The 137,475-nt window shown below is 46.8% G+C and overlaps 6 protein-coding genes and 7 long non-coding RNA genes across 22 annotated transcripts in view; 9 read left to right on the top strand and 4 right to left on the bottom strand.

Annotated features, from left to right (window-relative positions):
- Nucleotides 1-5,908: 5,908 nt before the first annotated feature.
- LOC136367315 (uncharacterized) lies at nt 5,909-9,736 on the bottom strand. The gene is made up of 2 exons (XR_010744678.1): nt 9,607-9,736; nt 5,909-6,336 (listed from the first exon to the last, which is right to left on the bottom strand). It is a non-coding gene; the product is annotated as an uncharacterized lncRNA (long non-coding RNA).
- Nucleotides 9,737-19,664: 9,928 nt separating this feature from the next.
- On the top strand, nt 19,665-77,070 carry ERGIC1 (endoplasmic reticulum-golgi intermediate compartment 1). Of its 7 annotated transcripts, none has more exons than XM_066329374.1 (11): nt 19,753-19,835; nt 28,271-28,329; nt 28,429-28,566; nt 47,349-47,421; nt 56,568-56,662; nt 57,285-57,409; nt 59,712-59,816; nt 62,913-62,973; nt 64,064-64,164; nt 66,735-66,857; nt 73,355-77,070. In XM_066329374.1, exons 3-11 carry the CDS (start codon nt 28,470-28,472, stop codon nt 73,460-73,462), a joined length of 888 nt encoding a protein of 295 aa, XP_066185471.1. In that variant the 5' UTR covers nt 19,753-19,835; nt 28,271-28,329; nt 28,429-28,469; the 3' UTR covers nt 73,463-77,070. The 7 variants fall into 7 exon arrangements, with proteins under 7 accessions (XP_066185468.1, XP_066185471.1, XP_066185472.1 ...); XM_066329373.1 differs by lacking the exons at nt 19,753-19,835; nt 28,271-28,329; nt 28,429-28,566; nt 47,349-47,421 and adding exons at nt 48,805-48,892; nt 49,719-49,770; nt 49,843-49,972; nt 50,230-50,285; XM_066329370.1 differs by lacking the exons at nt 19,753-19,835; nt 28,271-28,329; nt 28,429-28,566; nt 47,349-47,421 and adding exons at nt 48,825-48,892; nt 49,554-49,770; nt 49,843-49,972; nt 50,230-50,285.
- Nucleotides 22,885-27,784, top strand: LOC136367614 (uncharacterized). The gene is made up of 2 exons (XR_010744708.1): nt 22,885-25,956; nt 26,363-27,784. It is a non-coding gene; the product is annotated as an uncharacterized lncRNA (long non-coding RNA).
- Nucleotides 27,868-28,537, bottom strand: LOC136367615 (uncharacterized). The gene is made up of 2 exons (XR_010744709.1): nt 28,410-28,537; nt 27,868-27,916 (listed from the first exon to the last, which is right to left on the bottom strand). It is a non-coding gene; the product is annotated as an uncharacterized lncRNA (long non-coding RNA).
- Nucleotides 29,655-30,717, top strand: LOC136367613 (uncharacterized). Its single transcript, XR_010744707.1, has 2 exons — nt 29,655-30,296; nt 30,645-30,717. It is a non-coding gene; the product is annotated as an uncharacterized lncRNA (long non-coding RNA).
- A 1,596-nt stretch (nt 77,071-78,666) lies between the features above and the next one.
- Nucleotides 78,667-82,968, top strand: RPL26L1 (ribosomal protein L26 like 1). Its single transcript, XM_066329383.1, has 4 exons — nt 78,667-78,806; nt 79,566-79,738; nt 80,819-80,959; nt 82,797-82,968. The coding sequence occupies exons 2-4, from the start codon at nt 79,571-79,573 to the stop codon at nt 82,923-82,925; spliced, it is 438 nt and encodes a 145-aa protein (XP_066185480.1). The 5' UTR covers nt 78,667-78,806; nt 79,566-79,570; the 3' UTR covers nt 82,926-82,968.
- A 1,467-nt stretch (nt 82,969-84,435) lies between these two features.
- ATP6V0E1 (ATPase H+ transporting V0 subunit e1) lies at nt 84,436-94,634 on the top strand. Of its 3 annotated transcripts, none has more exons than XR_010744705.1 (5): nt 84,436-84,595; nt 86,285-86,332; nt 91,388-91,514; nt 91,872-92,046; nt 94,107-94,634. XR_010744705.1 is itself a non-coding variant. In XM_066329384.1 (4 exons), exons 1-3 carry the CDS (start codon nt 84,492-84,494, stop codon nt 91,479-91,481), a joined length of 246 nt encoding a protein of 81 aa, XP_066185481.1. In that variant the 5' UTR covers nt 84,436-84,491; the 3' UTR covers nt 91,482-91,514; nt 94,107-94,634. The 3 variants fall into 3 exon arrangements, 1 of the variants encoding a protein (XP_066185481.1); XR_010744706.1 differs by having other exon boundaries at nt 93,623-94,140; XM_066329384.1 differs by lacking the exon at nt 91,872-92,046.
- Nucleotides 94,635-95,794: 1,160 nt separating this feature from the next.
- LOC136367769 (uncharacterized) lies at nt 95,795-98,480 on the bottom strand. Its single transcript, XM_066329565.1, has 3 exons — nt 98,412-98,480; nt 96,791-98,334; nt 95,795-96,680 (listed from the first exon to the last, which is right to left on the bottom strand). Exons 1-2 carry the CDS (start codon nt 98,478-98,480, stop codon nt 97,084-97,086), a joined length of 1,320 nt encoding a protein of 439 aa, XP_066185662.1. The 3' UTR covers nt 95,795-96,680; nt 96,791-97,083.
- CREBRF (CREB3 regulatory factor) lies at nt 97,184-123,508 on the top strand. Of its 2 annotated transcripts, none has more exons than XM_066329368.1 (10): nt 97,184-97,288; nt 106,461-106,638; nt 107,550-107,675; nt 108,552-109,635; nt 113,794-113,988; nt 115,654-115,843; nt 116,309-116,382; nt 116,746-116,868; nt 117,460-120,909; nt 120,973-123,508. In XM_066329368.1, exons 2-9 carry the CDS (start codon nt 106,630-106,632, stop codon nt 117,573-117,575), a joined length of 1,917 nt encoding a protein of 638 aa, XP_066185465.1. In that variant the 5' UTR covers nt 97,184-97,288; nt 106,461-106,629; the 3' UTR covers nt 117,576-120,909; nt 120,973-123,508. The 2 variants fall into 2 exon arrangements, with proteins under 2 accessions (XP_066185465.1, XP_066185466.1); XM_066329369.1 differs by having other exon boundaries at nt 97,199-97,288; nt 106,464-106,638.
- An 827-nt stretch (nt 123,509-124,335) lies between these two features.
- BNIP1 (BCL2 interacting protein 1) lies at nt 124,336-130,058 on the top strand. Its single transcript, XM_066329366.1, has 6 exons — nt 124,336-124,447; nt 124,533-124,625; nt 125,841-125,932; nt 126,781-126,882; nt 127,606-127,724; nt 129,449-130,058. Exons 1-6 carry the CDS (start codon nt 124,364-124,366, stop codon nt 129,643-129,645), a joined length of 687 nt encoding a protein of 228 aa, XP_066185463.1. The 5' UTR covers nt 124,336-124,363; the 3' UTR covers nt 129,646-130,058.
- Nucleotides 130,059-134,099: 4,041 nt separating this feature from the next.
- LOC136367313 (uncharacterized) lies at nt 134,100-134,617 on the top strand. Its single transcript, XR_010744676.1, has 2 exons — nt 134,100-134,256; nt 134,359-134,617. It is a non-coding gene; the product is annotated as an uncharacterized lncRNA (long non-coding RNA).
- LOC136367314 (uncharacterized) lies at nt 134,296-135,285 on the bottom strand. The gene is made up of 2 exons (XR_010744677.1): nt 135,130-135,285; nt 134,296-134,464 (listed from the first exon to the last, which is right to left on the bottom strand). It is a non-coding gene; the product is annotated as an uncharacterized lncRNA (long non-coding RNA).
- A 513-nt stretch (nt 135,286-135,798) lies between these two features.
- The window catches only part of LOC136367312 (uncharacterized), a 2,751-nt gene continuing 1,074 nt past the window's right edge, over nt 135,799-137,475 (top strand). Inside the window, exon 1 of the long non-coding RNA XR_010744675.1 lies at nt 135,799-136,055. This is a non-coding gene — a long non-coding RNA (uncharacterized lncRNA). The remainder of the gene's footprint in view (nt 136,056-137,475) is intronic.

Raw genomic sequence — 137,475 nt, 5'->3', positions numbered from 1 at the left:
TTCCAGTGAGAGATCTTGTTCAGAAAAAAAAAAAGCACATTTGTGTATTCCCTAAGAGACTGGCACATTTAAATTTCTCAATGCCAAAAAGAAACATGTCTGTTCAATAGATGGAATCCTCAGAGGGAATCAAGATGAGGCAGAAATCCATCTCCAACTGATTTTTGATTTGGTTTTTTAGTCTAAATCTTGTAGCTTCTTTCTCAAATCTCCAAGTTTATCTCTCAGCATTGGCACTAAGGAATGAAACCTTTCATCAAGAACCCAAACAAAGATTAGCCAAAACAAAAGATCCCGAGTAGCTATTTTTAACAAAAAATCCCCATTTTTTACTAAAGGAATGTATATTCCTGAAGTAAACACGGACAGGAAAGGCGGAAAGGCAGAAACGGAGACTGACAGGCAGGGAGACAAACGCTGCTCCACAGAGAAGCCTCTGAAACATCTGGAATGTTGCAGTGAAAGGTTATTTACCAGGAACGTCAGCCAGGCCCAGTGCAGATGGTTCTCATTAGTCTGAGATCAAGAGACCAGCAAGGCTAAAAATATGTGTTTGCTTTTTTAGAAACTGGACTCGGGTTTTTTTTTCTTTTTCTGGGCTTCAAAAATAATAATCACCCCTTACGCAACTGCTGTTACTTAGAAGTATTTTCTTGGAATATTGTTTGGCACGCTGGTTGGGATGCAGACTCTGTGCCATTGCTATTACTCACACAGCCCTTCCCCAGAGGCTTTGGTGATGTATCTTTTACTTAGAAACAGGAGGATGGCACATTACGCCAAAAAAACGACGACTTTTGTTTATAAAGTTGACAAAATATCTGAATTTGTGCTCTGGGCCAGGAGTAAATGTGTGCAGCTTCCCTGGAATCCTCTGGAATATTGGATGGAGTCACTGTGGGGACCAGAGGGCCACTGGCAACAGCACATCCCATGCCAAGCGTTTCACCTGGGGCAGGTTGGGAGTGCTCGTGGTTTTCTCGGGAATCTGTTCGGAAATAATTGGTTAAAATCAATGGAAAAACATTGAGTTACAGCAGGCGGGAGCCTGGCTCAGTGAGAACCAGAGCAGGCAACTGTAATTCCAAGGGGAGAGGAGAGGTTCTGGTTTTTGCTGACAGGGTTTGTGAGGCTGCCTCCCCAGAAATCCACCTGCCCTGGAGGCACTGGGGACTTCATTGAGATCAGCAGCTCTTGCATTACCCATCATCACACATTTGGGATTGAAAGCTCTGACTGGCAGCCAGCAGAGCACGGGGACAGGGAAATGTCATCCCACAGGGAACGGTCCTGAAGTCCTCAACGGGCTTGGGCAGCTTCCATTCAGATTTTTGAAACCGTGGGTTTAGTGGAAAGAAAAAGAAGGGCAAAAAAAGAGAAGGGGAAATGTCAATGTGGCCTAATGAACAATTCTTAACTAAAAGATTCGAGCTCTCAGTGGAAATACCAAAGAGAATTGTTCACATCTTTCTGATGGACCCCAATTGAAAAAAAACAGGTTTTGGGAGAATGCATTTGATGAAATAGTTCCCTCTGCCATGGGTTATCCAAAGCAGAAGAAAGGCACAGGCCCTACTGGAACCTGCCACTAAATCCAATATTTTTCCTTGGAAAATAGAATTTGGGAGGACACAGAGCTTAAGTTTTAAGCCTGGCTACAGCAAGGCAGTGTGACCAGCAGCAGAAAGCTGATCAGATGATGGATGAGTGCACTCTGTCACTGAGCTTTGAATCACTTCCTTTTTTTTTTTTTTTTTTTTTTTTTTCGTTTGTTTTCCTGCGGTCAGTACTGCCAGAAAAAATAATATTTTGAAGGGGAAAAGTGTGATCACTTCTTCTCTCATGGGATTTCAATTTGTGAAGGATGATTTCAGGGTGAAGGATGATTTCAGCCTCAGAGAGGCTGGCTGCAGGGGGAGATGCTGTGAGGTCTGTCCTCCCGGGCAGGAGAGCTACAAAAATGACTTTGTGGGATTTTATTCGAGTTTTAGGGGGTTGGGGTTTGGCGTTGGGCTTTTTTTCTGGGCAGGGCAGTAGCAAAAGCAGCCCTGGTGCCTTTCTGTCAGTGAAGAACAGTTCAAGCAGGCTGCAATGAGAACAGGGAACTCTCTTGTCTCCTCTGGGAAACGGGGACAAGAAGAAGTGGATAGAAGCTGATACACCTGAACGTGAGGAAGAATTTTTTCCTATGCAGTGCCCAGCCCTGAGCAGAGAGAAAATGGAGTTTCCCCCAATGGGGATATTCTGGAATTTTCTGGATGCAATCCTGTGCCCTGGGGTGGCCCTGCTGGAGCAGGGAGGTGGCACCAGTGACTGCCCGGGCTGGATCTCCTGGGACAGGGAGCACTGGAGTGTGCAGGGATGTCTTCTGTCACCTCCCAGCAGCATCAAACTCACCTCAGGAGCAGAACAGAAGCAGTTGCAAAAAAGGTGAAAGTCGGAGCTGGCAGGAGCGTGGTCAGAATGAGCAAACAATCCCCAAAGTATTCAGTGACAAATTCCACTCTCATACACAGAACTATTTTTTTTTTTTTACTTTTTTTTTTTGAGCCCAGCACTGAGCATTTCTTGAAATAACATCAGCCCCCTGTCCAGGGCTGTGCTCTGCTCAGCAGGGCTGTCAGCTTGGCAAGTGGGCGACCTTCTGTGTAATGTATAATTCAAGTATCCAATACACAAATGATTGCAGCAGAGGCAGAGAACATGCAAATTATGTCCCACATCCTGCTGTTAGTCATCCTCAGGGAGGGGGAACTCACCCCTCCAGAGCCAGGATCCCAGAACACACTGTATGTTTGTTAATCCTCACTTTTTTAAAGTGTTTCGACAGCAGCAGCAACCTCACAGCCTTTCTCTTAAAAATGACTGTAACCTAAAACTCCTGGAGTAAAAGGCTCAGTCCTTTCCCCCAAAATGGCAAAAGAATTCTTCATATTTCCTTTTACTGCTGCAGAACAGTTGGAGGTATTAATTTAAAATATGGTAGCAAATTACACGGGAATCTTTCATCAAAGGGGATCAAAGCACTTTGCATATTAATTACATTTCAGAATCAGTCTCCGAGCTAAGCTTTATTATAGGAGATAGTGAGTTCTGGGGATTCAGCTGCGGGAGAGGAAACCAGGACACCTGGGATTTACTGCCTGTGACGTGCTGCCCAACTCCCTGCAGATCTCTGAGCCTCAGTTTCTCTCTCTGTAGGAGAAGGATGGTTATATTTAACTTTGTTTTCAAAGGCTGAGAAGGAAAATCCTCTGGCACAAATGATGTCTGAGAGTTTACGTGGCAGTAACAGCACCAGAGCAGGCCAGGAAGGGAGGTGAAGTGACAGATGTGCCCAGAGGAGTCCTAAAGCTGCTCTGTCTGCCAGGAAATTTCCCACTGGGGCTCCCTTGGAGGTGCCAGGATCATCCCTTCCCCCTTCCTCTCTCAAATATCCTGAAAGCACAACAGGGACCACCCGAGCAACCCTCACACCCCCAGCCCTGAGCATCTCCTGGGCTTGGGAAGCTCCCACTTTCACAGTGACTTTCTAGGAGATAACCTTCTGTTTCCATCTGACAGCTCAGTGCAGTCTCAGGATGAGCTCATCCAGGTTTCCAGGGGCTATCCACAGGAAATAGGTAGCAAAGCTCCTCTAAAATTTCAAATTTCATTGGAGTGATCTACAAACTTGAGGCTTGTTGCTCTTCTTGTGCTCTGAGTGCTTGAGAAACCTTTCTAGGTGAGACCAGAGGGACAAATCCTGCTCATTTCTCAGCCAATCTGGGACAAAATAATTCATGAGGATGAATCTTGAGTCACTTTCTAGGGATAACAACCTGAAAAAATCATCCCATTTTACAACACCCATAATCAGCGGCTTATGAAAAGCAGAATCACGAGCAAACAAAGGTTATTTTTCCTTTGTACATCACTGAAATAGGTCATGCAGAGTGGTAGATGTGACTAAAGCTGAGTGGCTGCACGTCACGAGACCGAGGATGAAATGATGAGAATCAGCAGCAATAAACCAGGCCAGGAGTGAGAGGATGGGGGAGGCAGCCTTTGGCTCCTCCTTATCACAGATGTCAAGAATAACCAAAACAAACATTTAGCCCAACCTTGGGCGAGTTCAGGACCAGATAGCAGCGTGCAGGAGGTGATTGTGATCCCAGATCGTGGCAAACACCAACTTCCGTTTGGACTTTGGCAGAAAAGTTGTTTTTGAGTCCTGCCTGTGTGCCCTGAGGGGTGCTGCACTTTGCTCTCACACAAACTCCACGTGTTGGGGGGAGGCCTGTCCTGCTACTGCCAAAAGCTGGTTATCTTCTTTAATCATTTACTGGAATTCAGTTTGGTGCTGCCTGCAGTGGCAAGGGAGGGGGTCCTGTGGATCCCAGTGCACTGGGATGGGGTTTGGTGTCTCAGAAAGGGACTGGGATGGGGTTTGTTCTCTCCAAATGAGATGGGATGGGGTTTGTTCTCTCAGAAAGGGACTGAGATGGGGTTTGTTCTCTCAAAATGAGATGGGATGAGGTTTGTTCTCTCAGAAATTAACTGGGATGGGGTTTGGTGTCTCAGAAAGGAGCTGGGATGGGGTTTGGTGTGTCAGAAAGGAGCTGGGATGGGGTTTGTTCTCTCAGAAAGGGACTGGGATGGGGTTTGTTCTCTCAAAATGAGATGGGATGGGGTTTGTTCTCTCAGAAAGGGACTGGGATGGGGTTTGGTGTCTCAGAAAGGAGCTGGGATGGGGTTTGTTCTCTCAAAATGAGATGGGATGAGGTTTGTTCTCTCAGAAATTAACTGGGATGGGGTTTGGTCTCTCAGAAAGTGACTGGGATGGGGTTTGTTCTCTCAGAAAGGGACTGGGATGGGGTTTGTTCTCTCAGAAAGAAGCTGGGATGGGGTTTGGTGTCTCAGAAAGGAGCTGGGGTGGGGTTTGTTCTCTCAGAAAGGGACTGGGATGGGGTTTGGTCTCTCAGAAAGGGACTGGGATGGGGTTTGGTCTCTCAGAAAGGGACTGGGATGGGGTTTGTTCTCTCAGAAAGAGGCTGGGATGGGGTTTGTTCTCTCAAAATGAGATGGGATGGGGTTTGGTCTCTCAGAAAGGAGCTGGGATGGGGTTTGGTCTCTCAGAAAGGGACTGGGATGGGGTTTGCTCTCTCAGAAAGGGACTGGGATGGGGTTTGTTCTCTCAGAAATTAACTGTGATGGCAACAGAAAGTCTGAAATTCTCCGTGCCCAGGGCTCCAACCCTGTGCCCCCCTGTCTCATCCCCGTGCAAACAAGACCCAGCACAAGCAGCAAACACCAAGAACCTGGAGGTGCCACAGGCACCAGTGTCAGCACTTGGCAGAGCTGTTCTGACATTTGGCTTGCTAATGTCTGAGGGGTTGAGATGGGAACGGTGATGGAAACGAGAGACACAAGTCTGGGACAAATGCTGCAGGATTGCTTCTTACGGGGCATGTTCTCATCTGCAGCCCTTTGTAATTGCAAAAAAAAATGGTGCCTTGTAGATACCTTGAAGGGACTGGAGACAGACAGATGCATCTCCTCATCGGGAAGTCTGTCTTGACAGGCAGCCAAGATCCGAGGGGAGCATGCATTATTTGTTATTATCATCATCATCATCATCACCATCATCCCTAACCTCATCTCCCTGGGGGTTTGACTGCAGTGGAAATGCATGAAAAGCTCTCCTGGGCTTTACACTGTGTTTGCCAACTGTGCTGCCACCCGAGGAGTGGGTCACACACCCCCCAAAGGCCCCTGGGCACTGCTGGGGTTTGTTGCTTTTTATTTTATGGTTTCAAGCTGCACTTGAAAGCCATAAGAAAGCAAAAAATATCTGGGTGTGCTGTGAAATACCTGCCTGGCTCCCTTCAGACACCCACTGCAGTGGAGGAAAGCAGGACAGCAGAAATTCAGTAGCAACCAGCAAAAGTTGATTTATTTTGTGCCAAAACAGAATGATGAACCCTGAGGTTTGTTTTGTTGTTCTTTTTTTTTTTTTTTCTTTTTGCATGTTGCATGTGCAGGAACATGATGTCAACACCTCCGTGCTGCAACAGGAAACAGAAGATAAGACTTGGTGAAGCCTCAGCTCTTCCTGAGAACTGATCTGCCACTGGTTTTGTTTATGTTGTGCTTTACAAAGCCGAGGTTACCAACACAAATAATCTTTTTTTGGCAACTTCAGCCTTACTTTTATTTTCCAAAGAGTTTTAGGTGATTGCCAGTACATCTTTTGTTTCCAAGTACTTGCCTAATTTTGAGAAAGATGTGTGTATACAAATGCTGCACCATCTGCAGTCTGGGCTGTACAGCCACGGCGTGGAAATTCTTGACTGGCTGACAAAGAGGAATAAAAAAGAAAATGAAAAATGATGTGCTAGTCATAATTACCAGGCATTCCAGAATATATTTCTGGAGAAATTATTTGTCCTAAAGATTCATAAGCCTGCTTTATAATTGCCAGATGACTATGCAAATATTAGCAGTGACATGACAACAAATGACATCCCCCCACGTATGGAAATGAAGCGAAATCTAAATTTACGAACCACTCATTTTCATTATTCATCTAAGACTAATCACAAGCACTGGGAAATGTCACTGTAAAACCCAGTGAGGGTGGTTTTGGTTTGTTTTTTTTTTTTTTTTTTTTTTTTCCCCTTTACTCTGACAGCTCACTGAATTTAGCACAGTGTGGTGTGCTCTCACTGAAATTCGCCTGAGTTTGTGGGACACGGAGAGTGATGCTCCAGGAGGAAAACCGCTCCTGAAAGGAACAGGAGCCGGCACAATGGAGCCACTGATTAAGGAGAACAATCCTGGAGGATTTCCTCTTGTGCTGAGCTTCAGGAGGAAGCAGAGAAGCAACGCAAGGGAAATGAGCACATTTGCTCAGAATGAAAAGGTCAGCCAGCCCCGACTCGTCGGCTTTGATATCCACATAACATTCCAACTCCCATTTTTATCGCTGATTATAGCTTCCCAAGGCCTTCAGGAAGCTGACAGAGAGATGGTGAGGTTATGGGGTGGTGTGAGAACGGAACTACCTGTGATTTACAAACTTGTCATTGCAGCACGGCCGCTCCCGTGCGATGAAGAACAAAGCCACCAGCACCCAAGAGCATCCCTTGTGCCCCCTCATCACACAGCTTTAGATAGCAGCTTCACTCAGCAGCAGGGACAGTCAGACTTCCCCTTAAAACCCCCTTTAAACTTAAAATGCGAAGGGAGTTTAACAGAGTGCAACATGGACAAAAGCTGGTGGATGGCAAATCTACAGAGATTCTCTCAGATCTCCTTCACATGGACATCACTCGAAGTTAAAACAGCAGTGACTGTAAAGACAGCAAAATCTTTGATGTAAAAATATTGTTACATTTGAGAACAAAACCCCAAAAACATACAGGACTCCTGGGTTTCATCCACAATAATCCCATTGTCTCCCTATCACGACTTAATCTCCCCCAAATTTAATTCCCTTATTTGTAAAATAGAAGCAGTAATATTTAATTTTTTTATCATGGGCCACTGTGAAGTGGTGAATCTTCATTGCTTGGTCTGAAGGAAAACCAGATTATTACTGCCTGAACAAATGGGCTGTTTCTATTAATGCAACGGAGGCAGTGGGATTCATATTATTTCAGTTATGCCTCAGCTTTCCCAGCTTTTGTACAGCTTTGAAAACCAGCTCTCAGCTCTTTATGTCTGTTGAAAACAGATGCTGAACTTGTTGATGAAGGTGTAAAAGGGTTTTATGGGATTTTAGCTAAGGAAGGACGGAGCACACAGAGTGAAAGCACGGCACTGCTGAGGTTAATGGGAATGCTCACAGCATAAAACACAAACCAGCTCCTTCTACAGCATCTTTTGTATCTCAAGAGCCTCGCTGAGACATAACTAAAATACCAAATCTAAAAGGCTTCCAAAACACTACCTCAAGACGAGAGTGGTAGAACAAAATTTCAGCCCATGGCACTTGAATGTATAATGAAAAATCCATTAGTGACTCACTTTTCCTAAGGATAGAAGGCAGCATCCTTATGAGTCAGCTTTCTGCTGAGAAAAAAACCCTCCTGCCTTCAATGGAGCAGGAGCCACACCATTGAAAAGAGCTCAATTATCGGCCATTACACTGTGGGACAGAGCGGGGAACAGGTAATGAAAAGAGCACAAACACATGAAGGACTTGGCTCGTGGAGGACCTCTCAGCATTATAAGACTGACCTTTAAACGCAGTGAGAAATGAGAGTTGCATCAATCCATCACCTGCCTGAGAAATTTACTGCAGAGCTCTCGGGGAGTCAAGGCACACATGGGTGCTGTGCCTGCGAGGCTAACAAAGGTAGGGTTAAAACAGCTAGGTGTCTGACTCAATCAAGGGAGAAAAATGAAAAAAAAAAAAAGGTAATTAAATGTACTGAGCATTATCCAATTTGGGTGACTGTAAGGGATGAGAAAACTTTTGTAGAGTGCGACAGATAACATCTACAGATAAAGAAACCATCGTGTCTAAGAGGAAACGTGTTGAATACTGACAAAAAAACGTGATAAGGGTTCTGACATGATTTAAAGGAAGTTTCTTGCATCTCTCTTAGAGTAAATGAAGGGAGTTCAGTTCTGTGAGCGCTGCACCAGCAAGGTACATTTTATTTTTCATCTCTCACTTCACCTCCTAAATCCTTACTCAAGCAAAACTCCCACTGGAGTCAATTAAATCTTCCTTCTGATTTGGAACAACATAACTAATGCAAGAGAAAGCCTTTCAAGCCTGTCAGCTTTTTCACACCTCTTGGCTGCCTGGAGTCATCAGCAGCAGTGTCCCCATGAATCACAGCAGCCTCGGAGCCACACAGCCAAGGAGGCCAGCGTTTTGGAGGCTGGCACTCTCCCTCAGATGAGTTCTAGATTAATTCCATTGTCTTCAGTAAACTTCAACGTGCTTTTTTTTTTTTTTTTTTTTTTTTTTTTTTTTTTTTTTTTTTTTTTTTTTTGTGTGTGTGTGTGTGTGTGTTTTTGTGGTTTTTTTTGTCGTTGTTGTTGTTTTGGTTTTTTTTGTTTTTTGTTTTGTGGGGGTGAGTCAGAGAGTTTGGCCCTCCACCTGAAATAATATCATGTGTGGCTCTGGACAGGCACAACTGCGTTTTCACGCTGCCTCTCCTCCCTCTCAGCTCCTGCCTGGGATGTGCTGCCCACACAAGAGCATCAGGACGGGGACTGCAGCTTCGTGCCACTCACCAGCAGGACCTTTCCTCTGTTCCTAAATAAGTTTCTCAGCTGGGTGACAGATGCCCAGTAAATCTTACTGAAGCTGACTGATTTCGCAGTGACGGAGCTCTCTGCTGAAATTCTTTACTTCCCCCTTCCCTGGCTGCCCACTCCCAGCATTTACCATCAAGTGGCTCAATCGCTTTTGCAACTAACAGCAAAAAAGCAACAGAGAATTTTCTGCAGGCGCCGCTGCTGGGAAGGAACCTTCCCTTCCAGGGGTTCACTTTCAGTTTCAGCACCAGTTTTGATCGATTGTTGCCACTGTGGGGGAACCACAGCCACCTTTCCCCACTGCCCTGCCCTTCCTCAGCGGGGACATGACAACACAACATCACTTACGTGAATTTTACGTGGCCCCACGAGCACCAGGGCAACACCAGAGGTTCCTCATTTACATAAAGCAGCTGCAGCCGTGACTCATCTCTGCCTTGTCACTGTGACGAGGCTCCTGATGGCCAGGGGACACGCTGTGCCCTCCGTCACCCCGGTGTCCCCAACGTCCAGGCTCTTGCAGAGCCTGCCAGTGGGGAAATAGCAAAATGTAAAACGTGCCCAGGAAATTTCCCTGCAGCGTGGGAAAGCTGAGCTTCTCCTGTTTCATCTCCTGCGTCTCATCTGCAAGGCTTTGCTGGTGTCCGCTGAGTGCCCACCAAACCTCTGTCCTCCTGGAGAAAGGTCTTGTGTGAATTAACATCATCATTTCCAGCGTTTCCCATCCATCAGCCAAGGCCAGAGGGCTCAGGACTGCTTAGAAAATTGGGAGAGGGCTGAGGGATGCTGTCCTGCCCTGTAAACCAGTGGTTACTCAACTGAGAACATCCTTCTCCACGTCAGCAACAATCCCACAACACTGGGATTGGGTATTTGCCTGCTGTGAACCCCCTGAACAAGAGTGGATTTCAATCTCTTTAGGTTTTTTAGTTTTAGGGTGAAGGAGTTAATGTCTGTGGACAGCCTCTGTCCTCCATGGAATGAGGTTACTGCTCTGAATTACCTCTGGAGGAAACCTTTCCCTGCACATAGGCTTGAGAGGGAAAATCCAGGAAAATCAGTTTTATTAGGTTAATGTTAGCCTCAGTGACTGCCTCTGTCATGAAGTTTTCTTCTTCCTGACACTGTTCACACCACGGTCAGCAGCAAGAACCATCCACTGATATGGAAAAAGGACATCAGGGAAATTCCATTGAAATAAGTAGAATTGGAAAGTTCTCTTTTTTAATTTTTTTTTTTTTTTAATTGGGTTGTTCCCACGATGATTTCAGGGAAGAGAGTGAGTGAGTTAGTGAGTAAGAAGATGAGGAAGGGGCAGGGAAATACCAAAAGCTTTCAGTGAACGCCCTCACACAGTGAATGAAATTTGAAATCAGTAGAATGGAAACATTTGGGATGAAGAACGGAAGAAAGTGAAACACAAAGGATGAGAGGCTCGTGTTTCAGTGCTGGAAAAGTCATGATGAGCAGGACAGTCATTTTTATGTGTTTGTTATACCCATGCTACGAAGCCAACCAAAACAGAAGGGGCTAAATATTGTACCACTGAACCCAAGCCAATATTCCAAGGTTTATTGCCTAGAGCTCAGAACTGGGATAACCAAAAATCTGTGTAGAGAATTCAGATTTTAGCACAGGCCAAAGAATTTCCCGGGGCATCGTAACTTTGGCAACCAATATTGCAGAATGGTAAAACAGGAACTTCAAGAGAACACTATATGGATGTTTTCTAGACCTTCTTCCTCCCAGAACCTCATCCAAAGCCTGTGATTGCGTGTCAGGCAATCACAACCTGCCCAAAAACCTTCCCTTTAGTGGCCTCTGACACCAGAGATGAAAGGTACAGACATATTTACACCGTAGGATGCACTAGGGCCAAGCTGCATTAGCATATGGCAGCTAAGATTAATGTTTGGAAGTAGCCCAGTCTCTGAGTCAGACTGATCCTTTCCGTTCATAAACTTGAAAGTGCCAGGAAAAAAAAGCAAAAAAAGTCCAATTAAAATAAATCCTGCCTAACTCCACGGCAGGCTTATCATCACAGCATGAAGAGAACTGGATTTTGTTCTTTCTCCTGTGAGAAGCTTGAGCAAAAAACGATGAAGTGGCCTCAGCAGAGACAGGGTGAAAGAAGTGTTCTTTGGTGAGGGAGAAGTCTGGAGGCTGCTGGGCCTGCCTTCCTCTAAAGGCTGGAGGAGTTTTCTGGAAGGGTTTATTTGTTGCTTTCGTTTAGTGATTTCTGATTTTGCACGCCTTCTTTTGAAAGGAACCTTTCGCTTAATTTCTGAGCATTCAGCTCCCCCAAGTACATCTCCTCTGAGCTTCTGCCTTAAGCTAAATTTATCCTCACCTCCAAGTTCCTGCACAGACCTGCCCACATGTGTGCTCTGCTTGTTCCCAGTTCCCTTCTGCTGGGCATTCCCTTCTCCAGCAGTTTCCCTCTCCATTCATTCCTGTCATTCCACGCTGCCTTGTGTGCTCTGTGCCTTACAGCACTCTCCTCACCTCCAGCTCAAGCCAAAACCTTCACCAGTTTGGGGTCTCTGTTTGGCCAGGTGGTGATTCCTGGAGCTGGCACCGAGGATGGATGCTGGATTGGCTCACAAGGATCTGGAACTGCCCACCAAAACTAACCCCACTCCAAGTCTGAGGCCTGATGCTCTTTCCAAGGGTGTGGAGTGACAGGACAAGGGGGAATGGCTTCAAAGTGAATGACACCAGGTTTAGATGGGATATTGGGAAGAAATTCTTCCCTGTCAGGGTGTTGAGGCCCTGGCACAGGGTGCCCAGAGAAGCTGTGGCTGCCCCTGGATCCCTGGCAGTGTCCAAGGCCAGGCTGGACAGGGCTTGGAGCAGCCTGGGACAGTGGAAGGTGTCCCTGCAGACAAAACAAGGCCAGAGAATGATTTATGCCTCAATTCATTAGAGGGTTAATAAAACATCTTTATAAAATAATTTTCTTTGGCCACACCCTGATTTCTGCAACAGATTCTTTAGCGGTGACAAAATCTCCCCAATCCACTGACCATCACAGCAGTGCCAAGAGACTGAGTGAGAACAAGGAAAACACAAGTCTCATTTGCAGCAGAGGCAGCAATTAAAAATCCATATCCTTACTACGAAAAAGATGAAAAATAATAATAAAAAAAGGTATGTATTTCTTGTCTGTAAGGTCCCATTGGGCTTACTCAGCTACACAATATCGAGAGGAAATCACTGAGAATGCTGATAAGGCAGCACAGAGGACATGCCAAAAGCAAGTCAGGGAAGTGCAATTCAACATCTCACGCACAGGGCTGGCTCCAGAGGGTCAAAGGATGGGAGAGAACCCGCTAAGCTGCAGTAGCAGGAGTTGGCAACTCTTCCAAGGAAACTTCCAGAGCCTTGTTTGAGAAATTTCTCCTTGTCAAGTTGTTGTTTGGGTTCACCATTTTACAGCCTGAAGGCCTTTGTGATGGCCTAGAGCTGCTGAATCCTCCCATACTCATCCTGTTGAAAAAAGCTGGTTTCTATAGATTGCTGTAAAAAGCTGGTTTCCATGTATTGCAGTAGAAAGGTGGATTCCATGTATTGCTGCCCACAGGAGAGCTTCCCAGAGACCTGACCTTGCACTTGGGTGCCTGGGCTGACTTCCCCTGCTCACAGCTGGGCAGAAGAAGCCACCCATGCAGAGAGGTCACTGTGGATGCAGCGAGGCAGGCACAGCATCCCCATCCCTGAGTGCCCACTGAGAGCCTGCCACTGCAGAGGGCTCTGGGAGAGATCCAAAACAGCACTCAGGCACCAAAGTGCAACTTGTGCAGACTGCTGGCGCCTGTGCTGGTGGGAGCAGCCCAGGAAAGCTCTGCCTGCCCTCCTCAGCCACGTCAGATGCTCTAAGTGCCCACAGCTCCTGGGGAACGCTGCCGGAGGCGCCGCAAGGTCTGGCGCCTCTTCGTGCCCCACTGCTCTGGGTGGGCTCAATTCCCTCAGCTGCTCCTTTGCCTCCTTGTCCAGAAATCAGGTGGGGCTTTTGTCAGGAAGACCTTCAAGACCTAATTGCCCAGGCATGATGCAGGCAGCAGAAGGGAACTCTCAGGAGTGATTATAGGTATCGACCATCAGTGAGTCAGGGACCCCTTGCCCACTATCCAAGCACAGTCACTGTTTCCAAGGTAAAGAGGCTAGGCAGAGCACATTTTTCTCCCTTCCCTTCATGGCCTCAAGTTTTCACAGCACTCTGTGTTGAAAGGTCCAGACCCATCTTCCAGGGAAGGGCTCTTAGCACTTGGTGAGTATTTAAAGCAGAGGAGTGGCTCATCTCCCAGATATATTTTCCCTGACGAGACTAATTTAGATGTTGATGCCAAATACGTTACCTAAGGCCACAAGCAAACATTTTCTGGCTCTGTCTGTGTTTCATAGTGAGGTATTCAGAGGTCCCCTTCTCCTGAGTATTTCCAACCGGCTGGAGTAGGAATCTCATCATCAGTGTAAGGGCTAAGGGCATTCAAGTCTTTCAAGTCCTGGTCCTGAACTATTCCACTCCATTGTAAAGGGAATTGAAGGCATTTAACTCCCTAGAGAACATTACACCTTTGAGAATCAGGTTCTAATCCTCAACCCTCCTCTGCTGCTAATCCCAAATCTCCTTGAGATCCGGCCCTCTTAGAGTTCAAAGTCCTCCATCCAGGCTTTCACCCTAGTTAACTGTTAACTTGCATCTGGCTTTGGCCATGACCTTTGGTCAGGTGTTTGCAGTCTCCTGAACTACACTGAACACTCACCTCTGCAGGGGTGCTGTGCAAAGCATGAGGTAAGCCTGGGGCAGGGGCTGCAACTTCCTTGTGGCATTCATTTCCACAGTGGAAAAGAAAATAAAACATGAAAAATGTTCTGCTCGCTGTGACTTTCCCACAGTAAATTCCTGGCCCCCAAAACGTGCCAGGAGACAGGCTTGAAAACAGGCAGTTTGGATAAAAAGCAGGGTAAATTCTGTAGGGGCTTTAAGGGTGGCAGATTCCCCTTAGCATTTGTGTCACAGGACAAGGGAGAGGTCTGGCTGCACAGAACCCCTTCTTCACACTCATACCCATCAGCTGTACCCATCCCTGTGACTGAAAAACCACCAGATTATTCCTTCTGCCTGTTGAGCAGGAAGAAGAGAGGTGGTTGTTATGTCTTCTTAAGGAAAAAGTTTAGCTGTTCAACAAAGAAGGAATTTACACAGTGAATTCAGTAGGTATTCCTTTATTCTACTGTGTATTTTAATTCCAATCTCACAAAAATAGACGGACAGCGTTACATATGTGGCAATAATAAACAAATTCCACTGCAACGAGACTTTAAGACAACATTTAAAGCTTGCTTTTTGTTCCCTGGAATTTGGGAAGTACTGCCAACACGTAGCTTATCCAAATCCTAAGAGGAAGGGCTGAACTTTCATTACTGATTATACTTAGCACAGCACTTGTATTTGAATTCTTCACCTCCACGCGCATCCTGTTCCTTCAGCAAGATTTCCTCACACGCTGTTATTTATATTTTGAAAACGCTTTATAACATTTTTTTTTTCCTCCCCCTCTTCATTCTCTGCAATGTTTTTTCCTTTTCCTGAACGGCAGTTGTGTTCAGGGCTCCAGGACACACCCTGCAGAACACAACACACAAGCGGGGGACACACGCCCTGCAGAGCAATGCGCTCACTCCATTCCCAGCGCTGCGAGCTGTGAATAAAAGCACCGAGGGGAGGAGAGGGAAATGGCCCTGCCACACAACATCCCAAACAAAAGCCGAGGATCAGCTTCTGGTTATGTTTTTACACACCTCTGTAGCAGAGGGGGCAGGAGTGAATAAGCGCTGCGCGTTCCCCGCGGATGAAGGAAGCTGAATTGACCCGAAGGATGAGTAGTGGGTGCAGCCGGCTTTACCTTTGGCAAACAACGCTGCTCATGACCCAGTCACTGCACCTACGGCAAGCTCCCAGTGCGACAGCTGTGGCAGGAGGCAGAGGCTAAAATAAATAAGTAAAAATAAATGAAACTCAGCCGTGTGTAAGGAATCACCAACAGAACAGAAGAGGAAATCGTGTATAGGAGTGTTACAGGATGTTAGATCACCCCAAACCGTGCTGAGCAGGTAAGGGTTGAGGTTACACTTTCCTGAGAAAGAGAAAACTTCAAAAATTGCAAAACTGAGATAAGTAAAATCCATAGAATCGTGGAACATGCTGAGTTGGAAGGGATGATCCAAGCCCAGCTCCTGACCCTGCCCAGACCCCCAAAATCCCACCCTGGGCATCCCTGGGGCGCTGTCCCAGCTCTCCTGGAGCTCTGGCAGCCTCATGCCCATTCCCTGGGGAGCCTGGGCAGCGCCAGCACCCTCTGGGGGAAGAACCTTCCCCAAAATCCAACCTGAACCTGCCCTGGCACAGCTCCAGCCCTGCCCTGGGTCCTGTCGCTGTCACAGGAGCAGATATCGGAGCTGCTCCTTGGGAGGAAGTTCCAGGAGACCTCCCCTCAGTCTCCTCAAGGCTGAATTATCAAGGATTAGTATAAACTCTACAAATTAACTTTATTAATGCGAAGTCAAAACTTAAAAATAGCATATCAGCTGGAGAGGAAGAACATCCCAGAAACCTGGACATGAATCATTTTACCTGCATAAACAAATTTATGAAATAAATAACCAAGAGGATGATTCAAATAAAGCACTTTTTTGGCCACTCTTTTTTTATAGGAAGGGGGTACCAGTTCTGTTGTTATGAGGCATTTGCCAGGAATTCAGATAGACTCATTATAGATCTGATTTATCTGTAAGAAATAGATCTGGAATGAGGAAAATGCTCTTTGTGCAAGAAGAATTATGAACATGAACTGAGGAGAATTGTTTGCTAATTTAGAACTGAGGCTGATCTTACTCTGTAGTCTTAGGTGAGTCAATTCATCCTCCTGCTTTGGTTTCTTGGTTGTTAAAGAGGTCTGACAATATTGGTTTACTGGTTTCAGAGTAGCAGCTTGGCTCAATGAACGTTCCCAATGCAATCTGAAGAGAAATGATAGCCTGAAGTCCACTGTTGTCAGAAAAAGGTCGGTTTACTGCTCCCACGAAAAAAGAACGTGAACTTTTCCGTCAGCTGTCAGTATCAGTTTGCTCGTTCCACTTCTAATGGTGGGACAACCACCTCAGATAAACCCCTTGCTTTTGGTTCCCATTCTAACACACACACCATGAGCTCAGCTGCCACACCCAGCTGGACTGGGGACAAATTCCTGTTCTTATCTCGGGCCCGATAGAAGCTTTATGTAATTAAACAATATTGTGACGAGGGTCTTATCTCAGGGCATTAACTTCTTCTTCCCTTGGCAAGGATGTGAGCGAGTTGGACCCAAGTGCAAAGCTGCTCTGAGCCCACTGCTTTCTCCCGTTTGACCTTTTAGTGGAAAATAAAATCCCCACGAGATGAGCTCTCGCTGAGCCGTGTTCTTGAGACTCCAGCCTGCAGGCGGAAAGCTCTTCAAGGCCACCTCCAGATTTATCTACTGTACAAGTGAAGAGCTTTTGTAAACCCTTCAGCGCTCTCTTGGCTCCTGAGAGAGCTGATGCCTCTGCACAAGACAGTTAATAACAGCTAATGATGAGAGGGCCTCGCCAGGAGCATCGGTTGTGTAACCACCTCCACAGGCACAGTTTGTTTGGGTTTTTTTCCACTACGATCGTCCCCCCTGGCTATGCCTGTGCAATCGCTTGACCTCGTAAGAGATTGAGAATTGTCTCATTAATTTCACTGGGTTGCTCAGTTTTGGAGCACAATGCAACGTGCAGCAGGATTTCGTGGCTGGTCTGTTAGCAATCTGCTGAATATGCTCGCATGATGATTTAGGTGTGTGATATTAAAACAAAACAAAACAAAAAAAAAACAATTAGGTATTTTTATCTATTCCCTGGGGGCTTCTGGGGGATAATGCCATGTTATCTCATACTTGGGATTCCTCCAGTTTAGTTTTTCATAGTCCCAGCATGAATTATTATCTCTTGCTTTGAATGGAAATGGTATTGATTAACAGCTCTGACTCTTGAGTAGTTTTCCCCTGCTTGTTTCAATCTGATTTTTTTTAACCATGTATAGGCCTAGTTTCTGTGTGAAAGGAAAGAAAAAAAAGGAAAGATGTGCACCTTTAAGTAATGATGACAGCAGGAGGAGGAGGAAGTAAGGTATAGAATCAATTAGAAATGCAGGATATATCTGTATATAATATTGCATATTCAGATTTCTCTTGCCCTGCTTTTAGACTCAAAAGGCAAGAATAGTAGTTATATTTTGTTCCTGCAGTGCAGTCTAACCTGCACTGCACGTGAGTGGCAGTGGTTCTGAACACAGCAGCAGTCACACCACTTGCAGCAGAACATCCCTGAGGGATGCTGTTAGCTGTGACAGAATTATGGCAAGGAATGGGGATGGTGCTTGGAGCAGTACAAAATTAGCCTCATGCATTGCACTGGACCTCACAGGGATGAAGCCAGGAAAAGGAAATGCCAGGAAAAAGGATGCAGGCAAAATGGAAAGACTGGGGAAATGCCTCATCTAAAGAATAGGGAGCTTTTTCTAACTTTAATCCCTTGTCCCAGTAAAATGGCAAAAAAAAAGAATTTTCCAAGAGTAGGTGAAAGAGCCATGCTGGCCCTAAAGGAGCTTATGAGAGAATCATGGAATGGTTTGGGTTGGAAGGCAGCTTAAAGCTCATCCCATCCCACCCCTGCCATGGGCAGGGACACCTTTCACTGTCCCAGGGTGTTCCAAGCCCATCCAGCCTGGCCTTGGGCACTGCCAGGGATCCAGGGGCAGCCACAGCTTCTCTGGGCACCCTGTGCTTGATCCTCTCCATCCTCACAGGGAGGAATTTCTTCTCAATATCTAATCCAAACTTAAAAGGTGCACAGGGGTGGAAGGGTGGGTGATGTTCCTTTGTGGGCACTCGGAGGAGTGAGACTTTCCCGTGTCTGTCACCCTGGCTCAGCTCTGTCTCCAGACATAGCCCGTGGTGCAGTCACTGACACACGCTGGTCTTACTGTGATGCTGAGAGTGCAAAAGATGCCGGAAAAAGCCTGAAACACTCCATACTCCTGTCTGGAGCCCCAGGAGAGGCTGAGGGAGCTGGAAGGGGCTCAGCTGGAGAAAAGGAGCTCAGGGGGAACCTTGTGGCTCTGCACAAGTCCCTGCCAGGAGGGGACAGCCGGGGATCGGGCTGTGCTCCAGGGAACAGGGACAGGAGCAGAGGGAACGGCCTCAGGCTGGGCCAGGGGAGGCTCAGGGGGGACAGCAGCAGGAATTTCTCCATGGAAAGGGCGCTCAGGAATGGGAACTGCCCAGGGAGGTTTGGATCCCCATCCCTGGAGTGTCCCAGGAAGGGCTGGAGGTGGCTCTGGGCTGGGGACAAGGTGGGGATGCGGCACAGCTTGGACTCGAGGATCCCAGAGCTCTTTTCCAACCGAAACAACTCCGTGATTCCTTGTGCAGCGCCCTGAGAACAGCGGGGGCTGAGCGGGGCACGGCGAGCAGAGAGCGGAGCCCGCATCCTTCACCCCGGACCCCTCGCCCATCAGCCCGGACCCCTCATCAGCACTCTGGACCCCTCATCCTTCACCCCGGGACCCTCATCCTTCACCCCGGGATCCCTCACTCCTCACCCCGGACCCGTCATCGGCACTCCGAGACCCCTCATCCTTTACTCCGGGACCCCTCATCCTTCACCCCGGACCCCTCATCCTTCACCGTGGATCCCTTATCTTTCACCCCGGGACCCCTCATCCTTCACCGTGGATCCCTCACCCCGATTCACTCATCCTTCACCCCGGGATCCCTCACTCCTCACACCGGACCCCTCATCGGCACTCCGGGACCCCTCATCCTTTACTCCGGGATCCCTCATCCTTCACCCCGGACTCCTCATCCTTCACCGTGGATCCCTTATCCTTCACCCCGATTCCCTCATCCTTCACCCCGGACCCCTCATCCTTCACTCCGGGATCCCTCACTCCTCACACCGGACCCGTCATCGGCACCCGGGACCCCTCCTCCTTTACTCTGGACCCCTCACCCCGATTCCCTCATCCTTCACCCCGGGACCCCTCATCCTTCACCGTGGATCCCTTATTTTTCACCCCGATTCCCTCATCCTTCACCGCGGACCCCTCATCGCTCACCCCGGGACCCCTCATCCTTCACCCCGGGATCCTCATCCTTCACCGTGGATCCCTTATCTTTCACCCCGGATCCCTTACCCCTCACCCCGGACCCTTCATCCTTCACCCTGGACCCCTCACCCCGTTCCCTCATCCTTCACCCCGCTCCCTCAGCCCGTTCCCTCAGCCCGTTCCCCCAGCCCGGGCCGTGTCCCCGGGCGCTGCCGTGACCCGGCGGCGGAAGGCCCGGCCGCCCAATGCGCTGTGTCTGCGCGGCGCCGGGGCCGGGCCCGGGCCCGTCATTTCCTGGCCCTGCAGCCGCCGGCAGCGAGGCCACAGCCGGGGCCGGGGGCGGCGGCGCCCGCAGCCCGCCCGCCACCACCGCCGCCACCACCATGCCCTTTGACTTCAGGAGGTGAGTGTCGCCGAGAGTCGCGGCCACGGGCCGCCCGCCCGCCCCGCGGGGACCGGCCGCCACCGCCCCGCGCCGCTCCCCCGCCCGCGGGTGCGCGTGGGATGGAGCGTGGATAGGGATGGATGGACAGGGATGGATGGGTGTATGGATGGGTGTATGGATGGATGGACACAGTGTGTGCAGGCTGTGCCCAGCTCCGTAATGCGGTTCCATCAAGCCCAAGGGGATGTGTGTGCAGTTTGGGTTGCCTGGGAGCAGCAGCGCCTTCGGGGTGATGGATGCGGGTGTTGGGCCGGAGGTGCTGGGCTGCTGCTCCTCCCGCAGGTGTCTAAGCTCTCACTTTTTGTGAGGTGAGTCAATTTTTGTGGCGGGGCTCCTGCAGCACCTTTAGAAGGTCACGGTGCTGCTCCCACGGCAGCTTTAGGGCATCATTCCTTACAGTGGGGTTCTCACAATGGCTTTAGGGCATCATTCCTTACAGTGGGGTTCTCACAGTGCCTTTAGGGGATCATTCCTTACAGTGGGGTTCCCACAGTGCCTTTAGGGCATCATTCCTTACAGTGGGGTTCCCACAGTGACTTTAGGGGATCATTCCTTACAGTGGGGTTCCCACGGCAGCTTTAGGGCATCATTCCTTACAGTGGGGTTCCCACAGTGCCTTTAGGGCATCATTCCTTACAGTGGGGATCCCACAGCAGCTTTAGGGCATCATTCCTTACAGTGGGGTTCCCACAGTGCCTTTAGGGGATCATTCCTTACAGTGGGGTTCCCACAGTGGCTTTAGGGGATCATTCCTTACAGTGGGGTTCCCACAGCAGCTTTAGGGGATCACAGCAGGGCTCCTGCAGTGGCTTTAGGGGGTCACTACTTAGGATGGAGCTCCCAGAGCATGTTTAAGGGGTCACTTTTTGCAGAGGGCTCCCACACAAGGCTTCATGTGCCAAAGCTGTGCCACGTGTCTGATGGCTGGGAACCAACATCCACGCCTCCACCTTTGGCTTTGCCATTTTAAGCAGGTGCAAGGTGTAGGATTTGACCTTTCATCCCCTGGGCTGTGTCAGGTACCAAAGCAGAAGTGAAAAAGACCCCTCTGACTTCACAGGAGCCAAAATAGCAACTGCGGGTTCATTTTCTTTTTTGAGCTCTTCTTGAACCAGCAATTTGCACCTTCCCAAGTTCAGAGATGCCAAGGGGAAGATGCACAGGTGACTTTTCTCATACAGATTTGACTACAACTTAAATATTACAACAAAAAATACACGTATTTTGGGGAATATATGCAGTTAGCCACAGTCCTTTCCATGTTGGATCACCATGACCCCTCCACGTGCATCTCCCCTTGAGATGGGAAATGGTGATAGTGCAGTGTTTCAGTTCTCCCAAACAAAAAGTTGTTCGTTATATTTTTACTGTAATTCTAAACCAGGCCTCTCATTTATACAGGCTGACAGGGTCCTGTGTGATCCATGGGGCATTGTTGAACATGGAGGCAGTTGCTTCTGAATGAAAACTTGCTGAAGCTGGAAACAGCATCTGCTGGATCATGTGGGATCCGGGGCCCAGAGCCTCGTTTCTGCTTTTGTGTAAAATCTGATAGAAAAAATTCCTTCTTTGGAGACATTCTGCCAGCTGCAAAATCCTATTGCCATCCATTTTCAGACTCGTAAATTACGTGAACAGTAAGAGATCCTGGGCTGTGGCTGTCACTTTGTAACAGCAGATAAAGAAAATGTTATTTCTGGTGTCTTTGCAAATGTGATTTCTGTTGGGTCTCAGAATTTGCATGTGGAAACACTGGCTCACCAAGAGCATAATCATCTTAAGAGACAGCGCTAGTGCTTCACTTTGGAATGGAACAAAGGCGTTCAGTAAAAGCTGAATTGCAGGGCTTGTGTTAATGAGTTATAAAAACAGAGACATCAGTTCAGATCTGCGTTTTAAAGATTCACCATTACAAATAACTTCTTTGTCATTCAGAGTGGAGGATAAGAAATAGACACTTCAAAGCTCTTTCTCAAATAACGTTAGCTCACTGAACTTCAGCTTTTCTGCAAGGATGAGTTTTTCAAAAGCTGCCATTGATAACAGGAACTTCACATTTGAAGTACAGAGCAGCTTTTGTCACGTGCAGCAAACCACTTTCCTGTTTTAGAAGCATGAACAGAGTTCAGGACCAAAAGGTTTGCAAAGGTTAGAGCCCTTTTTAGCTGTCGTGGGTTTTGTTCATAGTGCAGGCAGTGGAACAAAATCTGCTGAGGCTGGAAAATTTTACTCTTGGAGGTAAAGTATGATGCACACATTAAAAAAAATTGCACAGGTACTTCCTGACAGCTCTAGAACATGCAATACAAGGGCTCTTGGAGAAAAAAGGTCACCACCTTGAGTAGGTTTCTGAATGAAGAAACGACATTGCCACCATGTAAATTGCCAAGTTTTTCTCTCAGAGCTTTCAGCTGGATGTTCCCTTTGGCAGGTACACTTTGGTAACCTGTCATTTACATGCCTCTGTGTGATCAGAGGTTTGGGTTGGTAAGAAACTTACAGAAATGCCCCTGCATATCCTCTGGAGTCCAAAATTCCATGTGGAAAGGTGGTGTGTTCTTCTGGAGGCCACACATTTCACTTTACATCTGGAGGAGTTCTGTCCTTAGCTGCTCTGCCAAGGACATTTGGGAAGGTTTTGTTGTTTTTGTGTCCTCCCCTTTCTTAGAGCTTTATTTTTGGTATTTTGGGGTGGCAGGATGCTGACAGCTGGCACCAGGTGTAGAGAGAAGCATTGTAGACCAGCTGGAAGTTTAGGCTTTGAGTCTGTTTCCACACAGAGTAGCTCTAAGAGGAACCCAAACCTCCTCTGGAGATGATGGAGACACAAATGCCAAGTAATTAAAACAGCCCAGGACCAAAAATGTCCCTGTTCTTCACCAACTGAAAGTCAAGGAAATAATTCACTTCCATGGGACTAAATCTCTTTGCTCTGTCTTAAACTTAGCTACATTGAAGAACAGAAATTGCTTAAAAATCTTTCTTGGAAGTTGTGTCCATCAAGTAACTTGGTTTGTTACCTCTACTTTTTTGTACAGGGTGTTGGTTTTTTTTTTTTTTTTTTTTTTTTTTCTGTAGGACTTCTGTTTTCTTGGCTTATCAGTGGTTCCCTTTCCTAATACAAACTGCATTTAATTCATAAATAAACCAATATTTTCACAGTAATCTCACATGAATAATAATTATTCTGTCTCAAGTATCTTCAGGGTTTTAATAATACTCGGTATTTACCTAATGCTTTTCATTTTTCAAAGCATTTAATTCAGACTAATCCCCCCAGTCCTGCTGTGATGTTGGTCCAGAACCAAGTTTTCAGCTTCCAGATTGGAGCCTTCAGTACAGGTCTGTTCAGTGCATGTCACAAGACACCAGCCCTCCTACAGAACTACTAAATCAGTTGGTATTTCCAGAAGGCCTGGTTCTTTCTTTTTTAACACCCATTTGGCTGAAAGAGACAGACAGATTTTTTTTTTTTTTCCCTTCTTGCCCATCTCCTGGTTTTTAGAACTCGTGTCAGCAAAGCAGCTTTGTACGTGTTTGATTGAGGATTTTGAGTTCTCTCACTGGAGCTGAAAGTTTCCTTTTGGAGCCTCTAAGATCCCGTGTCACCTGCACTCTTGAAGCCTCTGAGGATGGTTCAAGTCATAATTAGATTAAATTTTAAGCCTGGGTCATCTTGAGTGGTGATTGTGAGCCAGCCAAGAAGGGTTCCCACATGTGGTGTGATCCTGTTAGCAGCAGGCTGAGCTGCTTGCTGGGACTTCAAACTGCTCAGGAATTGAGAATGAGACAAATAAAACTGAGAATTACAGGTGTGAAAAGGGAGAGACTCCTTTGCAGTGGAGGTGGACATGGTGGAGAGAAGCATTGCTGCAAATTCTCTTGGCTCTGGTGGCTTTTCTTTGCACCTGCCTATTTGCATGGAAGAGTTACTGATGGGTTTGTGAGATACTGAAACTCCTGAACCGTCTTGGTCGCTTTAGTTGAGAAAAACTAAAATAGACCACTCTGAAATCAAGTTTTTGTTCTAATCCTGGGTAATTCACACTTGGGCCCTGGCCAGGTGTTTAGCATAGAGTGGCAAATACCTGTGAATCCTTATTTTTATGTGTCATTGTGAAATTCAGAATTTATTTCTCACAGTTAATCATTGTGATGTTTTCATTAGGTGGTTTTTTTTTATTGTTCCTTGTTTGGTTTTGGGGTTTGGTTGGTTTTTTGTTTTCACAGTGTGATAACCTGTATGAAGTCACAATGTGCTGTACCCGGATTTTGGAGGTCATGGGAAAGGAGCCAGGCTTAGAAAGGATTTAGATTTAAATGCTGATCTAGAGTGGAAGGCAAAACCTCTTATTCCATCTGCACAGTACGACAGGCCCCCACTGTCAGCTGTTCTTTGGCATGTCTGTGATAAATGATATTTTAGTGTGGGTATGCTGATTCAGACCTATGGATCATTTTTATTGTTGTGGGACACAGGCAGGTCTCTGCTTTAGTTCCTGAAGGGTTTTTTTTAAATCAATTTTTTCAGTCTTAACCAAAGCTGACAAACTCCAACCTTCCTGCTCTTAGCAAAGGGAGTGTGTTTGGGTTTAAATTAGACCTAAGAGTTGTGATGGTGAAAGGACAAACTGATGCTGACACTTGTGACCTGGCATGTTTGTGAAATTGATTCCTGACCAAGAGAAAAATGGGGTGACCATGAAAGACAGTTTTATTCCTTCTTTTCTAAAGCCTGAAGGCTAAAATCAAGTTATTTGCCTTAAGCTCACAAGTGAATTAGAAGGTGTCCGAGGGGTGCGTAGTTTGGAAACAATTTTTCTCCATGGACTTAAAATCACCTAAAATCTGGTTTGTGCCCATTAATCTGCTCAGGAGTCAACTTCACAGCTGTGCCAGGTCACAAGTGTAAATACCAGTCTGTCTATTCCCATCACAGCTCTTAGCCCTATTGAAACCCAAACCTACTCCCTTTGCTAAGAGCAGTCAGCTTGCAATGATTTTGTCCAAAATAATAATTCCTGTATGTGATAGAGCTGGTAGCCATCACTTCCAAGATTAATGTCTAGGGGCTGCAGCACAGCTCTGATTTGGGCAGTTACAGATTTCTAGAAGTACAGAATCTTCTCAGTTGGGAGGAACCCACAAGGCTCAAGTCCAGCCCCACAACCTTGGCATTATTTGCGCCACGCTTTGCCAAACGGAGCTCATTTCAGCAGTGCCTGCATTTCCATCCCCACCTGCAGCCACCTCTGGGGAGCCCATTCCAGTTCCCATTGTGCAATGGCACTGGTAAACAACCCTTCCAAGTGCTATTGCTGCCGCCTTACGTAATGGCCAGCGTGGATTTGGGTGCCAGGCAGTGCCGTGACTGACTTTGGCTCAACAATAGCCCTTTGAGGGCACCTGAGAAATTATTCTGCAGTCACAGCAGGCAGATGGGCAAGCAGAGCTGCACAGACAGAGTCTGTTGATGTTTGTGCCACAAATAACTGATTATACATGGTGTACATGTGTGTAAATATTTCTTCCTGAGTCTCCCTGCTCCATCGTTTCTCTCAAAATATCATCGCAGTGGAGATTTTTTTTTTTTTCCCCTGAGTAAGTAGGGAAATATTAAAGTCTGGCTTTGTAGGAAAGTTTTGCATTGTTCCTTCTGAACTTTAACTGTCCTCCTTTGTTCAGTCCTTGGTGACACAGATGCTTCCTTCATGCCATCATAGTTCATTGCTGTGAAAATGACTGAATCACAGTGTAAACAGAGCTGAAGCAATGCCACCAGCCCGGACTGGGAGCTGTGGACGTTGTTGAGCTTGTATTTTGAAGTGTGCTGGTGTATTTTTTAGGCATGCAGTTCAAATGGTGGAGGTGGTGAGGAAAGAATAGTCTTGCAATGAACGGAGAAGTGGAGAATCATCTGTTTTTCTTGTCTTCTATCCAAGCACAAGCGATGTCTAGGTATTCCTGTACTGAGCCAGCTGCTCTCGAAATGGAAAACTTGGTCTGCCAAAAAATTAACCACAGCCTTGCCACAATCTGCAAAATCTTCCTTATACTGAAATGCCTGAGCATTTTAGTAGTAAGTCTTCTTTTTACTGAAATGTCTGAGTATTTCAGTCATAATCATGGCGCACACACACACACACAAGATGTAGTTGGCCACTGCAGCTCACTGAATTGTGTGTGTTTGGATGTTTGCTTTTCTGTCTGGTTTTTTTGAAGGATGTTTCCAAATGAGATGTATTTAGTTTAATTCAGGGAAGCCAGAAAGATTGGCATGTAATAGAAGAGCCTTCAAAATGCTGTGTTGAAATGTGCAGGCCTGTGTAACTGCTGACAGGATTTCAGGTCATCCTTTCTTAGTGTTTATTTAACCATTCTGTCCTAAAGCAGATCACCTGGCTTCCATATTATCCCTCTCTGTACACCACTGTGTGCCCCCTAAAACATCAGTGATCCAAATGTGACTTTGTTTTCCAATAAAGGTGAAGTCTTTGAGCCCTATTTGGATTCTGTGTCATTCCAAGTGAAACATGACCCAACTGCACTGAAATCTGAATGTGGCTGCTGCATTAGAACGGTTCTATCTGGATCAAAAACCAGTGGTAAACCTGCAAGTTGCAGCTCTTTGAGTCTGTATGGTTTTTTAGTGGGCATCCATACAGATATTAATTGGAAATTTTGTCAAACCAGGACCTTGACTTGGAAGCCAGGTGATGCAGAAGAGTTGTATGTGCTCGTAGGTAACACACTTACATGCAAATAAAAACCAGGACTGAGTTGTGGAAGCTTGTACAGAAATTCTTGTCTTCTTGGATTGGAATTTAAATAGGAGACCTTGAGCTGGTCACTGCAGAGTTACTGATAATCTGGAAAAGTGTTTTTATTTTAATCCCTTATATGGGATAGGAGTTTCTTTTATTGATACGGAGAAATCTCTCTCTGCAGTAGGTATGGATTGACCTGTGTGCTTTTGAGGGAAGCCTTATGAATATGGAGCTGTTTTCTTCACATTTCCCTCTCCCCCCCTTTTTTTTGATTCCCCTGATGTTGTATTTGTTCATGCTCATTTGTACCAATCTCTCGATTTTTGTGCTGAGCGAGCGCAGCTGGGACTTAAACCAGAAAGTGGCTTCCCCAGATAAAACCTGCACGTTTCTGATGCTAAAATGGTTCTTCCCAGATCTTGTTTCAAGGTGTTCAGCAGTGCAAGGCAGCAGCAGAGCCTCAGTGTTTTGTGATTTCCTGGACGCTGTGGGGAAAGACTATGGTACAACTTTTTATTTTTTATTTTTTTTTCCATAGCTCAATGGTCGTGCGTAGGTAAATTCTTGGAAATCACAGTCCAGCTTTGAGTTTTGTTCAATGTCTGCTGCAGATCAGGAGTTTAGTTTGCTTGTTTGTGGGCAGGGAATGTGGCAGGAGGCCCTGAGCTGACAGGTGTCCCTTGGGGAAAAGGAGAAATGTTCAGGACCAAGGGGATGGATCACAAAGGATGGAAGTGCTGGGGAGCTGCAGGAACAGAAATCTCTGAGTTGAAGGCTCTGGGCCAGGAAGGGTTACATTAAAGTGGCTGAACAATCTGCTTGTGGCATTAAAGTAGCTGAACAATCTGCTCAGTTTGGGGAGCAGCCACATATGTTTAATGCTCTTCCCCATTCTCTGTGTTCTCCAGAAAATGCTGCTCCCACTCAGGAGTACAATGGCTCCTATGGTCCAGCAAAGGGCTGGATCCCTGTAAATACCAGTCCCCTTGAACATTTTTTCTTCATGACACTTTTCTCCTGTTTTGATGAAGCAGAGTGTAATTTGCTCACTTTATTAAAAATACATTTCTCTGCCATCCTTCATTTTGACACCTGCTTCACTGCCTAAAAGGAGATAAAATGCTTGCTGGCAAGAGTCCACCTTTGAGTATTTGTGATTATGCTTTCCTCCTCCTCCTAATTGCCTTTGGAATGTGTTTGAGCTTAACATTTTATTTTGAAGGGAAAAGAAAAGTGATGTACTGCTTCCTGTCTTCCATCCTTCAGTGTCACCTAAAAAAAAAAAAAAAAAATTGCACTTTTGACATATTGCAGCAATACAATTGCCATGTGTACTCCTGAGAGAACAAGGTTCATACACACTGGAAGAATAAAACCACAAAATTTGGCTCAGGGTAGACAAAGAGGTGTTCTGCAGGACAGCACAACAGAACCACAGAGTGGGCAGAAGGGAGGAAAAAAGAGAGCTGGCTCCTTGGAAAGGAATCAATTAAAGTGGGGGCAGAATGGATGAATTTTCGTGCCTTTTTTTTTTTTTTTTTTTTTTTTTTTTCCAGCAGCTGCTGTGAGGATTTGAAAGTGTTTTGCCCTAGAAATAAATAGGTTTGTTTTTCTGTCCCTATGCAGATCCTGTACCTGCTAAAGGACCCAGCAGGCCAGATGACATAATGGGCTCAGCCTCCAAGGTTCTCTCAGCCCCGTTCCCTAAATGTCCAGTTACCCAAAGGCTGGATTATATAATTAATGACAGTCCTTTTGGCCTAACCTTGTTTTCTTGTTCTCAGTACTCCTCCTTGTTTCAGACACTTCCTCTGTTGGTTTCATTATGTTCTTGGAACTAGAATTAAGAGGGAGGAGCTGGCTGGCAAGGAAACGTGTTCCTGCATTTCACTCCTGGGTTCGTAAGTGTGGAGACTCAGCAGGTCAGAAAAAAATAAAAAAAATCCTGTTTGCTTGGCAAGCTGGTGTGATGTTGTGAGTGAGAAGTCAGTCAGACAGCGTTTGAAAAATTGTGCTTTTCTCCTGCTTGCAGTCCAGACAAACTGGTTTAAAACTCCATCAGCCCCTCCACCTCCCTGGCTGGTCCTTCTCATATCAGAGCTTGCTCAAAGGAATTGAGGATTAAAGTTTCCCGTGTGATTCTGAAGCCTTGGGAGTTTGTGCGGTGCAGGTTGTGCGGTGTGTGTTCCCGTCCCATTGTGTGTAAATGAGGGCTGGCTGATTGCTTCACGATGTGTGCATTATCTGCGGTTACGCGGGTGGTAATCTTATAAAATGTGTTAATGACGGCTCGGTGTTTACAAGTATCGGCCCTTCGGTCCGGCTTTGAACCTGTGTCTGCATCTCCAGCTCACACTCGGGGCCAGGCTTTGGTGATTGTGTACTCGGTGTTTGTTTTCTGTGTGAAACTGCGATTAGCAGGAGCACTTATCTTTACTTCGCACATGCTTCGAAGTTTGTGTCCCAGTTCCCAAAACCATCGGGACTGTTCACAGGCTGCTCTCCTGGTACCGAACCAAGCCGGGCTCTTGCAGAGCACATCCAGTTTGTTTTCTCAAAGCCACCTTCCTGCTGCTTTCCTCGGACAGACCTTCAAAGGACGAGAAAATCACAAAATGTTCTGAGCTGGAAGGGACCCACCGGGGTCATTGATGCAGCTCCTGGCCCTGCACAGACCCCCCAAAAATCCCACCCTGGGCATCCCTGGGAGCATTGTCCAAACTCTCCTGGAGCTCCAGCAGCCTTGGTCAGTGCCCCACGACCCTCTGGGGAAAGAACCTTTTCCTAATCTCCAACCTAAAATCCCCCCGAACACAACCCCAGCCATTCCTGGAGATCGAGCTGGGAGTTTTGTTGATTTAGCTGCAGAAATCTGCAGTTTTCCCATCTGCAGACGGCCACGTGCCGGAGCAGAGGTGGGCAGATGTTGCCAGGTGCTGCTGTGCAAAATGAACCAGCTTGAAGAAGAAAGGTTTAATTGAGTGGAACAGGAATGACACGGTGAGTCAGCTCTGGGAGCAGAACAAACTCGGGTCTGTTGGCTCCCACTGCTCATCCCTTCTGCGGGATCTGGCCCTGCCAGAGCTGTCCTGAGCTGCTCTCTGCACATCATGTTCTCGTCTGCCAGCAGACAGGAAACACAGAAATGTCATCTAAACAAAGAATTAGCAGAATGAAGGGCTCAAAAGTCGGTAGTTCCTATTTGCTGCCCCTGCTGCTGACTTCCTACCATTGTTTTCCCATTCATTTTAAAGAGATTTTCACCGACTCGGTTGGACTGGGAGAAGAGTGATTAATTTTATTGTCTTTGCTGGTTGTAGGAGCCAAGTGTTCTTGCAGAGTTGTCGGAACGTGCACTCGTCTTCGGGTGGGGAAGAAAAACAGCTCATGAAAGGATTTCAGAATTAAATCTTGAGTTAATATTTCTCAATGAAAATAGAAAAAATAAAGCTTTCTATACACAGAGTAAGGTGAAAGAGTAAGGCAGCTCTACTTCTTCACCTGTTTTAGAATGGATTTACTGTGTGTAGAGATTCTTCTTGGTAGGTTTTTGGAGCAAAATTGAAGATTTTTGCCCAGGGCAGGTATCAGCAAGGACCACAGGAACTGAAAATGCAGAGAGCATTGGAACTCACCACTTCTTCAGTGTCAAGTAGGAGAGGCTTTGCTTTTAAAGGACAGGCTTTTCTTGATGCTTCCCAAGCCCATCCTTCCCTAGTTCACAGACTTGCTCCAAGATGCAGGTCTGACTTTTTTTCCTGTAGCAGTTCTCAGGCACCTGGGGAACAGAATCCAGCCCAGGGCATTGCTGAGCAGTCTGTGTCCCTTGCCCAGGCTTCTTTTTATTCCCCTCCTCAGCAGCAGCCTGGTGACGCCCAGCCCCTCTTGGGGTCACTGAGAGGAGGGGACTTGTGTCCTGCTCCTGCCTTACCTGTGTCCCAGATCCCAGCTGCTCTCCAGGGCCATCTTTACTCTTTTATTTCACATATTCTGTCCTTAGGCACACGGAGTGGGATCTTTCAGGCCATCTCTGCACACCCCAGCTGTTACACTGCTGAATAAGAGCCATTTAACAACTAAAGAGGTTAATCTTTTTATCTCTGCTCCTGGGCACAGGAGTTCTAGGGGATGGTTTCAACAATAGTGAGCGGTAAAACTCTCCCCAAGTATTCAGGCAGGTGTCTGGGATTTTATTTTTATTTTTTTAAGTAAATGGTATTTTGCTAATCAAAAGAGTGCCGTGTGTGCAAACCTGACACAGCTGTGCTGTTTGTTCTACCTCTGTATTTCCCTCAGCTTGAGCTGTCACATTGAAAGCTAAATTGGTGGCTTTACATTCATCCGTTCTACAGAAGTAACAGCTTTGCTTTTCAAGATCTTACCACGAGTGTCTGATGTGCTTTGTAGGAGGGAATGAAGCCAGAAAAGCGTGTTCTGATAGAAGTACCTGCCTGCCTTTGGAGGAGTGAGACTGTGTCTCAAGCCTGCTTGGGTTTATTTAGAGCCAAATGGCCTCTGAAGAGGTTAAAAGCCACCTGATGGCTTGAGCCCCTCAGCTGGTGTGCTTGGGCTCCTGGTGCCCAGCAGCTTTGTTGAGAAAGCTGGGATGAATTGTCCCAAAGTCATTGTTTGGGAGCAGTGACCCAAGGAAACAGAGGAACAGTTGCTGCCTGTTAAACAACTTGGAAGCTCTTAGCTGAGTGATTGGATTTTTTATTTAAAAATCTATTTTTTTGAGTATTCTCTGTGCCATCTTGGCTTCTCTTATTTATTTCTAGCCCTGTCTATTGGTTTTTTTGGTCTGTCTGGAGATATCAAGTCTCTTCCTCAGCTCCTCAACCTCCACTGGATCTGCTCCAGGAGCTCCAGGTCTCCATTCCTGATCTAGAAGCTACAGCCTGAGACTCTGGTTTAGTTCCTATTTACGTTTTGGATGTTGGGGAGAGGATGGGGAATGCCATCCCTGGGTGTTCCAGTGGCTCTTCACAGACCCCACCGTGCTGGGGCTGGAGGGAACCAGTTTTTTCTCTTGGGCACTTGTAATTCTCAATCTTTGCTGAGATGCCCAGGGAAGCTGCCTGAGCAGGGCACCCAGAACTGCTCCTTGTCACTAAGCAGCATGCCTCTGGTGGGAAGGTTTCTCTAGAAATACCACTGGGGATTAAAGCCAGGGCGTTTCCAGTTGTGTCTCCTGACCGTGCTCTGACAGCAGGCAGAGCTTCCTTTTCGTACCACGAATTCACAGGGAAAATAACCAATATGGCCTGGGTTTTTTCCTCCCCTTCTCCCCTCCCAAGCTGCATTGATTAGGGGACGGGGAGAAGGGAAACTGCTGAGACAGGGTCAGTCAGCTTCTGATCTCCCTTTTGTAACACCAAGGTCCTCTGAAGTGTTCCTGGAGAGAGGAAAGGGAGTCTGTTTGTGCACAGTCATCCTTGGATGTCAGATGGACTTAATCCAAGTTATATTTACCAATGACTAAGTTTCTCTCTGCTTCCCATGTTCTCCTGAAAAGTGATGAAGTGTTTTATGCAAAGTGGATTCTCAGCTGTAATTGGTATCTCTGCTAAGAGCCTTAATAGTAGCAGCTACTGAATGAATCAGAGTCCATAAACTCTTCTGCTGTCTCTAGGAAAGGGTCTTCCAGAGGTGGGAGCAGCAGGAATATGAGGAGACCAAGCTGTGTGGTGGGATGGGGGGAGACTCTTCAGAGCCATTGTTCCAGCTCATTTCACATGCACTCAGATGTGTTTCCTGAAGTGGGGCTGAGGTTGCTCATTCTCTTCTTGCTTCACACCTGCCTTTTGGTTTCCTGAATTGCTGCTGCAGCTCCTCTGCCGTGAAATCAAACTTCAGAATTGACCCAGTTGTAGAAACCTTGTGGGCAGAGCTGGTGGTCTTGTTGGTCCTGTGGGGAGCCCAAATAAAGGGGATGGAACCAACCATCTCTGCTCTCTGGAGTGCAGTAAAACAGCAAAAGAGTTCAAGGAGGCAGGGAGGAAATGGTACAAGGAAGAGCAGGTGTGTGTGAGTGACAAATCCCAAGGTTATGTCCTTGTCCCCAGGGAAAGACAAGCCTCAGGGCTGAGGATGATTCGTCTCTCGAAAGGCACTTCAACAGAAATTGTAGTTGGCTGGATTCACTGGTATCTACATGAAGTAATTAGAGAGGCTCGTGGAATTCTGAGGGATGTGGCCTAAAAATGAATTTGTTTAGGATATATAAATGACAGACTGTCAGAGTAAAGGCAGTGGGTGTTTTCAAGCCTGTTATCAGACAGACCTGCCTCAAAGTGACTCTTATCAAAAACCAAATGGATGCTGGCATAGGCTTGACTCTCCAGGGCTGTGTTTGGCTCCTGCCTTGCTCTCTGTGTATCTTCCACAGTTTTTTTGATGTTGTTGTCATCAAAAACCATCTGGGATTGTTGTTTTGAATGGATGTTCCCAGAAATGCACAGTGCAGCAGTTTTTCTGTCCACCTGAAGAAGAAAACCAGTGTAACACATAGAGTACTTAATCTTTTGACAAAAAACACCTTTTTTTTTGAAACTGAGTTTTTAAAAACTTAAAGTCTGCATGGGCTGCCTGTGTGTCATTTCTTGGACATGACAAGTACAGCATTTAAGGGCAGAAATTCTCTCTTCCACGTTGTAACTGGGATTACTGGTGAGTATGTCATGAGTGAACTTTGTAAAGAACAGGCGAGCTCTTTGTTTAGTCAGGAATTGGTGTGTGTGGAGAAATAGTGACCTCATGCCTTCTTGGCTTCTTGAGATTTGAGGTTTGCAGCCACGCTCTGAGCCCCTTTGCAAGGAGGACTTGACAGATGGGGGGAAGCAGCAGCGATAATTTCACTGGAATTTATCTCCAGTGTGCAGCTCCTTGCTGATAAATGGGGAGGGGCACTGGCAGCAAACAGGCAGAGGGATAAACAAGGTTTGGTGACTGCTTTAAGGAGCTGGTATTCCCTGTGCAGTGGCAAGGAAACAGTTCTGGCGTGAAATAGTTCCTCCAAGGCCAGCCTAGTTTTCTTTCACTTTACAGGGCAGACATCAAACTTAGCGCTGCCTAAAAACGCACTGTTAGCTGCTGGGAGAGGTTTAGAGCAGAAAAAGGAGAGTGCTTTTGGTGTGACAGCCGCATTTTCAAAGGGGCTGTGAAAAGATGGACTTATTCCTGCCTGCTAGCTGCCTCTGGAGTGAATTAATTGCACTGCAGATCCATAAATTCCGTGTGAGAAGAGAGATCTCCACAGAAATCTGAGTGGTACTGCCCAAATCAGCCTCCCCCCACTGAAGGGCTGAAGAGAGGGGTTGTAATTTCTTCATATTTTTGTGCTATCTTTTCAACTGGAGCCCTTGAGTGAGGGTTTTTTGTTGATCCAGGAAGCCATCTCAGCCTGGAAAGGTGAATTATTCTTTGTTTCCACCCCATGTCTGTGTGTCATAGCTGTCTTGCCTTTCTCTTTTTCAACCTACCGCCCATCTCTTTCTCAGGGAAGTCATGTTTCCTCAGCAAGAAGGAAACAATCAGGGAAGGCATTTCTACTGACCCTAAACCCCTTTTTTAAGGATCACAGAGTCCCAGGATGGGTCAGGTTGGAAAGAACCACACTGATCCAACCTTTTGCATCCAGGCAGTTCTGGAATATCCCCAGCAAGGGAGACTCCACACCTTCAAAGTTGACTTTTTCTCTCTGTATTTGATAATTCCCCCTTTGTGTAGTTTAGTCCCTTCTGCTGTAGAATTGCCAGGAGTTTGATTAACTTCCTGGTGAAGTTCTGTTTCTGCTGGAAAATGTGTTGTCCCTGCAAGTCACTTCAAGTTCTTTGTTAGTGAAACAAATTGGTTCAGCAGCACCAGGCTCGTTTATTCAGAGAGATCTCAAGGCTACTGATGTGTAATAAAATCAGAGGAGTTGTTCACTCCACACTGGACTCGTTACTGAGAGTGAGTAATGTCAGGAACCAGTGACCTCAGCTCCAAATGTGGTATCTGCTGAAAAATACATGCCACTTCTCCAAGCTGGTGAACATGGGAGGTGGAGAATCAAGTGTTGTTTCAACACCCACATTCTTCTGGGTGAATCACAGCCATGGACCCTTTCTGCTGAGCCAAGATGACAGTGGTGTGTTTACACCACCACTGACCTGCTCAAAGTGGAATGTCAGCCATGATACTGGTTGGATTTTTAATTTTTTTAATCGTCTTTGACATCAAAAATGTCATTTGTTGTAATGAATGCTCACAGCCTCTAACTTTCAGGATGTGCTGAAGTACCTACAATAGAACCAGTGTGCTTCATAAGGAAAACAAAATGTTTGGTTCTCCTGAGGAAAAACATAATCTGCCTGCAGAACAAAACCTTTTTTCCCCAGTCTATGAGCATTACTTTCTGAAAGGGGACAAATATTAATCTTTTTGCTGCTGATTTACAGTGCCTGAATTCTGTTCTGTGGGCAAGTGCCACACGAGAATGTGTTACAGTTCTGCTTGATTAATTGGAATCCAAAATACAGTCCAAGAGCTCCAAAACAGCCTTTCCCTGGCCCCTCAGGTAAATCAGTAAAACCAGACTTTGCAGAATGGTACTTGAAAACATTTCACTGCTGGGACTCCACAAAGGGCATCAGTAATTTTGGGAGAAATTCAGCCCTGGGTGCCATGGCAAGTGCATCCCTCCTGTCTTTGTGCCAGGGCAAATGGGCATTTCTGGAAACTGAAGGAGGAATTAGTGTTTTTCCTTCTCTGATCTGAACTCCTTTGCCTATCAGAGTTTCCCTTTGCTGCAGGACATTTAAATTTGTCCATTGTCTAGTTAATAAAAGTTGTTGGGGTTTTGTAATTGCCTCACATTCTTTGCTTCTTGTTCACGAAAAACTTAACAGCACATTAGAGAGTTGTGAAAAAAGCTCTTTTCAGCTTCCAGAGATGTCAGAGAGGATTCTTCTGTCTGGAGGTGTGGAAATCTTCAGTGAAATAATGCATTTATTACTTCATTTCCTGAAAATATTTCGGATCCAAACATGAAACTGTTCAAGTGTACATAAAGCCCTGGCAGGCAGCCCTGCCTGTGGCAGCTCCTGCTGGGGGAGTGAGCTCATCCTTTGCTCAGGGGAGGCAGGTGAAGCATCAGCTCCAGAGAAAACCTGCAGTGTTTGGGTCCTCTGCCCTCCCTCTGCCACTCATCCAGCGCTGTCAGTCACAGCTCAGGTGAGATCTCACCTGCAGAGCTGCCCCAGCCCTGGGCCCAGCACAGGCAGGACCTGGAGCTGCTGGAGAGAGCCCAGAGGAGGCTCCAGGGTGAGCAGAGGATGGAGCAGCTCTGCTGGGAGAGCTGGGATTGTCCAGCCTGGACAGGAGAAGCTTTGGGGTGACACAACTGTGGCCTTGCAGGGCCTGAAGGAGCTTCAAGGAAGATGGAGAGAGACTTTACAAGAGCTTGGAGTGACAGGACAGGAGGGAGTGGGTTCACACACACAGGCAGAGGGCAGGGTTAGATGGGATATTAGGAAAAAAATCCTTCCCTGTGAGGGTGTTGAGGCCCTGGCACAGGGTGCCCAGAGCAGCTGTGGCTGCCCCTGGATCCCTGGCAGTGTCCAAGGCCAGGCTGGATGGGCTTGGAGCCACCTGGGACAGTGGGAAGTGTCCCTGCCCATGGCTGGGTTTGGAATGAGATGCTCTTTAAGGTCCCTTCCAGCCCAAACCATTGGGTGATTCTATGATACACTTCTGTCTGAGGAAAATAATCTGAGTAGCAGCAGCCCTTTTTAGTGTAGGTACAGCTTTTGAAATCCTTGTGACACTGACTGGCACTTGAAATCCGCCACCCTTTTTTATGTTTGGCTCCTTTGAGGTCACCACCTAGATTTCACCTCACTCTTTCCAAGAGGACTGTGGCACTCCTGTCCATCAGAGAGCTGGAGTTCTGCCCCACACCTGCCTTAATCACACAAAGATTTGTGAATTCTGTTTGAACCTAGCTACCAATGACCCCTGCTCATCTCTGTGATGCTGTTTGTTGACATCCCCACCAGGAAGGTGAGAAAGTTTTTTTTTTTTCCTGTGTCCTTTCAACCCTTGGATTGATAAAAAAGCTCATGTTAGTTATGAATGTTGGTTCCTGCGAACCTCTGACATTGCCAGATGGGCTTTTTTTATTTCTTTGTTTGCAAGCCTGCTCTCCACTGAAAGAAAAGACACTATAGATGTGTCAGGAAATTCCTTTGTTTCGCTGATGACAGCCTAATTCTATCTTTAGCCTCATATTCTGGAATTGCAAGGCCCAGCCTTCCCTTGATGAGAACACGTATGACCTGGAGGAAGAACTTTCCCAGCAGCAAGTTGGTTCTTTCCACTCTGAAACGATGTTAATTGATCAACTCGAAGATACAACTTCACCCCAGGAGCCTTGCCTTTCTGAGGGGAGGAGGAGACTTGCCAAAAGCTAAATATAAACAGCGTGCAGTGGAAAATGCACATGTGCTGCTCCGGGAGTGTGAAGTGATGTCTCCCTTCCTAAAGCAGAACGAGCTGCAGGTTAAGGGAGTTCACTGGGGAGTTGTAAATCTACACTCAGGTTTCTCCTGGTGGCATAAGATGACTCCCAGGCCCTGCCCAGCGTGGCACAGGGTGTCTGTGCCATGTGAGCTGGCAGCTACAGCTCCTCTGCACATCTCACAGAATCACAGAATGTGGAGGTTGGAAGAGACCTTCAAGATCATCGAGTCCAACCCAACCCCAACACCTCAACTAGATCATGGCACTGAGTGCCACATCCAGTCTGCTTTAAACACATCCAGGGACGGTGACTCCATCACCTCCCCAGGCAGACTATTCCAGTATTTAATCACTCTTTCAGTGAAAACCTTCTTCCTGATATCCAGCCTGTATTTCCCTTGATACAGCCTGAGGCTGTGTCCTCTCGTTCTGTCAGTGCTGCCTGGAGAAAGAGAACAACCCCACCTGGGCACAGCCACCTTTCAGGGAGCAGTAGAGAGTGATAAGGTCACCCCTGAGTCTCCTTTTCTCCAGGATAAACACCCCCAGCTCCCTCAGCCATTCCTCACAAGGTTTGTGTTCCAAGACCTTCACCAGCTCTGTTGCCTCCTCTGGACACATTCAAGTGTCTCAATGTCCTTCCTAAACTGAGGGGCCAGAGCTGGACACAGCACTCCATGTCCATCCTAAACTGGACACAGCACTCAGTGTCCATCCTAAACTGGACACAGCACTCAGTGTCCATCCTAAACTGGACACAGCACTCGAGGTGTGGCCTGGCCAGTGCTGAGTCCAGGGGCAGAATGACCTGCTCCTGCTGGCCACACCATTCCTGATCCAGGCCAGGAGCCACTGTCCCTCTTGGCCACCTGGGCACGTCTCCTTGCAGCATTGCCAATACCTCCCACTGCTCTGAGTACAGCAGGGAGCCGAGAGGCAGCTCTTGCAACAAGAGCACAAGGTTCCTCTCTGTTCCCGGGGCACAAATAACTCCTCCAAGTGACCAATGCCTCAGGAACCTGGAGCCTGGTTGGAATTTTGACTGCAGGTGCTTGCAGGAACGTCTGACCCGAGGGCAAGTAAAACCTGTTCCCCTTTGCAGTGCACACAGCTCCATTGCCTCCTCCCTCATACATTACAAATCATCTCTGGTGTCTAATCCTCATTCTTTTCTCTGCCCAGGACAGTGTAAGTGCTCTCCTGGGATGGCTTTCAGTTCTGGGAGGTAGGCAAGGAGCCAGTGGCAAAAGGGGAAAGGTTTTTCTAGTGGAGGCAGATTTTTAACCCTTAGGTCTGATAGGAGCTGCCACAAATCTCATTTCTTGGGGCTTAGGGTCTCCTGTTACAATAACTCTTGTCAACTTCACGGATTTGTTTGAGACATTTGCTTGATTTACTTATTTTTATAATTATATGTAATTAATGAAGCCATCTTTGGGGTTCTGTCCTCATTGCCAGCATTTGATCTCTGTGCTGTCTCACAAACACACTTTTCAAGTTGTCACTGAATCCTTTACATTTCATATCTTCTAAAGAGAGTGAAGAAAGTGGCTCTTTGTCCTGGCCATGCCATCTCCATCATTCTCCTCACACTTTGGTGTCATTTTGGGCCCCTTGCCCTTCTCTGAGTGCATAAACCCCTCTGCTGTTCCCACTAACAGGGGCCAGACTGAGGAAATTAATGAATTGTGGCCAGTATCAGATGCCTTATGAGAAGTTGCCTGGAACCCTGAGGACTCATGTTCTTTTGTCTGTGAACCCTCCTAGCTCAGAACGTGTCTTTTCCAAGCTGTGGATTGTTCTTTCTGCCAGGAGACTTGCACACAGCCAGTCCTTCTTTTGGGCTGGTGATCATTTGGATTTATGTTGGTATCACACATCAGTGGGCAAAATCTAACTAGCAGTGTTTATCCCATACTTGTCCTTTTGATTGTTGTGGTCATTTCAGCATCCTTGTACAAGCTTTTATCCACTTTCCCTCTTTCCCTTTCCTTCTGCTTGGATCAGGTTCTGGATGTCATCCTTCAAACTTCTGCTTTCATCCATAAAACCTGAATCGAGCACTTTTTCTAGTGTCTCTGCCTAATCCAAGTGTACTTAGGCCATGGAAAAGTTAATTTGTGGTTTTGGGTGTTACTTATGTGATTAAATGACAATCTGAGAGGAGAGAACTCTGTCTCATATGACATCAGCTTTCCAGTGAGCTGTTCAAAAAGCAAGATTTTTTTTTTCCTTTTAATGCTGTGATGGGCCATCATTTCAATACTAGTAAATATTTCTGCTGGTGAGAACAAACTTCCTTTTATAGTATCCACACTCTGCTGTTTTTACTGCGTCCAGCCTGGAGCACTTTCCTATTTCTGAGTGTTTGCTCACACTCAGCAGCTCCTGGTGCTCACGTGCTCTGTCTCCCCCTGTTTCTCTCCCAGCTTTTTTAGCCTTGTTGATCTATTATTGTGACTTTGGCCAGACGACGCCAGCTTTCAGCATTTAATGGGCTAGGAGAGCAACAGCTTCCTCTGCCTGAGAGAGAGACCATGATGTCATCAGCTACTTTGGGTTCTTTCACCATCCTGATGCTTCTGGTGGATGTGGAAAGAATGCAAACAGCACTTTCCAGATGTTCTCGGGGCAGCTGGAAAACCATACATGGATCGTTTGGTTGGGGAATAATGCTGGTCTGTTTTAGGGGACAGCAGTGAGGAGGGTCATGGAAACACAGCTCCTGTGCAGCAGTGCTCTCAGGTGTCTCACAGAGGGTTGTTGGGGTGTTAAGTGATGGCACAGCTTGTTCAGGGCTCGAGCTGGGCAGCTGAAATATCTTTTTACCTGCCCTCCATTCCCTCTCTTTCCCTTCCTTCCTCCAGCTTCAGCTCCTGAGTGAGGCACAGTGTCCTTCTGATCTCCTGCAGGGTAAATGTTGTTTTGTTCCTGCAGTTCCTCAGGGTTATCTGAGCAGTTAAGACTAAAGAAAAGGACAACCATCTAGTTTTTAAACTCCCAGTACAATATTTGGTGTAGTAGGAGCTACTGAATAAACACAGGGCTGTTTCATCTTGGTGCAGTGTAAACTGGGAATTTGGAAGCCCTCTCCAGGGCTGGAAAAAGCATCAGCTCTCACCGGCTTGTGGCATATCCAAAAAAGTCTATTTTGAGGGAGAACCGGTCACTTCCTTCTTTAGGGTGGCTGGGTGGGTGTTTTTAATGCATTAATTAATTTTTATTGAGTGATGGAAAAACTGATGTCAGCGCTGCATTGCGGCTGGGCGTGCGGGAGCACAAGGTGGTAGGAAATAACACAGCTAACACACGAGGGCAGGGAGAGTTTAACCATGGGCAGTTGGAAATAGCAAAGCTGAGCCCTGTGGATATTAAAAGCTATGACTGAATCAAAACAACGGTCTAATATTGAGCTGGGTTTTGCTGGGGGAGGAACAAACCTGTTGGGTTCATTTCTGTTGTTGTATCCAATGTCCAAGGGATGTTTTTTTTTGTCTCAACACCTGGATTACTGACTTAGGGGTTGTCTATTTTTGGCTCTGCAGGATACAAATGACAAGGGGCAATGTAAGTTGTGTTTCACTGGTTGTTTTTTTTTTTTTTTTTTGCCAGACATCTTTATTCAAGAGCCTGTTGAGTATCCTTTTCTTTTTACAGTGGTCTATAAACTTGTCCAGCATGACTTCTTGCCTGGCTGCTCTCACAGTTCAGATTGCACAGATCCACAACAGAGAGGTGGAGGGAAATGCTTTGGAAATGGCAGCCAAGACAGAGCACAGTTACATAATTGTACAAAAGAAAAGGGGGTTTTTTTGTTTTGTTTCGTTTTGTTTTCCCTTCCCATATCCTCCTGCCTACTGAAAAAAAACGTTTTTGGAAAGCTGGATGGAAAAAACTTCAGCGTTGTTCATCCCTGTGGGGGCATGAAATGTATTGAAATGTTCCACCTGTTTTATGGCTGGTGCTTTTCCTCTTTCAGGTTTGACATCTACAGGAAGGTGCCAAAAGACCTTACACAGCCAACCTACACAGGGGCCATTAGTAAGTAACTCCTTTTTGATGTCCTTGCATAGCCCTGGTCTAAAATTAAAGATTGTTTGGCCTCTCTGTCTGCAGGGAATTTTTTTAAAGGGATGTTAAGCATGGGAAAGGGTGTCCTTTTGTTGCTGAGGCAGCTCGTTCTGCCCATCAAACAGTGGAATGGCTTGTGTGAGTCCAGAACTGTAGCATCACGGAATGGTTTGGGTTGGAAGGGGCCCTGAGGAGCCTCCAGTCCCAACCACTGATAGCGATCCACTCTCACTCCCATGTATCAATACACAGACTTTGGCTGATACAGATCTCTTGCCTTGGGCCCCTTTTCCTTCCTTCCTGCTCCTCAGGGAGGCTGGAGGCTGAGTAATGCCATTTCATACAATTATGTGCAGCGAGCTGCCTGGGCAGAGGGCTTGGTAAACACCATCAGGCTGATCCTGCCAGGCCTGTCATTATTACCCTCCTCATGCAGCTTTCCTGTCCTGTTGAGCAGCACTTCCTTTGATCAGGGAGCTGTGCCCCACTCAGCCCTGCTGGTAGATGGGTCAGTAGTCCTGTATGTCATTGCTGACGTGAGTGATGTCACATCCCTTGGTGACAGCACGCAGGATTGAGTCAGTGCCAGTGAATCAGGACACAAAGGAAAGCCCTCGGTGAGCTGGAGAAACTCCTCACCGTGGGCACAGTCCAAGAACAGGCTGCCCAGGCTGGTGTGGAGCCTCTTGTGATGGTTCTGGCTTCTTTTTCTCTGCCAAGGCCTGACATTTTCAGCCTCCAGATTTCCAACAGTCTCTGTCCTTGGGGATGCTCCAAACAACCAGAGCTGGCCCTGAGCAACCTGCCCAGAGCAGGGGAGTTGGACGGTGTGATCTCCAGAGAGGTCCCTGCCAGCTTCAGCTATCCTGTGCTTCTGTGCAGATAACACATTCCCCTAAATATTTACTCTCGGAGTCCTTGTCCCCTGAGTTCTCCTGGCCACTGAATTCCTTGTATCCCAGCTCCCGTTTGGGTTTGCTGAAGTTGTGAACAAAGAGCTTGACTCAAACTGTTTGGGAATTCAGGGGCGGATGAGATTGAGTGTTCTGAAAGAACACTTTGAACTTGTGAGTGATCCTGCCTTCCCTTCTGTTTTGGAAACTAAGAGTTCCCACACTGCCACTGGGCTCCCTTTGAGAATTTGTCTTGTTATGAATCACCTGCAAAAGAGTATTTTAGAAGCAAAAAAAAAACCATCAAAGGGCACCGAGTTTAGGCTTTCAGATCTGCAGTAAACAGCTCAAGTGATAAGTCTGTTGTGGGAAGGCTTGAAGGTTGTGACTCTTACTTACAATTATTAGCTGACTTATTTCTCTCTATTGTTATTTGCAGCTTCTCAAGCTTTGATTTTCTTCTCTGACTGGTTCTCCTTCTTTTTCTCAGAGTGTTTTTAGGCAGCCTGATAGAAGCTCCTGAACCACAAACTGGTGGCTCTCCCTGTGAGGATCTTGGGAGCAGTTTTTTAATGGGCTTTTCTGTCTGACCAAGCCTGTGGCTTGTAATTTGAAAGCCACTAATCTCAGGTGTTGGAGGAGGCCATGGATGAGAGCAGCCCATTGCCAGGCCAGTTGGAAGCCTGGGAAAGTTGCATGACCTGGTGATAAAATGCTTTTAGGGAAGTCAGCTTGTGTTAACTCTGGGGGCTTGAGTGCAGGGGAAGGTTCTGTCTCTCAAAAAAATCTTTTAGGCTTTAGTAATCATGTGGAATTACTATGACTGCAACTTTATTTTGGCTTTCTTTAAGTCCTCCAAGTTTTACAGAGCAGTTATAAAACAGTCTGTAATATCCAGCTGTTGATTTAGGCCTTTTCCATATGATTTCTGCTGAAACCTTAGTTCAGTATCACTTCTGGTGCTGAAGGTTTTCTGGAATAGGAATGGACTTCCTGCAGGATTTCAGCAGTGGGTTTTGGATTGCAAGAAGGTCTATTTTCAAAAAAGGTTGAGGTTTATTTGGGAATAAGGCACAGATCAGGTTACAGAAGAAAAGAGGTGGAAAAGAGCAGCTCTGCTCCTGACACCGGGGCTGAAGGAGCCAGGGCTGAAGGGGCCAAATCTTTTAGAGAAGGAGCAGCTAAGGGAGAGTAAGGGTTGGGGAAGTTTGGGGGAGAAGAGAAGGTGATGTCGAACACGAGCAAGTTCAGAAGCCAGCTGGAGTGTTGTTGAGGCTTTATTAGGTATGGCTTTTTAATTCCCAGCTTTGCAGTGAACGCTGCATACAGGACACTTCACATCCGTGTGGCAAGCGCTCAGCTACAAACAGTATTTTTAGGAATGAAGGCACCAGGAACAATCCACTGCTGTTTACTTGGAGTGAGGTTTGTCCAGAACAACACTGCCACTGCTGTGGACTTCTCTGGGAAGTCTTTAGAGGTTACTCGTTCCTTTTCCTGAATAAAAATCTCTTCTTCAGGCAGCATCCCCCTCGTGCTGTTGTCCCTCTCCCACCAGTTTTTGCAGGTCCTCCCATGTGTGTAGCGTGTCAGTGGTGCCACTGTGACAGGCGTGGTGACAACCTGGCCATGTTTGGGTACAGAGGCAGCAGCAGCAGCACTCCTGGCTGCCTGACAGTTGGCATCTGGCTGGACAGGAGCAGTGGGGCTCTGGAGAGGAGCCTGTAGCTCAGGCAGCTGCTGTCACCATCCTGCTCTCCAGCTCATCGGTGTGGAGGCATAGTTTGCATGCACATGTTGTATGCACACATGGAAATGTTATCCAGAAATACTCGGTGCCGTTTGGGGGCTGGAGTTTTAAATACACATCAGGAAATATCCGAGTTATGATTCACATGGCGCCTGTAACAGGACCCGCTCCTTGCTCTTCGTAGCAGCTTGCTCCATTGAATAATAAATACTATTAATTTTATGCCTTAATATAGACATGGCTCCACGTTCTCAGTCTGTGTGATGTGTTAAACACTTTGCCTTTCTCTCATTTCTCCTGGGGTGGGGAGGCAGAGCCAGGAATGTACGTAGACGGGGTATGTACAAAATAGAAGGGATGAGTACAAAAAGGTTAGTGCAGGAATAAAAACCTTGGCAGAGTTTCCCATCCTTTTGGGATTGCAGATTAGCCAGCAGCAGTGTGTCTACACCAGCAACCTTTGATATATTGATCATGTTACCATATTAGAGCTCCAAAAAACCTGTCTCAGGTGTTGTTGGAGCTCCGTGGGAATGTCGCCGTGTTCTTGCAGTTAAGCGAAGCTTTATGTATGAATTGTTTGATTCTGTCTGAACCCAGCCTTTAATCTACTTTTCCAAATATAATACACTTGTCAAATGTGGGTGGTAGGACTGCACATTTGCATGGAAGCAAGCAAAAGCCCTCACTGTGAAAGAAGCAGCTGAAGCACCCCGTGCATAATTTCCCGTGCTGGGAACGTCGTCTGTGCCTGCAGCTCCGCGCTGAGAGAGGAGCTCCTCTTCTGCAGCTGAGGAAATGCTGCCTCTGGAGAGAGTACCTGATAATGCTGTCACATGAGTCTCATGCCAAAAACTCCCCCTGCCCTGGAAATGTGTGTGTGTAGGGAGAGTTTAACAGTCAGAGCAAGTGTCCAGTGTCCTGTTTCGCAGAGGGTCCAGCAGCAGATGCCTGAGAAAGAGCAGGAGAGGCAGGTTAAACACTTCACCAGGCTTTGCTCAGTTGGCTCCTGGGCTTCCTAAGCTGCAGTTGGTTCCTTTGTATTTAGTATCTCTCCCCTCAGTGGATTTCTTCCTCAGGGCATGTATCATTCCTTTTTGTAATCCAACAGGTTTTATTTCTTAAGCATCCGGAGTCAAGAATCTCAGAATTCAGTCGTGTAAAGGAAAACCTTCTCTTGTTTTTAACCTCTCCTTTCCCTGTTGTTCCCATACTGGAAGAGGCAGTGAGTGGTTGTTCCCCACTCACCTCCTTTGGGCTGCTTGTGATTTTATGTCCCTCTCTCATGTCCACTCTCAGTAATCTCTTTTACAGCTTCAAAACTGACTCCGTGGTTTGAAGACTGGGAAAAGTGTTGAGGAGCTTTGAAAGTGAGTCCCTGCCAGGCTCTTCAGGGCATTCTTGTGAGGTTTTTTAGATACAGATTAGTGGGATTTTACTGTGCTGTGTTTGGTAAGTATTGTCACAAACTTTCACTGCAAGAGCTAAACTGTACTGGAAGTACAGGAAAACAAGTTCTGGAAAAGAAGATACTTTGATTATATAAGTGGCAGAGAAGGAAGTTTACAAATTGGAGGAGAGAGGAAGCTCTGGGAGAGAATTTAGTTGAGGGTTAGTAGTAGCAGGCTTTCCTAGAAGTGCTGGAGAGCAGAGAGGTCTGGCTGGTGCTGTGGAAAGTCTTTATAGGATTATAACAAGCAGCAAGGAATATAGGAAACAAAGAAAAAAGGGTTTTCTACGTCAAACCCAGAGATCAGAGATCTCGTGTCTCTCTGTCAGTGATCAGCAACACAAACACTGGATCCTCTACTCATGTCATGCCTTGGTTGCTTTTTTTGGGCTCTTATGTAGGTGTGGATGTTCTCACAAGATTTTACTGCTGTTCTTTAGGGAGACCTTTCTCCTCCCCCAGCCCCGTGCCAGGGGCTCAGCTGGGTCACAGCCCTGGTGGCCTTCTGTGTCCTGACAGCCAAGACTTGGGACCAACTGTGTGGTCATCTGAGGTTTCTCTTTAGGAATTCATCTCCCTTCTTGCTTCCTGTTTTCCTGCTGGTCTTCAGGTTTTTTCTCCTCTTCAGGTTTCTTTCCTCATCCTTCAGGTTTCTTTCCTCATCCTAGCTAGTGGATTTTTTGGCATCTCTGTTAATCCCTTGCACTTTAGAGAGGGTCAATAAACGAATCCACAGTTGAAATTATTCTGATGAGGAGGGAGAAGCAACGCATTTCTCCTTCCTGAGAACTGGAAGAATGAGGCACAAGGCTTTAGGTCACTCAAGGGCCTGTCTCAGTACTTGCCTCAGCCCCTCTTTCCTTCCCTTGCCTCTCACATTCTTTACCAAGGGAATTTGGGACCATTTTTGTGTGATAAAATTGTTCCCAGACTGTTGTCACTTGAGCTTCCCGAAGGAATGGGCAGCCAGGCTGCACAGGTCATGTGGAATAAAGTTGAGGAACAGGGCTTTTTTTTTAATATATATATTTCTCAATCCTAATTAGTGGCTCTGGTGAAGTGGTCATTTCACAGAGAGATGTGCTGGGATGGAGGGGTTGTGCTCTGGCTGTCACAGCCCTGGAGGAGCCTGTCAGTTCCTGCTTTGCCCTTCTGTGAGTGATTCATGGTGAATTTGGGTATTGTATTTAACACAGGGACACACTGCAGCCCTGTCTCCTTGAGCTGGCACATCCTTGTCTGCTCCAATCATCCCTGATCCATAGGATTCACAGCTGTGCTTCCTTCCAGCCCCTCCTGTGTGGGTGACTGTCACTGCTGCTTGAATGTCCCTGCTTTGAAGAATTTCCTGGGGAAGAATAAACAGTAACATTCCAGCAACTTTGGGTTCCCCCCATGCAATTCCAGGTTGGAATTCTTAGGAAAGACACGGGCATTTGTTGTCTGGGCACGTGACAGTTCCTTCAGTGAGGATTTTCCCTCTCTGCAGTGTCAATATGTCAGCAAGGGGAGAAATGGGAGAAGTCAGGCACTGGCTGCACAATTCCAGTGTTGCCCTGTCTCTGCTGTCCTTACACAGAGCTTCGGAACCTGATAAAAAAACCAAAAATGTCATCCCCAAAACACCACATTAGGGGACTGTGTGCTTTCAAAGCAAGGAGGTGCTGGTTCTTTTTGCCTTCTGGAGGTTTTAACAGTGATAAAATTGGGAGCCAAGGCTCCAAAGAAGTGGTGTTGTCAAGCAGCTGTGTCAAGGAGAAGGGACTGCTGGCAGACCAGTGTTATGTGCTGAAGGTGGAGAATGCAGGAGCTGTGGGGAGATGGAAATCATGACAGAAAAAGTGGCCCAGAAATGGAAGATACCCTTCAGGTTGTTTGGATATTGAAGTCACTGCTCTGGTGGGCTCCTCTGGGTCATGGACTCTAAAGATTGTTAATTCTCAATTGTGTACGGTTGGCATATCCAACCAAAAAAACAGTTTTTGTCTTTGTTGGACATCCAAAACTAACCTTTTCCTCTCCTTACCTCTGTTCCAGTCTCTGTCTGCTGCTGTCTCTTCATATTGTTTCTCTTCCTGTCTGAGCTCAGCGGATTCATAGCCACTGAAATGTAAGTAAAAGTCATGTTTTCCCTTGTTTGTGTGGGTGTGAATCTTTACAGCTTTACTGTTATCTGAGAGAAATATTCCTGTAATTTCACTAGGTCACTTAGTTGCCTAATGGGTTTAGGATTCCTTTAGGTTGAGTCCAAATTCTCAGACATCCATTCAGCTTTTTAATTTGTGAAAATTAATAGGCAAACTTGGTTCTGAACTGTTTTTGATAGAGGAAGCTGTTCCAGGCTTGCTTGATCCTTTATTAGCTACATGCTGGATTGCATCATTAGCAGCATGGAGAAATGGATTGCATAAAATAAGAATTATTAGTTTAATATCAATAATTGCTTTCCTTTTTTTGTAATGTTAGAGCTGAATCTCTGATTCATGCAAGTAGCTTTATTAATGTGTGAATTTTTTCTTCTGTTGAGCCTTACAAAGAAACCTTGTTCACAGGTTTTGTGCCTGAAGACAAGTTGCCCCAGGTGGTGACAGCCTTGAGAAAAATGGAAATAATTTCTACTTTTAAAAATTGCTCACTGACCAAGCATGAAGTACTTACTAACACCAAGTTAAAGAAGATTTTTATTTTTTTCCCCCCTGTTCTCATGTTCTTCCTTCCTCACAGTAAACTTCTAGTAACTCTTAACACGTGTACCTTTGTTTTGGGCTCTAGGAGACCTTCTCCATCACCCTGCTGATGTGGCAGTGAGCTCACTGAGCATGAGGCACAGTTCCTGGATAGTTGGGAAGGGTGGAACTTCTGTCAGACTCACATGATGGTCCTGATAGCAACAGATGTCAGTGCTGAGCAAAAAGGCTCCGAAACCTTGGTTAGAGGGAGCATTTTGATAACCAAGAGGCTCTTTCATTGTTCTTGTGCAGCTCTGTCTTAGATCAAGAATATAATTTCAGGAATAATGTTAGTGTTGACTAATGTTTAACTGAAGGCAGGGGTGTAATCAAGCTCTAGATCATTTTTTGTGCCTGTTGCACGTTTACTTCAGAGATGGTATCTCAGATTTCTTGCTTGCTCACTGTTTCTTTGACTTCAGTTCCGTGTGTTTGCTTGTGAAATCCGGGGTCACCTTATCACCCACTTCACTGGGCTGAGTTTCCTTGGGTTTCTTGTTTTAAAAAAACAGAGTGAAGCTAGACAGACTTCAAGTAAAGCACTGCTTTTTCTTGGATCTCATTCTTAGATCTCATTCTCTTGCCTGGCTTTCTCTTTTCTTTCAGTGAATGCTTTACAGGAGGAATTACTAATATTTACCTAGTTTTGACCCAGTTATTGGAGTGCACTTGTCTTTATGTAGTGGTAGTTTCCTGACTAGAAATTGCTTTTTGAACAGCACAATTGCATAATTCTCTGAGGTCTCTTCTTGCTTTTTCCTTAAGAAGATGATGCATTTTCCACAAAAAAAATTGGGAAGTGCTGTAAGCATGCTCAGCTGGCAAGTTCCTCGTGAAAACCTCAGAGAGGGGGTAAGTGCCTTTCCCAGCAGGAACTGTGTGGGGACGAGGCATTTGCAGGCCATAAAGCAGTAAAAATTGAGAGAGGATGTCATGCAAGAGTCTGGGACAAATGACTGCAGGAACCTGGATTCGTCACGGGCTGCCCAACACAAAAGCTCACACAAAAGAGTAGGAAAACCTCCTTCTGATGAGTTACAAGTCATCAGACTCTTGCTGGGAACATTCCCCCCCAGCACTTGTGAAGAGGCTCTCCCAGAAGAGCGGAAACACTTCAGAAAGTCACTTCAAGACCTTCCCAGTTCAGCGACTTCGAAAGCGGGAGTAAACTTTTCTTTTTTTTTTTTTTCCATTTCTTGCTCATTGGGTTCTCTTCTGAGAAACCCAGTACAAGTTGTTGTGAGCCTCTTGTGGTTCCCTCTCAGTCAGGTTTTACTGGCAGTGCATTGTGAGGCAGCAGAGCCTCATCACTGGGAATGAGAATTGGAACTTGTGAGAGCTCTGTGCTGCCATTGAACTGGGTAATAGCAAATGACAGGGGAAATACTGTCTCAGGAAGGGGTTTTGAGCCTTGTTTGCCCATCATCCAAATACTTACAAATGTATGGAAGATTCCTTATGTGCAAACTGTTCTCATCAAGTTTTATTGCAAGCTTCAAGGGGTTTTTTTTAGTATTTAGAATCTCCTACAATGGATACCTCACCCAGACTGAAGCTTCCCAATGCCAGCCAGGACCTGAATGATTACAGCTGTGCAGTTACATGGGCTTTTGTCACTGCCAGCTGTGCTGTGAGACCGCATCACTCTTTCTCCTTTTGTGTCATATTTCCCCTCGAGCACTTGACAGAGCCGAGCTGGGTGGGGAGAGCTGCACATTTTTGATGACGAGGTGAGCTCTTGACCTGGTGTTTTACATCAGAGACGTGGCAGGTTCCCTGCTGAGCCCTCCTGCTTCCCTCAGAGCCCTGTCACAGCGAGAAAAACACGAGGAAAGAAGGTCTGCCCTGCACCACACTGACCCCAAATACTCACTGGCTCCTGCCCACTGCTGGACTTTCTTCCACGTTCACATGGATGAACCTCAGCGCCTGGTATTACTCGAAATCTCGGTTTGGCCACTCTTGCCCAACATTAAAGCTGTTTTTCCTTGACCAACCAGCCCATTGTCGTAGCATTTACAGTCCCAGCTGCTGAAGGCTTGTCTGGGTGGCAGACAGCCAAGAAATGACACCCTCATCTCGAGGATCACAGTCACAGCCCTAAACCCAAACATCACCTGTGTGGGGAGGACAGCAGCTGTGTCATAACTCGTGTGGGCATTTCTAATGAGCACTGTGTCTGTGCACAGGAGCTGGCTCCAGTTAGGAAGTCAAACCAAGACGCTGCAGGAAGCTCATGGAAGAGGTAACACATTCTAAAGGCACATCCTATTCTGCTGCTGACGGGTTTCCTGGGGAGACCAGCCCTGAGGAGGGTAGAAAACTCCCAAGTTGCTCATCTGCCCGATTTACCGTGTGACCCTGACAGGCCTGTGAGCAGCCATGAAGGAAATCCAAGCTTGGCACTTAGGTGGGGCTGCATCCTTCCCAGGAAAAGCACAGTGAAGGGCTGGTGAGGGGAAAAGAGCTTTTTTCTTTTCTTAGTCACAACCCATCATTGGCATTTAGGGGAGGGTGAGTTTAACTCTGGAAGTCAAGGATCTGCGTGATTTTTGGGGTGTTTTTAGTCCAGACTGAAAGTGACTGAAGACTTAATCCAAACTTCAGGCACTGGAATGTCCCCATCCCTGGAGGTGTCCAAGAAGCAGCTGGATGTGGCACTCAGTGCTCTGGGCTGGGTGGCAAGGTGGGGATGGGTCACAGGTTGGATTCCATGATCTTGGAGGTCTTTTCCAACCTAAGTGTTTCCAGACCAAGAACCCTGATGAGTCTCCTCAATTCTGTAACAGATAAAGCAGAGGAGGTCTGTGCTCCACATTTGAACCTCTGGAAGATGAGCAGCATCAAACACTCCTGTCCCACTGAGCCAATGACTCAAATGGCTGAAGAAATTAAGCTGAAGGGTTAAAGGTGTCTGTTTTTCCCTGAGCAAGACCAACAGTTGGTTGAGTTGAGAGTAATCTTAGGGCTCAAAGTGCCTTGTCCTGCCTTTAGCAGCCTCCTCATTCCTCTGCTGCTGTGTTGCAAATCAGGAGCATAGAAATCACCCATCTCTTCTCTAATTAACTCAGATCAGCGCTAGACGTTAATAGCTGGCAAGATGATAATCTCGCCGTTTTATCACCCTAATTAGGTCATGAATTATGTCCTGTAAGATCAATAATAGTTTTCCAAGTATTCCATCATTAAGGATTAAAGATGTAATTAACTGCTCTAGTCTGCCTTGCATTGGCAGCCAGGGGAAGGGGTAGGAGGGTACGAATGTGGTGTTTGTGGTATGAATGTTGCTGCTCAACACTAATTTATCTGCCACAGCACACTGTAGGAGAAACAGACTGTTCCTGGCAGTGTTTGCTTTTTCTTTCTGGTTTTTATTTTATTTTTTTTTTTTATGTAATAACAGACAAGAACCTATCTGAAGTGACAAGTTTGCTAATTGGAAAGCTGAGCCCCCCTGCAAGGCAATTAATTACTTAGGCAGAAGATCTGCAGTAAAATTACTGCCTTTCCATGAAAGCATAAACCATGAATCATGGAATATCCTCAGCTGGAAGGGACCCACTAGGATGATCAAAGCCCAGTTCCTGGCCTGAAACAGGATAGCCCCAGGAAGGCTGTCAGGAGTGTGGGAAGAGGCAAAACTCCAGGAGTTTCAGGGAGCAGTGTTCCTTGTCCACACTGGATTCATTTGCATGCCCAGGACTGATCCTGCACAGCAGCAGGATTGTCACCAGACCTGTCTTCAGAAGCTTTTTTGTCCCGTAGCTCTCCAGAGTGTGTGGGGTGTGTTTTGTGGCTGTCAGCCCATGGAAATGGTACCAACCCAGCAGAGTGTGATCCTGCTGCAGCAGGGGTTTCTTCTGCTGCAAACCCTAATCTGGGAGCACGAGGCAAGAGATTCCATAATTCCTGTGTGCTGACACTGAGCTGGAGATGCACCTCCAACCCTGCTGGCTCCTCCAGGTGAGGCAGGTGAAATGCTGGAGCCAGCCAGCCCAGCACAGGCAGCACAGCTTTGTAGGCAAAGGGGAATGAATGGGAGTGTTAATGCTGCTCCTGCCACGGACTGACCTTGAGACAGACACTTTTCTGCAGAAGGATGTAATCCTTAGCAGCCCTGAGAGAGGTAGGCAGGTAAGAAGCTTAATGGATGTTTGGGCAGCAACGTGGGGATTACCTAACACGAGGTGTTAGACTTTTGTGTGGGGTTGCTGTGCCCTGTGTGGGCTTGCAGGAAGAGGAAGGTCGTGTCATGATGTCATCTGCAATTCCTGACTCAAGTCTACATTGACGTCTTTCCAACCCTTCTCCTTCTTCCTGTCTCCTGGAGAGCTGTAATTCCTTCCTTTGTAGGGCAGCGTGTTTGCTGTGCTCCACAGCCGATCTGGGACAAGGACCTTCACACTGGAGAGCTCATTGGGATGCAGGAGGTGACAAATAGCAGAGCAACAGACACATGGTGCAGTAGAGAGTTTGCTGACCTGCTTGTTGTTTCTTCACGCAGATTGAAAAGAAGGTTTCTCTAATGTTTTCTGCTCTGGCACCACTGAAAACGTGGTGATGCAGGAATCTCACCATTGGAGGGTTGTGTTTCTGGAAGGTGGTTGGTTAGAGCTGAAAGGGCAAGTGGAGCCAGGAGGGCTCACCTGAGAAAGTCTTTTGGGAAGCTTTGGGCTTCTTCAAGAAAGAATAATTATTTTCCATCTTAGGCATGGGGTCCTGGAGATCAGAGGAGGAAGTTTGAGGATGAGGTAAAGTGCAGCTTTCTGGAGTAAGTGGCTGTATTTTCTCTTTGGCTGGTGACTGAGGAGGAGGCTGGCTGATTGTTTGCTGTGAAAGGGGGAGAAAAAAGGCTAAAACCTGAAGCAGGGATTTAGGACAAGGAGGACAGAGGACAAGGCAGATGTGTTCAGAGAGCACCCTTGCAGTGTGAGCAGCTCTGGAAGGTGGATGCAGTGCCCACCCTGGGATCCAAAGGTCTGCAGGCTCTTCAGCTGTTGAAGTGCTGAAGTGAGTGGCCAGAGCTGCTGGGTGGGAATAAGTCTCTGGGTGAGTTTTGTTTCTGGGGAAACGAAGCTGTTGTGTCATAAATCTGAGACCTAAAGCAGGGGGAACAGGTCTGACTTTCTTTGGACAAAACCCTGAAGCCATGCCGTGCCCTCTGCCTGCTGTGGCCCCCTTTCCTCACGTGCCATTGGCATGATCTGGCCAAAGGGTCCCTCCAGCTTTTTGCCTGGAACGCTGGAAGTTTGGGAAGCCAGCAGCCCAGCAGCATCACTCAGGAATGTGAAGTATTTCCAAGTGGCTCTTTCTAGAAGTGAAGCAGATTCCTGATGTGTGGATCATGGAGAAACTTCTCTCCCATTCCTTGGGTCGGTGATGAGAGGCTCCAGCTCTCACCTGTCGTGCTGCACTCCTTGTGCTTTCAGAGCTCTGCTCACCCTCCTTTATTGTGCTGCTTTTATTCAAATATTCCTTAGTAGCAGAGCCAGGAAAACACCAACTCCTCCATGGCTGGAGAAGGTACCCTGTGCCTTTGGAGTCACAGTATGAGCAATATCACTGCCTCTCTCTGCCTGGCCTCAGGTCTTGTTTCCCTTGTGACCATTCCAGATTTACTGTGAAAGCACTGTTACTCCTGGGACACTTTGTATTCCAGGCCAGACAGCTATGAATTAGAGTCAGCTTCTTTTTATCCCACCAGAGACATTACTCCTTCAGGGAGAGTGGCTAGAGGGGGGAATAGGGCTTTTCCTGACATCCCAGGAGAGTCTGATTAAATAGTAGGAAGGCTGGGTGCAGTTTGGCTTTGTGGCCTTGGAGAGGAGGACAGCAAGGGACAGCCCTTTGCCACCCAAACCTGGGTGCCAGTGGTTCACTGCAAGGAATAGCCTTGACCCTGGAAATCTGCATTCCTTGTGAGGTTTCCAGAATTCTAATACTCCAGATATCTGAGGAGAGAAATGTCCAGTTTGTTGAAAACAACATTTCTCCCGAGGTTTGCCCCAACAAGGGCAGCCTGTGCTGTGTTGTCATTGTACCCTTGGCTCCCCATAGTGAGAGGGAATATCAGTGACACACAAAGGATGAATTTTGGAGCTGGATTTGGCCCTCAGCTCCTCATTGTGCCATGAGGAGGCAGTGGCTGGGGCTGGGAGGGAGAAGCAGGATCCAGCTGGAGGGATGCTCCATGCAAGGTGACGCTGCAGGTTGAAATGAGCAGAAGGAAAGGAAGGATCCACTCTGACAAGCTCTCTGATGTCTGTGCAGTGATGGATTGGGTTATGAAATTTGGAACGTGAGCAGGAGAGGGGCAGGGGGCTACTGGGTAAAGAGGAGGAAGTGTCTGTGAGCCTTGCCCAAGGGACAGGTTGGGAGCTGCTGGTCCAGTGACCGGACTGAGGGACAGGAAGCCAGTTTCCTCTCTCTGCAGCTAATGGGCTGTGTGACCTGGACAAGCTGCCCTACTTCTCTGTGCCTCAGTGATCCAGCCAGCAGCCAAGTGACCTCAGCACTTGCCTTCCTATGGCAGAGCTTCCCTGTGCACAGTCCATCCTCTGATTTCTGCCAGAGAAATCAGAAATTTTGTTCTTACTCGCTCATCACCAAAAGGCTCCTGCACCTTCGCTGCTGGAGCCACAGGATTTCTGATGGGTTCAGGGTTAGAAATCAGCAAACACTATGAAGAGCCGTGCTAGGGCTTTTCTCCAGAGGGCTGGGATGTTCAGCTGAGCTGCTGGACCTGCCTGTGCTCTGCCAGCCCTGCCGTGGGTGCTCCTTTTGCCAGGAATGCCAAAGTGCCCGTGGCACTGGCTGGGCATCTCGGCCAGCACGGCGCTGGGAAGGAGCCAGGGGTTATGAAATGGGAAAATGGATGGGAGCACTCAGGGAGCACTGGGAGAGGTGCCTTGCTCCGGGGGATTAATGCCCATCCTGGCTGGAGCTGCTCCTCCCAGCCTTATTTGGATCTATGACTTAATCCAATCGCTGCCCAATCCGTCAGTAATGAACACGTAGAGGAGAGAATGCATTCCACCCAGGAGGAGAGGGCTCAGCCAAAAAAGCTACTAACTAGGTCACTGATGAGCAATCTTTCCCCTCCCTCTGTGTCATTTTTATTAATCACTTGAAAAATAGGTTGAGTAATGATTGCAAGCAACTTGTCAAGCCAATTAAAAGCAGAGAAAGGTAGGGCTGTGAAGCTGAAGACAAATGCTGTGCTGGTTTTAAATGAGTGTCTGTAAACCCCACTGACCTGTGAGTAATTGCCTCCAAAAAACCTGACAGCGTGTGTGTTTCTCAGTGTGAAGGTTTGTTTCTTCTGAATCCACGGGGCAAACAGTTCATGGTGGCCCAGAGATGTATCACCAGAGCAAAATCACTCTGAATCTGTCTTGTAGCTGCCTTACTCTGGTTTGACTTTCAGCATGTGGACTCTCCAGTGGGGCTTGTCAAAGAGTTTAGTGCAGTTTGAGTGCAAAACAAAAATGCTACAGAGCAATTACTAGTTTTATTTTTTGTAATTTGCCTGAATCAGAGTTCCCATAGCTTTATAGTCCACCCAGCTGGAAGAGAAATTGTCCAATGTTATTTGTTGAACAGGGAAAAAAGAGCTTCTAGGTAAGCTCACCATCGTCTCAGTTCAGTGGGGTGAGTCTCCCCGAGTGGATTCTCCAGGACCATTCAGCATATTCAGCACTGGGGTTGTTTTGGTTTATTTTTCACATGTGGGATGGATTGTATGTGCCAACAATAAATATTTCTACTCCTGCATTCCTCTGCCTCTCTATCTGTGTTTTGTCTCCTGTGAGATGTGTGCCAGCCCTGTGGGTGCTATGAGACAGCATTCCTCTTTGGGAGAGTGGTGTGTGAGATCCTGCTGGCCAGGATGTTTCTTCCCATCTGTTCCTGGCCCAAATCCTCTTCTCCTCAATTTTAGTCACCACCATTCACAGACTGAAATGTGATATTAAGGAGAAGGATGCAAATATGTCGTGCTGCCTTCCCTCTCTTGCTGCTGCTCTGTCAGCTGGCTGGCAATAACAAAAGGCAATTAGTGACACAAATAAGCTTTCCTGGGGGGTAGCTGAGAGCAGCCTTTCTCTAGAACTATTTCTGGAACAAATGGAAAAACACACGCTTCCCTCCTGCCTAAAAGGAGTAGCAGCCCAGAGGAGGGGAGGTTTGGATCAATAACCTGCCACCTCTTCAGCATTAAAGTCTTGTTTTGTAGCACCTCTGAGAACTCAGGGTAGAGAAGGGTACAGAGGCACAAAGCAGAAGTTTTGTTTTCTGCTGGTGCAGAGTTTGAGGCCTCCTGCACTTGCCAAGCAAGAAGTCAAATTAAGCTGTGATTTGCCCCCATTCCATCCTGGAGAGCTTTCCCTCCTCTCTGTACCTCTGTTGTAGCCATCACACAATCAAACCTCCTTTTTCCAGTCTCCTTTTCCTCCTCCCCATGCAGCATTTTGGGTTTTCCTTATGGGAAAACCCTGTGCCTGAACCCACCTGTGTTTTTGCTCTCCAGAGTGAATGAGCTCTACGTGGATGACCCAGACAAAGACAGTGGAGGGAAAATAGAAGTGAACCTCAACATCAGTTTGCCAAACCTGCACTGTGAATGTGAGTACCCCTTTCACTGTGCAGCTCTTCTTTGTGCTTTAACAAATACTTGAAATGAGCCCAGACTGGTACAGTGGCCTTTCTTCTGTAACAGGATGGGAATCAAGTAGCTGCAGCCTCTGCCAATATCCCAGTGCTTTCTGTTCCAGGCCAGGGCACCTGTTTTCTTGGATCATGTGTTAGTGGCTGATCTCCTTCACTGGCTTCTTTCTAAATATTATTTCCCTTTTTTTTTTAATAGTAACCTTTTTGTGTCTGGGAGCAAGAAACCTCCCAGCTTCCATTGGGAACTCTGAATGCACCAGCTGGTTGTTGGCTCTTCCCAAGTCACCTGCCTTGTCTGCCTGAAGTTTTCTGTTTGGGATTGGGATTGCAGGCAGCTGGCAGGACATGGGAGGTCTGTTTGTGTCAAAGATGCAGCCTGAAAAGTTTGGTTACAAAGTTTTTCTGGTATAACAATTTTTGACAAAGGGCATCATTATAAGCTCAGTTTAGTCAAATGTCAGGAAAAAAGGTGTGGATTTTTTTCAAGTAAAAGCAATACGTGCTTTTCCTATGCAGTCTTCCTGTTACTTATTTTGCTTGATGTTTTTTTTTTTCCTTCTCTCTCCCACCCCTGCAGTGGTTGGACTGGACATCCAGGATGAGATGGGAAGGCACGAAGTGGGTCACATTGACAACTCGATGAAGATCCCCCTCAATAATGGGGATGGCTGCAGGTTTGAGGGCCATTTCAGCATCAACAAGGTGAGTGGCAGTGGGGGAGGGTGTGCTGGCTGGGGAAATGCTGGCAGGATCCATTTGTAAAAATGACAGTTTGAAAATCTCTCTCCTGCCTTGTGTGTGTGTGTTTATGACCCTCACCAGACAGAAATTAAAATCGGTGTGGGGAGAGGAGGCTGCATGGCCTGACCCACAGGGAATGTGTTAGATCAGGGGTTTTCTTCACTCTCTAAAGCAGGAAATGGAGACAGAGCTGCTGAACAGAGAAAGCAGTTCTTTGCAGCAGCCTGGTGTTCAGGGGATGTGTGAAAACCTCACAGATGCCAAAGAGCTTCTGTGTTTACTCCTCACGACTTCTGCACCTCCAAAAACGTGACTCACTGTGGAGAGGTCTTTGGCAATGGCTGCATCCCAGCTCTCCTTTGTTCTGAGAGCTGCAGAATGAGCTGCAGAATGACAGGAATGTTCCCTGCTGGAGGGTGCCAGGGCTCCGTGCTGGGATGTTTGGAATAGAGCACGAGGCCCGGCGCATGCTTGGTGGGGATGCTCTGCTTCTGGCTCAAGGAATGAAAATCCAGGCCTGGAGGAGGCTCCTCTTTGGGATGGGTGTGTTCAAGATTGAATAATCCTGCTATGTAATGCTGGAGATGACTTGCTGGGGTGGGGGAGGCACTGGTGGGACCCGCTGATATCCCAAGAAGGGCACACCCTTTATTCACTCCTCTTCGTGCACCACAGGCTACAAAATCCTACTTCCTTCTTTTCCTCTCAGCTCATGTTAAAGCGCATCTAAAAATACCAGGCAGGACCTCTTGCTGATTCTGTGACATGGAAAGGATTAGGGATTTAAAAAGAAGGCTTTTTCCTCATCTCCAAGCCACCAGGATCGCTGGCAGCTGATAGTCCACAAAAATGAGAAGGGGACAATTGTCCAGACAATTCCCAGAGCTGAGATACCTGGGGAGTTGTGTGCTGGATCTGGTGTGTCCTGCTCACCAAAGCAGCTCCAAAAAGGGGTGCAGAATGTGGCAGTGAGGAGCTTCCTCCACTGCTGATTTGTGTCTCAGTTAGTGGCTGGGAGAGCTGTCACAGGGAGGGGAGCTGACCCTGGCTTCTGGCTCTGGAAACCTGAATGTCTTGTGTGTGACCTGAAAGTCTGCAGTCCCCTGACAGGAACTGGACAGGCTGAGCTGGACTGGGACCTGGCCAGGCTTGGAAACTTGACCAAAGCTTGCTCTTGGGTGTTGGTGTGACAGCTGCCGAGGGAGGACAAGGTGACAGTGAGATGATGGTGTGTGCTGCTTGCTGCAGGGCCTGACGCCCTGTTGGCTGAGCTTGTTTATGACACAGCTGGTGCCCACACCTGAAAGTGTTCCCAGGAGTGCACTGCTGTTCCTCAAGTCATTAAATCAGCTTTCCTGAAAGCACATGGAACGGGCATGTGGCCTCCCATGGCCCTGCTGGTGAGGTGTCTCTGCAGAGAGCACACTGGGCACCAGTTGTATAACCACCCTCCCACTCCTGCCTTGGGCAGTGCCACATTGCTCCTCGGTGTTGCTTCATTTCACAACCTTTTCTCAATAGGAAAATATTCTTGCACCCACCATGACAGTGATTGAGCTGTATCTGCTGAAAGACTTCAGGGCTAGTGACCTGAAAAGTGTGTGCATGCAGAGTGGTGCCATCAGAGTGACACCAGGGCTCATTTTCTGACTTGGAACTGAGCCTTTAGGTGAAACTTGTGTTTTTCAGTTCTTTGTATTTCTCTCCATTAAAAAAAAAATGAAAAGGAAGGGCTCGTGCTGGCTCCTGCCAGGTGGAGAAAGGGAAGATGTGGGTTAGTTTGTATGAGATGCCCACGTGGGTTTGGTGGTGGATTTTCTCTTCATATAAAACTCAGTCTTGCACACAATCTCAGAGGTAAAGTTGCTTATGACTGGTGCCAGGAGAGAAATATATCCTCAGTTACCTGGGCTGCTCTGCAGCAGTGGGCCCATTTGCAAATGCAAGATGTGGGAGTAAGACATTGAGCAAGAGAGATGGGAATTTTATTTTAATAGGGATGAAAGACATAGCCTAGAGTGCTGGGAATCCCTGGAGCTGGGAGTGACCCACTCATCACCTCCTGGTCAGGACCATCAGCAGGTGCCAGACTCGGGGACTGCAGGACTTGAGTGTGGTGGTGTTGGTCAGGTGCAGGAAGGTATCACAGATTCCTCCGTCTTCCTGGATGGATCCAGGCATTCCCATGTCACATCACAGAGCCTGGCAATGCCTTGAGGGATAAAATGTGAAATCCTGTCTTCCCTGTCTGGGCTAATTTTAGGTCCCTGGTAACTTCCACGTGTCGACGCACAGCGCGACGGCGCAGCCCCAGAACCCCGACATGACTCACGTCATCCACAAGCTCTCATTTGGGGACAAGTTACAGGTGAGTCCTCAAAACTCCCTGGCTCTAGGGGAACGCAGTGAGAGTGGTTTAATATTAGACACTTTGGTTTTATGGAAGGGCCTGTGTGTCCCTGCAGCATGAGCTCGAGTCTGGAAGAGTTCCCAGCTGTGCCACCGGTTTGGGCAGGAGCAGTGTCCAGTCACAGAGCCACCGTGCTGTTTTCTTCTGAAACTCCCAAGTGCTTTTGGAAAACTCCATGGATGTTTAGAACGAGGGTTTGTGGCCCAGCAAAATCCTGCTTTTAGCATGAACACAGCAAGGACACCTTCCTGCCTTTGTGGAGGAGCAGTGATGCACTCAGGGAAGATGTGTGCTCGCTACTGTGTCTACCACAGCAGCAGTCAAGCTCTTTTTAATTCACTTCACTGTACTTGTATAGCAGACACCTATTTAGTCAAATCTGTTCTCTGAAACACAAGTTAGACTTAGCACTGCCAGTTCCCTGCTGGGAAGAAGCTGAATGTGTGCACTTGCCCAGTGGATAGAGTTTCACCAGGTGCTGCAAGTTATGTAATATTACCTGATTTCTCAATGAGGACAGATTACAGCATTTCTCTAGCCTACTTCCAAGGAGCTGGCCTCACAGGTGGGAGTTCCACATGTGCACACCCAGCTTGAGACTCACCCTAAACATTACTTACCCATAGTCTCTCTGTAATCTTCTTTCCTCAGCACAGACGTCTCATTAGTCTGCTCCTTTTACACCCACTTCCAAACCCCTTTTTCATGCTAACAAGTCTAAGCGTTGCTTTGTAGTCTTCTGGTTCTGCTCCCGGCTTCTTTTAGGAAATACCTTGTGTGGGAACGAGGAAATATTAGCGTATAAATAAGCTTGGCTTAATGTCTGTAAAAGCACACTGAGATTATGAAAAATATTAGGTGAGTGGTAATAGGGAGTTGTGCAGCCTGCGTGGGAAATGGGCGCTGAGAGGGAGCATTGCCATTGTTTTATCATGGAGCCCTGGAGTAAGGCAGCTGGAGTGTGAATCAGCACGAAGGAGGAGCCTGGAGAGACAAGCAGCAAGTGTCTTCAGCCCTTTGTGGTGAGAAACCTGCCTAGCAAATGTGGGCTTGGCTCCCGCCTGGGACAAGTTCAGATGAGTATTTCCAGAGTTCAGGGTGACTGCTCATGGGCTGAGTGCTCGGGGAGGGAGCACGTAGCTGCTGCAGGCAGACAGCAGCACAAATTAAAGAAGGATACGTTCACCAAACAGGTGCTACCACGACTCAACAGTGAGAGAGCCAGCGAGTGTGGAGAGCTTTCAATCTGCCTGGGTGCACCTTTGAAAATTTCAGGTTGTCTCCACCTGCTTTGATGTAATAAAAGCTTATATTCCTTGAAGAGGGCGAGGAGCTCCTCATTCACCTGTGTCATGTGCTGGGAGTTTGTTCTTTGTGGGCTCTTACTGACTCTGCCACAGTGATCCACTGAGGGACAGGCCGTGTTCTCCAGAAAAACCAGTCTCTTTGAAGCAGAGATTTAAATATCATCTGGCACTGAATGAGCTTTGAGTCTTCATCAGTACTTCGGGCACAATAGTGGCAGACTTCCTCTAGATTTTTTCCCCTCATTTAGATGAGATCAGAATTAAAACCTGCAGAATTAAATCTCATGCAGTGAGTTCCTGCATATCAGATAACCCAGTGAGGAGAGAGATGAGGAAAGCAGATGATGCTTTTTTACTATACAGGGGCAGATGACTCTCCTGACAAGGTTAAAACCAGGATTATTCATCACCATAACGTAGAACTCAGTAGAAATTATGATTAAAAATGCAACATCTATTTCCACATCTCTCTCTTTACTGGGTTCCCTGACAGCTGGAGGTAGGAAGTCATTGGTTTGAATTTTGGTCTTGTCTACAAGAGGGGAAAATCACCAAAAGTTTGAAATGGACCTAAAAGTCTCTGGCCCAGATATTCTGTAAGAGACTTCTTAGCTGTATCAAGAATGGAACATAACACTGTAGCCCACTCCAGGGGCTTCTTTCCCTTCTTATGCCTTTTACAGTGAGTAAAGAATGAGCACAGCCTGCAGGTGTAGTTTGGGAATGGTCGTGGCTGTGTGAAATCCCAGCAGAGCAAAAAGCCCTGCAGCAGGATCAGCTGTTGCTTTTGCTCTGCTCCTGTTCCCAGTTCAACCTTCCAGCTGAGCTTGCTGATGATTGTGTCCCTCCAGAATTTCCCTTCTGCTGAGCAAAACTGGGTCACTTGGTGCTTCCTCCATCATCCACCCTGCAGTGTTGGGAGTAGGGGAATGTCCATTAGGATGGGACATCAGTTGTGGAGAGGGTCTGGGAAGGAGATGGCATTGCCCTGTTGGGGAGGTGAAACTGTCACACCCATGGCCAAATCCTCCTTCCAAACTCTTCTTCCCTGTTGTCTGACTTAAGGTCAGGACTTTCTGGGTTGTGGAGTTCTTTGGCCTTTCTTTGTGAGCAGCACAACCTCTGACCTACAGCTGCTGCCGTGGGCTTTTCCCTGTCTGGAGAGTTCTCACATGGATTATTCTGTTGGTGGAGATCAGACTGCAGGTCACAGCGTGGGCAAGGCGTGGAAATCCTGTTATTCTGGGCAAACAGACACTCACAGGTCTGAAATCAGCTGCAGGGATGTCAGTGGTGGGATGTGTCCTTCCCACCTCCAAGGCTGATGGTTTGTACAGCTGCTCTGACACGAGCCACCTTTAGAGCAGAACTCCTGAGCTTTAACCCCAGTGTGACTCCTATTTATTTCCCTTAAATAACTTGATTTCACAGTTAACTCTGCAGAGCTCTTTGGAAATACCTCACGGTGAAAATTTCACAACTGGCCCCTTCCAACTGCAATTCCTTCAGCTTTGGAGTGGTTTTGGAGTTTCATCTTGTAAGATGTTGTGAAATCAGCTTTTTCACTTGGAACCAACCGCTGTGATGATGGTCACTGAAAGATATTTGGGGTCATGTTTTACTGGGTTGAGGCTTTGTTTTTTGGAAAGCTTGAATCAGGCTGATCCCCTGCTTACAGAGTAGGGAAGCAAAGGTCAAGAGTATCAACTCAGGGCAGAGTTTCTTCATCCTCCTTTTTGCTTTCCAGGTCCATAACGTTCACGGAGCATTCAATGCCTTGGAGGGAGCAGACAAGCTCAGCTCAAACCGTGGGTATTCCTGGGGATTGCAGCTCTCAGCCACCCTCTGCAGGAGGGAAAGCAGGGCCATTCATGAGCTCTGGGGTATCCAGAGGGCTTGCATTTGCCTCTTTAGCCAAAATGATCCAGACACTGCTGGCTGACATTTCCATTTCCTCCAGCCCCGCAGAAAAGGCTTAACCCAAAAGGTCTTTTGTAGTCCTTGTGGAGTTTTTTATCCATATCCTGTGCTTGTAGTGTCCCTTTGCTGCTGATATTTCCACCAGAGCTTTTCCCTGTACTTGTGTTGCAAATTGCCTTGAAATTTCTACTCTGTGGATGGCAAGAGGGACATTTTCATGGTCCTTTATGACCAGCACAAAAAGGACAATTCAATGCATGCTACCATTCAGTGTAGAGGGTTATCTCTCAAATGTTCAGGCTCCTTCAGGACTTCAGGACATCAGTCCTGTCCATTTCTTGGAACAAAATTCCTATGGCTGTTCCTGAAGATATACAGTTGTGGTTTGGGGAATTTTTTTTAACCTCCAGGAGCCAAATGTCATCGTGTTACACTTGGCTAGAGGATCCTGCAGAGATGTCGTTTAGAATTCTGTCTTAGAACTGTTCTAGCAAACACAAAACCCCAGAATGAGCCGTTTAAATAATGAAGAAAAAAAAAAAAAGAGAGTTAAATAGCTGTAGGAGGAGGAAGATGAGAAAGCAAGAAAGAAATGGAAGTACACAGGTTGTGATACCTCAGGGGCTTTTTGTCAAAATTATCTGCAGCCCTAACCTCAGCCAGTTCCTGATTTAACCAGGCTGTTTGTGGTGATGATAAAAGTGTTGCCATTTATAGCTGCAAGGTTCAAGTTACCCAAACCTCGGGTGGGTTGTGGTCCTGCAGAAGTGATGGGTGGCTTCTGGTGTCACCCAAGTCCCTGACAGGGTTCTGAACTAAGGGCAGAACTGTGGGCTGGGGAGCTTTGTCACTGAGATAAGTAGGAGGGAGACACTCCTGGGTTTTTTTTGGTGACTTTCTCCGCTCTGAATTGTTCTGTGGGCTGGCTCCTTTTTCTCAGTGCTCACTGTGTCCTTCCCTTTCCTCCCCTGAGCACAGCCCTTGCCTCTCACGACTACATCCTGAAGATTGTGCCCACGGTGTACGAGGACATGAGCGGCAAGCAGCGATACTCCTACCAGTACACGGTGGCAAATAAGGTACAGGAGCAGCTGCTTCTCCTCTCTGCAACCCCGGGGGATGTTCAGCTCCTTCCCCTCCTGCTCCTCTCTCTGTGTGCTCTCTGAGTCTGTAGGTGAGCAGTAGCCTCTGCTGGGAGAAGGAGGAACTGAAGTTCTCCAGAGTGGGGCTTTTCCTGCAGTTGGGGTTGGGACGCCTTGGCCAAGGAGGTTTGGTGGTGTTGCTTTTCATTCCCGTGTTCTTCCTCCTGCCCTTGTCACCTGTCAGCTGATGTGGGTTTCTGTAAGTTGTGTGGGAGGTGTTTGCAGGCTGCAGGAACTCCTCTTGTGCCTCTCAAGGTGCATCTGGATGGGAGCTGTAATCCAGCTGAGCACACCAAACATCACTTACACCTGGTTTGAGTAACAAAACAGTCTCGGTTGTGATGGATGTATGAGACACAAAAAAAATCAGCAGAGTTTTTGGCTTTTTACAAATGTTCATTTCAGACATTAAGCCACTGAACTGTAGCAGCAAATACATGCTGGTTGAGTGTTGCACAGCCCCTGCTTTGTGATAGTGAATTATCACAGAGTCCATTCGTTTGGACAAGATTCAAGATCACCAAATCTACCAGTGACCAATTCCCACCCTGTCACCCAGCCCAGAGCACTGAGTGCCACGTCCAGCATTTTAATAATTCAATGTATTGACTTTTTTTAAGGAAAAAACCCCGCCCTATTTACTTTTTAAGGTAGAAAGCATCTTCCATTTTTATGTTGAAAATTATTTGCTATTCAGGTACTAAATGAAAATCCAAAATCTGTTTGTAATATCTAATGACTTTTAGTTTACCCTAACTGATAATTCATCACAAACTCTCCTGGTCTAGTTCTCAGATTAATGTTCCTGACTGGTGACTTTTGGGCTTGTTTGTATGATGTGTCCCAGGGATTGGGACATCTCCCTCTGTTCAGATTACAATGTATTTGTTCTGCTTAATGTCACAACTGCTGTTCTGATCAGACTCCTGTGGCAGGAGCTCTGAAAGTAATTTGGAAAATAGACAGCAGGAGCTTTTGACACTTCTGTGAGCTTGGCTGCAAATTGGGGCCTTCAGCCAAGTCTGACTCATTAGGGCAGGATTGCTGGTGGGGAGAAGGGGAGAGGAAGGAAAAAATGAGGTCAGTTCTGTCAAAACTGAGGTGCTGAGAAGCACTGCTGCCTCTGTGCTTTCTCCTGGTGCTTCAGTCCTTTACTCCTGCACTGAGCAGTGGGGAAGGGAAATGGGAAGCCACTGAACAGTCTGGCACAGAGGAGAGGAGGGTAAACTCTGTCTGCTCTCTTAGCTCCTCTGTTTCCTCACTTCCCACATAACCACTGTCCCAAAGTGAGCTCCAGAACTCCTGTAAAAGCCCTGAGAGTGACATGACTGGGGACTTCTGCTTCTCTCATCATCATGGGATCAACTGCCTAAAAATAGGGGAATTTGGGGTTTATATAAGATGATTGAAGATAAATGCTGTTTCACTAGCACACAGAAAGCAAATCAAGGTTTTTTGGTGTCATGCTCATGAGTGTCCTGTTGCTTGTTCTTTTTTCATCTTTCTGAAGTATTTGAGGCTGTCTTTGCCTCTTTGTGAAGGAGAACTGAACCAGGAGAGGAGATCTGAGCTGTCACAGGGCTGAGGAAGGGAAGAGCAGCTGGCTGGAGAGGGCCACACTGGGCTCTCCTTGGACTGCTGGCTTCCCAGCCTGCTTTCCTTGGATTTTTCTTTACCCTCTGAATGTCCTCATCCTTGAAAACTGGTATCTATCTCCAGTGAGAGCACAGACAAAATATTATCTCAGGAAAATATGACTTTAGTTGCTCAGCTGATGTTGGTGTTGGTACTGGGCACTGTGTCCTGCTTGGTGCTGTCCTGTGGCTGTGGCTGGCACTGGACCTCTTAGGAAACAAATGGATTAAAGGAGATTGTCACTGGAAATCTGGAAGATGTCACTCCCAAACCAGCCTGGGGTATTTTTTGAACCTTTGCCAATATTTTTGTGTGTGCAGTTTCGTCCTGGCTTTCAGCAGGAGTTTTAAATGTGGTTTGAACGTGGTTCCAGATGATTCATACCAAGAGGGCAAAGCATTCCCATTGCTGGTCCCAGTGGGGAGGGGGCCTGACAGAGGAATGCACAGACAAGGAGGGAGGTTCAGGCTCTCACAAACTAAATTCCGTTTGTTTGGTGAATGATTTATATACAAAATATAGATATACACCTGCAGCCAGGCTGTTTGTATTTAAATAGGGCAGATCTGGGATGGAGAGTCAATGACAGCCTTTCTGTTTAGTCCTGTAGCTCTAAATGAAGATGAGAGTAATCACCATCACTCTGTCCCCAGCTCTTTCATTATCAGGCTGTAAAGAGATTGTTTTCCTGTTTGATAAGGACGGGAGGTGAGCACTCACACAGGAATTCACTGTTTGCTCCTTCCCATCTGCTCCCTGGTACAAAACAGTGGGGTGAGGGCCAAACCCACAGAGGCAGTTCTATGGCAGACACTCTCTGGGATGAGGTTGCTCACATTTTGTGCCATTTTCCCCCCTTTTTTTCCTCCCAGGAATACGTAGCCTACAGCCACACGGGCCGCATCATCCCGGCCATCTGGTTCCGGTACGACCTGAGCCCCATCACAGTGAAATACACAGAGAGGAGACAGCCCTTGTACAGGTTTATCACCTCGGTGAGTTCCCCACCTCCTCTCCTCCTCCCTTCCTCTGCCTGCCTTTCCTGTCCCTCCTGAGCCTTCCTTGTCCAGAGCAATTGAGGTCCTGCCTCAGAGCATTGTGCTGGAGATAAAGCAGCACAACACTGGGGTGGTGCTGAAGTGTGAGGTCAGTCCAGTGCTCTGACAGTTTGATTTAATAGCTGGGCACAAAAAGAAGGAGAATTTACCTATTCCAGAAGTGCCAGGCTCTGTCTAGGCAGGATGGGCTCTACTGCAGCATGTCAGAACCCTGGAAGTTAAGCTGATGTGGTTAACAGGAAAACTGCAGTAAACTGCTCGGTAATGATGAGATCAAGTGTGCAGAGAATGTGGAAAGGTTTGGATTGGAAAGAACCTTAAACCTCATCCCATTCCACCCCCTGCCACACCCAGGGACATCCTCCATTATCCAGGGTGCTCCAGCCTGGCCTTGGACACTGCCAGGGATCATGGGGCAGCCACAGCTTCTCTGGGCACCCTGTGCCAGGGTCTCCCCACTCTTTTCCACCCCAAACTCATCCTGTTTTCACCTGGAGGCTTTTCCTTTGTTCAGGAAGGATCACACAGAGCTGCCTGTCCTTGCTATCTGCTGCTGTTTGAGTGATTTTTAGAGTAAATAGGAAGAAAACTGGCAGTGGAGATTTTACCAGCAGCCACTTCTCTCCTCTCCTACAAGAAACTGAATTTTTTTTTTTTTTACACTGAGTTTTATTCAGTGTTGCTGCTTGGCTTAATATGGGAATGGCAGTTGCAGGCATTTACTCCTGGGTAGAAGTGGAGAAGAGCTGCATTATCAAATTCCAGAGGTGTTTTCCTGATGAATTACGTTTGGATCTGTCCACAGAGCATCCTGCAGTCCTGATCTCAGCATCCAGAACAAAGCTGTGCTGGCCAAACTGCTCATTAGGCAAAGAGCTATTTAAAGATCCTCCAGAACTTTTAAAAAAAAAAAAATGTCTTCAGGGACTTGGCTTAAAATTGAAGCTGCAGTGAGCTCTGCCAGTGAGGCATGGTGGAATGTTGATAAATTGGCTGGAGTGAAGACCTCAAATTCTGATTTTTAAACTGTTTGACTGTTTTAATTGGAAGTCACATAAACAGTGTGGCAGAGTTGCACTTCAAGCTTTTGATTTTGCAACTTGTGATAAACAAGTTCCCTTCAGTGAACTTTAGCCAGTGACCCCTAGAATACACAAATAACCAGAAAAGGGGGCTTGAAGTAAAACCTAAATGTCGTGGTGAAAGACTTTTCTCTTCTTAGCTCTGCTTGGCTTCAAAACATAATCCTAAAAAAGGTCAAACATCAGCATTTTATGACTTGGCATCTCGTTCTGCCTCTGCTTCTTTGCCTAAAATTGTGCTCCCAGAGGTTTCTTACACATCTTGTTGGGGGTGAAAGTGTGGAGGTGTTTCCATGGGAAATGATTTGATAGCTGGGATCATTCTTTAATTTTATTATCAGCATTGATTCACTGCTGATCTGCCATTAAATGCCTATAAAAAGCATCTTTTTTGAATTGATGAGTTGACATAAGGGACCACAGGGGAGAATTTCCTCCCTGGTTGCCACAGTGACATTTTGGGTTTGTATCTCATTTGACTTTGTATCCCAAAAACTGAAATGTGTGTTTCCTGCTGAGAATCCAAAAATGGAACAGCGGTTCCACTTCTGTTTCTGAAAAGATTTAAAGGTTGATTAATTTTCATTAAATAAGAATTTCAGTTTCTCCTCTTCCCCAAAATAACAGTCCTCTCCACACTCCATATTCCTCACTGGACAAAGTCAGAGTGTTGCATCACCGGCCTCAGGATGAATTTTGCCCTGTTTTGTGTTTAAAGGTAGCCAGGCACTTTCTGGCTGCTTAAGGAGAGTTTTGCAGTCGATTTTTGGCTGCTTTGTTTGGTCTTGTAGACGGCTGTGGTGTCAGGCAGCTCCCTGGGGAGCTGTTCCAGTTCAATATCCTTTCTCTGGGGGATGAGGCTGGTGCTGGCAGTGGCAGTGTCAGGACGTCACACAGGTGTGACAGACACTCGTGGCGTGGAGGCAGAGCCTTGTTCCAGGGGCTGGAGCCTGGCTCTCAGGCTGGGCCATCTGCTGAGCTGCTCTGAGCCTCCTTTGGGCCAGGATTGCTGGGCAGGAGGGCAGCCTTGGCTCTGCTTCACAGCTTCACAGCCTTCCAGGGGGCAGAGAGCAGCTTGGGAGGGGGAGCAGCACTGCAGAGCATCAGGACACCTCCAGCCCTGCCCTGTTTGGATGACATGATCTGTTCTTCAGCCCCTTCCTGTATCTCCAGCGTGGCCTTTTGCATCACAGTTGCTCTGGAGACCAGTTAGTGATGACCAGCACTGGGCTGGGGGCCAGCAGGGCTTGGGCTGGGGCGTGTGGAGTCACTGCCTGGCTCTGGAAAGCAGCAGCTTGTTGTGAGCAGCAGCTGCTCAGTTTAAAAACCACAAGACAGGCTCTGGGATAGGGGCTCCTTCACTGTTTATCTGGGCTCCCCTGTGGCTTTCAGGAAATTTAAACTAGTCCTGGGTTTGGGGGTGATCCTGGGGACGCCAGAGAGGCTTTAGGGGGTCAGTGTTGGAGGGAAGGACACACTGCTGAGGGATGATCCCATGGGAGAGGGGTGTTGGCTCTTCAGCAGGGAGCCAAAGGCATCTCCTGTGCTGCTGGCAAGGTTCTCTGACGCCCTTTGTCACTCATTTGTCACTTTGCCCTCCAAAACTTCAGCCCTGCAAAGAGCAGCATTACACATTGCAGCACCTGTGAGAGCATTCCCACATTCTCTCTGTCCCCCTTCTCATGCCTGCTCCTTAGATGGTTGTGGTGGGAAGAATTATCCTAACTTTCTGTTCCATATCCTAATTTTCTGTACCAAAGCCTGAGCAAAGGCTTTGGTTTAGCATAAGTTTTCAGTTTGTATTTTTTGTATTTTTTGTATTTTTTTATTTTACATGTCATGCTTGAGAAAGTTCAGTACTAAATAAGATTTTGTGTTACTTGTGGGTCAGTGCTGCCACTGTCTCTGTTCCATGAGTTTGCCAGGGATGCTGGAGTTAACCACAGACACTTGGCAGAGTGTTAAACACAGAGGGTTTTTGCCTGTCAAGCTGCACTGCTTAAAATCAACTCATCCCTCATAAAGAGAAGCCATTCAAGACCTCCTGGTTGAGGTTATGGAGCAAGGGGAAAAGTTTCACTGCTGAAAATTCATGAGTTCCTGTAAGTGGCCAAACTGAAAGAAGGTTTTATCATGAGATCAGTGTAAGGGCTGGAAGGAGAGAGCAGGCAGAAAAGCAGCCAAAGTTCTGCTGAAGCATTCAAAGTCCAAAGAAAGTGTTTTTTCTTGGTATGAGAGGACTCATCTGGGCTCTAGGTGTGAAAAAATAATTAAGCTGGAAATAATGGAGGGTGGGAACTGGAGCAGAGTGGTTGCAGGCAGAGAAAATTCAGCCATGGATGGGAACTGGTGCTGACAGGTGTCACAGATTCAGTACTGTGGCATTTTTAAAGCTGTTCTGCAAGATGTGCTGAAAATCTCTGGGTGAGATTCTGCAGCTTACCTTACTGGGCAATACCTGAGGGTCCTACTGGTCCCTCTGACTTTATAAGTAATTCTCAGAGTTTAGGACATCCCAGAGGAGCACGGACATGTATCTGACACTTGCCTTTGTGTCACCTGCAGCCTTGCCTCCTCCTGTGTACCCACTCGTGTTTTCCTTTAGGCAGGAGCCTGCATCCCTCTCTCCTGTGCTCACCTCCTGTTCCAGGTGCATTCCTCATCCTGTGTCATCCTTCCTAATTCCAGCTCTTTTCCTTCATCCTTTAATGGCTGGGCCTGAGTCAGACAGACCTCATGGAGCTAACGCAGATCATTCCCAAAAATCGGTTCCATTAAATCTAAAGAAGTGCCTGATCCTGCCTCCTGTACACGTTAGGACTGTGATAAAGATGCTGATAAAGAGACTGTGGTGGTGCAGCTCCTGTGCTGAGCCAGAGCCCAGCACTGGCCACAAGGACTGCAAACCCTTTTTTCGTCACCAGGACTCGAAGCTGTGTGTGCAGGAGGCCCCGAGCCAGTGCCAGGTGTGTGTGACTCATCCCCACTCAGCACTACAGAGTTCTGCAGATGAATTTAGAGGGTTTTTGGTTGGTTTTTTTTCTATTCCCCAGCCCCTTGGGCTGCTGCACTGAAGTCAGATTTTCCTGCCGTGTGATGCAGTCTGGGTGTTGGATGGGGTTTGTGTTTGTGGTGTGACATCTGCTGTCAGCTGAGCTGCTCTGAACTGGAATAACCCAGCTCCATGGTGGGCATTTCCCCTGGGAACTCACCCCGTGTCATACCCTGAGGGCCACAGAGGCAGGAGCTGGACTTGTCCCCTAAAAATCCTGACTTTGCCACAAGTTGGTGCTCTGGTTTAGCAGCCTTGATCTGCTGGAGTGTCCTGCAAAAGCCACATTTCCTGCATCTTCCTGTTTCACTGAGCTCACTGAATGTTCGTATTTTGGTTATAAATACACATGGAAAGGAGCTGTAGTTCTCACTGCCTTTGCTCACATTTATGAGCTGTTTGTTCCTTCCCCTCAGTGCTGCTGCTGCTCCTACGTTGGTTTTTTGTCTGTGACTTTGCCCATGGGATGTTGTGTGGGAGAGGAGACGTGGCAGGGTGCGTGTGGTGTGGCACCAGTTCTCTCCTGGGCCAGCTGTGCTGCAGTTTTTAGCCTTTATCATGGAATTATTTAGGTTGGAAAAGACCCACAATGCCATCGAGTCCATGTGCCCCATCCCCACCTTGTCCCCAGCCCAGAGCCACTCCAGCCCTTCCTGGGACACTCCAGGGATGGGGATCCAAACCTCCCCGGGCAGTTCCCATTCCTGAGTGCCCTTTCCATGGAGAAATTCCTGCTGCTGTCCCCCCTGAGCCTCCCCTGGCCCAGCCTGAGGCCGTTCCCTCTCATCCTGTCCCTGTTCCCTGGAGCACAGCCCGATCCCCGGCTGTCCCCTCCTGGCAGGGACTTGTGCAGAGACACAGGGTCCCCCCTGAGCTCCTTTTCTCCAGCTGAGCCCCTTTCCAGCTCCCCCAGCCCCTTTCCAGCTCCCTGAGCTCCTCCAGCCCCTTCCCAGCTCCATTCCCTTCCCTGGGCACACTCCACCCCTCTGTGTCTCTCTCACCATGAGAGTCCCAGAACTGCTCACAGCGCTCAGGGTGTGACCCCAGCAGTGCCAGCACAGGGGACAGTCACTGCCCTGCTCCTGCTGCCACGCTGTTGTTGATACAAGAACATCTGGGTTGTGCTCAAGGTTGGGTTCCTACAAACCGCCTGGTGGGGAGGCAGAAGTCAAACACCACAGGAAGGGAAGAAAGTCCCAGGTGCCACCAGGCAGTGGTCACATGGAAAGTGTGATACACCACAATTTAACCTTAAAAATGTGACCAGCCATGCTCTAATGACACACTTCCAGTTCCCCAACTCCCACATTTCTCACTTCATAACTGTGATGCTCTTTTAATTCGGTCTTCTACCTTCTGTAGGATGAGGTGGTTCTGAGATTACAACATTGTGAGAAGGGGAACAAGATGTTCCCCTTGGGGGAACTTATCTCCTGACAGGCTCTCCTGAAGGGGAGCTTATCTCCTGACAAGGGCCTGCCTTGGAAAAAGGGGATTTGTTAGGAGCTGGGAGCTGAAGGAGAGAATAATCCCAAACCACTGAGCCATTGTAGCAGGGAAATATTTTGTATTGTTGGTCTTCTCCAGCATAAATGACACTGTGATACTGTTTCCTCAAGGACTCTGGTTTGACAGAATACACACAATAATTCTGTGTTTTTGTAGCACTTGAGAAGGGAAGTAGGCTCTTAATGCTAATCAAAAGATTATTTTTTTCCCCTAACCCTGGTCTTGGAAGTAATTACATGTTTTAATTTGACTCAAGATCTACATCTTGTGTGGAAAACTTTGTCCCACAAAGAGTTAAGTTGGCTGCTCTCAGCAGCCCTTGTCATGGAAAGTGTTGGGCAGATCTGTGGTGTCACTGGGAGCTGAGTTTCTCTGTTACTCACTGCCCTTCACGTGCTATTTCAGTGTCTTCTGCCTGTTTGTAAATTATGATGTTGAGAACTAGGGAAAAGACTACAAGGCTGTGGTGTTTATAACAGAAAACAGTTGTAGGAAAATGTGAACAACACAGAGCTTCTAGAAAGCTGAGTTAGGTGGAGTTTAGCCCAGAAAGGAGCAGTGTTCATGCTGTGGGAGCTGGGATTTGTGGTGGGCTCAGGCTGTGAGGAGTTCAGCACTAATTTATTCCACTGCAGGGAATGGTTTTTGTGAATGATTGTCATTTTATTCCATCCCCAGTGCTGTTACCACTGTGCTTCCAGAAAATACCCCAGCTGCAGGATCCCTCCTCCAGTTTAGGCTGTGTGAAGGTTTCCCTCGTTGCTGACAAACGTGTTTCTCTGTAATTGCAGATATGTGCCATCATTGGAGGAACATTTACTGTAGCTGGGATCCTTGACTCCTGCATTTTCACAGCATCAGAGGCCTGGAAGAAGATCCAGCTGGGCAAAATGCAGTGAAACTCTACCCTCGACTCCAAGGACGGGAGCAAAGATTGAGAAATCTACCACTACCTGTTTTTGTCTTTATTTTTTCTATTTGATTCGATCAGTATGGTTTGTTTTTTTTTTTCTAATCAGGCTGTTCGGTGAAGACATCTTCAGCAAATCAAAGAAATCTCCATGCATTTCAGAGCTCTGAGAGGGAAAAGTCAGTGCAATCAGGGTGTGGATTTCAATTCCCTCCCCCTAGAAAGAAAGGTTGGAATGCCATGTCACATCTAAGTAAGGATGGCAGTCTGTCCTCTGGGAGGTTCCTATGGCAGTGTACAAACTAGGGAGTAGATGGCAAAGAGCTGAACTGTCCTGTGGCACTTTTTTGGAGTTCTGTTGGATTTGCATGATCAGACAATCGACTTTTGTATAGGGCAAAATTACACACGAGGAAGAAATTCCACCCATGGTGCCAAAAAGGTGATGTATCTGTTGGTGAGGAGTGGAAAGTGTTAGTCCCCACAGCAAACCTAAGAGACAGAGGGCAGAAATGACATACCAGGAAATGTTTTGTGCTTTTATTGAAAGCTCAGTTGTTCAGATACAACGTTTTTAACTAAGGGAAAAAAAGGAGAAGAGGAAGCTTTCCCCAGCTACCTTTTCCTGGGTAATCTGTGATCCTAGCAGTGGAGGGCATTTCTTTTACTCTGGATGTAAAAGTGGTTTCATTTCTTCCCACTACAAAACTGAATATCCAGTCTTGTGTTTACAGGTGGCATGAAGTAAAAACCAAACTGAGCAACACAGTTTTATGTGGCCTTTGCTTTGAAAGGGAATAGTTGTCTATTGTTACAGCATTAGCTTTTATTTCTTCTGTTTTTAAACACAGACCACCCAAAAGTCCGGATTCTGCACTTCTGCTTTATTATTGTTGTTGGGGTTTTTTTAAGGTTTTATATTCTCTGTGCTCAGAAAAATGGTGCAGCCTTCTGGGTGGATGAGCACAGCTTCCTCTCTTGCTTTGTGTGTGTCTATTCAATACACCTGTCAAACACGGGAATTCTGACTTTTCAGGATTTAAGGTGCCTCCCTTTTCCTCTAAAACTCAGTCAGGCATCTTTTCTGAGCCCTGGACTGACACTGTTCTCCCACAGGTACACAGGGCAGCATTCCCACAGGCTGACCCTTGCTGGGAATTTTTGTTTTGAGCCCTTAAAATGGTACCTGAGCTTTCCTGTCCATTCCTTCAAACCTTGTCTTCTGGAGCCTCCAAAAAAAAAACAGAGGTGTGAGGGGAAAACTGCCAGGGGTGTCTTGCGTGTCGTGGTGGGCATGAGGTCACAAAAAATGAGGCCAAGTGCCCACCAGTGCATTTTCCAGAGCCTCATCAATGTTCCTTGAGTAGTGACAGTCTCCATATGCCTTGGGAATGTCTGAGCTGAGAATACACAAATTCTAAGTCTTTCAGGATGGATTTTTTTTTTTTTAATTATCATAAAATAAAAATCTTGAACTCAGTGCTGTAAATTCTAAGATGGGTGCAGGGTTTCTCTTGGATGTTGTCCATTGCCTTTTCCTGGAGGCAAAATCTCCAAACTTTAGGCTGTGATGATACGAGTCGTTGAATATTCAGTGTTATCGTTAGAGTCGGATGCATTTCAAAAGAATTCCTGATGGTCTGTTGAAATTGTCTCATTGCTTTGGAAGGTGTAGCCAGTTTTATCCACCCACCAAACAGGAGCAGCCAGCTGCTCTCCCCCTGCCATGCTCTGCCCTGCAGTGACTTCGGACAGCATTGCAATTTTTCCCTGTTCTTACTCTGGACTGATTGCTCTTATTTTAGCTGTAAACTGGATTGTGTAACTTCCTGTACCCCGTTCATGTATGGATAGATTTTTATTTTTTTTTTCCCCCATTTACCAAAAAACAAACTTGAAAATGAGATGCTTGTGTTCATTTGGAGTGCATGTCTGTGTGCCTGCGAGTGGAACCCTCTGGATGTGGGATTTTCCATGGCAATTGCTTCTCCTGCTGGCTGAAGGATTTCCTCTAATCCACTGTGACCAGCTGAAACTCACAGCTAAAATGTCCTAATTTTTCCTTTTGGAATTGCTGAGTCTTTGCTGACAGCTTGGGAACAGTGGATTATAATGATGAGATTTTTTTAATATTTTAGCATCTTCCTTATGCTGAGATTTATTTAGTGCATCCTTCTCCTGAGCTGGGCAAGGGGAGATCTTTGCAGTACAGTTCATTTTCTGAAATTTCTCCTCTGGAACAATTTCTTTGACACAAACGAAGGTGATTGCAGATTTCCTTGTGTCCCCTGGTGTGTTATTCCCATCCTTCCCCCCATTCCCTGTCTATATTAAACTGCCTCCTGTGCAGTCCAGGCCAGTTCTCTAAACCAGACCAGTGAAATTGGTTTCTTTGAGTTTGGTTTTATTTTTTTGGAAACAACACACTTCAGCCTGCTCTCTCTGCCAGAATACCCCCTGCAATAAGGCAATAAATCACTATTTTTTTTTTTTTTGCAAGATGTGGAAACCAAATTGTACTCGAGTTCTGGCAGAAGAAACAGTCTGTATTTGGTTCCCTAAACCAGGTTTAAGCCTGTGAGTGCTGCCAAGCCAAGGCCACCTTTTGGGGCTGCTGGAAGTTTTGGGGAGCTTGTCCCTGGGCTGTGGCTGGCTGGGGTCACACCGTGGAACTGCAGCGTGTGTTTCCAGAAGAATCTGCTCTTGGTCTCTCCAGACGTAAAAACAAGGCAGTTTCTGCCTCTCCACCCATGAGATTTCACTTTTATTCCTAATTTTCTGAAGAGACAATGAGCTTAGTCGTGCTTTTAAACGCCCTTGCAAAGGAAAGAATTTCGAGTCGGAGCAGAAGGAATCCCTCAGTTGTTGGGTTTTCTGATTTTGCCCTTTCAAGTCAGTGTTTTGATAGAAGTGTTTGGGTTTCCAAGAAAGATATCCCTGTAGGAAATATTTGAAACTCCCATTTTAAATCATTCCCTGCAGCTCCAGGCTCCACCCCACGGTGAGAACTTGAGGCATAGGATGCTTCGCAGTGGTGGAGTTAAAAACTTCTAGCTCTAGGGAAAGTTATTAGCTGTCTTCTAGGCAGTATCTGCACTGCTGAAGAGGATTTTTAAAAGAAAATAAAATGGAAATGGAGTACCAAAATCCGGGAGAGAGGCATCTGTGAATGTTTGATCGTAAATACTTGCATTTACGTGCGCTGTAAAACATGAGATCTGCAGTGTAGGTGGCCCTGCCTGCCACCAGTTCCTGAGAACTGCTGATTTCATGTCCTTTCTCTGTGTGACACACGGGCTCTTGGGGCTGGGGATGGCTGTGATGAGTCTCTGCTTTAGAAGAGTTGTTTGAATTTGCAGTTTAGGGATGTCAATGAGAGGTTTCTCCTCTGAATGTGGGAGAGAAGGGCAGGGAGCAGGGGCAGCCCTGCCCTGTCTGGTGCAGCAATCTTTAAAGCACAAGTCTTATACATTTCAACAGTGGAGACTGTTAAGGAGTTCTGGCATTTGTCTTTTTTAATTTGCAACCTTATGTTAATAAACTGTTAGCCTTTTTAGTTCCATAATTAAAAATAATAAAACTCTGACGTGTTTTTGATTTGCTTCTTGTTGCAGTCCTGTTGCAAAATCAATCTGAGAGGGCTTTTTTTTTCCTTTGGTTTTTAATTATGATTTCAGTGAACTGAGCGTTATCACACAGTGAAATCTCTGGGAGCCAGGTCACTGTGGTGAAAGTTAGCACGAGGCTCTTTTGTAATCAGCCCTGAGTCATGTCTGGACATTCTGTGCTCAGTTTTGTTCAGTACCAAGTGTCCCAACCTCCCTTTTTTTAAGGAAAGGTGAGTGGACTGTGCTTGGGACTTGGTGGGTTTGGCTTTAGTCACTGTTCTCCTTGGTACATGAAATAACCCAATTTTTGTCCCCCCCTCCTTTAATGTCCTTAGTCTTGCTTCATAACTATTTAGAAATGAGTGTCTGAGGCAATTATTAAAATTAAACAATGAAGGGTTACAAAACACTGAGTTTGGGTTTAAGATATCTGCACCATCTTAAGAAACCAATTCCCGTTATGTTGGTGTGAGCCTTGCAAGATCTTTGTGAAGGAAGAGCTCCTGCCTGTTCCAGAGCTTAGAACTCGCATTTCCACAAGTGATGGAGTGGTGCAGAAAGTCCCTTACTCTGTAAATGATACATAAAGTCTCTGGGGAAGGTGTTTGTCCAAATCCCAGCCTGCTGCAACTGGGTCCCAAAATTTTCTAGTCTATCTTTATTTAAAAAAAAACCCAACCCTAACCCAACCAAGCTTTACCTCAGCCAATTAATTGGTTAATTCCTACCAATTTTCATTGAGAATAAACTCATCTGAGTCCTGAAAATGTGTACTGGGGCATCATCTACCTGCAAGGGAAAGGGTTTATGCAGATGAGCTGGTTTACAGGGGCAGGAATGCAGGTGACAGTGACACAGGAGCAGGGGCTGGGCAGGGAATTTGAACGTGACAGAAACTGGGGGAATTGGTGTCCTTTGGGGCTGAGGGACACGGGAGTGGTGTCACTGGTGTCCCTTGGGGCTGAGCAGGAGGAATCAGTTTTCACCCTCATTCATGGAGAGAAGGAACTGCTGGTGAATGGCAGGGGAGGAGTGACGGGACGGGGGATGCCCAGGTGGCACTGGGGACAATGCCCAGGTGGCAGCAGCTCTGTCCCGGGGACAATGCCCAGGTGGCCACCAGGAGATGGTGCCAGGGCGGTACCGGGGCGTGATGCTCAGGTGGGCACGAGGGATGATGCTCAGATGTGTCCCAGGTGTTTCCTGGGTCCATCCGAGGTGTGTCCCAGGTCTGTCCCAACTGTCTCCCAGATCTACACAGGCTGTCTCCCAGGTGTGTCCCCGCTCTGTCCCGGCTCTATCCCCTCTCTATCCCCGCTCTGTCCCCGCTCTGTCCCCGTTCTATCCCCGCTCTGTCCCCGCTTTGTCCCCGCTCTGTCCCCGCTCTGTCCCGGCTCTATCCCCTCTCTATCCCCGCTCTGTCCCCGCTCTGTCCCCGCTCTATCCCCGCTCTGTCCCCGCTCTGTCCCGGGTCTATCCCCGCTCTGTCCCCGTTCTGTCCCCGCTCTGTCCCCGCTCTGTCCCCGTTCTGTCCCCGCTCTGTCCCCGCTCTGTCCCCGCTCTGTCCTCGCTCTGTCCCCGCTCTGTCCCCGCTCTGTCCCCGCTGCAGGTGTGTCCTCCGGCCGCCAGGGGGCGCGCTGTGCGGGCCGTAGCGGCGCTGCCGGAAGCGGAAGCGGAAGCGCCGCTGGTTCCTTTTCCGGGCGGGCGGCGCGGCGGCGGCAGCGGGTGAGGCACCGGGAGCTTTCATCCGCGGCCATCGGGACCATCCGCGGCCATCGGGGCCATCCGGGGCCTCCGCGGGGCAGCGGCGGGCAGCGGGAAGGGGCTCGGGTGGCCGGGGGCCGGCCCGGAGCTGCGGGATGGGGAGAGTTCTGCTTGCGGCCGGAGCTCGGCCTCCTTCAGTCTGTGCTTGCCTGATGCTTTATTAAATTAACCCAGCCCGCGTGGAATATGCCAGTGTGGGCACTTAAAAGGTTGGGAGCTGAGCAAAACCAGCCTTTAGTTTAATTTATCCTTGGTTTAATTTGCCCTTTGCTGTCAGGATCAGCGGTGCCCTGACAGATCCTGTAGCGCAGATTTTAGGATGTAGGGAGGGCCGGAAGGATCTTGGGTTTGTTACCCGTACACTCTGGGGAGGAGCGCTGTTGGAGGTGCTGGGGCAGTGCGACTCCTTTCTGCAAGCCCCAAATAGACATTTTTATAAATGGATATAAATGAGCGTGGCAGGATCCAGGTGCCCTGCGTGCTGAGAACGGGGAGCTTTGAGTGGGAAGAGTGCTCTGATGGGCACGTGTGTCAATGACAGGGTCACCGTCAGTCAGGGAAGTGCCTTCAGCCTTGTTTGTAGTCCGGGATATCAGAGTTTGTGGTGGGATTAAAACCAGTTGAAATTGCGGCACACTCTGTGAGGGTGGCTGATGGAGTGTGTGTGTGTTCCGTGAGCACCTCTCCAACTGTTGGGGCTTCTTGGGTTTTTTTGTGCAGCCAAAATGAAGTTCAACCCCTTTGTGACCTCGGACCGCAGCAAGAACCGCAAAAGGCACTTCAATGCCCCCTCCCACATCCGCAGGAAAATCATGTCCTCGCCCCTGTCCAAGGAGCTGCGGCAGAAGTACAACGTGCGCTCCATGCCCATCCGCAAGGACGACGAGGTGCAGGTACTGCCCCCTCACACCTCAGCTTCTAAAGGTGCCAGACAAAGCCTGAAACACTCCACACTCCGGTCTGGAGCCCCAGGAGGGGCTGGGGGAGCTGGAAAGGGGCTCAGCTGGAGAAAAGGAGCTCAGGGGGGACCCTGTGTCTCTGCACAAGTCCCTGCCAGGAGGGGACAGCCGGGGATCGGGCTGTGCTCCAGGGAACAGGGACAGGAGCAGAGGGAACGGCCTCAGGCTGGGCCAGGGGAGGCTCAGGGGGGACAGCAGCAGGAATTTCTCCATGGAAAGGGCGCTCAGGAATGGGAACTGCCCGGGGAGGTTTGGATCCCCATCCCTGGAGGTGACACTCAGTGCTCTGGGCTGGGGACAAGGTGGGGATGGGGATCTTAGTTTGGATTTGATGATCTTGGGAGTGTTTTCCAAGCCAGCTGATTCTCAGATTCTGTTTTCATGTGCAGCCTATGCAGAAGGGAAGGACAAGACAAACTCATGTTGGTGCTGGAGCTTTGCCCTCAGCATGGCAGAAATAATCCGAATAATCCAGTCATTATTTGGGCTGTCAAAGTGTTTCTTAAATTCACTTCAGTGACAAGGGTCAGGAACACAAGTGGCAGTTCTGCTGCACATCAGCTACATGAATCAATCATTGTACTGAACTAAAACCTTTCAACCAACAAGCACAAAGCAAAGAATTGTTCCTTTTTTATAGACTGTTTGCTACCTGTGACATCAAAAAGATTTGGTTAGAAATGAGTCCAAGCTGAGTGGCTATTTTATATAAAACACAGTGATAGGGAAAAAAATTAGGATAAAAACTTAAAAATTGAAACCTGGCTGCAAAGCTACAGAGTTCCCTCATTAGGGTTTACTGCAGGGAAAATGGGCAAGAAGCACAATCCTGCTCCATTGTATCTTCCACGTTGGTGATGCTGAATTTTTTGGGTCACTCGTGTCTTTGTGGCTCGTGTGTGCGAGGGGCAGAGCTGGGCTCTCCCCCTGTGCAGCCCAGGCACGGGCTGTGGGCTGGGGTGGCTGCCCCAGGGCTGCTGGAGGAGCGTGGCTCAGCCTCTTTGCTGTGTGCAGGTGGTGCGAGGACACTACAAGGGCCAGCAGATCGGGAAGGTGGTGCAGGTGTACAGGAAGAAATACGTCATCTACATCGAGCGCGTGCAGCGGGAGAAGGCCAACGGCACCACCGTGCACGTGGGCATCCACCCCAGCAAGGTATGGGGACACCTGGGGACACCTGGGGGCTGGCACCTGCCAGCAGGGACACAGGGGCCACTCTGGGATTGGGTAAAATTTGTCACCAAGTGATGGGAATGAACCTGGGTAAGGGCAGCTCTTGGGAGCAGCGGATGGAGCAGTGCTGGGAGAAGGATCTGGGGGTGCTGGTGACCAAGGGCTGGACCTGCCTTGGCCCCCAGGAGCCCCCCAGCCCTGGGCCCAGCACAGGCAGGACCTGGAGCTGCTGGAGAGAGCCCAGAGGAGGCTCCAGGGTGAGCAGAGGATGGAGCAGCTCTGCTGGGAGAGCTGGGATTGTCCAGCCTGGACAGGAGAAGCTTTGGGGTGACACAATTGTGGCCTCACAGTGTCTGAAGGAGCTGCAGGAAAGATGGAGAGAGAGAATTTTACAATGGCCTGGAGGGATAGAATATGGAGGAATGGGTTCATACTGACAGAGAGTGGGGTTAGATTGGATATTTAGAAGAAATCCTTCCCTGTGAGGGTGTTGAGGCCCTGGCACAGGGTGCCCAGAGAAGCTGTGGCTGCCCCTGGATCCCTGGCAGTGCCCAAGGCCAGGCTGGATGGGCTTGGAGCCACCTGGGACAGTGTAGAGTGTCCCTGCCCTGAACAAGGTGATCTTTAGGTTCCTTCTAACCCAAACCATTGTGTGAATAAGGAATGGAGATGTTGCCTCAAGGAAATGTTAGAGTGTTGTGAGCAGAGGTGTGAGTTCAAACAAAGGACTCCTTGCTGTTTCTGGGAGTAGAAAGCTCCTAGAGACTTTGGAATCTTGCCAAAATACTTCTTTAAAGAGATTGTTTTTAAAGCACAAAATGGATCACTAAATCCTTCATCCTTGCTGTGTGGCACTTGCACTGGATGAGGAGGTGTTGGAGAGGCTTCCCCAACAAATAGATGCTCAGGATTGTGATTGTTTTTGCAGGCAGTTGTGAGCTGAATACTTCTGAATCTGGGTTTAGCCTGAGGTGTTTGGAGCTGGTGAAAACCAGGCAAAACCTGTTCAGATCATAACAGGAAACATTTGAAACTAAATGAAAGAACTTGCCAAAACCTGGTTTGAAGCAGATGAATTCAGTCTGTTTCAGCCTTGCCATGTGGGCACAAAGATGGTGGGAAAAATCCAGTTGTAACAGGTTTTCTGGTGTAAGAGGTTGGTGTGTTCAGCAGAGGGAGGGCAGAATTATTCCAAAACATCACGACTTGTGTGCAGCAACAACACCTGACTGACAAGGTGACATTGTGCATGTATCTGTGTGCTGAGTAGCAGTGAGAGAAATGAAATTTTCTGCTGGTTCTTCACTCTGGGAACATTTCCATTAATTGGGAGCTAGACCTCAAGAAAGCTTTGCATAAAGATTCTGGTTATTAATGCAAAGAGAGCAGGGGAATGTTTTGTTCCAGACTTGCTGTGGGCTGTGTGAACAGTTTGTACCTCTCCAGGGCGAAGAGGTGGGAATTCCAATTAAGAGAGACCTAAATACACAAGGAATTAAGGAGAAAATGTGCCTGTATGGGATTTCTAGGATTTGCTTGTTCTGTTTTCCAAGTAATGCTTTCAGTAACACCAACACATGAATTTCCTTGCCAGTTTGAGGAGGCAGGAGCAGGAATTGTTGGATAAATTCTTCCCTGGGAGGGTGGTGAGGCAAAGGGTGCTGGAGAAGCTGTGGCTGCACCATCCCTGCCAGTGTCCAAGGCCAGCTTTGACTGCTGCCTCCGTGGTGGTGGGATCTGCTGTGGCTCAGGTGGATTTGGGATTGGTTGCTGCCCTTCCCTCTGGACAGGGCTGATGAATTCCTTGTGCTCTGTCCAGGTGGTGATCACCAGGCTAAAGCTGGACAAGGACCGCAAGAAGATCTTGGAGAGGAAAGCCAAGTCCCGCCAGGTGGGCAAGGAGAAGGGCAAGTACAAGGAGGAGACAATCGAGAAGATGCAAGAATAGATGCTTTCCTGATTGACACCATTAAAAAACTGCTAAAATTCAACCTGGTGTGTGTCTTCTTTCAAAAATCTTGATGTGTCCTGCTCAGCATTTAAATATTCCTTCTTGTGTTTTGACATCGTAAAAAATACACTAAATTAAAAAGCTCTTGGTACCTGTTTTTACAGCTGGGAAAAACAGTTTTTTCACTGTAAAGGAATGTTTCAACCAACCTGAAAGAGCAGTGTAGTCTTGAAGCATCCATCTTAATAATGATTGTATTTCTGTCTCTTTTTAAATGTGTCTGTGGTTTTTTTTTTTTATATTAGCATGTTAATTCTGTGCACTGTATATATTATTAATTCAGGAATTAATTTATTATTAATTAATTTATGTAAGTAATGGCAGAGTTTGAGGACAAAGGGGTCTATGAGCAGTGCTCAAGAGGCAGAGCTGACTGGTTTGGGAAGGGATGGCGTGAGGCAGTCTCCGTGCTGTTGGTGTTGCTATTCAGGATGAATTTTCTGTGAGAGGAGATCTTTCCTGGCATTTTGTGCCTCCGTAATTGAGAGCTGCTGCAGCGTGTTGAAAACAGCCCCGCAGTTAAATGGATTTACTGGCTCGGTGAATGGCCCTCTAATTGCTGCTACAGAGGGAAAGAAATTCATCTGCCTGAACAATAGAATCTAAAAAAGGATGCTGGCAGTCGAGGAGAATTGCATTTCAGGAGCCGTTCATAGGCCTGACAGAGGTGCTGTGTTAGATGGACTGAGTGGGTTTCAATCAGGAACTCTCAGTGGTTTTGTCCCTCCACCTCGTGCTGCTTAACAGGAAATTTCTTCCCCTGGAGTGGGTGTTTGAGGAATTCCGTGAGGTTTGTTCATTACCGGGATCTTTCCAGGTGCCGAGCTGGTGCGGAGCTGCTCTATGGGGTCACGTCCTGCATCCCAATTCCCTGAGGAGCTCGGGGCCAGCCCTTCCCCAGAAGGGGAGCTTCGTGTCCCCTCACCCGGCAGCGTGTTAGGGATGGGGATGGGGAGGCGGGCCGGCGATCCCAGGGCAGCCCCGATCCCATCCCGGCTCCACTCTCCTCCGCGGTCCCATCCCCGATTCCCGGTCCCATCCCCGCCCCGATTCCCGATCCCATCCCGGCTCCACTCTCCTCTCCTCCCCGATCCCATCCCCGCCCCGATTCCCGGTCCCATCCCCGCCCCGATTCCCGATCCCATCCCCGCCCCGATTCCCGGTCCCATCCCCGCCCCGATTCCCGGTCCCATTCCCGATCCCATCCCCGCCCCGATTCCCGGTCCCATCCCCGCCCCGATTCCCGGTCCCATTCCCGATCCCATCCCCGCCCCGATTCCCGGTCCCATCCCCGCCCCGATTCCCGGTCCCATTCCCGGTCCCATCCCCGCCCCGATTCCCGATCCCATCCCTGACCCTGTCGCGCGTGCAGCGCGCGCTCCCGCGGCCCCATGACTCCTCCCCGCGCGCTCCCGCCGGGCCGGTGACGTGGCGGGCGCTGATTGGCCGGCCCGGGCAGGGCGTGGCGGGAGGCCCCGCCCCCGCGCCCCTCAGAGCGCGGCCATGGCGTACGGCGGCCTGGCGGTGCCCATCATCGTCATGAGCGTGTTCTGGGGGGTGGTCGGCGGCGTCCTGCCCTGGCTCGTACCCAAGGGGCCGAACCGCGGGTGAGTGACCGGGGGAGCGGCGGGCGCCGGGCACTTTCCCTTCCGTCCCCCGCGGGTGTGTGGGGAGGCCCCGGCGGAGGCGAGCCCTGAGGCGCCCCGAGGTTGCCCGCGGGCTCCCGGCGCTGGCGCAGCGCGGACAGACCCGGGCCCGGCCGAGGTGCGGCGGAGCAGCCGCCCCTGGGGCCGCCAGAGCCGGGCCGTGCCCCCGGAGCCCCTCAGCGGTTTGGGTTTGCCCTGAGGCCCTGGCACAGGGTGCCCAGAGCAGCTGTCCTGCCCCTGGATCCCTGGCAGTGCCCAGGGCCGGGTTGGACAGGCTCGGAGCAGCCTGGGATACTGGAAGGTGTCGCTGCCTATGGTAAGAGGTGGAACGAGATGAGGTTTAAGGTCTTTTCCTACCCAAACCATTCTGTGAAACCTCTGCAGACAGAACGTCTGTGTCGTCAAGGTGGTTCATTGTCAGGCGGTATTTGACCAACAACTTCCTCTTTCTTTCCTGACTTGACCTTTCCTAACTTGCTCGAGTGTCTTCTGGTTTCACACTGGGTGAGACTGGAAAGGCTGCAGCAGTGGATTTTAGTCCTGAGTTAAATGTGTGCTGGTGCCCTTGTAGCTGAGGACAGCAGCAGCACTTCTGAGCTGAGCTTTTTCCTGCAGTGCTTTTGGCTTCTCAGATTAAAAAACAGACAAGTTTTTGTCTTTCTCTTTTCTCTAGGAGATAATGGCTTCTTAATCTCTCTTCCTCTCTCTGACACTCCCTCTGCTCCACAGGTACCAACTGCATTTTCTCTCAGTTCTTTATCTAAACCCTCAATGTTCCTCAAGCTCTGACATTTCCTGCCTCACTTTCACACCTGATGTTTGTTTTATGCCTGGAAACGTGTTTGTCCTCAGAAATACCTTGGGAAAATGGCTTCCAGGCATGGAAATGTGGGAATTCTGTGCCTCAGCAGCAGAAGTTAATGACCCACCATGAGGTTTTGTTGCTCAGTTGGGGGAGGAAATGCATAGATGGAGATGCCTTTTTATGATTTAAAAAGGAAAGAAACCACTCCACTTTGCCACTGAGCTGCAGAGATCACTGTTAGAAAATCTCATCTCCTCTCCTCCCGGTTCAAACCCATCTGTGTGTGTAGTAGCTGCAGTTTTATCGTTTTCAATTTCAAGAGCTTGGTTCTTCCTTCTTTGCAGCTTTCCAGTGGTTTCTGACACAGCTGTGTTGCACCAAGGAAGGAAAATTTCACGCTACAGCTTTGAGGTTTTATTCTGTATTTGGTTTGCAAAACCCCTCATTGGTTATATAAAATTAAAAGTGGAATTTTGACACTAAAACTTTCTTGAAGTAGAATTCCGCGAGCGGAGAAAGCGTTTATTGTGTGCATCCAGCCTCAGTGGCTCACTATTGTGGAGGACACTGCATCAGATTTTGCTGCTGCTCGCAGTGGCTTTGTTAAATCCAGCTGCAAACTGTTTGGCAGAGCTGTGTCAGTCCTGCAGATCTGAGCCTCTGCAGTTTCCTCAGCTGGAAGAAGCCAGAACATTCACGTTGAGTCATCTTTCATATGATCAAAGTTAAACTCGGCCTTGTTTGCTGTGGGTTTGTGGTTTTGGTTTGATTTTTTTTTTTTCTCTGTGGCTCCTGTGGTCAGTCACAACACCACACCTGATGCCATTTCTCCTTCCTCTTGGCAGAGTTATCAACACCATGCTGGTGACCTGTGCTGTTTGCTGCTACCTGTTGTAAGTACAAACAATGTCCTGCCCCTTAAGCAAGGCCCACTCCCGTTGCAATCACGAGTTCCTTTGTTTTTTTTTTCATAGCCTCAGAGCAGTCAGAAGCTTTCTGAATGTGTCACTGAGATTTAGACACGTTCTTTGACAGCTCTTGGAATTCTGAAGACCTTCAGTGTGCTGGAGGGACTTTCCCATTGGAAAATAGTGATTTAAAAGGAACCTGAATTCTTCTTGTTGTCCTCTGACACCTCACTGTGAACTGTTCTCTGCCTGGACTTGCTGTTCCTCCTCCCCAGTTCACTGCCTTGTTTGCTCACAAGTAGAATGATATTGGCTGTCAATTCTGAGGTTTTTCTGATTCTTAGGCTCTTTTTTTTTGCCTTTTTCCTTCCTACTTTATATTTAATTCTGAGATGATACTGATTCAAACCCACTGAACAGTTTTGCTTTTAGATTCCTTGAATATATTCTCGAAATCTGATTGAGTGGTGGGTGGAAAAGCTGCTGAATGGTGGGTTTTTTAGGGAGACTTTGATATATTAAGACCATTTCTGTTTAAATGCACAGTGTATTTTGAGGCTGCCTCCTTTCTGTAGGAGATTTAGTAGCAATAACAAAGTGGTTTGTTGAGAGCTCTTCATATAATGTTTTTTTATCAGGATTTAAGCCAGCTGTAGCTGGAGGCTGCAAGACAAAGCTTCCTTCTGTTTGTCTCTCTTTTTAAAGACTGTAAAGACTGATCTTGTTAAAAAAAGAAACTGCTGTGCAGAAATAACTTTAAAAGAATTTGTTATGGAGAGCAAAGTGATAAAACTCTGGCTTGGTCTTAAGGATTAACTTATTATAAAAATTACTATTTGGAGTTCCATTCAAGCCTGAGCAGTATTTGTACTTTCTTGAACTATTTAGGCATTATTTATGCTGTTTAGAGGAATTTAATATGAATATTTAGAGAAATGCATCTCAGTGTTGACACGTTCCAGGAGAGGCCTGTTGGTTCAGACAGGTTTGGTTTAGGTTAATAATGTGATATTCAGGGTTAAATCAGTTTATACTCCAGAAAATTTATTTCCATACAAAGTATTTGATATGTGAGCTCCTAAGAATTCACTCTTGCTCAGCTGTAAAAGTCCAGCAAACTTGGCTCTGTTTAATATCCACAGGAGTTTTTAAATTGAAGTTTTGCTGAGTGGATATAGAAATCTGAGCATTTGTGCAAGCAGCTGGAATTTGGGGCTCTCAGTGTTGTGAAGGTCTCCTTGCCCTGCACATGGAGTTTGTAGCAGCCCAGTCTCATAACAGATCCCAAATGTTTGGCTAAGAAAGGGAAACTTTTTTGTTGGTTTTTACTGGGTTGCTGCATTTATGTTACAGTAAAGTTGGGTGGGTTTTAATTAGGAGGAGGGTTGAGCTTTGTTTTGGTTTTGTTTAAATTTCAAGTTCTCTTTTCTTTTTCTATAGAACTAATGCCCCACTCTTCTAAAACCCTTGAGGTTTAGGGTTTGGTCTTTATTGTTTGAAGGAGAGTTTTCCTTGAAGCAGAGGCCATGTGGCATCTGCAGCATCCTCTGGATGGTGATGTGAAATGTATTTGTTGTAGAATTTCTTAGCTTTTGGCTGAATTCTGTGAACTCTTCAAATGCACAGTGCTGTTTGTCTTGTAGGTTTAGTTGATTATTTTATCTAAGCATTATACAGCTTGCTGTCATTAACATCTTTTATAAACTGCTCTTGCATGCCCAGGGGTTCTTTGATAATTTTGTGGGCTCTAACTTGTTTTCTGAATTTCCTTTGGCTGTCTCCAGTTATACTTTGAAAAAAACAAAACAAAACAAAAAGGCAAAATCTTACAATGTTCTCAACCCTCAGTAGTTGTACCCAACCACATCAATTGTATTTATAGTGTCTGCTTGCCAGAATGCAACAAAAAGCAGATTTTTCTCCTCATGTTCCAAGGCAGAACTTGCCTCATCACACAGCCTTTCCGTTTTTATTTGCTCATTTATTCTGTATAAAATTGTGGAACAGCCCTGCTTGGAACAGACCTCAAAAGATCTGGTCCAACTTTTTTCCCTCTGTTTTATTCAAACATATGGAAGGTTATTGTTCTTGTATTCTTTTCCTTTTTGGGTGGAGGAGGCACTGAAAACATTTAAGACCTTAATTTTGGGTGATTAAAGAAAGAGATGAATTTTTCAATACCAGTCTTGAAGGAAGCCAAATGAATTGTTTCTGAGGGTTCTTCATTGCATCTGTTAGGATTAAAATAATTTGTGCTGTCCCAGGTAATTGTGTGTCCTCAGCAGTGCTGCTGCTTCTCTGTGGAGCTCTTTGTCTCTGCTAAACCTGCTTTCATACTCCTTGAGTTGCCTTTCTGTTTGAAAGTAAGGAAAAAACAATTTCCTGTCTTCATTAAACACCACTTGATTGACAGATCGACTTTCACTGAACTGAATTCGAAGCCAATCGCATTTCAACTTAAAGCTGTTTCATCTGTATTTAGATTGAACAGTGGTAATTTTGAATAACCATATTGATTACGTGGGATTCGTTTGGATGTTCTGTGGAAGGTATTTGCATCTAATTTGTGTACAGATCCTGCACCCAGCAGCCTTTTGAAGAATAAACCATTCCCAGGAACCTCATCAAATCTAAGGCAATGTCTAAGGAGTTACTGCTGCAGAAATTAGAGGTTACACCATATTGTGAGGTACTGTCAGAGTCTAAATCTCTTTTGCTGTGCACAAAGCAGTTCCTGAACAGCGTCATCATGTCCTAACAGAGGACAGGGTGCTTGGAAAATTGTATTATCGGCTCCTGATTCTAACAGGATTAAAATATGGATGCCCAAATTGACATTTAAACAGAGATAGCAGGACCTTAATTTGTAACACGAGCACAGACAGATGGCAGTTGTGGTGGGAAGACCTTTTAAAAAATCTCTCTGGTACAACAGAAGGGACTTTAATTTCCTTGTCTGAGCTGGATAATTAACAGTAACTGTTCTAAGTGGGATCTGTTAGAATTTAAGGAGCTGTGGGTGGCTCGAATGCCATACCTGCTTTTAGCAGCTCTGGAACATTGCAGCTTGGGTACAGAGGTTTGTTTGACTCTGGATGCTGCATTTGGCTGTGTGTTGTCTCGCTGGATTATTGTCTAAAGCAGCGTCACTTGAGCAAAACACGGGGAAAGCTTTTTTTCCTGACTTACCTTGAATGCAGGGCAGTTTTAGCCTAACAACTGCTTCAAATTCCTCAGCCCTGGCAGGGCAGGGAGGAGGAATGTGCTGCTGCCCTAATGCCACCCTGGCTCAGGGCTCGGGTATCCAGCACGGCCCCAGCAAATGCCTTTTGAAACCTGCACTCTGCTTTTCCTGGTGACACAGGTTGGGATTCTGAAATCAAACAGAGTTAAATCCAAATTTAATTCTGAAGTTGAAGGTGCTCCTTTAATTCCCAGCCACGCTGGGCCTGAGCTCGGGGAGCAGCGAGAGGTGAGAGATTCGTGCCTGGAGTTCCTTCCTGCTCTCTGCAGTGACAAAAGGAATAATGTGCTTTAACAGGCTTTTAGTGTTCTACCCTCCTCCCACTTGTGTTACTTCTGGATGCTGGAGGCAGATGGCACAGTGCTCTTTGGATCTGTCTGTTGGATCTCAGAAATTAACCCTCACTAAAGAAATTCCGGGATCATTTTAAAAGCTGATTTGCTTTTCCCTTAAGCAGATTTAACACCGTGGTCTCAAAATACAATGGTTGTCACTGCTTTGGACAGCAAAGCAGAAACGTGGCAACCTAAAGGTTTTTGGCTGCTCTCAGTGGTGTCTTGCTGATGTTTTAATTCCTTTGTAGAGCCTGCTACGTGTTCCAAGGCTTGTGTGACTGATGGACTGCTGCAGGCTCAGCTCCTTGTTTTAGCTGGAGTTCTACCCCCGTGCAAAGCTGAGAGGGGCATTGCAAAGAAATATTGGTCAGTTTGAAGGGGATTGATGTGTTTTCTTTGAGCCTGCCCCACATCTTTTGGCCCTGGCTGTTTGCAGGCGTTTTGCAGCCGACCTGCACTTGGTTTGCTGGTCAGAGCATCAAGGTTTGTGTGGAATTTTCCATGACTGCCTAAGCACTCTGATACATTTGTGGCAGCTCCCATTACAAAGCTGCTCTGCTTTTTCTCCTCCTTACAAAGCATTCTAGAAATAGCAGACAGATGAGCCAGTGTGTTCACTAAATGTGTTTATATAGTTAGTATTTAACATAGATTTTAATCCATAGAAGCATCCATTGCTTCTTCTGACTCTTGTAACATTTAAAAAGCAAATACATCTTTTAACAGTGGAATATTTATTTCTGTTTAGCTTTCCTGGATATTTTCCACGAACTACATTCCTCTTGTTCTCAGTTCTGGCCATGGCTTCTGCACTGTTAGTTTGTGCTCTGCTCTAGTGACAGGGCTGCTGTGCTGATGATCTGGGATTTGTGTCATATTGGGGTTGTTCTTGTGGGGTTGGTTTTTGGTCTTTTTTTGTTCTTTTGTCACCCTTTATCTTCAGGTCCCTCTGTTTTGACCTCTGCACCAGGTTTAAATTCACTTTTGTTAAGTCTCTGAATAATAGACCATGTCTGCCAGGGCAGGTTGTCATGCACTGAGAAACAAATGAGAGAGAGGATGTTACTCAGAGCTCGTTTAAAGGATGCTTCAAAGGGACTGAAAAAGGGTCTGTCTCTTTTATGTTTCCATCTTCTGAGCCCCCAAATACCTGAGTTTTATCTGTCTCAAAACGCTTTCCTGTCAAAAGAGAGGTGTGAGGGCAGTGCTATCAGGTGGTTTTGTGTTGCTTTCAGTTGAACAGGACAATCTATTTCAGTTGCAGAATGATTTGATGCCATAATTCCCATTGCTGCTGTCTGGTCTTTGTGTATGAGCTCGAGTAGAATTTTTATTTGTATCCAGACCTTCCTAAAATAGCCTTTTCTCCTCTGATACTCCTCATGTTTGGACAACCTTTGCAGTGTCACCAGCTGTCATTTGGCTGATCTGTCTCTGTTGGGTTGGGGGGTTGTCTTGCAGTTGGCTGATTGCAATCCTGGCTCAGCTCAACCCTCTCTTTGGGCCGCAGTTAAGCAATGAAACCATTTGGTATCTTAGATATCACTGGCCTTAAGGATGCCTGTGCTGTGCTGCAGTTCATTGACAGGTGAGTGTGACCACATTTACTGATATATTTGGTGTGTTAAACCTTCAGGAGACATTGAACAGTAATGTGAGCAGTGTGCTCTAACTGCTGTAGCTCTTCTGTAGGAGAAATCTGTCTTTCTGTGGGCTGCAACAAAACATTTTGGATGTTGGTCGTGATTGGATACGTGAAAGCCTTGAACTGAATTGCTGAAGTTATTTTTCTTTCTGTCCTGTTGTGTGCTGCTGTGTTCAGGGGTTTCTAAGGAGAACAACACATTACTTCCCCCAAAAAATTCATAATTCGACCAAGGTGGTTTTTAATAGCTAACATAAGTGAATTTCCTGATCTTTACCAGTTGTTAAACCTCTCCTCAAGCCTGCTGCCATTTCATGTGAGGCCTGTCCTGATTTCCAAGGCAACACAGCATTGCCCTCATTCATCTGGGGAGTTGGACTGGGAGCTGCCATTAGAATGTTCTCTATCTCCTGAGCTCACGGCCTGATGGTTTATTTTATTTTTAATGACAGCCTGTGTGCAGCTTTAATCCCAGGTGAGCCTGGTGGTTGCTATCTGGGCAGTGCTGCTGGAATGTGGTTCTTGCAGTTCCTGGGCTTTTTGACAGGCCCAGCATAAAAACAGAGTGTTGTGTTAAAAGTGCCTTAATGCTGTTGGGCTTGTCCAGGAGGGCAGCATTTGGAATTGAAGGTTCAAATGAAGGAAATGTGGAAACAAGCAGCCATGATTATAGTTTTTAAGCTGCTAACTGAATAATTAAACACTTTTTTTTTTTTTTGTCCTTGTACAACACAGTCTCAGTTCAGTGCAGCAGGCAGTGACAGTTGATGTTATAACTCTGTTAAATGCTTTGTGTGAAGTGTCCTGAACATTTGCTGCCCAGTTTCAGAGGAGGTTTCCTGTGAACTGGGATGCTGTCAGACTGGGCCTGTGTGTGTGTGTCTGCAGCTCCTTTTAAGCACCAAGCAGAAGCTCAAGGTAGACTTGGCCCTGCTTCAACTCCAGGCCTGTAATTAGCTAAGTCAGTCAAGCAGAATTTCCTAGGAGCATTTTCACTGCTTGGGTGCTAACATATAATTAGTTAGCTAAAACAGAGAACAGTGTGTTTTGGTAATGGGCACAAAGATCCCCGAATCCCATGGGATGATTCAGTTGCCTGGGATCTGGAATTGGAATTATCTGGACATAAAATTTGGGCTTCACGATCTGCCTATTGAAACCAGCAAGGACAGGCAGGAGGTGAGACACAACCCCTGGACTCCAGCTGACAGAATCAGGCCTTTCCCCTCCATTTCAGTGAAGGATTTTCCAGAGAACTGGAGTTAAATTTGTGCCAGGGAAGAGAGGGAACTTGTGTGTTTGAAGATGACTGCAGAGTTTTTGAGGAGTTGTCATTTTTAAACTTATTAATTTAATAATTAATATTATAATTATTAATAAGTGTTTCAGCCCTGCATAGCACATGCTGTTGTTTCATGAAGGAGTTTGCTTTAACCTTTCATCTGATTTTTATTGGCTTGATTTTGGAATACAATTAAGGTGGTTGTCTCTGAAAAAGAAAGGTTTAGAAAAATAGAAGCATATAATAATCCTGAAATAGCTGTTCTTTGTTGCTGGAAATGTGCTGTCCCAGGTCACACCACTACAGTGTTGTTTGAGTGCCACTGCAGGGCTGGGGTGCTCCATGTCCTGTCCTTGCTCCTGTGGAGTTTGTGCCTAGACAGGAGCTGGGAGTGAGATTCCATCTGAGAAGAGCTGGGATATCTCTGACACTGCATGGATTCCCATCAGTGCAGCAACCAGTTATTTCTGGAGTTTGAGATGTGCTTTTTCAGCATTCAGGGGACATGTACTATACTTATTTCTGCCTCCTGTTCCTTTCAGTTGAGGTTTGGGTGGATTAGTACAGAAAATGCAAAGAGAATGAAGTGCTAACTCCCAAAGTAGAAAGATCCTTAAAAATAAGGATGATTAAAGCAAACCTGTTTTACTTTATCAACTGAGCAGCCTAAAAATGCTCCAGTGAGCTCCTCATGTTCTGCTGAGGAATTCTGCATATGCTGGCTTGATTGATCTGTGCCAAGTTCCCCAAGTTTGCTCTGTGTTTTCAGGCAGTCTCCCTCCCATCCAAGGGATGATTTTATAGCAATTCAGTTGACACCTCACCAAGTTAATGGCTTGGATGGTACAGAGCTCTGTGGCCATGGTAAATCTGGGCTGTGGACTCTTCCAAGCTGTGATCCAGCACTGCCTTTTCTCCTTGGCTTGGTGAGTTCACAGTCTGTGTTCTCAGAGCAGGAACTGGCTTTGTGCAAGTGGAGAGGGGCTGTCCTCCAGCTCACTGGCTGCTGTTACAGCACTGAAAACATTGGAGGGAAAGAGTTGTTCTACCAGCTTATAATGGAACTCAAACTACTTGTGGCCACTTCAGAAATGAAACTGCTAAGAAAACATCCACACACAGATGAATTATCTGCAGTTCTTGACCATTGCTCAGTGTGTTTGTGGAATGGAAATAGCTGTGGTTAACAGCCAGGCCTCCAATTAGCAAACTCTCCGTGGAAGGGAATAATGAAGTTGCCTCTTGCTTTGCAGGTGAAGAAGAGATGAGAAACTCCAGTGACCCAAAGGTGCCCTTTCCGTAGCTGGGTGGATACGAAGCCTGCAGTAATGCCTTAACCTTTCTAATGTTCTTCAAGTGGCTTCTTCAAAGCCCTGTGCTTTTTTCCTACTATTCCATTTAACAGAGTGCCTAATGCAACTTCTACTCCTCTTTGGTACTGTCAATTTGGGACTGTTAACTCTGGATGTGATGAAAATTTCTATTTTTACGGGTCATGGAATCACATTTCCAGTTTATTTTATCTGTAATAACTCTTTATATATTTGCAGGTCTTAGCTTGTGTGTCATTGTGCTGTTCACCTCTGTTCTGTTTGCACTGGACAAAAAATGTGTGCAATAAACTGTGTGAGGAGAGGAGGAACAGTGGTACCACATGCTGATGGCAATTCTTTTTTTCTTTTTTTTTTTTTTTTGTTTTCCAAATGAATTGTGCTCTTGAGAAATCCGACCTTAAATTTCTCGTGCCTAGAAATAAAACTAATCCTCTGCTTGATACAAAATGTTCCCGTGCCATGTTTAACTGTTACTTTTCTGTGGGTTTAATTGGATACTCGGAGTTGAGCTGAGGATATTTAAATGAGGTGGATAAATTGTAATGAAGTTAAATAGTAGGAATAGATGGGGGATTGTTGCCTGTATGGAGACCTCTGGGGTAGATCTGTAATAGGATTAAATTTGCAATCTAAAACTGCTGAAAGGAGCAGGAATAAGTGAATGCTTGGCTCGAGAGCCTCTTTTCCAGGAACTTCCCATTGTCTGAGGGGGACTCAGAGTATCAAAGGTAATGAACATGGTTAATTTGGATGAAGCCTTCACAGTGATTGTGTCAGGAGGCTGATTTAATCCCTGGCACGTTTGGAGGATATTTATAGGAGCAAATGGCTCGAATTGAACAGCAATCACTGGAGCTGTTTTGTCCTGCCCTGTCCCTTGCCTGTGGAATTGCAGACCTGGGAAAAGCACATGGCAACGGAGGCAAGAGGTTCCTGAGGCTCCTCAGTGGCAGCTGAGCCCGTGGCACTGGGGATGGGTCTGGCCAGTTCTTTGCTGAGGAGCAGCTTCAAAGGATAGAAATTCTGCTTCCTGGATGCTTCCTGACCTCATGGCCAGATAAATGACAATTATTCCCTTTATTGTTATGCACAAGGACATGATGGAATGGTTAACATTTTATTTGCTTTTCCCTCTTGCATACCACCCTTGACTTGTTCAGTGGGACAGCACTGGTTACTACACAGGAAATTCCAACATCCTGACATGTAACTTGCAGTGATCCAAAACTGGACACTGTGAATTGCAAAAGAAGGAAGAACGTGCCCATTATTACAAATAAGCATAACAGCTGTTGGGACTGGAATAGTGGATTTTTTTTTTTTTTGTCATGTTACCTTTTAAGAGCTTGTATTTTACCATGCAAGATGTTGTGCATCATCATGTTACGCAGTCTGGACCAAATAATTCGTAGGAAAATTGAAACCGAGTGATCATATAAAACCTTAAGGTTATTGTTTGATTTTTGAAGTGTGTGGAGAATAAAATATGTTGACATTGTAAGAGGAGAGGGAGAGAAACACTTCAAGATAACACTGACAGATTTGAGGTTTTAAAATACATTGATCGGCTTGTCATATTTAGCCTAAAGGGAAATATACCAAAACAGTGACAAACAGTGCTGTTTATTGTGTTACCACTGTCTTTAACAAGGTTTCTATTTTAGGTTCTAAGCTATTGCTCTAGAAGAAAGAAGTGAAACAATTCCCATGGGGTGTCTCCTTGGTGCTGAATTTATTGGAAAGAGCCAGGACAAAGAAGCCATAGAGCAATTTTCACACCTAGGTGCTTCCTAGGAAGACATTCCCCTTTTCCAGAGTGGTTCATATTTCCTCTGAAGCAGATGCCAGGTGGTAGCACGACTGAAAAAGCTGAAAAAATAATGTTTTGTGTCTGTTCTGCTGGATGTTGCATGGTGGCTGGGGAATGCTCTGCCCCATGTGTACCAGGATTTAACACTGCTTGGGATAATTCCTCTTTTTTTTTTTTTTTTTCTTCAATGACTGCAGGAAATGAGAACAGAGAGATTCAGCCATTAACTAACAATGCAGGTACCAGAGCATTTATCACACATCCCTCTGTTTTCTGACAGCAGAAGAGAATGCAGAATGTTCAAGTATAAAAGAAAGAAGTTTATGCTTGAAATGGAAAACCTGTGCCTGTGTTGAAAAGATATTTGGATATAAAATGAGGAAGGTGAAGGGAACTGACTCCATAATCAAGTTGTGAAGACGTTTAAGTTATAAACGCTTGCAACGTGTAGAGCGAGAGTTCAGGTCAGGGTCATTTCAGATTGTAACTGCTTTTGGTCATACTGTTTTAAGAAATGCAAATATCTGCATCTCTGCCCCTCACAGGAAATTGTTCTGGAGATTTTCTAAAAGTTTACTTTTCCTCTAGTGGAAATCATGGAAGCATTTTATTCCTATGAAGGGCTGAATTATCAGAGGTGGGTGGCTGCTCCCTTGTTTGCAGAATTAAATGTCGTGGACTCTCTGGGGCAAAAATAGAAGAAACGGGGTGAAATGCAGAACCTTGTTTAAAAGAACAGAAGACATTCTTTAAAAATAGCAAGATAAGAACGGGCAGGTCTATTTTTTATTACATTTATTAGTAATAATTTCTCCAGTTGTGTCCGAAGCAGTCCAGGCCAGCCACCTGTCCCTATGAAGGGTGGTAGCTGAAGACAGTAGGAAAAATACAGGGCTGGAGGTAGAAGATGGACGGACGAAGAGGGTAAGTGCGTGAGCGGGGCCACAGAGCAGCAGGCCCGGGGTGTCCCGGGTGTCGGTTCTCCAGCCCCTCACAGCCATAGGAGTCCCCGCCGCCGTCCCGCCGCGCTCTGCCCGTGGGCACCCGCCTCCCCGCCTTAAATACCCCCCGCGCGCCGCTCCGCCGTCACGTGACACAGGCGCCCACCCGCCATTGGCTGGCGCGGCCGCCTTCCCTCCGCCCCCCGCGCGTGCCCGCCCCCTCGGGCCACGTGAGGGTCGAGTCACGCGATTTCCGGGAACCCGTCAGGAAGGGACATAAACAAACAAACCCGGGGCCGCATGGAGGGGCCGGGCCGGGGCGCGCCGGGCTGCGGCCCCCGCTGAGCGCCGTGAGTGAGGGCTCAGGGGAGGCCGCGGGGCTGCGGGGGGCCGCGGGGCACCGGGGGGGCCGGGGCTCGGGGGGCCCGGGTGGTCCGGCGGGAGGAGGCGGTGCCCGCGGGCTAGGGGGCTGCGGGGAGGGAGGCAGAGAGGGACAGAGGTGTGTGCCCGGCTGCCCAGGGCGGCGGGACGGGGATGGTGCCAGCGGCCCCTCCGCTCCGCTCCTCCGCCGGGGGGGTGTGGCTGCCGGGGCCGCGGGAGAGCAGCGGGGCGCGGGGGGTGTCCGGTCCCGGAGCGGGGCTCTGCGGCCCGGGGCCGCGGTGCGGGCCGTGAGAAGGGGCTGCAGGGACGGAGCGCGGGCTGAGCGGAGAGTTGGCGGCGTTGTCTCCTCCAGCCTCCGCCCGGCAGGAGCGGCCCGTGCCTTTACAAGGAAAGCGAGTCCGGCAGCGAGCGCCGAGGAGAGGAGAGCGCCGTCCTGCCCGGCCGCTCTGGGTGTGCGGGCGGAGGGGCTGCCCGGGAAGGGAGAGAAGGGTTCGGCAGGTCCTGCGTTTCTCTGCCTTTCGGGCTCGTAGTCGCTTCCTCCGTTTGCGACCTGTTTGAATGCCCGGGACGGCCGGGGGTGACCCGTGGGCGTGCGGGGTCTCTGTGCTCGGGCGTGTTGGTGCCCGACGGGCGGCTCCGCTCCGAAGGCTGCGGGGCAGAGGCGGCGGAGAGGGATCACCGCTCTGCGAGTGCGGGGCAGGGCAGGACGGCACCGTCCCCTCTCCGGCGCGGCGTTTATATAATGACAGAGCTTGAGGACGGCTGTTCGCTGCGAGCCGCGGCCCCGGGAAGGGGCATCTCTCGGGCAGCGCGGGGCCACTCCGGCTGCCCTCAGCCCTGGCGGGGGTCGGTGGGCGGGGGCCGCTCCCGGCGGGGCACGGCTCCCTGGGCGCTGTGTGCGGCACGGCGGGGCCGCGGGCGGCCGGGCGGGTGGCCGGAGCGGCGGGGGCGGCGCGGGGGTCGCGGGGCCGCGGCCGGGGCGGCGGGAGGGGGTTTGTTTACATGTCGCCTCACCCTAGCTTGAAAGGGCCGCTGGGCGGGTGAGCGGCGGGCGCGGCGGCCAATAGGAACGCTCGCGGCGGAGCATCCAGCCAATGAGTGGGCGCGGGGGGCGGGGCGGCCGCGGCCGGGGTAGGCTGCGCTGGGCGGCGGGGCGGCCATGTTGGCCGGAGGTGTGTTAGTGGGTCAGGGCCGGGCCGGGGGACGCTGGGGGGACACGGGCACCGAGCAGCGCTGTGGCCGCCGGGGCCACCCGCCGTGCCCGTCCCTCCGCAGCGCTTTGCCTCGGGCGGGCTGTCCCAGCTGGGTGTCCGGACCGGGCCGGGGCGGTGCCCGCGCACGGGGGGTCCCGTTCCCCGCGCTGAGGGGAGCACGGGGCGCGTTCCCTTCTCCCGCTGCTCCTCGGCCGTGCCCGCAGATGTGGGTTATAAAACATCCCTGAGTTCCCCAGGAGCCGCCCGCGGGTCTCAGCCTCTCCCCGCACGGGTGTCGAACACCTCTCTGTGTCTGGTCTAAGCTCACGCAGGTTTCTAGCAGCGGACACCTTGATGAAAGCCCCTCGTGTCACCGAGGACTCAAACCCAACATTCATATTTTTTTTTGTCCCACCCTGGGGTGTTACTCCCCACCCGCAGCATCGCTGCCGTGCCCTCCCCTGCTCCCGCCGGCCCACGGCATTTCTCGGGGCATCGCTGCCGCAGGGATCCGGTGTCCCCGGGAGCTCCGCTGTCACACTCGGTAGAAGGCACACGGTGTTTATTCCTCCTTCCCCGTGCAACAGGCTGGACGGCTTGGAGCACTCGGCGCTGCCGGCTGAAATGTGCGGTTCTCGCTTAAAGAGATCGTGATTTTTCTGTTGCTGCCGCTCCGGGGGTAACTGGTGGAAATGATGCTCCGCGTAACAGAATCAGGTTCTCGTCTTGTCTTTTAAACGCTTCTAAATGTTTTAAAGATGGTGTTTAAAAGGCTTTTAAGGTTCCTTCCGAGCATCCTTGTGGGGGAGGTTAATTATGATTCTTATTAAATGTGTTTTCATAGTTAAAATTACAGAGAGGCAGATGCAGGTGCTGTAGAAATGTGGTCGGTTTTTATTGTTGGCCGCTTATACGAGAAGTCAGAATTTCTATGGAAAGTAAATCATAAAATCCCAGAACGGTTTATGTTGGAAGGGACTCAAAGATTTTTTTTAATTTCAACCCCCCTGCCGTGGGCAGGGACCTCCTCCACTGTCCCAGGCTTCTCCAAACCCCATCCAACCTGGCTTTCCACACTTCCAGGGATCCAGGGGAAGCCAAAGCTTCTCTGGGTGTGATAGTTCTGCAAGAAACCTTTCCTGCTAAAATAATCTCGGACAGATTCCTTTTTAAATGCATAAGTAACAGTAGCTCAGAGAGCTGAAGCATGTCCATAGCCAGTAGCTCAGCTGAGCCAAGAAGGAATTATTCCAGGTTTGATGGGAGTATTCCCTGATAAGAGCAATCTGCAGCAGGGCCATCAGGGCCCCGAGCATCCTCCCCAGGTGATTTTTAAATAAATTGTTGATAGCAAACAGCCTTGTGAAGGACAGAGATTGAAGTCAGCGTTGGCAGGAATTAACTGGGAACAAACAGAAGCTGTTGTCCCACTAATAGATTGATAGTGTGGCATAAATAAGGGAACCCAGAGGTTTAGATTGCTGTGGCCTGCATGTCCATTCTCTGTGATTTGGGAAGTTTAGCTGAACGTTTTAACATCAAACCTTGATAAGGAGACTTGGCACTGTATAAGAAGTGTTTGAGAGTTTGGCATGAAAGTTAAACCAAAAGTTTTGTGCAAATTGTAAAGTTAAGGTTTAAACTTTGCTATAATGTTTTCCTTGATTTTTTTTTTAATCCTTCTGGTTTTAAACTCTTAAGCCATGACTTTTTTTTACTTCTTGGACTATTTTGACCGATGCATTTTTCAAATTTGCTGCTGGCTTTGAAGTATTCTGTACAGACGTCCCGTTTCTAAAAGAGCATAACAATTGTAATTTCACGGTATGAGGAGTAGACCAGACTGTACCGTTCCCTTCATCAGAAGACTTGTGCTGCTTTTTGTTTTATTCTGGAAACTACAGAGTTTAGTTTTCTCTTAGTCTCAAAGACTCTGTCAGAAAAAAAAAATAAAAAATAGAAACAGCCATCCTGTCGGGATGTAGAATATTGCTGGAGATTGGAAGCTGAATTGTTGTTTAGTTTTGCTTTTGTTTTTTGCCTTTGCTTTCATCCCGCTCTGCTTCAGGGGAAATCTAGAGCTTAAAAAAATTCAAATGTCAGTCTTACTACTAATTCTCATGTGCAAACAACTCTCCTGAATCTGCAGTGTTACTTTAATAAAGGTTTATGCTATGAATATTTTTAATTTAACCATTTTTTAAAATTAATTTAAGTCTGTTAATATAGTTCTAATAAGTTTAGCATGCTGCACATCCCACTCTTAGCACTAAAATAAGAATAAAATCTCAGTCTTTGTTCCAGAACGTACAGAAAAAATGCTTCTGGTAGGAATATATTAATCTGGGCAGAGTTGTTACAAAATACATCGATGCAGAATGTGTGTTAGTTTAAAAAGTAATCACTTTGTTTTGCTTCTGCCTCTTGCATGATGGTCAATTCCAATGCAGGCTGGGATATAAACACGGGCTGGGGATGGACAGATGGAGCAGTGCTGGGAGAAGGATCTGGGGGTGCTGGTGACCAAGGGCTGGATCTGCCTTGGCCCCCAGGAGCCCCCCAGCCCTGGGCCCAGCACAGGCAGGACCTGGAGCTGCTGGAGAGAGCCCAGGGGAGGCTCCAGGGTGAGCAGAGGATGGAGCAGCTCTGCTGGGAGAGCTGGGATTGTCCAGCCTGGACAGGAGAAGCTTTGGGGTGACACAACTGTGTCTGAAGGGAGCCTGCAGGAGAGATGGAGAGAGACAATTTACAGGTGACGGGACACGGGGGAAGGGTTCACACTGACAGAGCAGGGTTAGACGGGATTTTGGGAGGAAATCCTTCCCTGTGAGGGTGTTGAGGCCCTGGCACAGGGTGCCCAGAGCAGCTGTGGGTGCCCCTGGATCCCTGGCAGTGTCCAAGGCCAGGCTGGATGGGTTTGGAGCCACTTGGGACAGTGGGAGGTGTCCCTGCCCTGGACAAGGTGATCTTTCAGCTCCCTTCCAGCCCAAACCGTTGTGTGACTCTGTGATTCCATCAGTTTCTGGGATCTGTTTGCTGCCACAGCTGGAGCACCCCCAGACCTGAGAACTGTGGGCTCCATGAGTTCTGTGTCTCCTGGGGGCTCGTGGGCTCTGCTGCCTGAGGTGTGGTGTGTGTGACTGCAGAGCAGAGCTGCTCTTTAGAGTTACCACTTCAGGTCTTCAAATCTGTCTGCTGTGGGCGAGTAGGATTGGGAAAATAGCACTGGAGGGGGAAGGGATGGTCGGTGCAGGAACCGGAACAGAGAGTGGAGTTTCCCTGTCCTGAAGGGAGGAGGCTTAGAAGAAGTGAAACAGTCTCTGTAATCTTTAGTTCTTTCAAGTGGCTGTGCTCTATCAGACTCAGGGTCTGGGTGTTTTAAGCAGGTGGTGTTTTCTCTCCAGGACAGAAAAAGCAAAGAGCATAATGCCTTAGATGCTTGTGCTGGTATTTTAATAGAAATCCATCACCAACAGTCCTTTATCAACAAGAGAGACTTGGCTGCTTTTGTGAGTCCAGGAATGAGACTGTGGTGGGTGGAAATGCAGGAGGATGTTTTAAAAGAGTGTCTTTGCTCACTGCTATGGAATAATAATAATAGTACTAATAAACTTAGTGTCTTTGTGGTGGGGGAGAAAAGTAAAAGTTTTTTTTTTTAAGTCTGGATAATCATTGAAGAATCACATAGAAAAAAAAAAAAAAAAAAAAGGAATGTTATTCAGAATGAAAAGGAAGAAACATTCACATTCATTGAGGTTGGAAAAGTCCTCCAAAGCCATTGAGTCCAACCTGTGAGTGATTTCCACCTTGTCAACCAGACCAGAGCCTGGAGTGCCATGTCCAGATGTTCCAGATGTTCCCTGGACACCTCCAGGGATGGACTCCAGCCCGGGCAGTCTGCACATTCTCAGCTTGAGCACTGCCCTGAGCAGAGGGTGTTCTGTAACAGAAAACAAGTTGGCACAAACTGTGGAAGGAAAAAAACGTTTTCGAGAGACATGCAGGAGAACTTCTTGCATCTCTAACTTCAGCATTTCATAAAATGTCCAGATACAGCAAACAGTGCATGGTACAGACTGGTTCTTTCCAAGCACATGGTGTAGTTTCTGTGTCTTCTCTGAAATTCAGACTTGGCCATGAATGTTTCAGCCTTGAGCTTTTAGGTTTAGCACTGGCAGGCTCTCGTGAGCTATTTTTTTATACCTGCATCAGAGCTGTGACTTTGACAAGCCGTGCTGTGTGATGCAGTCACCATCATGAAAGTGTAATTGTTCCTGTAATGCACTTACAGCAGGCATTTAGCTGCTGGGATAATAAGCACTGTGCAGCCAACAAAACAGCACAGCCACGCTCCATGTGCCTTTCCAGTGGTACAAAATACACAGCTGAACTGGGCCAGAAATAGCAACTTTCCTTACAGCCACGGTACAAATGATTCACGCAGGTGACTGAGAAAGACTTTCCAGAGGTGCTAAGTTAAAACGCTGAATTTGGGGGGGTTTCTCTTCTATGGGTTTGTTTGGAGGTGCTATGTTGTGGCAGGTGGGTGTTTTAGTGGCCCAAGAGGCAGCACATGCACAGGAGCTGCACTGTGTGTCCAAAATGCTGCATATTTGGAGTTTAGCTCCTGCTGTGGGCTGGGTTACAGCAATAATCTCAGGTAATGCACCTGCAGCTCCCCTGTGTGAAATTCAGTCTTCCTGGGCATCTTGGAACAACTGTTCCTCTTCAGAAGGTAAATATTAAATACAGGGGATCATTTTTAATTAGGATTTGTCGTTAGATTAATTAGGTGTTAACTTCACAGAATGGGCTTTGGTTCCTTGTTGATGACTGATGGGATTTTAACCAATGTACATGTGCATGGCTCCATCAGTAGCCCAGATTCTTAAATGTTAGATGGACGTAGCTGTTCCTGAGGTCACAGAATCATGGAATGGTTTGGGCTGGACAGGACCTTGAGGATTATTTAATTTTAACCCCCTGCCATGGGCAGGGATGCGTTCCACTATCCCAGGTTGTTCCAGCCCCATTCAACCCTGCCTGGAATACTTTCAGGGATGGGGCAGCCACAGCTGCTCTGGGCACCCTGTGCCAGTGTCCTCACCCTCTCAGGGAACAATTCCTTCCCAATATCCCATCTAACCCCACTCTCTGTCAGTTCGAAGCCATTCCTGGTATCCTGTACTCCATCCCTTGTAAAGAGTCCCTCTCCAGGAGTGCTGTAGCTCCCCTCAGGTGTCCTGCCCTTCCTCAGCCCCCAGAGGAGGAAGGATGCTCCTCACAGGAGCAGAGCTGGGCACTGATGTGACTCCAGAGCTGCAAACACAGAACCAGCTCCGGGCCTGGCTCCTTAATCACCTTAATCTGATTTTCCTGCAGGCTGTTGCCAGAGGAGGCGGCACCCTGCCCGCTGCTCCGGGCTCTGTGTTCCACCTGGGTCCCTGCATTTGGGAAGGGCTGATGGAAGGCATTGATGGAAATTGTCCTGAAGTAGAAAATCCTGCTATATTTATCTTAAGTAATTCTTAGTGCTCTGCCACAGCTCTTTTAGTTCATTCGGAGCTGCATTCATTATAGATAACACAACAGCTGGACTATTCTTTTCTAACTCAGTCTTGGGCTGAAAGTGCCAGTAATGATAAATTCTGTAAAAATGGGACTTTAACTGCAGTCTACAAATGACTTTCCTTCACAGCGAGTTCTGATTTTACACCTGTGTTTCCATATGTGCCACTGACTTGTGCCATACATCTTTATTTACCGGTTCATGGAGAAACACTGGTAGTTAAGTATAAACAGCAGGAGGCTTTTAATGATGACCTTGATCTTTCTGGGAAATTTGGAAAGCAGTTGGAAGTAAGGCTGCTTTGTTGGGAGCGTGAAGGATATCTGGATTGTGCAGCTCCCTGAGGCAATGTTTTTCTTCTCATGGCCTCACTGTGTTTTCCCCCTCCACAGAGCTACTAAGAAAAATCCTACGTTGTGGAATAGTTGACTAGATCCTACTGAGACTCAAGTCACATTTAAATATTAATGTTATAAAATATCAAGAATAAAATATAAAGAGAATTATGGCGATAATCGGGTTAGCTGATGCACTGCTTTGACCTGAATGGACATGGCATTCTTAAATAGTGCAAGAAGTTTATCACTCTGGTCTTGGAGATGGTAAAAGTATTTTGAGCCTTTAACGTTTGCTTTGAGGATTTGGAAGTGATCCAGGAGCTGGCACTTGGAACTGTTGGATGGTTGTTACTGAAATCAGTGTCAGTAGAGATGAAGTTTCACCCTCCCTTTGCCGGCTGTGTGCAGAACGGCTTGAGGCCCGTGTTCTAACAAAAAACACAACAAAGAATAACCAGTGGAGAAGCAGCAAATGTTTCCTTTCTTTTTTCCTTTGTATCATGGAGAACTCTGGCAGCCTTCTTGTGAATGCAGTGTGGTGATGGTGTCCAAGTATTAATCTGCTGTGCTGGTGGAAAAGGCACCAATCTGCATGGAAAGAAAGGGTTCGGGTATTTAGGATCATAACCTTGTCTCTCCTTGTGTCTGAGAACATCCTGTGATCGTTTTAAAGAACAGTTCCTTTCTCCCAGGCCAGGTGAGGCTGAGAAGTGACTCAGTCATCCCTGGGAAGGACCAGTCCTGCTGTGCTGTGGCCTTTCCTGGGTGAAGGGACTTGCTGAGGCACAAACTTCACTTTAAATGTCGCTTTTAAACAAGTGAAGGGCTCCCTGGAGGTTTTGGAGCAGAAGGGAGCTTTTCTCACAAGGAACTGGCTTCTTCAGGGCCCTGTGAGGAATGGCCACTCTGGCAGGGGTAGCAAATGTTCAGCTGAGAACTCCTGTGTAACTGGACCTGGAACTGTTCTTTATATTCCAGCTGCTCTTTGCAAAGCAGCCTGTTTTGATAAGTAAAGACTTCTTTGCATGGTGTCTGTTTTTACCACAGTCTGATGGTCCATATGCTAAAGAGGACAAAGGAGCTGAGATACCATCTGAAAGTAGGAATAATCACGGGGGTGCTGTCATGTGCTGCTGGGGGAGAGTGCTGAGCTGGGGGAGAACACTTCGAGTTTACTATTTGTTTTACAAAAGAGGAGAATAAACAGAGCCTGAGCAGATTGCACCAAAGTCTGATTTAGGAGCAGTGCTGAGCGAGGGTTTTCCTTAACACTGTTCAAAATGCTGGATTAAGCCCAGAAGAGGCAGTAGACAAACATCTGAAGTAGAGCAGGTCTGTAGAAACTCCCAAACTGGTAAAACTACCAGTAGGTAAATTGGTCCAATTTCAACATATGCCTTACTTGAATTAATAGAGAAGGTATTTTATTAGACAGCTGTGAATTTGGTAGTTTTTAATTTGTTCTCTTGGGGAAATCTGTCTCTTCCACTCTGCTGTTGTATGATTTCTGTGATCCTCTACCACTAGATGTTGCTGTGTGAGTGATTGATGTAATCTTATCTGATGCTGGATGGATTCATCCCTGAAGAAAAGGAGGAGATACCACTGAAACAGCATTTCTGCCTCTTCCAAAATTTGTATTTTAAGACTTTTGCCTGAGACATTTTTAGAGTTTATTGGCTCTGTTACATTAGTCATAAAGGTTGCCTCTCTCTTGGATACCCAGCAGTGTGCTGATTATTGTTCCCAATTTGGCAAGGTTTTCTCTTCAGGTGTGTCTGTAGAGCTGCTGGTCTCAGCAGAGAGGAAAAAAGGCAACAAAATGTAACTTGGCAAAAAAATGTTTTTGCAGCAACTCTGTTCTGTAGCATCTGTGGCTTTTCATTCAATGAAAGATGGCAGAGGAAGAAAATTTCTATATGTTCCAGGAAAAATCAGTTTTCAGGGGGAATTTTTGCTTTTGGCTGTTTTTTTAAGCTTTCACCTTGTTGGTGAAGGATTACTCACCTCCTTGGGGGTTTGCTGTGTTTTTTCTGCACAGAAGTCGACAAATAGAAAAGCTCCATCAGGGTGAACTGAAGTTATCCTAAGGAAAAATTTCATTGCATGGATAGTGTAAACTCCCTGAGACTGAAGTAAAGCTGGAAAGGAATCTACAAGTGAATAAAACAAGAAGTTTGGAATTGGATTTGGGGAATCTGGGCTTGGAAATGCCTCAGGTAAGTCTGCTAGGATTTTATTCACTTCTGTAAATAATCCTGCCTCTGTTTAAGAACAAATTTGACCAGCATTAGGAAGATGTGTAAGAGATTAAAGGATGCATATTTTGTAGGGTCCCTGTAGTGTCTGTGGTGGAAGCTGTGGTGCTGCTCTTGGTCCTGTGTTTGTTCAGGCTTCAGCCTGGCTGTGTCTTGGTGAGGGAGGCTGCCTGGAGAGCAGAACAGCCTTTTATTACTGCAGTGATTCACACTCAGCACACTGAATGACTTTCAGCAGCACAGTGTTTCTCCCTTCCCAACCCTCAGGGTGAGAGTGTCTAGAAGAGAAATTGAGGTCTGGAATTAAATGCAGCAGAAGGCCTTAGCTGCCCATTCCCTGCATGCCCAGTCATCCTGCATAATGCTTTTTTAGCCAAATTTCACTTCGTTCTTGAAAGAGAGGTAACAGTCTTGATTTAGTCGTCATAAATTTTGCTTTCCTTACGATTTCATATGGAAGCTTTATGAGTTCTAATGGCTCTAAACACAGCCAACACTGCTTTAGTACAAAATGATTTGTATTTGAGGGACTCCCAGATCTTGCCAGGACTGGCCTTCATCCTCTACAAATGCCAACATCCAACATATCCCAAAACTTGGCAAACATAAGACTTTCAAACCAACAGGGAAGAATGAAGGAGCAGTGAATGCTCTTGCAGCTCTGTGGTGATTAGAAATGTGTCCTTTGATTGCTCCTGCGTGTTGTCACCTGCTCTTGAAGCATTCTCTGTTTCTGGAGAATGATGTGCTTATCTGTGATGATAAAAAACCCTTTGGAGACTAGGAGGAAATGGTGATCCTCTTGCCGTTTGTTGAAGATAAAAATGTGCCTTTTTTAGATCATGTTTGAAATGTGTGTCATTGTGTTGTAGCCCAGTGTGAGTGGAATGGACCCTCCTTTTGGGGATGCCTTTCGGAGCCACCTGTTTTCAGAGCAGACTCTGATGAGCACGGATCTCCTGGCGAGCAGCTCGGATCCAGACTTCATGTATGAACTGGTAGGTCACCTGTGTGTGCCCAGAATTCCACCTCCTTCCCTGACACCAGCTCCTGTAGGAATAACGGGGTGTTGGTTCAAGAATGCTGGGAAATTATTTATTATTACTGGTTGATGATTAGGGAAGAGCTGGACTGCTTGTCCAGCAAATGTGATGCTCCCTCAGCAGGCACTTCTTCAAACTGGCCATTGGGACAGGTTCAAATCCACCTTCCACTGTCCCAGGCTGCTCCAAGCCCTGCTCCAAGCCTGACCTTGGACACTTCCAGGAGCAGCTACGGCTTCTCTGGGCACCCTATGCCAGGGCCTCCCCACCCTCACTGGGAAGGATTTCCCCCTGCTGTGTTCTGCTTCACCCAAGCTGTGAGTGCAGGGGAAGGAAATGAAAAGTTGACTCACAGGCTACTTATATGAGCATTTCCTTTTTCATTTTCTCCCTGCATCAAAGGAGAAAGGTCACTAATGGTCATTAATTGGTCATGCTAGAATGAGGTTTTCCAGGAACTGGTAAACTCAAGCATATTCTGTTAAGCAGACAGCAAAGATTGACCTAGATTGTAGAAATGCCTGTGATGTCTTTCATATTTTAAATACATGGATATTGGTACTGGTTTAATTCCTGATGAGCAGATGGATTTGCAATAGCAGGAAAATACAGTGTTACAAGAGGAGCAGTGTCTTCACAAAGATCTGTTGCTGAAGCACAGGAGCTGAACTTCATACTGACCTTCTAAAGAAGCTTTTAGCTGAAAGTTGGGGTCTCTTCCTAGGTCACCACTCTCTCATGCTTCACTGGAACTGAGCTCTCCTTACCAGATTAAGTACAAGAAATAGATTATTTTTGGTATTAACTTCTAACTTATCTTATTGTGCCCAGGACAGAGAAATGGACTATCAGCAAAGCTCCAGGGACAACTTGCTTTTGATGGAGGACTGCAAAGATCTTGAGAACTTGGAGTCTTTTACGGACATCCTGGACAAAGAAGCTGCTTTCACCTCCAAGTGGGAGCAGTGGGATACCTACTGTGAAGACCTAACTAAGTACACTAAATTAACCAGCTGTGACATCTGGGGAACAAAAGAGGTGGATTACCTGGGCCTTGATGACTTTTCAAGCCCGTACCAGGACGAAGAGGTCATAAGCAAAACACCCACCCTGGCTCAGCTGAACAGCGAGGACTCCCAGCCTGTCTCAGATTCACTCTATTACCCCGATTTGCTCTTCAGTGTGAAACAAAACCCTTTAAATCCTTTGTTACCTGGCAAAAAAATCGCCAGCAGAGCAGCGGCGCCGGTCTGCTCCTCCAAGAACGTTCAGGCCGAGGCCGCGCTGTCGGACTGTGCCCAGAAGGCCAGCAAACCTGGCAGCCAGCCTGCCTCCAGCACACAGATCATGGCCAAGACCAACGTGTACGGCTCTGAGAAGGTGAACATCCACGTTGAATGTAAGGACTACGTGAAAAAGGCGAAGGTAAAGATCAACCCCTTGCCGCAGAGCAGGCCCGTGCTGAGCCAGGCGCACGCCGACGCCGCCAAGGAAAACACCTGCTACTGCGGGGCTGTGGCAAAGAGACAAGAGAGGAAAGGACTGGAGTCCCCCCATGGTCACAGTACAACCCCTGGTTTGCCTTTTAAAGAGACTCAAGAGCTGCTCCTCAGCCCTCCCCAGGAGAGCCCGGGGCTGGCAGTGGGGGAGAGCAGCCTCTCCGCCAGCACGTCCGTGTCGGACTCCTCGCAGAAGAAAGAAGAGCACAACTATTCTCTTTTTGTAACAGACACTTTGGGCGAGCAGTCGGTCAAAGCGGAGCCCGAGGAAGAGGAGGAGGATGAGGATGACATTGAAGATGAGGACCACGATGAAGGATTTGGCAGTGAGCACGAGCTGTCTGAAAACGACGACGAGGAGGAAGATTACGAGGACGATAAGGACGATGACATCAGCGATACCTTCTCAGAGCCAGGTACCAGCATTGTTGGGCTTTGGTAACGTGGAGGTGGATGGATTTGTCCTCTGAGTGGGAAGGAGAGCTTTTGAACTCCTGGTAGTTACAGATCAGCAGCAGTGATCTTAAGTTGTGAACTCTCCTCCCACATTTCCTAAGTGCTTTGCAAAATGCAATTAGTTCAAAGTGTATGAGGTTACTTTTGCCCTGTTTGGTGAAAAACTACACAAACTGTGGTTGTGCAACTAAAATAATAATAGAGAATACAGGAAGCCCAGCTGTAGTCTGAGGTTAGAACAGCTGCCTTCAAATGTGGCCTTTTGTTTTGTTTTGGTTTTTTGTAGCTCTCTGGTAGTGCAGAGCTTTCTAGCACTTCTTGGAGCTGTGAATTTATCCAGAGTTGGATCTGTCAGGATGAAATCACATCCTGAATGAAATGATTTCATAATTATTGAAGTCCTGCTTTAAGGTACAGTTTTTCCACAGAATTCAAAGAATGACTGAAATGGAGAGAATCATTTCTAGGTGGTTTTCAGCAGTAACACCTAATGGGACTTCAGAGGACACTGAATTCCTCTCTTCTGCCTGTAGAAATGGAGTTCTAACAGCAGGAATAAGAACTAACCTTCACCTAGAAGGTAACAAAATAGTAACACTGTATAAAATAAAATCTGCAGGAAAAGCCCCAGGATTGTAACCAAGTATTAATTTTATTTCAGAAAGTATTACAATAGTCACATCTTATAAATGGCCTGTAGTAGAGTATAAGAATTAAAGTATTCAGACATTTGGCAATATGTAACTTTGAGGGGATAATGCAGCTGAAATTTTTCCTTGTTGAGAACAGCAGCTTCCCTAAAGCTTGTCAGTGGTTGTCATAATGAACTCTCAGATGAAATTATTTTCTAATTAGATTTCCTGTGTTGGCATTAAGCTCGTTAAGCATTCTGCCCTTTATGCTACTTTCACATGCACACAACACATTTCTATTAACATTTTGAAGCCTCTTCTGGAGTGAACTCCCTCTTCTTTCTGGGGCCCTGAGCAGCTGTTCCAGCTCTGCAGCCCATGGGGGACGTGTGGCACTGGGAGCCTGGGATCCAGGAAAAAAAAAAAAGAGAGGTTGTGTTAAATGCTGTGGGTGGAATTAATTAACTTGATTATTTTACTGACCAACAATCCACATTCTGCAGCAGTAGCTGAGGAGCTGGGCTTAGCCAAGCTTGCCAAACTCTTCTGTTAATGAAGCCTAAAACCATTCACCTCAAATGTGGTGATATTAAAAATTTTATCGTACGTTTTGTCTGCTTTAGAAAATAACATCTCCAAGTATTCTAATTCTGTCAGTCTTGTACTTTGTGTTGCCATTTTACCTCTAAAGGTAAATACTATGGGTAAAGTTTCTAAAAATAAGCACAGCACAGGAAAATGAAACCTTCCACAGCTCTGAAAGCAAAATCAGTTGGTGTTTTGATTCAGGATGTAATTTACTGAAAGGACAAAAATCTATTAGTTATTGCTGGCCCTCTAATCTTTTTTTATACATCATTTCCTTTTGGTTATTCTTCATGTATGCTTTTAGAGTGAATGAAATGCTTTCTTCAAGTGTTATCTGAAGAAATATTTAGATGTAGTGAAGGAGAAATAGCTAAAAATGTGACTGGCTCTCAGGCAAGTTTGGACAACAGCATTTTTATTATCACCATGACACAGATTTAGCAATTTTGGTCCCCTGCAAAGGTAGTTTATTACAGGAATTACCAGCCTAGACTTTTTCTAGCATTTAAACGTGGTGGTTTTGCTATTACTGAGCATATTTTTCCTATCTCATTTAGTAGAAAGACTTTTAAATGGCTGTTCCTGCCATCAAATAGTCAGGAGATTCCAGAAATGGGAAATGCAGCAATTTATTCAGTTGTTAGTAGCACTGGAGAAGAAATGAGTCAAAAAGTGCTCACAGAGGCACAGAGATTGTTTTAAGGAGCTGCATTAGATCAGTCTCAGCACCTGGACCATCAGCTGGGGGAAAACCACTGGAAATGATTTGCCAGAAGCCTCTGAGGTGAAGTGAGGAGGAGGAGGAGTTCTCTGGGTTTGTTTCAGTGGGGCTATTTTTGGGCCTCACCTGGTGAGATGCAGAAGTCACGTGCCCACTGTTCTCTGTTCTGCTTCATTGAACCCTGCTGAATTTAAACCCCAAGCCACAGGGAGGGATGTGAAGAAAGCCTTTGAGGAGGGGTTTGTGAAGGGCTTCAGAGTTAAACACAAGAACCCTTTCAGATTTCTTAGAAGCCTGCCCTGCTGTGTGATCTTTGCTGAGGGGAGGAACAAATACAGTGCAGAGCAGCTGAACAAGTCTGTGTTTTAGGTTAGGACACTGCACTGAGTGCTTTTATGTAACTTTATAATGGTGGCAGGTCAGTGTTGGGCTTGCAAGGCAGGATGTATTAAGTCAATGTAATTGAAGTTGCTAACTTAATTACAGTTTGAATAAGCAAACAGGAAGTCCTGATTTTAACCTTGTTGTACATTTGTACACTTCAGCTCTCGCAGAGATTTGTTTTCATTGCTTGGATTAATTCTGTGTTATCATGAAGATGGGCTCAATTTATATATTGCTGTATAATGAGTTACATAGCTTTTTTTTCTTTTTTTTTTTTTTTTTGTTAGGTGAAAAGTCACTGGGTTTTTTGAGTGTATTTTGATACATATATCAAACAGCATTTGAGTAAAATGGAGCTACAGTTACAAATATTTATGGTATTTGAAACTGTATTTAATGTAAATTGTCAATAATTTTGGCTATGCAACGCAAACGTTTTATCAAGAGTGTTTCATTGTTTGGTTTGCCTTTAAAATCCTGCCTTTCCAATAAACCAGAGAATCCAAGTAAATTGATGAAATGATGAGAAGCAGAACTTGAGGATGGATTTCATCCTGCATACCTTGACTTCTGTTCATGCTTTGGGTTATGACGTGAGAGTCAAACCAAGGCAAGAAAATTTGTTTTTCCTCTTTCAACTGGTTGTTCAAGTGCAAACAGACTAATTGAATGGACTGTTTTAAAGAGAAGAAAGTGTTCTTTGTGCTGGTGGAAGATGAAGCAGAGCTGAAGCATATGGGGTCAAGGCTTGCTAAGCCTGCAGACCATGCATGGGTGGCTTTTCCTTTAGCTCCATCACAGTATGTGATGTTTAGAAATGCTCCTATTTTAAGTAAATGTTAACTATTATTTATCATTTTAGCACAAAAGGCCATGCAGTGTTTGAGATTTTTTTTTAACCTTAGTATAGCTTATATTTATTTCCTAAAGCATATCTGGGGTTTGAAAACCTGTGGTTTGTGTTCACATAGTCATGGTAAAACATTCACAAAGTATTTCTGTGATGTGGACAGTGGCATTACAACTTCTCTGTCCTTCATGAGCAGTTCATGGTATCAGATGCTTCGTAATTCACCTCTAAAATACTGTACAGCTTTCCTGAGGATCGTTTCTTCTCATCTCACTAAAGAGGAGGAAGAGGTTGAACAGTGGGTCCAGGTCCCTTCAGCTTAGCTGGTCCTTTGGTCACTGTCCTGATAACAGAGCTCTGTTCTCCAGCCTAGGAGGGATCAGTGCTTGGATTTATTCCCTGCAGGTCTTTGGACTCAAGGAGCAGCAGGAGTTGGACTCGATCCTGTGGGCCTCTTCCAGCTCTTGAGTGCTCTGTAATTGAATAATCTTTTCTCTGTTGTCTTTTCCTAATCCATCTTCGTTATCTGCTTCTCTTTCCATGCTTTTTGTCTCATGTGGAGGTGAGTTTAGGATTGTGTTCCTGCCAATTCATGGAGAAAATTGTCAGGATGGGAGGACGTGGTCCAGCATCTGCTGTCTGTACTTGGCACTGCTGGGATTGTGGGGGGCTGCAGCTTAGGGGGTCACAGAACACAAAGGGGCTTGAAATGCTTAAATAATTTCGCTTTTTTTCAGCTAATGAAGCCCTATCAGTGGCTCAGTGTCTATCCTGGATTTAAGGCAACTACCCAGGGGCAGCTGATGCTGGAAACCAAATCTGTTAGATAATGCAAAACAGATCTCTCTGTGGTTTTGCCCTTAACTTGAATCCTCAGTCCGCTGCTAAAGGCCTACAAACAATTCTGTCACCAGCATATAAACAACCCCTTGTATCCTTTTAGGGTATGAGAACGATTCAGTGGAGGATTTGAAAGAAATGACTGCAATATCCTCTCGGAAAAGAGGCAAGAGGAGATACTTCTGGGAGTACAGCGAGCAGCTGACGCCGGCCCAGCAGGAGAGGATGCTGAGGCCATCCGAGTGGAGCCGGGACACCCTGCCCAGCAACATGTACCAGAAAAACGGGCTCCATCATGGTAAGAAATCCTCACCCTGGTCACAAATCCTGTCTGCTCCTTGTGACACCTTCAGCAGCCGCATCCCCCTCCTCGCCAGCGCTCAGAAGTTGTGCTTTGGCCGTGAGAAGTCAGGCCCTGTGAGGCTGTTGCTCAGTTAGCAGGGCTCTGCAGTGCCCAGGGGAGGTGAACACACAGAAAGGACTTTCAGTGTGGTTTCTTCCAGAGGAGCGTGGATGAATTGAGAATTGTGGCTTCCGAGGGCTCTCAGTGGAAACCCCGAGAGTTCAAAGCTTTCTCAGTGTGACACTGTAAATATTGGATGGGTGGCTTGAGTGATGTTTGCTGCCCGTGGCTGTTGCTGTCAGTGCTGCCTGTGTTAGCAGGAGGCTGGGAGGGCTCTGGGCTGCCAAGTTCAGGGGGACTGTGGAACGAGCTGAGGACAAGCACTGAGGCACAACTGTCTCCCTCTGCTCCTCCCTCCTTGTTTTCCCCCTGTGAATGCAGCACAGTGAAGCAGTTACTCCTCTGGGAATAAGCTATTTCCTTCTAAGATGACCTCTTAGAAACTTAAGCCAGTCGCTCTAATAGCTGTGATTTATTCCCAGTGAGCAATTACTGCACCACAAACATCACCTAAAACAAGCCACTCTTAGGGGTATTTTTGTTTTCTTGTCACAGGACCTCTTTTAGACTGCTCCATTTGATTTTGGCTTTGAAAGAGCAAATTAAACCAACTTCCCTGGTTATAAGGTTAATGTTCCCTTAGAGTTGAAAATTACTGCTTTTAAAAAGGCAATTGGCCTTCTCTTAAATCAAAAGGTGGTTTTTTTCTTGTTACCTGTATATTTATTCAGGGAAAAAGCATTTTTCCTTTAAATCTCCTTAGTTTTTAAAAGCTTTATCCTGTAGGGAAATATCAATACCTAAAGTCCCAATCACTGCTCTTTCTCAGGATGGACCTCTGAGCAACCTGGTCTAGTGGAAGGTGTCCCTGCCCATGGCAAGGGGGAGAAAAAGCTGAGTTTAAGGTCCCAAACCATTCTGTGATCCCATTATTTTATATTTGTCATCCAACACCAAATAACCAAACATGCTCTGAGGACTCAAACCCACCAGACACTTGACCTTTAAGTCAAGTGCAAAACCAGGCTTCAAGAGCTTCAAATACATATAATAAAAGGGGTTAACTGGCCTTTATGGGGATCATTTCATCTCAGCATCACAGAAGTTTGTTTCAGCACTAGTCCTCAGCACTCTTTCTTACTACAGAACTTTAGCAATAAGATTATTTAGGAATTTAATCCACTGGAGTGTGCAGGAGGATATTTTGGCTGAATAGGAGTTAACAAGTTTACAGCTGGAGCAAAACAACAGGGTTTGAACTTGTGACATACATTTTTCAGCAGAGTTGTGTGTATGCTCTCTGTCACATCCAGTGGCCTGGCCAGCAGTATTTGCTCTTATCTGATCTGGATAGAATATGAATTGTACAAAGCTCTTTGTCTGGAAATGCTCTTGCTATTGTGAGAGGCCACAGGGATCACCTGATTCCGGCCCATTCTCCTGCCATGAACAAAGGAACTCAAACTGCACCCAAAAAATGCCTATCTTAGAGTATTTTCTCACAGGATTGTGTACACATTGGGTCACTTCCCTCCCCATTTTTCTGCATGTTTAAAACAGGAAAATATGCAGCGAAGAAGTCACGGAGGACTGATGTAGAAGACCTGACTCCCAACCCCAGAAAACTCCTGCAGATTGGTAACGAGCTGAGGAAGCTGAATAAGGTGATCAGTGACCTGACACCAGTCAGTGAACTCCCCTTAACTGCCAGACCCAGGTCAAGGAAAGAAAAGAACAAGTTGGCTTCCAGGTATGCCTTGGGTGAAGCTGCAGGGGTGAGAAAATTTGGATTGCTACAAGTGAATGGTAAAGATCGAAATAGTTTTTGCCTAAAGAAATTCTGCTTCATGTAGCAGCTCCTGCAATGAGACTTGCAGCTCATCAAATGGGAATTACCAGTTTGTCAAATGGAAATTACCAATTTATCAAACATAAATTACCAGTTTATCAAAAAGCAGGGCAGCTGGCCCTTTAGGAGCTGTGGTTTTCCTGTTTGCTAGATATTAGGATATTCCACTGGAATTGGCTTCCTCAGCTGTGGGACAGACAGCTGGGACAGTGACAAATTCCACAAGTGTCAAATGAGAGCAAATGCAGGTAGCAGGGTGTTTTCAGTGAAGATGAGGATGGATGAGGGTTGGTTGATGAGTTCATGTAGCTCTTACTACTCTGGAATTTCTGGTAGTGTCCTAATTCTTCCCTCTTCTTGCCACAGGGCTTGTAGGCTAAAAAAGAAAGCCCAGTATGAAGCCAATAAAGTAAAACTCTGGGGTCTCAACACGGAGTATGGTAAATACAACTCTTCACATCTTAATTTTTCTTTTCTTGGGGCAAGTCTGTGTTTTGCATCGTGATGTTCTCACGGGGAAAAGCATTGGTACAAACCCAGCAATTCTGTTGGTACAAAACCAGCCCATTGCGTAAAGGGAATGTAAATTGGGTTACCTGCAATGTTGAGCTACTTGGCAGATGTAAATTATGTAAATGTATGCATGTGCTGCAATATTATTGAAAATATTGGTAATATTTGATGTAAACTATTACATTTAATTTTACAGTAAATGTGATTTGACTGAGAATGCTGTGTGTGGATAACTGTGAATCCCTTCCAGGGCATGGGATGTAAAGCTAATCCTTTCTTTTCCTTTGCAGATAATTTACTCTTTGTCATCAACTCCATTAAACAAGAAATAGTTAATCGGGTGCAGGTACCTAAAGATGACAGAGGAATCAACATGGAACAAAAGCTGAACATACTTATTAAAGACACTCTAGGTAAGAAGAGAACTTCATGTATTTACCTGGATATGAAGATGTTGAGTCATAAATTCCCTGAGTTGGAAAGAGCCCCAAAGCTCATCCCATTCCACCAGAGACACCTTCCATTATCCCAGGGGGCTCCAAGCCCATCCAGCCTGGTCTTGGGCACTGCCAGGGATCCAGGGGCAGCCACAGCTGCTCTGGGCACCCTGTGCCAGGGCCTCAACACCCTCCCAGGGAACAATTCCTTCCCAGTATCCCCTCTGCTCTCTGGCAGTGTGAACCCATTCCCCCTTGTCCTGTCCCTCCATCCCTTGTAAAAAGTCTCTCACCATCCTGTTGTCTTACTCAGGCACTGGAAGGGCACAGTGAGGTCACCCCAAAGCTTCTCCTGTCCAGGCTGAACAATCCCAGCTCTCTCAGCAGAGCTGCTCCATCCCTCTGATCTCACTACATTCGATCACAAACCGTTTCTGAAACAGAGGAAAGAACCAACCCTTTCCTGATTCCACTTGTCCCAACCAAAGTGTCCCCTGGCTTTGTGTCACCTGTAGGAATGTGCCATGAGCAGTGACCTGACAGCAGCTTCTCTCCCCTCCCTTGCAGGCCTCCCTGTAGCTGGACAGACATCAGAGTTTGTGAACCAGGTCCTGGAGAAGACAGCAGAGGGGGACCCCACGGGCGGCCTGGTGGGGCTGCGGATACCCATGGCCAAGGTTTAGGGCAGGGCTGGAGCTGCTCCTGCCTCAGGTTGTGCTCCTGCTGTTGAGTTCCTCGTTGTAAATCTGCTCTGCATGTCAGCTTAGCATCCTGTAAACACTCACCTGTAGGTTCCATTGGGTTCCAGTAACACCGTAGGAAAACAGATCTCACGGCGTGGTAGGAAATGCCGCTGAGCATTTTTTTTTTGGACCATAAACCAGATAGTTTCAAAGCTGCTTTAAGCTCAAGGGCAGAAATGAGAGTTCTCTTTCAAATGATCTAGGACCAGAATATATCACTTTTGTTTTAGAAGCAAAAAACGTGGGTTTGCTAGTGAAAATTTTTAGCGTTTGCAAGACGTTGTGACAGGTTTATGGTCCAAGTGAAGTAAGAGGAAGCATTTTTTTGGTGAAGCTGTCAATGTAGGGAATTTTTTGTTCTTATTTTTATTTTTAAATAATTGTATTTCCTTTTCTTGTTCTTCAAAAAAAAAAAAAAAAACCCAGTAAGCTTTCTTTGCAACCATTAACTTGTACATAGCACACGCAGCATTAGAGCTAGTGTGCCATATAAGACTTTAATTTTCTGAGCTTAATAGAGTATTTAAATGTCTGTGCAAGCAAGAGAAAAAAAAAGTATATTCTTTGTGCCTTGTATTTTGTGGGGAGAGCTATCAGTATAAGCTGGTAAAGTTTTGTACGAAGAAAACCCTGAGGGGCAAAACCGAGCTGTATAGATGGTGAGATTTTAGGTTTTAATGTATTTGTTCCAGCTCTTAAAAAAATTTTTTTGAATGTATATAGGAATATGTTGAAAATGTAGATATATGCCACAGAGTCTATGTATTGTATAAAAGATGGCTCTAGAAAACTCAATTTCGGTACTTTGGCCGGAAGAAAACAAATACTTGCACATTAATGCGATTGTTTATTTTTGTACCAAAGACAAATGCAACTGATATGGCGAACTGCCAGTCTAAGTAAAGTTTTGCACAGCTTATATGATACTGTACTGAATGTAAAAACAAAAGAAAAAAAAAAAAAAAGAAAAAAATTAAAGGTCAGGGTTAGGGATCTTACTGAACTGTGAATTTTTTTGTTTGGGTCCAATTATCTACAGAAGGAGCATTCATACATAACAATATTATTTTGCTGTTCTTGTAGTTCGCTTCCATGGTAGATAAGTTGGTGGCCGTCTTGGAGTCTTTAAATCTTTTTTCTCTGCACTTACTGTAGGAGATTTTAATATATTTGGATTTTAGTAAGCTATTGGTAAAATAGTTTTCGACTTTGAGAATTTAAAAAAAAAAAGAAAAAGTATTTAGCTTGTTGTAGTATACTTCCACCAAACAACCAAAATAAAATTATTTTTATTGTAACGTGTATATATGTAAAGAGGAAAAAAAAAAAGAGCTACAAATATCTAATTCCTTAGTTGCCACTTTTCCAGTTGATGTATTATTATGCATGTGATGTTTCCAAGGATCAACACAGGCTTCAAACAAAACAACAAAAAAAAAATTTATAGACTTTTATATTTTTGTACAGGTATTTCGAAACTAGCTTCTTCAGACTTATATGTGACTTATTCTTGTTAATTCAGTAGTTTCTATGATTGAGGAATATTAACACAAAGTTCTTATTTGCTCTTCTGCTAATAAGAGTTGGCTTTGTAGTCAGTGTTAACGTACAGATTAAAAGCTTTAGCCTTTGATGAGAAAGTCCTTTATCTCAAGGCAAGATCATTCTCTGGTTTCATGGACCCCCCCTCCTCCTTTTCCTCCCTGTTCTTTCTCTCCCTATTTAAAGATGACAAAACACTGTTTACTGAAAATAGAAATACCAAATATTTTCAAATGTAGCTGCTGAAAAAAAAAAAAAAAAAAAAAGAGTCCATGAAGGCTTTCTCCCCACTCCCTTTGGGGAATTTCTCCACTTCGTTTCTAGTTTGTCCGAGTTTGTTTGTACTGTGATTCCTTTTTGTTTATGAGTAGATTATTTTTATATCCAAGCTTGTGCTCGAAGAGAAAAAAGCCTGAATTGGTAACAGTGCAGGAGGAGTGGCCGGTGAAAGTGGCGGCCCTGCCACACTCACAGCTTCCTTTGTACCTAAATATTTTGGAAGACTCAAAAGGGAGGAGGAGGCCAAAATACCACTACTGAGCTGTACAGAAAGTCTTTCCTACAAGAGACTGAACAAATACCCAGGGCAATTTAGGCAAAACTTTGTAAATCCACTTAAGGCTTGCAAAATCTGAGTGGAATGTTGGCGTTTTCCTTTGAGGCGTTCGTGCTGTTGTTGTTTGGGTGAGGTGAGAGTTGGCTGCTGCTTTCCACCGTGGGTCTGGTGTATCCTTCTTGTTCTTGTGGAGCTGCCCAGGGCCCCGAAAACCCCGACAGAGAATGTGTCCTGTGAGGAGCAGGCTGTGCCTGAGCAGGGCTGGCACACAGAGCTTGGCCCTGTGCTCCATCCAAACCCTGCAGGCGAGGCGTTGAGAGAGAGCAATCTGAAATCAGGTAAAAAGTTCTGTGACAAATTCAACTGACAAGGTGTTTAAAAGCCCCCTCACCCCTCCTTTTTTTACTGCCTGGGAATCCTGGGCAGCACACAACTTTATAGCTCTTTTTATTTTTTGTCTGAAAACCAGACTATGATTTTGGTCTCGCATTTCAAAGTAGCCTTTGAATCTTTAGTGAGTTCCATACCTTCGCATTTCAGTGTTTCCTATGTATTATTTTAAGTTAAAGCTTTGAAATAGTTGAGCTTTTTAATGTTGACACTTTATTTTGTAACTATTTATATGTATGTATATCTTAGAAAAGCACTTTGTTTAAAAAAAAAAAGAGGAAAAAAAAAAAAAAAAAAAAAAAAAAAGAAACTGCGTTTTATATGATTCCTGCCACTTGCTGCTAACTCTGGGCTGGTCAGAATGCTGCAGCGATACTTGAGATAAATAAAACCTGGCAGTAAAATGTAGAGTAAAGATAAGACCTTTTGCTGGTTTAACTTTATCATAAAGGTGACATAGGCAAGCTGTGCAGCTTTACATTTTAACCAGGGGACTCTGTGGCATTTAAACCGTCTAGAAATGGTTGTACTTTAATGCCAGTAACAATCTGCTTCCTCTAGTGTCATTAAAATATATACATTTAGTGTATACTTATCACAAACAGAAATCTTATAAGGGTATAAAAACCAACAAATGTACATGTTCTGTTTTTTGGCAATTGTGGCATGCGTTTTGGGGTGATCTTTAGAGAAGACCATTTTCTAAAGATTTTCAGTGTTCATACATAGTATGTGGATCTTAACAAAGTCCTGGGATTTTTTTTTTCTTGTTTGTATTTTTTTGGGGTTTTGTTGTTTTTTTGGGTTTTCTCTTTTTTTTTTTTTTTTTTTTTTTGGTTTGTTTTTGAGTGTAGGCATTGTGAATATTCACTATTAATCCTATATCCAAAAACAACGATCTATTTTTTTTTTTTTTTGTTTAATACAACCAGAAGCTCTTCCTTTTTCTGATACACTGGATTCTCTAGGATTTGTTTCCATATTAAAAGCATGCTGTCATAACTGCTCTTGTCGAGATCTCGTCAGTCTGAACGTAGGTGCCACACTTGGAATCGATGGGCTGCTTGTTCTGCTGTACCATGTATGACCCTCGTCCTTCTCCCCTCCCTTCATGACAGATGATGATGTGGCTTTATATTGTGCCTTACTTGTACATCTAGAATTAAATGTTTTTCATTCCCTCTGAACTCGTCCAAGCTTCTGAGATGGCGTCAGAGCTGATGAGAGCGTGCTGGAGCGAGTGCGGATAGGGCTGATTGCAGTTCCTCTCAGTTGTCCTTTTGTATTTCTGTGGGAGACCAGTTTCTGAATGGCCTTGCAAAACGTGGGGGTGCTCCTGAAGGGTGTTTTTAAACCCAAAACCCCTTTTGCTAACGCTTCCTTTTATGGGTCATTGAACACACTTACTGATACTCGGTGAGTACTTTTTGTTTTTTGGGATGAGAGAGACTTACTACTAAAGCTATGTTTACGTGTGGATGGGCTGGATTCTCTTATCATACCAGTTGAAATCATTGTGATTTAATAAAGTTGCATTGCTGTAAAGCTGATGTGAGAGTCAGGCTCAGCTGTGTTCAGTTCCTAATTTATAGATTGAATATTTTCCATATTAAGAAGGCCAAGGAAAAGTTTGAGTTTTTTAAAAAAAGCAAACAAACAAAAAAAAACCAACCTAAAATGAATGAAGGGTCTTTTGACTAACCTGAAAGCAAACAGACACTTTGGAAATATAGAGGTGTCAGTTTAAAAATTATTTTTAAAAGACACCCCCCCCTCCCCCAAATACTTATCTAATATTTGCCTTCATTAATGAAACAGCTTATTCACAACTATAATGACTGGATGTGCTTTTCCATAAATCATTTAAACATAGCTTTTATTATTATTTTTATTATTATTATTATTAATATTATTTAAAGCTCTAAAAGGTTTTATCAGGAGATTTTCCAAGGGTTGTATCCAAGCTGCCTCCAGCAGAAATAGCAAATGCAGTTCTGTTCCTCAAACGTGCTTGCTCGTCTTCCTGAAATTCTGCTGAGGCACAACCCAGTTCTGGACCGTGAATGTCAGGATCTGTATTTGGCCTTGAGACCTGAGTTTCAAGAGTGCATTTAAGCATGATTTGATTTTCTTTTGAAGTTGGAGGCTTCAGTTGGAGTCACCTAGTGGAGTGTGCTGCTAGATGTGGTCTTGGCTTGTTCACACAGCCTTGCACACAGCTGAGGTTTATTTTGTTTACCCCAGGGATCGTGTGAAGTACATTTCAAACAGTTGCTGCCTCAGTGACTGATCCTTCTTGTAACTGTATTAAGGGCATTAGTCTGTTGAGAAAACACCACTCTTGAATATCTCCCAATGTAAATTGGGATTCTTCAATGTCATTAATCAAAGATGGCACTTTTCAGGCTGTATCTTCTTTGCAGCAAACAACAAATCTCTGTCTTTCTACAACTTGCATTTCACAATATGCCATGTTTTCCCTCCAGTGCTTCTAAAAGGTGTCTTTGCACTCTGAATAAAATCCTCAGCCTCTTAGACATCCATGAACTTCCACGGGAGCAAATACTGACTCTGCATTTATTGTCTTTCTGATGAGCTGTGGAGCTAAAAGTGGAACCAGAGCTCTTTTAAGCCACGCTTCCATTTTTTTGTTTCCCCCCATAAAATCAAATAAAACTCCAAACTTGAAGGATAACATCATTGTTTATAGTTTCTCTGGAGTTTAAACTGTTTTGTAGTTGACTTGAAAAGTAAAATTTGAGTGACTTAACTAGCTCCTGTGAGCAAAACTTCTGGATTGGATTTGATATTGGAAAAAGCACATCCCACCCTATCAAAATCTTCTGATTAGGAAACAGAACCTAGTAAGAAAACTTAATCTCTCTTATAATGATGGCTATTCATACATTCTGATTGGAATCAGCTATCTTCCTGGAATATTGTATATCCAAGGAAAAAAAAATGCTCAGTATTTGTGGTTGGGTGAATTCTTAAGGCTGATGGCACATGCAGATGCAAAAAAAGGAAAAAAAAAGGCATTTTAAACAAAACATGGCATCCTGTTCCGCCTATGCTTGGGGTCATGATTGTAATGCTGTCCTTGATATTCTATAATCAACTTCCAACTGGAGCTCAGAAAAACTTACTGAAAGTCTTGTCTCTGTTAGAAAATAAATTTACCTTGTTCAAAGCATGATCTGTTAAGAGTTGCAATGTTAAATGTTGGTTAATAGTTGTGCAGCTTTATTTTTTTGAAAAAGAGGCACAATTAAACTATTGACTTTGTTTACTCTGTCACCCTTGATCCCTAGCACTTCTATTCAGATACAAATTCATCAATGTATGCAACATCCTTTGTAATTTAAAATAAAAATTGTGGAGGAAATATTGTCTTGAATCATTGTGTGTGTGTGTGTGGAATGGTAATGAATGGCATCTGCTGCCTTGAACCGAGTCCTGGGTATCCTGGTATTTCCAGGAACTATCCTTCGGAAAAGGGATGACACCTAGGCAAGGAAATATCTGGGGTTTTTGGTTTTTTTTTTTTACCTTTTTCATGCTCAGAGCTGCCTTGCACTGCTGGGTCGGTGTGGGATCAGCTGGAGAACGTGGATTAGTGCCCGGAGAAGCCGGCTGCCTGCAGCTCCTGTGGGAATGTTCCCCAGCTCCTTTATCCCTTATCCAAAGGGTCTGAGGGCAGCAGGGACAGGACACAGCAGCGGGGGGACATTGTGGGGAAAGCAAAGCGCATTACCCCGCTTCTCATTTTGGGGGTACAGAAGTGACCTGGTGTTCCCTCACCCTGCCCGCGGCCAGTGTCAGCCCGGCCGTGCAGAATTCATTCCTGGATGTAAACCTGGGACTTCTCCAGGAGAATATCCCGGCTCTGCACAGGGATCGGGCTGTGCTCAGGGAACAGGGACAGGAGCAGAGGGAACGGCCTCAGGCTGGGCCAGGGGAGGCTCAGGGGGGACAGCAGCAGGAATTTCTCCACGGAAAGGGCGCTCAGGAATGGGAACTGCCCAGGGAGGTTTGGATCCCCATCCCTGGAGTGTCGCAGGAAGGGCTGGCGTGGCTCTGTGCTGGGGACAGTGTGGGGATGAGGCACAACTTGCACTCGATGTGTTTCCGAGGAGTATTTTCAGCGCAGCGATCCCGGAATTCTGTCATTCCCGGCCCCGCCACGTCCCCTCAGCGCCGCCGGCCCGCCAGGGGGCGCCCGCCGCCCGGCCCGCCCAAGATGGCGGCGGCGGCGGCGGTGCCGCTGAGGGTCTGTCACCAGGAGATCGTCAAGTTCGACCTGGAGATCAAAGCGGCCGTGCAGGTACCGCCGCCAGCCCCGGGACATCCCGGCTCGGCCGCGGGGCGAGCCGCGCCTGAGCCGCGCTCACCGCGCCCTTGTGTTCCAGGACATCCGGGACTGCCCGGGGCCGCTCAGCGCCCTCACGGAGCTCAATGCCGCCGTGAAGGAGAAGTTCCGACACCTCCGCGGCCGCATCCAGGTGAGGGGCCCGGCCGGGGGCTGCTGAGGGCGCCGGGCTGTGCTCCGGGCCCTCCGGCTCTGCTTTAGGGGTCCCGGCTGTGCTTTAGGGGTCCCGGCTGTGCTTTAGGGGTCTCGGCTGTGCTTTAGGGGTCCCGGCTGTGCTTTAGGGGTCTCGGCTGTGCTTTAGGGGTCCCGGCTGTGCTTTAGGGGTCCCAGATGTGCTTTAGGGGTCCCAGATGTGCTTTAGGGGTCCCGGCGGTGCTTTAGGGGTCCCGGCTGTGCTTTAGGGGTCCCGGCTGTGCTTTAGGGGTCCCGGCTGTGCTTTAGGGGTCTCGGCTGTGCTTTAGGGGTCCCGGCTGTGCTTTAGGGGTCCCAGATGTGCTTTAGGGGTCCCAGATGTGCTTTAGGGGTCCCGGCGGTGCTTTAGGGGTCCCGGCTGTGCTTTAGGGGTGCCCGCTGTGCTTTAGGGGTGCCCGCTGTGCTTTAGGGGTCCCGGCGGTGCTTTAGGGGTCCCGGCTGTGCTTTAGGGGTCCCAGATGTGCTTTAGGGGTCCCGGCTGTGCTTTAGGGGTCCCGGCGGTGCTTTAGGGGTCCCGGCTGTGCTTTAGGGGTCCCAGATGTGCTTTAGGGGTCCCGGCTGTGCTTTAGGGGCCCCAGATGTGCTTTAGGGGTCTCGGCTGTGCTTTAGGGGTCCCAGCTGTGCTTTAGGGGTCCCGGCTGTGCTTTAGGGGTCCCAGCTGTGCTTTAGGGGTCCCGGCTGTGCTTTAGGGGCCCCAGCTGTGCTTTAGGGGTCCCGGCTGTGCTTTAGGGGCCCCAGATGTGCTTTAGGGGTCCCGGCTGTGCTTTAGGGGCCCCAGATGTGCTTTAGGGGTCCCAGCTGTGCTTTAGGGGTCCCGGCTGTGCTTTAGGGGCCCCAGATGTGCTTTAGGGGTCCCGGCTGTGCTTTAGGGGCCCCAGATGTGCTTTAGGGGTCCCAGATGTGCTTTAGGGGTCCCGGCTGTGCTTTAGGGGTGCCGGCCCAGGGCTGGAGGATCCCGGCTGTGGGTTCCTGCCGGGGTTTGGGATGTTCCGCGCGTGTTTTGGAGGATCCCGGCCTTGGGTTTGGGGGTCCCGGCTGTGATTTGGTGAGTCGCAGCCCTGGATTGGGGGTTTATGGGATAAATCTGCTCGGAATCCGCTCCCCGGCCGGGGCCGGGTGGTTGGTGAGGTTCCGGTGTTTGTGCTCTCCGCCGAAGGAGCTGGAGCAGATGGCCAAGGAGCAGGACAAGGAGTCGGAGAAACAAGCCTTGCTGCGGGAGGTGGAGAACCACAAGAAGCAAATGCTCAGGTGGGTCTGGCAGCTGGGGCTCTTCCCAAGTCCGCTGAAACCGGAGATTGGCTCACTTTGGTTTGGAAGCGCAGACACTGACACGTGCTTTGCCCCAGACCAGGAGATCAGGGTCACAAAGGTACAACCCCTTCTCCTGTCCTGACTTCCCAGCTCTGATCTGTCCCTTTGAGCACTTGAGCTCAAAGAAGGTGGCTTAGGAGTCTGTTGTTTGAGAGCTGGCACAGTTTTCTTCTTTCCTTGCTTTATAAAAGCTACACTGAGCAGCGGGAATGTCAGCATGGAATGTTGTGTGTAGGAATACAGAGAAAGTGAGGGGCTGAGGGAGCTGGGAAAAGGTCTGGAGCCCCAGGAGGAGCTCAGGGAGCTGGAAAGGGGCTCAGCTGGAGAAAAGGAGCTCAGGGGGAACCTTGTGGCTCTGCACAAGTCCCTGCCAGGAGGGGACAGCCGGGGATCGGGCTGTGCTCCAGGGAACAGGGACAGGAGCAGAGGGAACGGCCTCAGGCTGGGCCAGGGGAGGCTCAGGGGGGACAGCAGCAGGAATTTCCCCATGGAAAGGGCGCTCAGGAATGGGAACTGCCCAGGGAGGTTTGGATCCCCATCCCTGGAGTGTCCCAGGAAGGGCTGGAGGTGGCACTCAGTGCTCCAGGCTGGGGACAAGGTGGGGATCAGGCACAGCTTGGACTCAATGATCTTGGTAATATTTTCCAGCCCGAGTATTTCTTGGATTCTGAGGGTCCTTGCATGTATCAGGGATGCCCAGTTACAGTGGTGATTGCTTTGTGAAAATTGTCTGTGCTTGCAAGGTGTTCCCATCACGTTACAACACTCTGCTCTTGTGATTTCAGCAACCAGGCAGCCTGGAGAAAGGCCAATCTGGCCTGCAAAATTGCTATTGACAACTCTGAGAAAGATCAGCTGCTGCAGGGAAGAGACATCTTAAGACAAAGGTATTGGACTGTCCCACTGTACTGTGGGATTTAAGCAGTGTCTCCTATATTCACTCGTTTTAAATGGAAGTCACATCATATTTTTAAGTTATTTAATTATATAGAGTGTAGCTTTTCTTTTATGAGTGCATTTCCCTTTTGTGGAGATTTGGGCTGTTAAGGATTGTGGTGAATTCAGGTTTTCTTGGCATTGGCATGTCTAAGCAGAGAAGGAGATAAATTCACCTTCATAGCTTTATAAAGATTGTCTTTTACATTAGTTGCAAATAGGTTCTAAGCAAGAACTGGATCATTATCCCAGCTGTTTTCACATACAGAACTGGATGTGAGTGTGTGCAGGCTGTGTATTGAAAGCAACAGCTGAGATATTCAGGATAGTATTCAGGATAGTATTCAGGATAGGATATTCAGGGTTTGTGTTGGTGCTCCCATAGCAGCTCATGGAATTACACAGTCCTGGGTGGTGAAGTGGTGAAATACAGGCCCCTGTGAGATTCTGGGCTCTTGTTTGGGCTCAGGACTTTCCTATTTGATGGTTTTTTAATTGTCTAGTGAAAATAATCTGAATTTCTCATGCAGTGAAAGCCAGTTGTTTCTTTTGTACACGGCAGAGATGTTTAGTGCCAAGTACTGTTCTAACCTCCCTATCAACAGCATTTTCCCAGAGTATCCAAAAAAATAATTTTCCCCCTTCCTGCTTTGCTTTCTTTTCCCCTTTTTCAGGAAGACCACAAAGGAAAGTCTGGCAGAGAGTGCAAGCAACATCACGGAGAGTCTGATGGGCATCAGCAGGATGATGTCCCAGCAGGTGCAGCAGAGTGAGGAGACTGTGCAGACCTTAGGTACAGCTGGAATTTGGGCATGGGTGTGCTGATGGGTCAGCTCTGTCAGCCTGGGGAGAGGAGCAGAGGAGGAGAACATGCTACAGTGATGATTAAAGGAGTGGCCAGCAGAACTCCTCTAACAGCTGCACATAAACAGGAAATATCAGTGACTTTGTGTTGGAGCTGCTGTTTGTTGGGGTTTCTGTTTCATGAGCATGAAAAGGAAAAGGGGTCAGGACGAGGTTTAGTTTCTTGTAAAAGCAACCTGAGCTCACACAGTGGCCAGAGTTTGGTGTTACTCTGTGCCACTGTCCTGCCATGGATTTGGGGACAGCAGAGGAAACAAAAGCATGGCTACAATCCCTGCACAGGGAAAGGAGTGTCTGGAAGCTGCTTCCAGCCAGGCTCCAGCTGGGATGGCTGAGACACTGAGATCAAGTGCCTTGAACCCGAGGTCACTTGCTCTGTCAGCAGTGCATCAGGGACTGTGAAACCCAGATTTCACCCAGTCCCTTGGCTTTGGCTCCTAAAACAATAAATCAAGTGACCTGTCAGAACTGGTGATTCATGGAGCATTTACAAGTTGCTGCCTGGGCCTCTCCCTAGCTGTGCTTTTGGGCAGGAGGGAACTTTAAAGACAAGGAGAAATCACACAAGTTTGCCCTCCTTGCTTTCTGCCCTGTCTGAGGGTGACAGCTGGGCACAGTTTGTTGCTGCAGGAGTAGCGTGTTCCTTCTCCCATTAAAAGGACAGTTTGGCAGGCACTTCTTCACCCTCTTTCTGAATGAACAGCACTTGGAATTCATCAAGGGGAAAACTACCAAAGGTCGTATACAAAACCCAGCTGCAAATTCTGAGTTACAGTGGGAATTCCTGTGTCCTGAGCATTCCCCAGGATGCAGTGAGTGTTTGAGGCTGTGGAGCAGGGAAACTCTGCTTTGTCCTTAACTCTGGGAAGTCAGTTTTCCGTTTTCACTTGGATCAAAGTGCCTGTTGAAATGGGATGGGACAAAGTGTTTTGCAAAATACTGCAGGCTTATTTCTGCTCTGTTCTTGTGAACCAGGCAATGCTGGATTTGAGCATCCAGGGCACTGTAGGGTGATGCACTGTCCTGTAGAGGCTGTGCTTTCTGTAAAGCAGAAAAAAAGGGATTCCAGGTTTTTGCTTTCATTTAGCAGTTTGAGAGGATCAAGGGTGAGAAATTTGGGGCATGCTTTTGTTTTCTCACACATTCCTAGTTGACCCTTCTCATTTTTATGAGGCAAAAAAATTGCTGTGTCAAAAATGACTATTAAATACTGTTTGAGCTGAATAATTCTACCAAGTCCATCTGAATCACACTGATTTACTGCTGGGGCTTGGGGAAACGCTTCCAGGGGTGCAATTAATATATTCAGATATTGCCCTGCCCTGCTGCTGCTGGTGATTTCTCTCTCTAGCACCATTCCTATTTCACTCTGCTTCCAGCAGTGCTGACTGAAAAACCTGAACTAGATTCGACCTGCTGACCCAAAAATCAAAAAATTCAGGAAGTTTAGAAGGATCTTTAAACTTTTCACTGCTCTTATTTCACTTTGCACTTTCCCTGAGCACATCAGGGAAAACTGAACTCTGTGTGTCTGTCTCACCCACAGGTCACCCTGACCCTGTCTGTGTCACCAAATATCTCATCCTTACCCACTTCACTGCGTATTTTTGAATTTGATTTTTTTTTTTCTCTCTCTTTCCCCTTCAATTTCAGCCAATTCTTCCCGAACCATCCTGGAAGCAAATGAGGAATTCAAATCCATGTCTGGGACCATCCAGCTGGGGAGGAAACTGATCACCAAGTACAACCGCCGGGAGCTGACTGACAAGCTGCTCATCTTCCTGGCCCTCGCCCTCTTCCTGGCCACAGTGCTCTACATCCTCAAAAAGAGACTCTTCCCCTTCTTGTAAAGTTCCAGCAATCACTGAACTATTAAAAAAAAATCAGAAGGAAATGGTTGATAATGGTGGGGGTTTTAAATGAGATAATAAAGGGATGTTGCAGTAGCTGGAGAGCAGGAAATGGTGCTGTCCTCACCAAGGTTGGGAGCTGCCTCAGAAGAGATTGATAAATCCCTCTATGGAAAGAAGAAATGCCAATTTGCCTGTGGGTTTGAGGAATCAAATGCCTCAGGGACTGGGCACTCAGCGGTGCCAGTCTCTACTTTCAACCTCTCACTGATTTTTGCCTTGAAATTTAAGTTTTATCCTTGGTTTGGACTGGAAGCTGCTCTGACATCTGTGTGTAAGGTGCTGAGAGTAAAAGGATGGAAGAGAAAAACTCGCACATTCCATTAATAAAATATTTATTGTATTTGTTTTAACAGAGTTTTGTTTAAAAACAAGGTCTGATGGCTTGAGAGAGCCTTTCAGTGTAAAAATTCTGCTTTTTCTTTAGCAGCAGTGATTGCTTATGGATTGTTTTTCTGGGGCATAACACAGCCTGGCTCTGTCCCTGTGGTCTTGGGAGGGCTCTGAGCAAAGCAGAAATAGGAGCCCCATTTGTTACTATGAATTCACACAATAGATAAGAGAATTAAATTGGCAATCTGTTAAAATCAAAAGCCTTTTTCCTCCTTTTCTTTATATAATTTCACTTCGTGCTTTATCTTTGCCAAATGACTGCCAAGGTGTGCATCTGGCAGTTGGAGAGTTTTGCTCCTGTTTTGTGGGCCTGAAACAGGCAGAGTGGATGTGGTTTTCCATATTGATCATTCCTCGTGTTTCAGGGCAGTTCTCCCTCACAGCCTTTCCTGAGATACAGAATCGCACCAAGAACAAAATAAATTGACAATGTGCACGCTTGGGGTTTGAATAAGAGAAATGACTCAGCTTCAACAATCTAATCTTTGTAAATAAACCCACCCGCAAAAACTGTCAATTTACAGAGACACTATTAGAGACAAAGGAATTAAGGGGAAAAAAAAAATACCGAGAACTACTGCATTTTTTGGGAGGGGAGGAGTAGAAATTCCAGAATGCAACAGGTTGCTCTGCAGGACTTGGTACTCCTGCTACTCCTGTAAGTATGTGTGTATATATACATATATATGTGTGTGTATATGTATATGTATATGTATATGTATATGTATATGTATATGTATATGTATATGTATATGTGGAGTACAACCCACTGAGAGCAATTTGCTTTGTCTGAGCACCTGTGGAAAAGGGAAAATGCCTGGAAGTTGCTCCTTGGAGTGTCAGGAGCCAGGCAGTGCTGGTGGGTATTTGGCTGTGGGTGCAGATCCAGTCCTGGTCTCCATCCCCACGTGGCCGTGGTGGGCAGGAGCAGGTGCTGCCAGGTGTCCGTTCCATCCCTGAAATCTGCAGCATGAGGGTCACTTCCAGAGCCTTCTGTTGGGTCTGTGTTTCCTTGGAAAATCTCCTTTTAGTGGTTGCAATAAACGTGGACCTGAGGAGAATTGGAAATTTGACATACACTGACAATGCACTGAGAGAAACTGACTTGATTCGACTCGTGATTATTTTATTATTGATTGTGGTGTTATCAAATACAGAAATATTGCAGGATAACTCTGGGAAAACAAACGAAGACGATAATACTATTTATTCCCTCCTCCCCTCCGAGAATCAAGAAGTTTGTATCTGAAGTTGTTGCTTTTGAAATGCTTTCCACATAACTGACTTTACCAAAATGGAAAGGTGAATTCATAGCTGGGAGGTTTCTAAAAATGTCTCTGCCGAATGTGCGTGGCTGCTATCACATGCCAAGTGGCTCAGAGCAAGGCAGGCAAGTCAGGCTGGAATCTTTGGGGCCTGAGAATATCCAGGGGACTTGTGCGTACTTGTCTGCAAATACGTGGGGCTCTCCTGTGGAAAAAAGTGAGGGATGGCAATGGAAATCAGCTTGAATGTTGCTTTGCCACCCTGTTTGTAATGGTGGGAGTCTCACCGAAAAGGATCTGAAGCAAATTTTCTCCCCAGATGTGATGTCTTGGTGACTGTACATTGCTGCAAAGCCCTTTCTGTCACTGAGGGAGTTGTGTTTCCTTGTGCCTGTTGTGTTTCCTTTCCACAGAGGTGAGAATTGTTCTCCAAACAGGCTGCAGGTGCTTTGTGCCACAAGCAAATGCCACATCCAGGCTCTTAAATCATCCTGCTGCTATTGAAAGCTGATTGTGGACTTGCTCAGGCCGTTGAATAAACACAACTTTATTATTATCACATTATATTGTATTTATTGTATGTATTATTTATATTATATTAGCTTATATCAAATGGTACAAACTCTGTGCCGCAAAGGGAATGACAGTTCCACTGAGCTGAGGTTTGGGTTTTTTCACAGGAACCTGTGATGGGGACTCTGTGCCAGTTTCTTTGGGTGATGGATGGAGAGAGGTGGTGGCTCACTGTACCTGTGCCTTGTTGTTTTGATCCTCTCCCCCATAAAGACAGCTGCAGCCTGAGGAAGGGACTGGGATCTTTATTAACTTAATTGGGTTTAGACCCTGGCTCTTCGTGTGTTCCCCGAGATCCCCACTCGGGTTGGCACCTCCAGGTGTTGCCTTGGCCACTGAAACGCTGAGTGAATCAGGAGGCTCCTGCAGCTTTGCAAAGCCACTAAAAACAATGTGGCTGGAGCGTGTTGGTCAGAGCCTGGTGCTGATGACCAGCAGGCCATTCCCCACGAGCTGGACTCGATGGTCCGTGTGGGTCCTGTCCTACTCTGAATAAACTCCGAGTGAGAATATGTGTGACTCCGAGTGGAGAAGATCTGGTGAGGGTCATCCAGGCCCTGCCCCGAGATCCATCCAGCCCTGGCTGGGCTCTGCCCTGGCTGGTGCTGCCGCAGTGTCCCCGGGGGACAGTGACCCCGGGGGACAGTGACCCCGGGGGACAGTGAGTGACTCCCGCTCCCGTGAGTGCACAGGCTGCTGTGACACCTTGCCGCGCCTCAGACCACTTCCACTCGGCCTTCCTTTCATGTTTCACCTCTCCCCGTGAGGCCGATGCGATGCCATCGCCGCCGACCTTTGTCCCCCGGCTGCGACATCAGCTCGGGCTCCCGCACGCCGCTTATCGGGCGGCCCCCGGGGGCCGTGCCGGGGCCGTGCCGAGGCTCTGCCCCGCTGCGGGTGTCGGGGGCGGCATGAAAGGAAAATGCCACTCGGCTGCTCCGAGGCTGGCCCGCCGATAAGGCCGCGTGTGTCCCTCGGGGCCCGCGATAAGCGCGCAGAGGGCAGGCGGGGAGAGCGGCTCGGCGGGCATCAGCGCACACCCGGCCCTAGAGATAGAGCCGCGTATATATAGAACCACATGAAAGCTTCTCGCTTTCTCCTTTTCAACAGCGGCACGGCGGAGTGTCACATCCAGGGACGCTTTGGGAGCTGACCCCGCCGGGCTCGGGGCTCGCTGTCCCCGCGACTTCTCCAGCTCGGTCCTCGGGACGGGTACGCGAAAAACCCCAAAGCCACCCGCGCTGCGAGGCGATGTCCTGTCGTCCCGATAAAGCCTCAAAGAGCGGCCAGGGGCGGCTCGGTGTCCCTTTATCTCCCAAATGGCCAGCGGGACAAAACTTTCCTGTGGGGGTTATTGGCTTTTCGTAGGTGTCACCCGAGCGCGGAGCTGTTTTTGCCGCTGCTGATGGGAGATAACTCTGTCAGAGGCATCTGGGTGCTGACATTGTGGCCAGCCAGCCCGAAAGGAAGATAAGAGTTTTCTATATTGAGTACGTCTATTGATCCGGTCGGCCTCCTGTCCTGTGTCTGATGATAACTTGATGTTTCCAAGAGAAACAAGCCTCCCCTTGCTCGGTGTGTTCATAGAAATGTAGTGTGTATATATATATTTATAAATTATAACTCAAATTTCAAATGTAAAACATCCAAATTTCAAATATAACCAAGCCATCCCCCTCTTCTGTATGTTGCCCTAGATATAACACATTATATATATAATATATAATATATAATATATAATATATAATATATAATATATAATATATAATATATAATACATAATACATAATATAATATATAAAATACAATATTTATAATATATAGTATATAATATATAGAATATAGAATATACCCATTTCTATTTTATGTATTATATATAAGCATATTTAAATGCATACGTATGCAGTATATTTTGGATTAAATAATGCAAGACTCCTTTCTCAGCCGCGTTCTCAAATGATGCTGCTTTTGCTACTTCTCGTTTGGATATTCCCAGCAGCATTTGCAGTTTCTTCATCACATTATTCCCGTTTGTTTAAATGGCAGAGATGACGTTTGAAAGTAGCTACAGCAAAAATGAAAATAGTTAAATGCCAGTGGCTCCTGGCTTTCACTGACTGGCTTGTGCTTATTCAAAACTAGACAATAAGAAATTAATTTTTTATAAAACTGAGGAAGAAGAAAACCCAAATAACCATTCTCTTCATCTGCAGACGTGTTTGAAATAGTTCTTTCTTTGGAAATTGCAGCCTTTGACCCAAACTTTGTTCCTGATCTTTCACAGACTTAATGATAAATAATTTGGCAGGCGATAAATAAGGTAATATTCACGCCGAGAGACAGCAAGTGGGAATTGACATTCTCATTTCTGAAAGTTATGTAATTTTTGTGGAGATGTGGGTTTATATTTAGGGTTTTGCAGATCTCAACAAGAGTTTCCTGCTCTTATCACCCTATCAGAAAAACCGTGTCTGTCAGAGGATTCCAGACGAGATAGTGAGGGAATGCCAGGGGGGAAAACCTCACTCCTGCAACAGCAAACACTAAATATTTATTTTTAATTTTTTTTTTTAATGGAGGGAGAAAACCCTTTGATGTTCAGTATGAAAACTTTGCTTCTGCCCCTGCAAGAGGCGAATGGCAGCAGAGCGATTTGGGTGGATTAAAGCCAAAGGATAGCAGCGGCTCTTTCTGCCCCGGCCGGGGGCACTGCATTCCGTGACTCTGTGACAAAAATCACCCCATTCCGTGACTCTGTGACAAAAATCACCCGAGGGTTGTTCATTCGCGGTCCCTGACCCCACGGGAGAAGTTCCTGTGGGCGAGCAGAGCCTCGAGGTCCCTCGTCCCCTGTCCATCAGCCCCAGGCACCGCTGGTGACAAATGACATTTTCTGTGCCTTTGTACTCCGGGGGGCTCAAGATGTGACGTTTTACATCCAAGATCAATTATTTTTAACTGAAGGACGATGATAGCCCTGCGTCTGAATTATCTCAAGGCTTAATTCGCATCAGTTAAAGCTTTTCAAAGGCTTATTAAAATTCCTTAAGTGTGTCCCGGCTTATCAGCAGCTGAGTGTCGATGGCATTATACAAATGCTGCTATTGGAAAATAACTGTTAAGGGTTGCTTGGCCATATTATTCTCATATATATATATTGTGCCCAGGACTATTAATACTACTTAGTACTTACATGATTCCTTTCATCTGGTGATCGCAGAGAAGCAAGGGCTGCTCTCCCCCTTCTAAATACAGGGGAAAAAAAAAAAAAAAAAGTCCAGCAGCTTTGCCTCAGGCTTGGGTTTAACATCTTCCACTGTCAGATTTTAACAGGGTTTCCTTCATTTGTGCCTGTCTGGTTTGGGCAAACACAGGGCAGCGGAGCTTTGCCAAGGCACCTGTGGTGCTGGAAAGTGTCTGCATCAATGTGTAAATCGATCTAAAGTGGCAGCAGGAAGGAGGAGACGCTCAGCAGGGCAGGAATCCCTGAAAAAAAAAAAAAAAAAAAAAAAAAAAAAAAAACAAAAAAACCTGTTCGGGGGCAAAGGAAAGGCTGAGAGGAGCCTGGAAGGGTTTTTGGAGGGGAGGAGGATTTGTCACTCTCGGTGTCCCCACGCTGGCAGAAAATGTGAGCACGGAGCTGGGTTAGCTCTGGTGCTGGGAGAGAGGAGAGGCTCTGAGGAGCTGTGAGTGCCACTTGCACCATGTTCCAATCGCTGGCATTGGTGGGGGAGGAAAAATCCTGGTTGCTGCATCAATGTGATGCCTTTCCTGCCTTCTGATAGTGGGAGGTTGGGATGGGGCTGTTGAGGTACACGATCTGCAGTCAGAAACCCTTGGGATTAGTTGAAAGTGGTTTTTTTTTTTTTTTTTTTTTTTTTTTTTTTTTTTTTTTTTTCCCCTGCTATTTAACTCATTTCAGGCAGTGGTGGAAGTTCAGATTTTATTGTCATCTGTATTGACTCCGCACGGAGGTTCTGTCTGGAGAAGCGTTTCGAGGAGCCGATCATTCGTGGCAGAAACCACTAGGCTGCACTGTGAAATAACGTTCTGCGTCCCTGAACAAAGACCTGCCGATTCCAGCGTGGCTGGGCTCGGTGTGGAATAAAGGCAGCAAGGGTGGGTTAAAAACTTTCTCCAGCCTTGTGTTCACAGTCAGGTGTGGGAGAAATGAAGCTGCCAGGGGAGGTTTAGTTTGGATTTTAGGAGAAGGTTCTTTATTCACAGTGCCTGACCATCCTCTGGGGAAAAACCTTTTCCTAAAATCCAGCCTAAGCCTCTCCTGACCCAGCTCCAGACGTTCCCTTGGGTCCTGTCACTGCTCACCAGAGAGGAAATGCAAGGCACTGATCTTGATTTAATACGCTAAAAATTTATTTTTCCAAAGGAGCAGAGTCAGGTAAAAATATTTTTCTTTTGATCATTAACTTGTTTTCATTTAAACTACTTCAATCTTTGGTGTATTAATCCCTCAGAATTACTGAAATAAGGTAACTTGTCAGGTTTATTTTGTATTTTTGGGCTTCCACAAGCTGGCAGGTCACCCTTCTGCATTTTCACTCAGCTGCACAGAGCCAGTGCACAACATCCAACTGTGCCCATTGCTATTTCAATTCCCAGCAGCCAACTGCAACGTGTGTTCCTGCAGCAGCCCCATATCGCTGCTTTTTAAAATTAGCCCTGGCTTTGGCTGCTGCAGGCAGAGGAGACACGATAAAGGGATTGAGCATCGCGCTCTGCCAGAGCTGCTGGGCTTAAATCATCCAGTTACAGCAACCCCGAGCTGCTGCTGCTGCTGCTGGAGAGATCTGCCTGCTCCAGGGGTCACGGGGGGTGTGTTGGTCACTGTCAAATGCTTTGGGGAGCTTCAATGCTGCCCGAGGAGCTGGAAATTGAGAGGAGGGGATTCTTTTTACCTGTCTGCTGTGGTTGTACCTGATCCAAAGGTGGAGTGGTGGGGTTTTTTTGTTCTTTTTTTTTTTTTTTTTTTTTTTTTTTTTTTTTTTTTTTTTTTTACCCCCTGCAAAATCAAAGAATTGGATGAGATGGTCTTTGTAGGTCCCTTCCAACGGAGTTGTCCCATGCTAAAATTATTTCTAGAAGGACATGGAATTGTTGGAGCAAGTCCAGAGGAGGGCACGAGGCTGATAAGGGGACTGGAGCACCTTCCCTTCGGGGACAAGCTGGGAGAGCTGGGAATGTTCAGCCTGAAGGGTGTGTGGAGACCCCAGAGCACCTCCCAGAGCCTGAAGGGAAGAGGGAGAGAGTCTCTGCATGGGGAACTGGAGCGTCAGGACAAGGAGGAATGGGTTCAAGTTCAAAGAGGGGAGATGTGGGTCAGCTATATGGAGGAAATTGTTCCCTGTCAGGGTGCTGAGGCCCTGGCACAGGGTGCCAAAAGCAGCTGTGGCTGCCCCTGGATCCCTGGCAGTGTCCAAGGACAGGTTGGATGGGCTTGGAGTGCCCTGGGACAGTGGAAGGTGTCCCTGGCCGTGGCAGGGTGTGCAATGAGATTATCTTTCAGGTCCCTTCCAACCCG

This window comes from Sylvia atricapilla, chromosome 14, assembly GCF_009819655.1.
Source record: "Sylvia atricapilla isolate bSylAtr1 chromosome 14, bSylAtr1.pri, whole genome shotgun sequence".
Lineage (NCBI taxonomy): Eukaryota > Metazoa > Chordata > Aves > Passeriformes > Sylviidae > Sylvia > Sylvia atricapilla.
The sequence above is the reverse complement of the archived record's forward strand: the minus strand, read 5'-3'. Positions and strand labels throughout refer to the sequence as shown.

What these genes read in the sequence shown, in the direction of transcription:
- RPL26L1 (XM_066329383.1), top strand. Translation starts at nt 79,571, where the DNA reads ATGAAGTTCAACCCCTTTGTGACCTCGGACCGCAGCAAGAACCGCAAA. An exon ending in GCAAGGACGACGAGGTGCAG is followed by an intron (nt 79,739 to 80,818) that starts GTACTGCCCCCT and finishes TGCTGTGTGCAG; the next exon opens with GTGGTGCGAGGACACTACAA. An exon ending in TGGGCATCCACCCCAGCAAG is followed by an intron (nt 80,960 to 82,796) that starts GTATGGGGACAC and finishes TGCTCTGTCCAG; the next exon opens with GTGGTGATCACCAGGCTAAA.
- ATP6V0E1 (XM_066329384.1), top strand. Translation starts at nt 84,492, where the DNA reads ATGGCGTACGGCGGCCTGGCGGTGCCCATCATCGTCATGAGCGTGTTC. An exon ending in CCCAAGGGGCCGAACCGCGG is followed by an intron (nt 84,596 to 86,284) that starts GTGAGTGACCGG and finishes TCCTCTTGGCAG; the next exon opens with AGTTATCAACACCATGCTGG. An exon ending in GCTGTTTGCTGCTACCTGTT is followed by an intron (nt 86,333 to 91,387) that starts GTAAGTACAAAC and finishes GTTGTCTTGCAG; the next exon opens with TTGGCTGATTGCAATCCTGG.
- CREBRF (XM_066329368.1), top strand. An exon ending in CAGACTTCATGTATGAACTG is followed by an intron (nt 107,676 to 108,551) that starts GTAGGTCACCTG and finishes TATTGTGCCCAG; the next exon opens with GACAGAGAAATGGACTATCA. An exon ending in AAGAACAAGTTGGCTTCCAG is followed by an intron (nt 115,844 to 116,308) that starts GTATGCCTTGGG and finishes TTCTTGCCACAG; the next exon opens with GGCTTGTAGGCTAAAAAAGA.
- BNIP1 (XM_066329366.1), top strand. Translation starts at nt 124,364, where the DNA reads ATGGCGGCGGCGGCGGCGGTGCCGCTGAGGGTCTGTCACCAGGAGATC. An exon ending in AGAGACATCTTAAGACAAAG is followed by an intron (nt 126,883 to 127,605) that starts GTATTGGACTGT and finishes CCCCTTTTTCAG; the next exon opens with GAAGACCACAAAGGAAAGTC. An exon ending in GGAGACTGTGCAGACCTTAG is followed by an intron (nt 127,725 to 129,448) that starts GTACAGCTGGAA and finishes CTTCAATTTCAG; the next exon opens with CCAATTCTTCCCGAACCATC.
- ERGIC1 (XM_066329370.1), top strand. Translation starts at nt 49,643, where the DNA reads ATGGGCTTTTGTCACTGCCAGCTGTGCTGTGAGACCGCATCACTCTTT. An exon ending in AGACAAGCTCAGCTCAAACC is followed by an intron (nt 62,974 to 64,063) that starts GTGGGTATTCCT and finishes CCCTGAGCACAG; the next exon opens with CCCTTGCCTCTCACGACTAC. An exon ending in TGTACAGGTTTATCACCTCG is followed by an intron (nt 66,858 to 73,354) that starts GTGAGTTCCCCA and finishes CTGTAATTGCAG; the next exon opens with ATATGTGCCATCATTGGAGG.
- LOC136367769 (XM_066329565.1), bottom strand. Translation starts at nt 98,480, where the DNA reads ATGGCCGCCCCGCCGCCCAGCGCAGCCTACCCCGGCCGCGGCCGCCCC. An exon ending in CCCCCCGCGCCCACTCATTG is followed by an intron (nt 98,335 to 98,411) that starts GCTGGATGCTCC and finishes CTTTCAAGCTAG; the next exon opens with GGTGAGGCGACATGTAAACA.